At 50.2% G+C, this 124142-nt stretch overlaps 4 protein-coding genes across 6 annotated transcripts; 1 reads left to right on the forward strand and 3 right to left on the reverse strand.

The window, feature by feature from the left end:
* Window positions 1–18521: 18521 nt before the first annotated feature.
* Window positions 18522–24418, forward strand: TEX261 (testis expressed 261). Its single transcript, XM_058550995.1, has 6 exons — window positions 18522–18622; window positions 19512–19591; window positions 20741–20894; window positions 22709–22776; window positions 23510–23612; window positions 23787–24418. The coding sequence occupies exons 1-6, from the start codon at window positions 18553–18555 to the stop codon at window positions 23900–23902; spliced, it is 591 nt and encodes a 196-aa protein (XP_058406978.1). The 5' UTR covers window positions 18522–18552; the 3' UTR covers window positions 23903–24418.
* A 2655-nt stretch (window positions 24419–27073) lies between these two features.
* ANKRD53 (ankyrin repeat domain 53) lies at window positions 27074–33022 on the reverse strand. The gene is given in 6 exon segments (XM_058550996.1): window positions 27074–27984; window positions 29942–30062; window positions 30477–30641; window positions 31947–32146; window positions 32481–32746; window positions 32749–33022. Coding segments are annotated over 6 exon segments (1743 nt in total). The 3' UTR covers window positions 27074–27267.
* Window positions 33023–44598: 11576 nt separating this feature from the next.
* On the reverse strand, window positions 44599–73039 carry ATP6V1B1 (ATPase H+ transporting V1 subunit B1). Of its 3 annotated transcripts, XM_058550988.1 has the most exons (14): window positions 72841–73038; window positions 65426–65481; window positions 53706–53804; window positions 53412–53505; window positions 52722–52799; window positions 51646–51785; window positions 50587–50688; window positions 49871–49968; window positions 48705–48828; window positions 48318–48468; window positions 47990–48072; window positions 47051–47155; window positions 46719–46848; window positions 44616–46612 (listed from the first exon to the last, which is right to left on the reverse strand). In XM_058550988.1, the coding sequence occupies exons 1-14, from the start codon at window positions 72956–72958 to the stop codon at window positions 46449–46451; spliced, it is 1542 nt and encodes a 513-aa protein (XP_058406971.1). In that variant the 5' UTR covers window positions 72959–73038; the 3' UTR covers window positions 44616–46448. The 3 variants fall into 3 exon arrangements, with proteins under 3 accessions (XP_058406973.1, XP_058406972.1, XP_058406971.1); XM_058550989.1 differs by lacking the exon at window positions 52722–52799 and having other exon boundaries at window positions 44607–46612; XM_058550990.1 differs by lacking the exons at window positions 48705–48828; window positions 49871–49968 and having other exon boundaries at window positions 44599–46612; window positions 72841–73039.
* A 1984-nt stretch (window positions 73040–75023) lies between these two features.
* VAX2 (ventral anterior homeobox 2) lies at window positions 75024–101862 on the reverse strand. Its single transcript, XM_058550994.1, has 3 exons — window positions 101625–101862; window positions 83967–84154; window positions 75024–75824 (listed from the first exon to the last, which is right to left on the reverse strand). The coding sequence occupies exons 1-3, from the start codon at window positions 101860–101862 to the stop codon at window positions 75387–75389; spliced, it is 864 nt and encodes a 287-aa protein (XP_058406977.1). The 3' UTR covers window positions 75024–75386.
* Between the last annotated feature and the right edge of the window lie 22280 nt (window positions 101863–124142).

Genomic DNA, 124142 nt, shown 5'->3' on the forward strand with positions numbered 1-124142 from the left:
TGTGCATATCTTTCTACCTTCCATTCGGTGATGTCATGTTGGTGGCTCAAAATTGCCATGGTGTGAGTATTTACAACACAGAAATCAGCAACTGCTACAAATCAGGTGGTTGTTATTATTGTTTTCCAGAAAGCTGCTGTTAAACATTTACCAGTACACAGTGGATGGATGTTTTACATGTGTGAAAACTTGCATGGTCTGTGTATATCAGTGTAGAAGCACATATGTGAAAATGTGCACCTGTGTAGTGGGTCCACTTTTTATAGACCACAAACTCAGGGGTGCAAAAATGCAACTATTTTCCTATAACTAAACTTAATTTCTGTCTCACTTCTCCACTCTTAATCTAATCATGTACAGGTGAATTCAGTCATTTCAGGTTTTAACTAAAATTGAATACTCGTGGGCCGGCCCCGTGGCTTAGCGGTTAAGTGCGTGTGCTCCCCTGCTGGCGGCCCGGGTTCGGATTCCGGGCACGCACCGACGCACCGCTTCTCCGGCCATGCTGAGGCCGCGTCCCACATACAGCAACTGGAAGGATGTGCAGCTGTGACATACAACTATCCACTGGGGCTTTGGGGGGGAAAAATAGGTAAATAAAATCTTTAAAATTGAATACTCGTCCTCTTCTTGGCTCCTCACATTTGCATCTGAGGGCCAGGGTCAAACAGGGCTGCAGGGGCAGTGAGGAGGGGCAGCCACAGGCATTTGCTGAGACGTGCAGTTTTCCCATCAGGGCCTCTGCTCATTCGATTCCAGTCTCTTGACATCTCCTGAGATTCTAGGCCCCATGACACTTCCAGTTGCCCAGTCCACACAGCTATTTTTGGAAACTGTCCCCTGGGCAGATGTCAAGGAAGTTTGTGTTTCCTTCCTCCTGGGCTCTCCCTCCAGTCTGCTATCTCTGGGAATCAGAAAAAAGAGAAGGAGCTTCATGTCACCTAACTACACAACGCCCTTGAAAATAAACTGTACGCCCATTTTTATAGAGGCCAAAATTCTCAGAGGGGCCTCACAGAGGGCTAAACTAGGGTTTGAACCCAGTTCTCTCTGACTCTAAAGCCTTTTCCACTCTACCAGACTGCCCCAAAACTCCGTGGATTGGGGCACTGGGCACATGCTTTGGGTCATGATGGGTTAGGTCTCTGGTGCTCACATAATCTCAGAATTCCCGATTCTGTCATCTGACCCTGCACCGTTACCTCTCCTGACACTGTGGGACAGCAGGAAACCCAGAAATAAGTGTGTGCAGAGGGAGGGCTGTGAGGCTGGACCTCCTCTGGGAAGTCTGTGACATGCAAAGCCAGTGGGATACATTTCACTGAATTTCACACCCCATCCTGTCCCATTCCTTTATCAGGATTTGTTCTTTGGTACCTAGCTGAAGCCCTGGACACAGAACTTTCTGAGCTACCAACATTCTATATCCCAGGAGAAAGGGGCAAAGCACTCAGGGTGGGTGGGTATGCAGACCAAACCTGAGGTCAGATTCTCCCAGAACAGGCCTCCTCTGGAAGAGGTCCCTGGAAGTCCCACTGCAAGGGAGGGGCTGGCAGAGGGGTAGAGGGGGAGCTTCCTCTCTTCCAGCCTCCTGCCTTGCCCATTAGCAAATGTGGGGAACTCATAACCCCCTTCTATAAAATTAGATTTCTTTTTTAAAAAATAAATAATTGTAGTTTTTATTGAGACAACTGTTTTATTGAGACAATTAGATTCACATGCAGTTGTAAGAAATACTACTACAGAGAGATCCCAGGTTCTCCCAATAGTAACATCTTGTACATCTATAGTACAATGTCACAACCCAGAGAGGGACCAAGCTACAATCTTTCTGATTTCTGCAGTTTCACCTGTACCCATGTTCACAAGCATATTGGTGTGTCTGTGTCTGCACAGTTGTATCACATGTGTAGATTCGTGTATCTACCACTTCGGTCATGAGACAGAACCGTTCCATCTGCATGAGGATCTCTCAAGTTGATACCAGCTCAACACAAGGTTGACAGAAGGGAAGCCATGTTATAGAAAGGATGCCATATTGTAACTTTGAATGACCTCTAATTAACTAACCCAGCTGGATAAGCACCCTCCAGGAGATATATATGCTCTGTAGTATTTTATGGCCTCTGCTTGCATATGTACCTCCCAGCTGTGATAAGATGATAACTTTGTTCTTTTGAGTTCCTTAGGAATGTATTGATCCCCAGACAGAGATTCTATTCTGGTATCCATCATCAGTGACAGCTGAAAGGTCTGGTGTGACGACTCCCAGTCTGCAATGCCAGGGGTCAACATTCCTGACCCCCTCCTCTGTAGCCCACTAGCTCTATATAACTGCTTCGATTCTGTACCCCTTTAAGATGGTTCTTTAGGACGCTAGTCCACCATCTTCTGATCAGCTAGCTCTTCACTTAATAAAAGTCGTTTCTCTGTCACCGTCTTGCCTCTTGACAGATTGGCTTTTGTCCTGCAGCGAGCAGGTCATACCCTTTGCGCAGTAACAAAGTTGACTTTCGTACCCACACTTCCTCCACCCGCCCTGCCCCTGACCTCTGGCAACTACTAATTTGTTCTCCATTTCCAAAATTTTTTCATTTCAAGAACGTGACACAGGGGCCAGCCTGGTGGCACAAGCGGTTAAGTGCACGCGCTCCGCTGCGGCGGCCCAGGGTTCGCTGGGTCAGATCCCAGGCGCGCACCGACGCACCGCTTGTCAGGCCATGCTCTGGCGGCGTCCCATATAAAGTAGAGGAAGATGGGCACAGATGTTAGCCCAGGGCCAGTCTTTCTCAGCAAAAAGAGGAGGATTGGCATGGATGTTAGCCCAGGGCCGATCTTCCTCACAAAAAAAAAAAACCAAAAAGAATGTGATATAGATGGAACCATACAGTGCGCAAACTTTTTTCACACAGCGTAATTCCCTGGAGGTTCACCCAAGTTGTTGCATGTCTCAACAGTTCCTTGTCACTGCTAAGTAGTAGTCCATGTTATAGACGTAGTGTATTTCTTTTTAGTGAAATATTTCACACATACGAAAATCTATAAAATGTACATAAAGGTTATAAAGTCATGACTCCTTATCTGCAAATCCTTGAGCCTCACAGAAGAACCTGGGAAATAAAGAGAAACTCTATGTTTTGACACCAACCCTTGAGCCCTTGCAGATGAGTATCCTCCCTGGGCCTGGAGGCGCTGTCTGCTGGGAAAGGGGGCTAAGGAGAGCCCAGCCTCCTGGGTCTGTGGGGGTGGACCTCAGGATGGAGAGAGGAGGTAAACAGGGACTGAGGCCAGACTAATGCCTGTCTAGACTAGGCCTCCCTTTATGCTCAGACCTGTGGGGAGGAGAGACTGGAGCAGATTGCCAGTAGGGGCTGAGACCCCTCTCAGAGCAAGTCACCACCTGTTCCAGCACCATCTGTTATCCAGGGACAGGACAAGTGCAGGTGCAGTCCCAGGATCAGGCAGGCCTCTGCCAGGAGGACTCCTTGGAGAAGGTGGGAATTCAGGACAGACACCTCCAGGGCTTTGTGCCCAGCTCCTGGAGCTGAGCCTGGCTAGGACCTCTTTAGCAAGCACTAAGTATTTACCTTTGGCGTATGGTAGGCAGCCCAAGCCTTGGACTGGTCAGGGCCTCTGGGAGAGCCCATGCTGAGAGAAGGGACAGTCCCTGAAGCCTGAGGAGATAGAGCGTGTGAGGAAAGCAAAGGCTGGGACACTTGCTCAGGATAGGCAGCTGTCCTGACTGGCTCTGTCACTCCCTACCACATGCCAAGACTCGCCTTCCAGCCTGAGGTCCCTCCTCCCAGAATCCTGAGGGTTTGCAACGCTCTCCCCAACTCATCCATTCCAGCGGCCACAGTTGCATCTTTGTGTGAGAGAGAGAGCCTGCTCTCATCTAACCTGACTCTCTCAGGACCCTCCTAAGGGTAGGCCCCTCACTGAACCTCTGAAGTGGGGAGGTGAGGGAGAGGGCCTGGGAGCAGCAACCACGTGCCTTGCCTAGGGTTTGGACAGGCTGGGGGTGGGCAGACACGGGTCTCACAGACTGGCTGGGGAGGCAACGTGTCAACTCCTGGAGAGTTCAATAAGCCCAGAAGTCATGAGGAGACAGTGAATGAGCCCAGTGAGGACCGTGGACTCTGGATGCAAACAGGAGGCCGGAGAAGACAGGGTTAGAATGGGCTGGAGCACTCAGGAAGGCTTCCTGGAGCGGGGATGTTAAGTGACTCTTGAGAGACTGGTAGGAACCGGATAGGCAGAGAGAAGGGGCGGGAAGAGCACCATGAGTGAAGCAAGGGTGGAGGAGGAGGGTCTGTGCAGGGCAGGGGCCAGGATGAGCAGGGTTCTTTAGGGCTCCAGAGCCATGACTCAGAGTGTCTTGCGTGGGAGTAGGGGGTAGGGCCAGGCAGGTTTCCTTCCCTTCTCCACCTGCCCAGGAGACCTGGCCAATGTGACCTGCAGTGTGGGAGACTGGACAGAAGGAAGAGGAAGGGCTGGAAGTAGCTTAGTCAGCTAAAACAGTCCCGTTGCAGGGTGCCCAGTAGGTCTCAGAGGGCTCCTTGGAGCCGATCCTCGCTGTTTCAATACAGGCTAAGAAAGAGCAAGACCAATGGTCTGGTTTGCTCAGGACTGACGGAGTTCCTGCTACATGGGACTTTCAGTTTTAAAAATGGAATGAGTTGGTGACCCTATGAAAAAAGCCTTTCTGGAGCAGTGGTCGGTCTTCAGTTCTATAATATTGTCTTCCAGTAATTTAGGAGAGCAGGATTTGCATGTGACAGCAAATAACAGAATGAGGTATTACTCCACAGAGCAATTTAGAAGTGTTTCCCAAATGTGTCCTTTAGGAGATGTTAGTTGGTACTTCCAGAACAAAGGGTTCCTGTGATCCTTGAGACACTGAGGCCTCTATGATCCACCCGCCCAGCCTTACCTTGGAGAGTCTCGCTGCCTATCAGGACATTAACGCTCAGAAAAGCCCCAAAGTAGAGACATGTATTTCATTCTGTTTAATGGCTCAATGAACAAAGTTATTTGCACCAAGGGCGTCTTGTCTCTCAAGAGGTATTAAGTCCCTAATATACACACCTGCCCCCCACACACATACAAAACAAATTTTCTCTTAATCTAGTTTCGAAAACTCTGCAAGAGAACATAGATTGACAGGGTCACCCGCTTTATGGTCTTGGAGGCCCTTGTAGGGCCAACTCAATAATCCTGTGGGCAGACTTTAAGGATAACCCAACTGGAAGCGTAATTTCTATTCTTGTTCAATTTTTCTTTCTTTTTTTTTTTCTTTAATAATCCACTTGCTTTTAAATGCTGGACTTTTCAACTCTCCAAGGTGCCTCACCCTCAGGCATCAGGCCTGGGCTTTGTTTCCCTCTGGGTTGGAATCATCAGCAGCCTTGGATCATTCTCTGGACCCAGATCATCTCTGCGGAAGGCCCAAGGCCTGGGGAAGATGGACAGAGCTGTGCCCTAGCAGGGTAGGAGGACAGGGCTGGCACTCTTCCACTCCTCCTTCCTCTCACCTCCTTCCCTGGGGCAGCCCAGAGTCCGCCCCCGGATTCTGGGTCAGTAAGAGAGTGGCCTGCCTCAGCCTCTTCTGGCCCCTAAGGAGGAAGGGCGAGGTGGCTTTCAGCTCTCCAGACCCAGAGAAGGGGCCAGACCTGGCCTAGGAGGTGTTGTCCAGAGCTTCTCATGGGCCTTACCCAGCATCCTGCCTCTCTCTTAAGTGGTGGGATATATCAAAGGATGCCACTGGAGCTGTTGACCAGCTGGCTTTTTTGCAGTCATGAATCCCCCAGCTGGGGCATTGAGGGCAGAAAGGCAGGAGAGGCACACTACAGCCCAAACCTGCCCTGAGCTCTGCATCCCCTGAGTAGGGCAGATGAGACTGGCCAGAGCAGCAGTAGGGGAGCCTTCCTGGAGGAGGCAGGATTTGAGGATGGCTTGGAGAGTGAGAACTATTCTAGTCCCAAACTGGGAGGAGGCTTGGGCTCTGCAAAGCTGTGAAGGGGTACAAGTTGGGCTCTGGAGGCATGAAAAGTGGGAGTGAGGTGGGCATCCCCATATTGGAGGCCAGGTCTCAAGCTTTCTCATGGCCTGGGCACTGCCTCGCTCTCCCCGCTCAAGCCCCACTGGAAGGAAGGTCAGATAGACCAGCACCCACTGAAGATCCTAGCCTTGGCTGAGGAAAAGCCACTTCACCTTCCCCAGAATCCCAATACCTCAGAGATGGGGTGCGATGGCGACAAGCTGGGGCAGCTGCCTCTACTCTGAAAGCAATGCACTGAAAATCCCTGAAGCGGGGTGTCCAGGGCATAACAGAATCGAGCTCAGAGCCCTGACAGAGGGATATGAGCAAGGATCAATGGATTGTAATTCCAGTTAGTGGTGTTCCCTCTTACCCCTCTTCAGGATGCCCCCTACCCACCCCCCACAATTAGGGGATGTGCATTTTAAGAGAAACCCTTAACAAAGATTGACCTAGAGGACTCTCCTTCTAATGGTGGCATTTCAGGCACTGTAACAGGTTGTGCATAGATATTTTGGCTTGGGGCTTCTTCATACCCTTGTCATCATACCACACCCTTTGGACAAACATCCACCCCAAGGCCGGTCCTGTTTGCTGAGCTATCTCTGCTCCTGCTCTCTCCCAAGAGTGAGTGGGGCAGGGGTACCATCAGAGGGACTCACTGGCCTAGCAGGTCCCACGTGGCCAGGCATGTGCGGTTCAGTGGCCTGCTGAGCCCTAAGCAGAGGGGACAGCAGCGCCTTTCCTGAGACAAGTGGGAAGAAGGTATCAGCCATGGCTGACCGAGCGGTGACCCAAGGCCCAACACAGAGCCAATTAGCAGCCGCCACAATGGTGGTCGGCTTGCTACCGCTTCCACAGGAGGCCCCATGTGCAATCATTGTGTCAGGCCGAGTTAGCACCGGGAGGGCTGAGTGGAGTCCTGCTGGAGGCTGCCTGGATGGGGGAACGTGGGTGATAATGCTTCCCCCGGGGCTCTGGGGAGCTGGGGCCAAGTGAGACCCAGGAGCGCACACGCCTCTGCCTGCAAGCTCGTGTGGGTGTGCTCGTGTGTGTGGTGTGTGTGCTCATGCTCAAGTTCATCGTTTAGGGCTCGTGTGTCATATGCATGTGCACACTTGCTTATGTTCATTCAACATGTTTAATGCGCGCTTTGTGTCTACTTCGTGCCTACCCTGTACGAGCTGGGGATTCTAGGACTGAACAGGCCAAAGTCCCTGCCCTCGTGAGGCTTACATTCTAGTGGGAGAGACAGAAAAGAAACAAATAAACAAAAAAACAAACGAAACAAATAAGCTGCTATATTGACGTGCAGTGGCCAGTGCTATGAGGAAAGGTAAAACAGGAAATGGGATGAGGGGTACTATTCTAGAGTGTGATCGGGGAGGGCCCCTCTAAGGAGGTAACCTTGACCTAAGTGATGAGGAGGCAGCCTGTTGAATATCGGGAGGAGGAGGGCTATAGACAGAGGGCAGGAGGTGGGGCGAGAGTCAGAGGAGCTGGAATTGTGTGCTGCCAGTGTGTGTGGTGCGGACAGGAGGAAGAGGGAGATACCAAAGCTGGGGTAACATGTGACAGCCCAGACAAGGAGATGCCCTTCAGTAAGAACCTACTTGCCCAGCTCAGCTCTGAGGGGCAGCTCTGCCCCATCCCCAAATCCAGTCCCATTGTCCAGCGCATAAGGCCTTCCCTGCTTGTGCAGGGCCTGGGACGGTCCCTAGGTGGGCCCCTCAGCTCTGCCAGTCCAACTGTGGCCATATGGCGGCCAGCAACAAGAGAGGCTACTGCCCGGGGAGAGAGAACAGGGCTCTCACAGCCAGGCTTGACCATGAGACCAGAGCCCCAAACTGGCCTAGAAGCTGTATCCTAGTGGCGAGAGGCAAGGCTGCCTGTGAATGCTCTGATGCATGGGACCTGCTGGCAGATGGTGCGATGGGACTGCTGAGAGGCTGGAGGGGGACACTGGAGACCTCAGACCAAGGTCTCTCAGCCCAGACTTTCCCGTGGGAGGCCTGGCCTGCTGCAGCAACCAGGGCTGGACCTTGGGAAAGCTGGAAGCCTCGCCTGCCCTCACTGCCCTGCCCACCTCCTCTCCGTGGGAGGGGCAGGGTCCAGACCCCAGCAAAGGTGTCAAAATCTGGCTTCAGACTTTGCCTTCCATTTCCCAAACCACACAGACCTGGGATAGGGAGCCTCAAAGGCTGGCTCTGCCTCAGATGGCCTCTAGGAGAGGTTGGTGGATGAAAGGAAAGGGAGGCAGAAGGGTGGGAAAAGCTGTTGTCACCATGCCAAACCAGCCAAAGTCTTCCATCAACTGGGAATGATTGATTTGGGTGTCCCAGGATGATGTCAGGTGTGAAGCCTGTGTCTGTGTGTCTCACTGGGAACCTGTGTCTGTGGGTCTGCTTGTACATGTGTGTATTTGGTGAGTGAGTCCCCATGTGCCTCTGTGCCTGTATGTCTGCCCGTGGTCCCCTCTGTGGCCCCTGCACATGCCGGCCATGTGGGGGCCTCTCTGTCAACGTGCCTTTCTGGGTGTGAGAGCACGGGGTGTCTTAAAGTTCGTCTCCCGTCAGCCTCTGAAGGCTGTAACACCCTGTTCCCTAGCCTGACCCTGAGGCTCTCGGGGGAGATGCTGCCTACTCCATTCTCATCAAGGCTGCCCACGGGGCTGGCAAAGAGACTTGAGCAGCTCTTGGGAGATGCAGTTCTGCTGCTGTTGGTTGGTACAGATTTGTACTCAACTTTGCCGTGGCCGTCACTATCCACCTCCCCACCCCCCACTGCTGTACAGCCAGACAGACTAGTGGCCCTAAAACCAGTCACTGCTGATTCTAGCCTCTTCTTGAACTCTGGCTCTGGTTTCAGATTTTCGTCACTGCCGCTGCCCACCCTGCGGGGGCGTGGAGGGTGGTGGTGAGGAAAGGCAGGCAGCAGGGCTGGGACAGGCAGTGGGACTGGCATGGGCAGCTTGTCTGGTATGTTGGGCTCAGAGATGTCAGATTTGGGAGGAAATTAAGAGGTAATCTAAACCTCCTCCTCAACTAATCCATTCCAGCGGCCACAGTTGCATCTTTGCCTGAGAGAGCCTGCTCCCATCTAACCTGACTCTCTCAGGACCCTCCTAAGGATAGGCCCCTCCAGAGTGAAACTCTGGAGCAGGGAGGTGAGGAAGAAGGCCTGGGAGCACAATCCGGGCATGGGCTTCTGGGTATCTCCACGTGCCTTGCCTAGGGTTTGGACAGGCTGGGGGTGGGCAGACACGGGTCTCACAGACTGGCTGGGGAGGCAACGTGTCAACTCCTGGAGAGTTCAATAAGCCCAGAAGTCACGAGGAGACAGTGAATGAGCCCAGTGAGGACCGTGGACTCTGGATGCAAACAGGAGGCCAGAGAAGACAGGGTTAGAATGGGCTGGAGCACTCAGGAAGGCTTCCTGGAGCAGGGATGTTAAGTGGGTCTTGAGAGACTGGTAGGAACCGGATAGGCAGAGAGAAGGGGCGGGAAGAGCACCATGAGTGAAGCAAGGGTGGAGGAGGAGGGTCTGTGCAGGGCAGGGGCCAGGATGAGCAGGGTTCTTTAGGGCTCCAGAGTGTCTTGCACAGGGATGGGGGATAGGGCTGGGAAAGTTCCAAGGGGGTGCCCTTTGCTGGGTAGGGGCAGGCTGGGCAGGGCTGGCCACACACACCAGCCCCTCCACCACCAATGTCTCCGCAACTCTACCTGAGAGGAGGAGGTGGGTATGGTACTCAGGGCTCTAGTGACCCCATGCCCTCCTGTGCTCTGCTTTCCCCTAGGGCAGTGGTTCCCATCCTGGCTGCCCTGTGGAAGCCCTGTGCAAATGGGGGGGGGGGTGTCCTGTGCAAACTGGGGACTTGAAAAACCACTACTGCCTGGGTCCCAGCCCAGAGAGTCTGATTCCATTGGTCTGAGGTCATTACACTGTGCAGCCAGGACTGAGAACCACCTGACTCAGGGTTGGACAATGATGGAGGAGTCGATCCAGCCAGCAGTGGGACAGGTGGGGCCTAAACATGGGATCAGTATCTGTTGAGCCCTGGGAACCTCCTCCCTGGGGCAGTTAGGACTCTTGAGTTGCAAGAAACCAAAACTCAGTGGTGCCTCATAGAACCCAAGGGTGGGAAGGCAGCTGGGGTGGGAAGGGCCTAGAACTGGGATCCAGAAGGCCCAGGCCATACCCTACTGAGCATATTCTGCTCACACATCAGCCCAGACCCTCTCATCTGGCTTCTTTGTTGTCATCCACATGGCAGGCTTCAAGTCGACATCTTAATGGCTAAGTGGCACACACTACCCACAGGCTGATCTAGCTTTCTTTCAGGCCCCCTTTCCAGTTCTGGGAAAGAGAATCTGTTTGGCTAGCTCGGGTCAAGAATCTACCTCTCCAAGGGGTGTAGTGTGACCTGGCAGAAATCTGGCTGCAGGGGCCAGCCTTGTAGGCAGGATTGTTTTTTCCCACCATAAGCACCTCTTCGTGCCAGGGCCTGGGTTGGGCACTGGGAGTGCAGAAATGAGCATACTCTCACAGCCTTCTCAGGAAATATATGAGCTGGGTCTTGAAGAATGAGTAGGAGTTTGCCAGGTGGAAAGATGAGGCAAGGTGTAATGGGCGAGGCAGGGGAGTCTGTCTGAGGCAAGAACACCACACAAAGAGAAGGAACCTCCCATCTCTCTTGCCTCTGTGTGAACAGAGGAGAACACCAAGGCAAGGAGGGATCCACAGATGCGGCTTGGGTTAGATATGCACCGTACTTTCTCCTCCTACTGCTACGGCCTCCTCCTCCAGTGGTTGGGCTGAGGCTGATAATAGAGAGTTTTGTTTTGTTTTGTTTTTGAAAAGCAGGGCCCAATGCTGCTCTAAACAAAATAAAGTTTCTGTTAGGAAGGAAAAAGGAGAAGAGGCGATCCGGCAGCAATCCCTCAGCCTACACCTGCTCATTTTCCTGACTGTGAGCGCCTGACTCTGACACCTGGAGCACAGGAGAGCTGATGGGTGTGCCCACCATGAAAAGTTTGCAAAAGCGTAGGAGGCTGGCAAAGGGATGTGAGAGTGTTCCCTGTGAGGAATGGCTGGAAGGAGAGGACTTGGAGGGAGTGTGTATGTGCATGTGTGTGTGTGTGTGTGTGTGTGTGTGTGTGTGTGTATGAGAAATATCTGAAGAGTGGATATTCTGAGTCAGTGTATCTGTTGGGAAAGGCATTCTCATGTGCGTGGTCTTTCGACCCTCACTGGGCCTAGAACACCTCCTTATGGGAGATTAAGAGCCCACACAGCCTGTGCCGGGTTTATCACCTCATGTGGGAATGTCTGTCCCTGTTTCAAGTTCAATGTGTGCTCCTTTGTTCTGCTGAAGCCTGTACATGAATGGCCCTCAGGCATGCCCCCAGCTTTCAGTATTTCAAATCCCTTGGAGGAGGGGTCGGGGTCCTCCTGCTGTGGCACAAGAGGGGTGCACACAGGCCAATAGCCCTGCATTGGCTGCATCCTCTGGCCGTGGGGGACCAACGCCCACTGCTGAAGCTGGTCTTGCTCTGTCTCTTTGTGTGAGTGAAGTGTCGTTCCCTCCAGTGCTGGACTGTGTTGTGTTTTCCTTGGCGACTCCAACGCCAAGACACAGTGGGCACAGTGTTTGGACTCCTAGTCCTGGTGGCTGGCACTGTGATGACCTTTGCTCTCCTCTATGGAGTTGGCGTCCTCCCCTGGCATTGGTTACTGTGGCATGGTGTTTGGCTCGACAGTATCTCAGTGGTTAAGCATGGGGGTGCCAGTGCCAGGAAGACCAGGGACTGGGGTGACCAACTCGTCCTCATTTGCCCGTGACTTTCTTGATCTTAGCACTGAAAGTCCTCTGTCCTGGGCATACGAGCACAGTTGGTCACCCAGACTGGGGTCTACTAGCTGTGTGAACTTGATCAAGTTACCTAACCTCTCTGTGCCTCAGGTTCCTCCTTAGTAAATGGACATAAAAATAATACCTACTTTATAGAATATAGAGCATTATATGAAAGAGTTTGTATAAAGGACCTAGCTCAGTGCACAAGGACATGTTCAACAAATATTACCCATTAATAACAATATTATATTAGATATATAGACTTTTTCTGGGTAGTCCCAAGGAGGAAAACTGGACCAATCGCTCAGTATAAGGAAACATTTCCTTACAGATCATGGGGTAGAAAGTTGCCAACGTGTTCAAATATAGGAGGATGCTAGGCTTGCTTTGGGAAGTGGAAGATAGAACTAGCTTCCTCCTGGCTCTGAAATTTCTTAGTCCTCTGACATATTCATCTCACCCTCCTCTTTTTTCCCTAAGGAGGAGAGCTAGCTTGTCAGAGAGAGCTGTCTCTTTTCTTCTAATCAGGAATTCCTGTCATGGGAGACCACCCGGAGCTGTTTGAATAAAGACAGGAGACACTCCAGCCATGACTCCAGTGATCTGTGTTATGCTAAAGACAGGAGTGAACATGACGGCTCTCTGCTGGCCTGGCTAATGGGGCTGCCTCCTCTCCTTGGAGAGAAGCTCCAAGCCCTGGCTGGACTTCCATCAGCCGGCTGCTTTCCTACTACCCTGCTCAGGGGCTGTGCTCTGTGTGTGTGTGTGTGTGTGTGTGTGTGTGTGTGTGTGTGAGAGAGAGAGAGAGAGAGAGAGAGAGAGAGAGGGAAAGAGAGAGAGACAGAGATCTGCAAGGGTCTCATGCGATGTATGCAAAGTCCCAGGCTGCTTCCCTTCCCCCTCCCTGTTCTTTCCTGTCATTCCCCAGCCCCCAGCCTCACCGACCCCCACCCCCCGCCCCAGTCTTCTCAGGCCTAGTAGCTTAGCTGAAGACAATGCTGAGGCAATTAATAGAGCCCTTTGAGGACTTGTCACTAGAAAGCTCTTTAACTCAGCCACCTGAGTTGGGGCCCCAGGCATGTGACAGGGATGGGGGAGGGGTGCCAGGAACACCAGGCGGCTGCTTGGGTGGGGGGCAGAGGCAGAGCAGAGAGACAGGATCAGGAGGCCTAGATTACCAGAACGTATAGGTTATGTAGACATAGCAGTGGTCCTTGTTTTTCAATGTTCGTGGCTTGTCTCTTAGTAGAAATTTGCTCTGGCTGACCTGCTGCAGGACCAAGACCTGAGACGCCAAACAATAACCCTGCTGACTGCATGGACCATCAAAGGAAAAATTTCCCCCTCGGATGTGGGCACCTACAGAGGGGACATTATGTGGTGACATTGTATGTATTAGGGGTGGAGTGGGGTGGGGGTAACGTGTCCTTAAATCTTGCTGCCCCAACACTGCGCTTCTGTTGGGGCTGGGGAGCCAGCAGGGGGAAGAGGATGAGGAGGGAAGAGGACCCTGGGTCTCCAAGCCTGTGTCTTCCTGTCTCTGTCTTCATCGTGTCTCTCACACAGCAACCATCGTTTGAAGCCAGGCCAGACAGGGGCAGCAGAGGCCCAGACACTGATGTGGACCCTGTCTCCAACGGCGTGTAATGTGTGTGTGCTCTTGGGGCCTGCCCTCCCGGTCCTCACTCTAAGATTGGCAGTGGGGCCCCTCAGTGTCTCTCAAAACTCCTTTAGTAGGCCTTGAACTGCCCCTGGCTTTGGTCCCCTCCAGTTCCTCTGGCCGCCATGAGAGGGTGGCAGCCAAGGCAGCTAGGCCTCAGGAACTTCGGCTGCAGGCTCCCACACCCCCAGCCCTTTTCTTCCACACTTCCCAGCCCTTCTCAGCCCCTAGGGATGCACAGGTCCCAGCACGTGGGCCACTGGGACCACAGAACCAACTAAATGCCTGGCCCTAGCCTTGGGCACAGTGAAGGTATAAGTCTGAGGGTGTGAGAAGGTGAATTAGTGAAGACGCTGGAAGGGACTAGAGATGACCAGAGTTACCCAAAGCCAGAACACTGAGCTCTACTCATTAGCTCCTGTAAGGATAAAGGTAGAGGGAGAAGAGGAAGAGCCAGGGGACCAGGCAGGCTGCAGGGAGATAAAGCAGGACCCAGCCCACTGGCCATATGGCACTAATGACTAGGCTGGCAGAATCACCCCGACAGCAAAGGCAGGTGACTTTAAGGGACCAGAGAAAACCATGTGGCTCTGGAGCCAAACTGCCCAGATTCAAACCCTAGCTCCTCCATGTACTAGCTGTGTGACTTTAGACAAGGTATCAAACCTCTCTGTGCCTCGGTTTCTTGTTTGTGAAATGGAGACAATAATAGCACTATCCTCTATGAGATGTGAGCCTTACATGGGTTAATATATACAAATCACCTAGAACAGAGTGTGGCACCGAGTCAGAGCACTATAAATGCTAGCAGTTATGTTTTCTGAGGAAGAGATCCATATGATGTTGAAAGAGCTCGTTTCCCCGAGAACATGCTCATGAGATATATGAATTGGTCCCCACACACACAGGCATCAAATGGTAACATGAATATGTGAATTAGTAAAAGTTAAAAGAATAGGTGTAACATTGGAATAAATGTATGTAGTTACTGAGGTCAGTCAATGTGTAAATCAACAAACTCTTTAATCTATAAACCCTTTCATTCTTAAGTCCCTTGAATTGAGTGTGGGGTCCCTCCCGCTCCCTCCCATCCCTCCTTCAAGGGAGGCTGGGTTTGCTCTCCCTTGTGACCTCCTGCCTAAGCACAGGTCCCAAAGAGCAGCACTGAGCCCTGCCCTGCCCTGCCCTGTCAGTCGGTGGAGCAGATGGGAGCCAGCGCCTCCAGCTTGCTTCTCATGGCTCTCAGGAAATCATGGCTTCCCCTTTCTGCTGTTGGAGGAAATTCGAGTCCTCAGCCTTGGTTCCTGGGGCCAGTTTGGGCTCTAAGACTGTGGGGAAGTGAAAGTGCCCAGCCCTGGAATCACAATAGCAATGCTGGCTTAGCCATAAGTGAATGCGCTTAACCTGTCCGGGCCTCAAGGTTCCCGTATCTACAATTCTGGGGAGAGATGCTGGGTGCTTTTACATTTCCTCCCTCCCTGGCAGGATAATGTTTAGGAAAAAGTAAGAGAGGCACAAATGAGACTTTATTGTGCCTCTACTCACTGACGCTTCTGTGTCTCGAATACAAACTCCCCAATAGAAAAGACCTGAGCATGAAGCTCCCCTCCTGGGCCAGTGGGTGGCAGTGACCAGGTCACGTGATCCAAGGTCAGCCAACTTACTGGAAGGTACCACACAGTGGCTTTCCTCACAAAGGGACGGGGTAACCACAGGAAATTTGAGGCATCCCAGCAGGTCCAGCATACTACAAACATTTTAATTTTAAACTTAATTTATAAATAGGTAATACATTTACATATATTTACATAGTTCAATGTTTTAAGGATATAAAAAGACATACAGTGGACATGCTGTTTCTGACTCTTGAACCCCACCCTTTCTCTTCCTAGGATGTAAGCAATGTTACCATTTCTAATGAGTCCTTCCAGAGATATTCTACATAAAGAAATACCTATGTAGGTTCTTTCTTCCATCCTTTCGCTTTTTTCAAAAGTGGATCCTCCTATACGAGTACATAAAAAACATCCTCAATTGTTTTTATGACTCTGCTTTATGATGTACCAAAATGTACTGGTCCAGTTTCCTATCAGTGAACATTTAGGCTGTTTTCAGTCTCTCCCAGCACTGCAATGAAGAGCCTTGTAAACAAGCACACAGTCATTTAAGGTCCCACTGCACCTCATACATATCTCTCAGGAATTCTTAACCAGGGGTTTGAGGACCCCTTAGAAGTCAGCAGATATAGAATTCAGGGAGACAAACTCAAGGGCCCTGGAAAGTTGGAAGGGAAGAAATTTCCATCGGTATTTGCACTAACCTCTATCTGAAATGTATCATTTCCTCCCACTATGAATGCAGGCGATGAGCTCACGGTGGTTAGCAGTGCCTGTGACTTTCTCATCTTATGTGATTGGAGATATTCTGAAATATTTACACTCATCCCTACTTTTTCATTGTGGTTGTAAAGGAAAACTGTTTCTTTACTCATAACACTTCTGACACCAAATGTATGGGTTTTTTCTCCCACATCAACCAATTTTCCAACTCTCCAGACACCAACTGGGTGTCCTATAATTTTATTCAATTCTGACACTAACTACCGAGAGTTAGCGTCACACTCCACAAATTTGAGGGCTCAGTCCCATAAACCACTTTCACTTCAGATGCCAGTCACAGTCATGGGTCCCTGAGGTACCCACACTTCTGTCCACCTTGGCTACAAAGTTGAGGGTTCCCACACTCCCCCCCTCAGGTTCAATAATTTGCTAAAATGGCTCACAAAAGTCAGCAACATTTACTTACGTTTACTAGTTTATTATAGAGGATATTATAAAGGACATATACGAACAGCCAGATGAAGAGACAAATTAGGGCAAGATCTGGAAGGGTCCTGAGCCTGGGAGCTTCTGTCTCCTTGGAGTTGGGGTGCGCCACCCTCTCAGCTTGTGGGTGCATTGATCAACCTGGAAGCTCTCCAAACCCCACAGTTTAGGGATTTTTATGGAGGCTTCCTCACATAGGCATGGTTGATTATTAACTCACTCTCCAGCCCCTCTCCCCTCTCTGGAGGATGTGGGGTGGGAATGAAAGTTCCAACCTTCTAATTACGGCTTGGTCCTTCTGGTGACCAGCCCCCAACCTGAACCTATCCAGGAGCCCCGCAAGAGTCGCTTCATTAGAACAAAAGATGCTCCAGGAAATTCCAAGGGATTTAGGAGCGCTGCAGAAGGCACACCTATCACCTCCATCACTCAGGAAATTACAAGGGTTTTAGGAGCTCTGTGTCAGGAACTGGGGGCAGAAACAGAATATATATATATATATATATATTTTTATTATGTCATTAGATCTGGTTACCTTAAGCATTAATGAACAAGCACATATATTATTATATTACACATTTAGTTTTCTAAAAAATATTTTGATATCTGTATTTCAATATAATTGCTTTGTATGTATTTTTTGTATGTATTTTTTAATCATGGCAAACTATACATAACATAAAATTTACCGTTTTAACCATTTTAAGTGTACAGTTCAGTGGTGCTAAGTACATTCACAATGTTTTGCAACCATCACCACCGTCCATCTCCAGAACATTTTCATCTTCCCAAACTGAAACTCTGTACCCATTGAACAGTAACTCCCCATTACCCTCTGTCCCCCTGCCACAACCACCATTCTACTTTCTGTTTCTATGAATTTGACTGTTCTAGATACCTCAGATGAGCGGAATCATGCAATATTTGTCCTTTTGTGTCTGGCTTATTTTACTTAGCATAATGCCTTCAAGGTTCATCCATGTAGCATGTATCAGAATTTCACGTCTTTTTAAGGCTGAATAGTGTTTCATTATGTATATACCATATTTTGTTTATCCATTCATCTGTTGATGGACGTTTGCGTTTCCACCTTTTGACTATTGTGAATGATGCTGCTGTGATATAGAAATATCTGTTCGAGTCCCCGCTTTCAATACTTTTGGCTATATACCCAGGAGTGGAATTGCTGGATCAGATGGTAATTCTATGTTTAGTTTTTGAGGAATATGTATTTTATGCATGAAACATGTTATTCTGAAGTGAGCAGCGCACGACTCCCGGTACACATGCTTTATTTTTGCATGCCTGTCTCGGCCGCTAGATGGAGGACTTCTTGACAGGAGCGGCCCTGCTTCCTGTGCCCCGTCAGTTAACTCTGCCAGAGGTGTAGTAAATGCATTCAGCGCCTGGTGGACGCCTTGCGTGCCCTACACTGGGCGAGTCGCAGGCGACACAAGGTGCAGAATATACCCCCAGAGGAACTTAGCCCAGAGGGAGAGTTAGGCTTGAGGATGACTGATCAAAGGCGCCCCAACTCCTGCCAGTGCCGCTTCCGAGATGTATAACCTGAGTCAAAGTAACCTTTCTTGGCCTCAGCTTCCCCATCCATAAAATGATCTACACCATCCGATCGATTTCCATCATGAACAGACCGCCTAGCCTTTAGCACAGTGCCCGGCACACGTTAGACACTCAACAATTTTGTCTCTGTTACCGGAGGTGGCAAGAGAAAGCCCCGCGGAGGCTTCTCGCCAGAGGCTGCTGGGGAGAGGACAAACGGCCCTCCCCTGCCCTGGATCCCCGTCCAAGCTGGGCGGGGGTGCACAAGGAGGGGCCGGAGGCTGCCGTCCGAGCCCCAGTACAGGCGCCGCGTCCCCGCCCCTGGGGACCGTCCTGCCTCCCCCAGGATGCATCACCGACCATCCCCTCCGTGCGGCCCCGGGAGCCTGGCGGTCCGCGAGCGCGCCGCACGGGGCAGCAGCGGTTGGCCCTCCGCGCCGGCAGGAGGCGCTGGTCCGGACCTGGCCCGCGGCGGCGCTCGGGCCAGGCTCCTCTCGGCGGCGGCGCACGGCGGGCCGCGGGGCGGGGACGCGGCGGCGGCGGTGGCGGCGGCTCCGTGTCGCCGGAGCCCAAGCGCGCAGGCCCGTCCCGGCGGTCGGGGGGCGGGGGCGCCATGTGGTTCATGTACCTGCTGAGCTGGCTGTCGCTCTTCATCCAGGTGTCCTTCATCACGCTGGCCGTCGGTGAGTGTGCGCGACTTCGGCCCACGCGGCTCCCGCCCCGGCATCTGTTCTCGCCGGGGTCTCATCATGAGGCTGCCGGAGCGACCCGGGAGACCCCCTGCCTGTTGCTCCCGGTCTTCGCATCCCCCACTCCTGTCCCGCCTGGCCCTGCCTCTCCTACTGACCCCAGCAGCCCAGCCTGACCGCGGCTCCTTCCAGGTATCACAAAGTCCGCCCCAGCACTGCCCGGTTGAGGCGGACTCAAGTGCCCCTTGCCCGCGCCAAACTTGTACCCGACGGCTCCGGCCGCTCTTTCGCCTCCGGCCCTTCGTACTTCCTACTCTCTCTGACTTTGACGTGCTTCCCCCTTGTGTCTAGCTCCTACTCTTGATCTCAACTGAGATCTCACCGCCTCCGGGAAGCCCTCCTTATGAGGTTTGATAGTTCAGCAGTGCCCTGTACTTTCCCTAAAGTAGACTTGTCACACTGGAATCGCCTGACTCCCCTCCCTACTCTCTCCCTACGCCCCAAGCTGGGTCGGTGAACGGACCTTGCCTGTCTCGTGGTACTCCATTCTCAGCCGTCACCCCAGCACCTGGCCGGTACTAAGTGCCCAACAGATATTGATTGAATGAGTGAATGAAATTGCCCTTCATGGGCCAGAGGTTAACATTGTGTGCAGGTCTCAAATACAAGTTCCCATTCACTTTTATGAAATCTGCTCAGCTACCCTGACGAAGTTTTACTTCTTCAGACTTGGGAGAGTAACACATGGGTTGTTTGGTTTGATCCTTACCTTCTGGAGTCCATGAAGGGTTGATGGGGACCTAGCTGCAGAGAGAGGGATGACCAGGATGGTGGGAGTGACCCTGGCTGATGTTCTCCCTGCTTGACCCTCTTGTCTCTGCAGCGGCTGGACTCTATTATCTGGCAGAACTGATAGAAGAATACACAGTGGCCACCAGCAGGATCATAAAATACATGATCTGGGTAAGTGGCACCTTTCCCCAGGATTGCCCTCACTCTTGCCCTGCCTCAAAGGAGGAGGTGGGGAAAGACCCCTCTCCCTGTTGTTTCTTGAACGTACCGCTCCTACCTCTCTGCCCTGTATCTTTCCTCTGGGTCTGCTTTCCTGGGTGCAGGTCTTTCCTGGCCTTCTTCCCCAAGTGGCATCGCTTCACTGCAGATCCGGTTCCTTAAGGTGACAGCTGAGTGCACATTCTCTGTTGATAGGACGATGGCTTGGCCTTTGCTTGGCTGTCTTCCATTGTCTCTTGCTCCTTGCTCTGCTCACAGCATTTAGAACTGAGAGGAACCTTAAGGATGGTTTTGAGTACTGGTTCATTGTCTTCTTTCTAATTGGATCAAGTGATTTGTCCTAAGAGGAAGACACCTTCCCTGGCCCAGGCCCTGCTCTCCCCAGGTCTCATGGAAGGCTTCTCTTCCTGAAGACACAATCCTTGCCATTGATGTCAAAGCCACAGGAATGACTGCGGGTGGATGGATTTCTGCCAGCTGCAGGGAAGGCTAGGGGTGGGGTGGGGGCATATTTGGACAGGAGGAGTCCAGTGCCTCTCAAGTCACCTGCCCCTTCCATGCTGGGCATGGCCTGGGGTAGGGAGTTAGTGGTGGAGACAAGACCATAGTTCTCAGCTCTGGGTTCAGAGGCCTGGCTCGTGAGTGTTGGTACAGGAATTAGACCTTCATTCAACCAACTGCTGTTTGTTAAGCACTGACAACTATAAGTCTTTCAGAACAGTGTTTTTCAAACTGCAGGTATAATTCATTATTGGGTTGTGTAATCAATTCAGTAGGTCATGATTAGCATTTAAAAAAATGGAATAGAAAAGACTAGAATTAAAATTTGAACTTTGATCATATACATGTATGTGTTTGTTGGGGTCACAGTGTAAACTGTTTTTCTTACTATGGGTTGCTGTCAAAGCTTTGAGAAATGGCATTAAAAAATGCTGCCCTTTGGGAGCTGAGAGACTAGTTGGGGAGGTCAGACCTGTGACTGTGAACCGAAGAGAGATTGAAGCATGAACCTGGTGTTGCCCTGAGTGTGCTGGGGGTTAGTGAGTCCAGGAAGGCTGCCTGGAAGAGGCTCCCTGCACTGTGTGCCTCTGGTTGTTTCAGTTCTCCACAGCTGTGCTGATTGGCCTCTACGTGTTTGAGCGCTTCCCCACCTGCATGATTGGCGTGGGCCTCTTCACCAACCTCGTCTACTTTGGCCTCCTCCAGACCTTCCCCTTCATCATGCTGACCTCGCCCAACTTCATCCTGTCATGCGGTGAGAGGGGCAGGGTTGGGGAGGCAGCTGAGGTGGCTAGAAGTGCCCAGCTCCGTCTGGGGCACTGAAGGGGACATAGAGACAAGAGGCAAACCACTGAGGCCAGGCTGACTGGGAAGATGGGGTTCTCACATGTCAGGAGCCTAGAGCTCACCTTGGCTCTAGTGACTAGAATTTGGTGGTGGTGGGAGTGGAGGGCATACTCAGGACTTTCCCAGGGAGGTAAGTTTGAAGAAGGGTTTGAGAAGAGAGGAGGTGGGTTGTCTGAGTAGTTATAGCCCCTAAGAAACCACTTGGCCAGGAAAAGTCCCTCCCTGGCAGGCAGGCAGCTCCCCATCCAGTCTCTGGCCTCATGGGGCTGTGGGCCCTGCTGCAGACAGCTGCCCTGGGGTTGACGGCCTGTCTGGAGGCCCCTGGCCCTCCTGCCTGGTCCTGCCATCACACTCTGACCCTGGGGAGGTATTGCCCCTCTCTAGGCCTTAGCTTCTCCATCTGTTCAGAAATGATGTTTGAGAGGCTCAGCCGGCCCATAGTAGGTGCTTACAGATATTTATAGATACTCGTGGAAAGGGTTTTGGAAAATGTTTGGTTACCAGGATAGTCTTTTCTCCCATTAATAATGATCATCCTGGCCTTTGGTCAGGGTATTAGATGGAATTGGGGGTTTTTAAGAGCTGCTTTTCTATTTCTGTGGGAGAACCTGGAAGAAGAGTATTTTCCACAGGGAAGGCGCAGTGTTAAAGCCGGGACTGGCCTCTGCCCTGAGGGCCTTGGTGTAATTTCACCAAAGGATTTCTTCTGCGAGGGTTGGTGTGGGGACCCCTTCCCTGGAGACCAGGCCCCTCTGCATCTTCCCAGGGGGGAGATCCCCCCCAACCTATTGCAGCAAGCTCCCCAGACCTGCCCTTTAGGTGCCTGAGAGGGTTTTTGTGAAAGATCTTGTGGGCACCAGGCACCATCCTATCTTCCATTGTCCCCTAGTGCTAGAGTGTGGCTAGGTATGGTAGAGCTGCGGTCCCTGCCTTAGAAGGGGAGAGGCATGAGAGGAGAAAAGAGACATGGCATTTGGCTGTGAGGCTGTGAGCGGTGTTGAGTTTGGGGGCACGCTTTGTTTTGGTGCCTGCCCTTCACCTCACCATGGGAACAGGCAGGGGTGTCTGTCTCTGAGCAGCCTGTTCCATAAATTCATCTGCACGCTAAGGAGGTGTGTGTGGGTCCAGAACATACCAGTTCAGCCCACTGTGCCTTACCCTGGGGCAGATGAGGAAGGACCCCTCCCCCAGAATTTTGAGGAACCCTAAGACTGCACCCCAAAGTGTCTAGCAAACCGTGCCCTTTTATTCCTGAGGAGTGAAAGCCTCTTTATTTGAGGTGGCCTTCTCCCTGCTGCCCAGTTTGGAGTAGAGTCTCCTGGGAGTGTGTGATCTGCACACCCCTGACGTCCCCCACCCACCGCCCATGAGAGAGCTCTCTTCCGGACGCACATCCACTAAAAACCAGGTTAATTGTCACGGTGCTTCAGATTATGTAACACTGAAGTCTCTTTTTCATAACATTCAAAGAGCTTTCTTACCTACCTTCTAATTTGACTCATAAATGCCCTCTGCAGCAGGCAGGTGGGGGCTAATTCTCCCATTTTAACAGACGGGAAACTGAGTTCTGGAGAGTGGTATGTTGGCCAGAGCCATACTCTGAGTCAGGTGTAGAGTCAAGACTAAGACTCAGGGCTCCCAACTCCCAGGGGCCTTTTGAGGGTTACAGTCAAGCTTTATGTTATTCCCTTCAAACTGACCTACTCTTCGTTCCCTCAACAGGGCTAGTGGTAGTGAATCATTACCTAGCATTTCAGTTTTTTGCGGAGGAATATTACCCTTTCTCAGAGGTAAGAAGCGTTCAGTACATCAAACAGGGCGGGGAGTAAAGGGGACTTGCATGATTTGCTCTGTGAACTCAGCTGTGATTTGAAACTGAGTCTATTCAGGGATAACACATTTCAGAAACACACAGCATAGGTGATTTTGGAGAGCAGTGTGGACACGGAGCAGGGATCCTTTTGGCTGAGGTGGGGAGGACACTACCCCGCCGTGAGTCCTTTGGGTCTCCCAGGATCCCAGCCTAACACCCTGAGGTCAGGAAGGGGCCCTGGGGCAGTGTTGTCTGACGCAGACCTCACAGGGCTGGGGTGGGCTGCAGCCCTGAACCCCGGCTCCTCCCAGGGGCCGGCCAAGGTTCTCTCCTCTCAGGATTTCTCCACACCTTGCTGCTCCAGTTTGAAGCCCTGGGGAAGAACAAGGTCACTTCTTTGGGGAGTGTGGGTCAGTCATGGTTTTGCCCTCCATCTGTCTTCTTCAGTTCAGAGGAGTTGCTTGTCCTAGTGACCTAGATTTGGGGATTGTGGCCACACTCAGTCATCTTCAGCCTCTGCCTTTCCCCGCTGAGTTATCCTCATGTCTGAGGATGTCCTGTCTTTGCTTTCCGGGCCTGGGCCCCCTTCAGAGATCAGGTGTGGGGTCTTCTGTGCACTCTTGACCACCTCTCTAAGATACACGGTGACCACGCCCAGCCCATCCTGGCACCTCCAGGGGCACCCTCTTCTCAGTGTCTCTTGTTGCCAGGTCCTGGCCTATTTCACTTTCTGTCTGTGGATAATCCCATTTGCGTTCTTTGTGTCACTGTCGGCTGGGGAGAACGTCCTGCCCTCCACTGTGCAGCCAGGAGGTGAGAGGGGTTTGTAAGGGGTCGTGGGGGGAGGACGCCAGCAAGGCCTGAATTGGCTGGGGGAGCCAGAGCCCAGCCCTGTGGTGGAGGCACTTGGGCTCCGGGTGGGGAGAGCTGTGTTCACATTCACACGTGCACACACACACACTCATCTCCCTGCCTGTGTCTCCACAGATGACGTGGTCTCCAATTACTTCACCAAAGGCAAGCGGGGCAAACGCTTAGGGATCCTGGTTGTCTTCTCCTTCATCAAAGAGGCCATTCTACCCAGTCGTCAGAAGATATACTGAGCCCCTTGGGGAGGGGGTTTGGGGGCAAGATCAGGAGAGTCAGGCCCTGGGCCTCTGCACTAGGTTGGGGCTGTGAGCCTGGGAGACACCTTCCCCCAGCCCTGGCCCTACTTCCCTTGATTCTCCCTGAAGCCCCCATCCCCACCCTCAGGAGGCTCAGCTTGGCTCATTTCTGATGCTGCTAGAGGCTGTGACCTCAGAGGGCACCAGGGAGGGTGGCAGAGCCTGCTTAGCAGGAGGTCATAGTCCACCTGGTTGTGCAGAAGCTGAGCTCCCTCTGGCCCTCCCCGTCCCCTTCTGTGATGGGTCAGGAGGATCTGGCTCAGCCAGGGCGGCCAGGGCAGGAGCCGTGAAGCTGGAGAGCAGACAGTGATAAGTCCTCTGGGCAGATGGCCCTGGGGAGGGGCCATGGCTTGGCACTTCCAAGAGAAATAGATTTTGCTGTTGAACTGTGATTTCTGTCCAAGTGCTGATTCTCATTTGAATAAAGATTCTAGGTGGCACTGTTTGCCTTAATGCCCTGAAAGTTCATCTTCCTTTCTTCCTGCCCATCTCCTGCCCTGGACTGGACTGGCTTTTCCGCTCCAGGGGCTCCTTTTCTGGGTTTGAGTCTTGCCCTTCTGAAGGGACTGTTCTTGTGGCCCTTAGAGGAAGGGGGCAGAGAGGAGGAGCTGAGTCTGGTCAGGGGGTGGGGGTTCGGGGTGGAGGCAGCCTGTCTTATGCCTCTCCTTTTTCTTCTCTCTCTTCTTTTCCCAAGGCTCTGTGACTGTCAAGCTGGGGGCAGAGAGGGGACAGTTTGGGACTGGGTTAGATTTTCAGAAGAGCATCTACAATATCCTATTTATGTCTTCCTTTGGGGAAAAAGCAGTGGTTTCTGGCTGAATCTATCTCAGGCTCAAGGAGAAACAAAATAAAAATTGACTTCCAGGCAGCCTGGGCTACAGCCTCTTTTGTAAGAAATGGGACTGGCAGGAGGAGCTGCTTGTCACTCAAAGAGCTCACAAGGCCTGGCCCTGTCTCCTGTGTGCTCTTGGCTCCTGGGGAGATGACTCAGTCTTCCAAGAAGGCCAGCCAGGTCCCCGCACAGACCAGCATTGTTGACCTTGCACCCCAACTCCAGTGCCTTGCAAGTACTCAACTGTACAGACTGGAGTACAGTCCCCATGAGAGCCGTTACTGGCCGTGTCCTACACCTCAAAGCGAGGCTGGCAGGTGCAGAGATGGATTGCACTCATGTGGTACCTTTAAGCCACTGGGAAGACCCCTGTGCTTGAAAATCTTTCCTCTGGTCCTGCCTCAGGTCCCAACATAGCCCTTCATTTCCTTGGCTTTAGCATTTCCTGTTCTCTTAAAAATAGCAGCCTTCCCCTTCCCTGGGAGGAGCAGCACATTTTCGTCTTCTTGGTGGGAATGAGATTGCCAGGCCCTTTTATCCTGTGCAGACAAGGGGGGACAGGGTAGAGGACACTGGGGGCGTCATCCTCACTGCTGGGCCAGCAGCTGGCCCTGTTCTCCCTTGCTGTCCATTTCTTTGATCCTCGCCCCAATGATGTGGCTTCACCCCCTCTGTTCACTGCACTGCCGTGCTCTCCCAGGGGTTGCCAGTGGCCTTGTGCCAAATCCAGCGGACCCTTCTGATATCCTTCTGGATCTCTGCAGCACCCGACAGGGCTGATCACCCCCAGCCTCTTGAGTCGCACTTCCCTGGCACTTCTGTGGCTGGTTCTCCTCCTACCTCTCTGGCTGCTCCTCTCAGTGTCCTGTGCCAGCTTCTCCACTCGCCCCATGCACAATGGGGTTTCTCAGGGTTCTGTCGTGGGCTCCCTGGAGGAGCTCCTCCACGCTGATGGCTTCAAGGACTCTGCCAAGGAATTGAGAGTTGACCTCCAGCCCCCAGCATCCCTCCTGGTCGTATGAACCACAGTTCTGCTGCCTTTGGGTGCACAGACAACTCTCCTGGCCCGGATGGCACTTGTGGCTGTCCTCTGCAAACCTGCCTTTTTTTGGTACCTGCCGTGGCCCTAAGATCACTCAGGAGCCAGACCAGAAACCTGCTTTCTATCCCTGCTTTCTCTTTCTGCTCCTCACATCCAACCTCTAAAAACTGTCAAGTTTACCTTCTTAACATCTCTTAATGTGAACCACTCCCACTGTCATCAGCTTTCACCTGGATTATTGTGATAGCCTCCTGCTTCTCTAACCCACAGCCAGAGTTGTCTTTCTAAATTGCATAGTTGATCAAGTCACTCCCTGGCCTACAACCTTCCATGGCTCCCCACTGCCCTCAGAGTAAAGTCCAGACCCCTTAGCATGGCTCGTGAGACTCTAGTGTCCTGGTTCCTGCTCGCCTCTCTGGTGTCAGCACTTGCCACCTTGCACTCTGCGTCCCAGCCTCCTTTATCCAGAGATGCCACTTTGATTCCCCTTTCTTCTGCTCTGAAGGCACCTGGGTACCTTCCCTGTCAACTCTCAACTTAGATTTCACTTCCTCCCAGGAGCTTTGAGTGTCCCCTCTCCCGCCAGCATGCCACACAGATCACCCTGGGCTTACTTGCCGGCTTAGCAGTCTGCCTCCCCACTAGACTGTAAGCTCCTTGAGGGCAGGAACTGTCCTTCAATTTTTGTATCAACAGTGCCTGGCTTGGTGCCTGGCACATAGAAAGCACTAAATAAATGTTTGTTTAATGAATGATTTGTAGTGATGTGTGCGGGGGATAGCAGGGGATCCAGGGTAGCTTCCTGGAGGAAGTACGAATGCTTTCATAGTCTCAAACTGAAGCTGTAGGTCCGTCCTCCCTCCCTCCCCCACATATGCTGCCTGTGCCTCCCTGAACTGCAGAAACCCCAGTGGCAGCTAGGAATGAAGGATGGCAGCCCATAGTGGCAGGGAAGCCCTTGGCAGGGTGACACATTAGCTGTTTTCCACTCCATTCTGGATCTGGAGACGAAGAGTGAAGCTTAGAGCCTGCAGCAGGAAGGACTTAATCTGAACAAGAGGCAGAATTTCCCAGTGGTCCCTCATCCTAGAAGCTTTGTCCCTGGTGGGCTGTTGGGTTGGGGTAGGGGGCAAAGGGGACACCAAAGTGTTACTTGTAGAATGCTAGGGCCCAGGATAGAGACTGACTCCCACTCTGAGCCTTGGGCCGCTGCCCTAACTTGGATCTCCTGGAGGGTCCAACAGATTCTTTGTGGAGAGAAGGGAGACCTGGGGTCTGGGCTTTTGTTGAGGGGAGGGGGCTCCGATCCTTGAGCTTGGGAGTGGGAAGCCTGTGGACAGTCCTCCCCCTTCCTCACCATCCACATACGAGTTGCCACACCTCAGCCTTCATTGGGCTGCCTCAGGTCCAGAGGCTACCAAAATAAGTTTATGGGGGGATTTGGGGGAAGGACAGAGTGAGGAGCCCTTGATGGGCTTGCACAGCTGCCAGGAAGGCTTCATCAAATGTCTCACGCAGGTTCATGGCTAGAGTATCAGTCCAGAAGGTGTCTTCGCCGAAGTGCCGCTTCCGGGGCACGTCCCTCATGCTGACAGAGTAAAAGCCCTGGGGCACCTTCATCCTGTACGGCTGCAGTGAAGGGTACAGCTGGCGGACTATCACCTCGAAAGGCAGCCGGGGAACAGGCGCCACCGAGTGGCCGGCCACCGTGCGCAGGCGCGCGCCGCCGTGCCCATTGGACCTCACCTGGAGGAAGCTGTGGAAGTCGTGCTCTGGCCTGGGGTCTGGATGCACGCCCAGGCGGATGCCCTGTGGGTAGCTGATCTGGATGCTGGGGGATCTGGCAGGGTTGTTGCTAAGATTCCACAGCTTGGGTCGGCTGACCATGGGCCGCGTGTAGATGGGCCTGGGCATCACCAAGGGTGGCAGCTTGAGCTGCAGTGTCTGTCGCAGGCGTGCCTCTGGGGAGGGGTGGAAGCTTTTGGGAGGCCACAGTCCCCGGTGCTTGGTCTTGGAGAGGGTGATGGCCCGGGGTGGAGCATGGGGCTCTTGCTCAGTGTTGCCCATTAGAGATTGGCCTCCGGGCAGCAGCTTGCGATGGAGCCACTTTTTGAAGTCAGCTTCTCTCAGGCTTTGGTGCTCTTTCTGCAACGTCAGAGGGCACAAGATAGTTGTGGAACGCTACTCCCGCTGTGCTTCTGTGGAAGGAGGCCCTGTGGCTATAGCCCTTGGAAACCTCAGGTCTGATTGGCCAGATACAGTCCTGCCCCAGCGGAGCCCTGAGTCTGATGGGAGAAACTCTGGCCTTATGGGAGCCTTCATTCTGATGGGGAGACGATTGCCCAAAGGGAGCCCCTGGGCTGATGGGGCAGATAGAGCCTCTCTCATAGAGGGGGGTCTCCAATCTGATGGAGAGACAGCCTCCATCCTAGGTGAGGCCTCCAACTTGAGGGGAGAGACACAGTTCCTGCCCTACAGAAAACCTCCAGTCTTATGGGGGAGACAAGCCTGCACCCCACTAAAGGAGTCCTCAGTCTGATAGTGGAGGCATGTCCTGCCTCCTAAGAGAGTCTCTGGTTTGATGGAGGGGAAAAGGCAAATGAGATGTGCAAACTGCATACTTGACCCTGGAAGGAGAAAGCAGAAAGGCTTGGAAAGCCTGGAACTGGGTGCAGCAACTCTAGGCAGGCTTCTTGGAAATGGTCAACGTTGAGCACTCATGTAGGGGGGATACAGTTGGCTGGCTCTCCAGGCTGGGTGGTAATGACTCGGTCTGTCTCTCTGTTCTTGCCTCCACTAGAGTTGAATCTTCAACCCTCAGCTTCAAGTTGAGCCTCCACTAGACTTGAACTGCCCCATTCCAACCCACTTGTCTCAGTGTCGCACTTCCCAGACTGTTGCTGAGCAATCTCAGGTGGTTTAGAGATTGACCCAGCTCCAGAGGTAGGCTCTGATTAGGCTAAGCTAATCATAATAATTCCATCAGCCTTGCCCTAGACCTGGGTCAGGCAGCACATGGCTTTCCTTTAGCTCTAGGGATTGGAACAAGAATGGACATATGATCCAATTGAGGCCAATGAGCGATGAGGGGAGATCTGCAAAGGGCTTCTGGGAAAGTTGAGAGCCACAGGAACAGATGGGCTTTGCCTCCTCTGGACACGTGTGACTTTGAGGACTAGGTGACACCGACAACAGAGGAGGGTAGGGCTGAGAAAACTGGCAAGAAGTGCAGCTGGAACAGAGCTGGAGTACTGGATTTTGCCAGCCCCGAAGCCCTCCCCACTTCTGGATCCACTTAGGATTCCCAGCATCTACTTTCTGGGCTTTCCAGTTCTTGCATCCTATGTAATTATACCTGCTTAAAATCCTTTAGTTACTTCCCTCCTTCTTCCCCAGCCAAGGTCTGTCATTGATCTGGGCCCCTGCCAAATGTCTAGCTTGTCAATCTCCAACTCACATCTGACCCCCTGGCTGTACTGAATTTGCACTTCTCAGCATACACTATGCTTCCATGTGCCTCATGCCTCTCTATACCTGGTCAGCCCTTCCCTACTTCTTCATATGGCCCACTGCTGCCCATCTTTAAAGACTCATCTTAAGCATTACCCCTCTGGCACCCCCCTGAACCCGCTCCTCCTCTATGGGAATATAACCCACTTCCCCTACTAGACTCTAAGTTCCTTGAATGAAGGGACCACATCTCATTTGTCTTTGGAGCTTCAGGGTCTAGCAGGTGCCCAGCAGAGTGAGTGCTCAGGGTCTGTTGGAAGGATGGATCTTTTTAACCAGGGTGTGTCCCAATATAGGCAGGGCCTGAGTCTCGTTAGAGATTCTCCTCATCCAGAAGGAGGCAGTGCACTGGGAGGGGCTCTGTAAATACTTGCTAATTTAAGCTATATTTGCTTTCTAACACAAGACTTTTGACCTAAAAGAGTGGCTTATAAGGGTGGAATTTCAGTCAGAGGAGGAGGAGAGGCAGGCTCTTTCTGGATGGGACTGCTTCTAGCCACTCTTCTGACTAACTGCACGGGTGTCCCTGCCTCCTCTATTTATGTGCCTGGACAGCAGCTGATGCCTGGCGCCCCTGCCTGCCCTCTCTTACTTGATATTCAGTCAGGTAGTCCTGCTCCATGAGGGTCAGCTGGTCCTTCAGCCTCTTTAGTTTCCCCATCTCACGAGCAAAGTTCTTCTTGTCCCATTTCCACATAGCATCCTTTAAGAACCTGGGGCCAAGGTGGGGGTGTGTCATCCCCCACTGACTGAGCTTCAACCTGGGCTGGGAAGACTGGCTGCTGCTGAGGGCCTGGATGCGGATGGGAGGAGCTGCAAGAGACACGGTTCCCACTGCCCAAGGCCCCTCTGGCTAACTGCTTCTTTAGAGGTGAGAGGAAATCACCACCCTCCTGCTGAGTAGCCAGGGTCTCAGGGCAAGGAAGATGGGCAATGCTGAGTCCACAGGGGCCAGCCCTTGTGGAAAGCCCTGGGAATAATATCCTGGAAGGGGCCTCCTCAGCAGACTTGTCCCCTAGCCATCTGGCTTCCCAGACCCTCCTTTTAAAGGCTCAGCCTTGGGCGAGGCCCTAGGGGAAGGGCTGGCAGGGAAGGGGTGGCAGGCTGTGGGTGGTTCTCACCCTCACCGGGCACAGATGCGGTGATTCCATATTTTGCAGTAGTCGATGGGCTTGCAGCCCATGGCATCCTGGGCGTGGACATTGGCGCCATTTTCCACCAGGACCTTCACACAGCTCAGCAGGCCCTCACGGGCTGCCAGGTGCAGGGGCGTGGAGCCGTTGCACGTCCGACTGCGGAGGGCCCCGGCAAGGGGAAAGAGGGCAGAAAGGAAGGACAAAGGGCATCTGTCCATCAGACAGGTGGGCAAACCAGCTTCCAGGTCTGCTCTGCCACCAGCCTGCTGGGTGATCCTGGCATGTCCCTTCTCCTCTCTGTGCCTCAATTTCCTCAACTGTAGAAGGAGGGCTTGGACTACATGAACAGTAAAAGTCTGATTATGGTGACATATGACAGTTAAGAACTGCTAGAAGGAGAGCTGGGTTGGCTAGAGCTCAGAGACCACTAACCTCATCCACTCTTAAATCAGCCAGCCCTCCTGCCCCTTCCCCGTGCCTGGCTGTGGCCCACAAGGCCTGCATGACCTGGGCCCTGCCTCCTCCTCAACCTCATCCTCCAGACTTTGCCCCACTCTTTCCCAACATGTGGCTTTTGCACATGATGTTCCCTCTGCCTGGAACTTCTTCCTTGCTCTTTGCATGGCTAGCTCACTCTTTGCAGGTTCAATTTGAATGTCACCTCCATAGGGGTGACTGCCTCTTCCAAAACATATCCTCTCCCTGCCCCCTTTACTCACCACCCCCTACTCTGTTTCCTTCATAACCACTTACTACGTTCTGTCATTTTGTTCATTTATTAGTTTGCTAATTTACTGTCTGCTGCACTAGTATATCAGCCTCACGTGGGCAAGGACCATTTCTGTGTGTTCACGGCTATATTCCTCAACTCTGGCAGGATACTGAGCACAGTGCATGCTCCATGAATATTTTGAATGGATGCAGCCTCCCAAATGCCATCTATGCACTTTCCATGCATTTTTCGATTATCACAATAGTCTCATGTGATTGGCACTGTCATCCTCCCGAATTTCAGTTGAAGACATGGAGGAAATAGTTCCCAAACTTTGCTGCAAATTAGGAACACCTGGGGATCTTTTAGGCCTTCCAAAGCCCAGGCCACACCCCAGACCAATGACATTACAGCCTTTGATTGGAGCACAGGCATTGGTATTTTTCGAAACTCCCCAGGTGATTCCAATGTACTGACAGGTTTGGGAACCTGAGGCTTAGAGTTGAGCGACTTGCCTGAAATCTCACTGTTCACTAGCAGGTGGCAAAGCTGGGACATCAACTAGGTCTGTCCTCTCCCAAGGCCCAATCTCTTTACTACACCACGTGGGCTCCCTGACTGCTTTATGTGGGACCCAATCCTTGTCACCCCACAGCCCCTCCCCCTGTGCTGCATGGATCTGCCTGCCTGGAAAGGGGGTTCCTATCAGCCCAGCCTCCAAGCCACTCTTCAAGTCAGGCTGGACTCACGTGTTAAGGGCCGCCCCTTGCTTAAGCAGATAGTGAATGCAGGGGAGGGCTGTGGTCTTGTTGTTCCTGTGGATGACGAGGTGCAGGGGTGTCTGGCCATTGTTGGTGGGCAGGTTTACTGGAAACTTGTACTCCTCTACCAGGACCTGCAGGCATGCCAGCTTGCCGCTCTGGGCTGCAAAGTGGATGGCAGTGAAACCCTGCGGGGGCCAGAGGAGAACAGGAAGAGGCTGAGCAAGATTGGGGCCCCAGGATCCACAACCTAACCTACACAGCAATTTCTTGGGGGTGCCCTTCCCCTCTTCCCTGTGCCTCAAGAGTTGCGCACACTCCTTTCCCACTGCAGTATGTGCTCACCCTTTCTCGCTGCCCCCAAAATGGCCCTCCCACAGAAGGTGAATGAGGACGATCTACCCAGAAAAGGACATCTCCGGATGCTCCATAGTCAGATCTGCGCCAGGGCACCACTATGTGAGGAGCTCTCTGTGAGGTGGAGAGGACTTCAGTTTTGGCCCCTGCACCCCAAGGCCTTACCTTGTCGTCGGCCGGGATTTCCCCACGGTCCCGATTCAGACAGAACCGCAGCCATTCCAGGTTGCCCAGCGCGGCCGCGAACAGCTGGTAGTAGCTCCCGATCGCCCTCTGGTCCCGCTCATCGACGGGGCTAGAGGCAGTGCGGGGTAGGGGCGAAGTGAGCAAGGAAGCGGGAAAGTGAACAAGGAAGCGGCCATCCCGGCTGGGCTGCCTGCGGGGGGCGCCGCGTGGGCGAGGGCGGCACTCGCGCCCCTAGGCGTTTGTGCAGCCCGGGCAAGGCGGGCTTGGTCGGCGGGCAATGAGGAGGCGACCTTCGTCGAGGGCCCCGGGCTCCTCTCGGGAGGTAAGCCGGGCCCCAGCCTGCCTCCCCGGCCTCCTCGGGCCGCACAACCGCCCCGGCCCGCTCCAAGTCCTGCCCTCCCGGGAGGTGCTGAGCGGGCTTCCCGCACCCCGCAGCAGGGCCACCGAATCCCGGCCCACCTGGGCTGCTTGGACGCCGAGTCACTCCGGGTGACCTTCGAGACTTTCTCCGCCAGCTGCATGGAGACCCCGTGTTGTTAGCGGCGCTGCCCTCCCCGCCCGCCGAGAGGCACCGCCGCGCCCGCAGGGTCCCGCAGCTGTCCGCCCGCCGAGGCTCGATCGCGCTCCGAGCGCAGACCGCGAGGGTCCGGGCGCCTCCCTCGCTCAGGGGCAGAGCCGGGCGCCTCCAACGGCCCCTGCCGCTGCCCACACCGCCACCCCAACCGCCCAGGCCCTCTCGTCCTGGAAACTCCGCTTCAAACACACGCAACAAGACGAAAGACACCTAGCTTTTGTTTCTGATTATAAAATTTATAAGTGCTGATTGTAAAAAAAAAAAAGAAAAGGACAACGAGGAAATTAAAAATCACAATCCCATCATCCAGAGAAATCAAGGTCTATTACGATACACATATCGTATGTACATTTTGGACCTCTTTTCGTTTAGCGTTGCATTATGAGCCAGCTTCCACTGGCATCCGCAAGAACTGAAGGTACATTATGACGCAACCGAAGCCCAGCGTCTAATGGATGCGCTGTCACTTCACATGCGGCGCAGAAAACAGAATGGCTGGTTGTTTTCTTGGGATGGATTCTGGAAGTAGAATTACTAGGTGAAAGAGAATGAACTTTTTTTGTGTGTGGGGAAGATTGGTCCTGAGCTAACATCTGTTGCCAATCCTCCCCTTTTTGCTGAGGAAGATTAGCCCTGGGCTAACATCCCTGCCCACTTTCTCTGTTTTTGTATATGGGACGCGGGCACAGCATGGCCGGATAAGCAGTGCGTATGTCGGCGCCTTGGGATCCGCACCCTCGAACTCTGGGCCACCAAAGCAGAGCGCACAAACTCAACCACTACGCCACCGGGCCGCCCCCGGAGTGAACATTTTTAAGCTTTAGATATGTATTTCCAAACGGCCCTGCAGCAAGGTTTTATACCACTTACACTTTCTCCTGCAGCGATGCAGGTACTGCGCGTCAGCCGTGTGACTTGGGGCACGTTACTTGACCTGTGTCTTAGTTTCTGCATCTGCAAAATGGGGATTATGGTACTTCTGTCAACCTAAATAAAGAAGTAAACTGAGGCAAGCTCCAGAAAAAGGAATGAATTTATTCAGGAATAGCAGAGGAATTGAAAATCGGGGCAAGCAAACTACGGTGAACCATAGGCAAGTCTGAACAAAGGGAAGGTCAGCTTTTCTTAGGTTTCAGATGGAAACTGGGGCGGGAAGTTTTGAATAAAAGTTCACTGGAGAAGAACAAGAGTTCGAGGTTGTGGTGGTTTCTTACTGGCAGCAAACGGCGGTTCGTGAGTGTTGCTAGGACAGAAAGGGCTCTTCCTTTTCTTAAAAGCAGGAGATGAAATTCCCATGTGAAAAAGGTCCTCCCTTGAAGAAAAGTGACATTCCCATCATCACGGATAAGAAGTTGAGACACAGAGAATTTTATACTAACAATTCTATACAAACAGACCCTGTTGTCTTCCTTCTTCCCGCTGGTTCTGCAGGCAGCAACGAGCGGTACATGCGTGAGAGCGCCCCTTCAGGGCTTCCTGACTCCGTTTTAAATGAGGTTTTCCTTTATTTTCACGTTTCCCAAGGAGGGAAGGGCTGCGAGCGGTGGGACCGAGGCTAGCGGAATAAATGCTATCTACGAATTTGCTATTATTAAAAAAGGAACTATTCAAACCCTCACCAGCACTGGATATTATGATTTTAAGTAAATATTTGCTAATTCGGTAGTGGAAATGGTATTCTAGTTTGACTCTTTGATTACTAGCAAGAGTTAATTATCAGTGTTTTTCTCTTCTGGGAATTATCTGTTTATTCATTGTTCTTTGAGGGTCTTAATGTGTTTCTTATTCATTTGTAAAACTTATTAGCATAGTAACCCTTTATATATATTTGTTGTCAATATTTTCCTCAGTTTGCCTTTTAACTTTTTGCAGTATACAGTAGCCAAGCAGTGAATGTTGCTTGAATCAGTGTTGAGTGTTGCTGAACCATCCACATTCTCACTCCTTCTCAGGGGGAACAACCCCAAACTTCTCAGAGGGCTTCTGAGGCCCCAGGGTCAACTGTAGGCATACCTGACCACACCACATACTTCTAACCACTTTCTCCTCCCTGTGCCCCAACATTCCAGGTATTTCCCCTGGGAAAATCTAAGAAGGAGGGGGGAAGTCTCTTAAGACCACAGTGACCTGCAGGGAGGGACAAAAATTCAGATTCTCCACCCAGAAGCACCTCTTCCCCTTTCCACAAAAACCTCCTCTGGCAGCCCACTTACCTCCCACCCCCAGTGGAAGTCAGCACCCCTCCCAAGCAGCTTAAAAACCAGCCAATCCTACTGGATCTCTGCCCCAGGTGGGGCCTTAGCAACTGGCTTCAAATTAAGATAAAGTGACAATGCTTTGCAAGAACAAAGTTTGAGGATTTCCTGGCAGCTGCAGGATTCTGGGGGCTGTTGCTTCTGGGGTATTAGGATCCTAATGATAACAAGACCCTATGTGTGTTTGGGGTTGGAGAGTGTGTCTCAGGACCTCTTCAAGTTCACTCTCATTATCTTCACCTGGGGTGTCTTGGGGTCTCTATACCAGTAGTTACAACTCTGGCTGTACTATATTAGAATCACTTGTGGGGAAAATACCAATGCAGGGGACTTATGCCTATGGATTCAGATTAACTGATCGGGTTTGGAGCCTGGGCATTGGTATTTTGTAAAGTTCTCTGGGTGATTCTCATGTGCAGCCATTCCTGCCTCAGTCCTCTTCCTGGGGAGGCAAGAGGCTGCAGGTGATCCTGAGAAAGGAAAGTCACTAGAGTGAGGCAGGATATAGGATCAGAGCAGAGTCTTTGGGAAGAGAGGATGCCGTTCCCTAAAGACCCCTTGGCTGGAGCCAGAGCCGTGAAGTTGGGCAGACAGACAGTGCCTGGTGGAACAACAGAAGCCAGACCACGGGGAGGGCAGACCGCAGAAAATGCCCAGAGAAACAGTTAATTTCCTCTCTGGAAGTGGGTGGTAAGGATATGGCTCCTGAGCAACTGGTCTCTACTGCCCCCTAGCAAGGGAGATGGAAGGCTGAGGGAGGAGGCACACCCAGAGAGCAGTGGAGGGGGTGCCTCAGAGCCGGTCTCCACACTCCAGCTCCTCTTCCCTGTTCTCTGACCACCTCAAGATCCTTTGGAAGTTAAACTCTTTTGGATTGAGTTCCTGTCACTTTCAACTGAAGCCTGACTAGTAAAAAGCTCCTGAGGTTAAATCTTCTGTAGGAACAAATAATTGGGATTACTGGGGTGGTCCCTGAAAGGAACTGTGTGGTCCAGAGCACTGTGAAACCCCAGGGGACACTGGAACCTCTTCCTGAGCTGTCTTCCCAGGGGTGGATGTGCACCCCAGGGAAATGGCCAAGTAAGTGAAACTGAAGAATTATGCTTTGAGTGCTGGAACCAGTTTGTTTGAGCAGGGGCACATCCTCACCTGGACTAGAATCAGGGGAGGCTGACACTTTCTCTGTGATCTGGCAGGGCCTAGCATGTCTCCTGAGGATGGTAGCAGGACGGGGGATCTTGGCTGCAAGCAGTCGAAGTCCTTGAGTGGCAGGTCTGGGTTCTGGCTGTGGTAGTAATGGGGTTGAAAACAGGACTGACCGACTTTTAGGTCAGCACCCTGGGGTATCCATTTGTAGTTGTGGGGGGAGGAATAATGCTACCTTGATGGGGTAGACACTCCCATCTGGGGGAGAAAAGAAGCTTGAAAGACAGGTCCTAATAGGTGGGAGAGGGAATGCCTGCCTCTTGAGACCAGATTTGGAGAAAGACAGGTCTCCAGGTTCCACCACGTTGTGGGGGTGCAGATGGAGTCTCAGGACAGGAACCCCAGAGAACAAGTCATATCTCTTACACCAGATTTCCAAGTCGTGTGCCCATTTCCTTCTCTTCTTCCCAGGACTCCCAGTGAGTGTGCCAAATCTGAATGTGTCCTTTTCTTCAGCCTCAGAGCAATTCCAAGGGATCAGCAGAACCCTAGCTGGGCTGGCGTCTTCTCCCTTTCACCGAATGTCTCACAGATTGGTAATTATCGTGAGGCTCCTAGTTCCAACGAGATTATTTAATCAGACTAGCATCTGAATATCATGCTTAATTCAGATGATCCCAGAAGGGATCTAAAATGAAATTCCAATGTCTCTTGGATTGCTGAGACCTAGAATAAGTTTGTCTCAAATGCCTGTGCCCAACTTCCACTTCTGGAACAGTGGCATGAGGAGCTCTATGGACTTGATCACCAGGAAACAAACGTAACTAGTAAAAATTATTTTACAAACCAACAGTTAAAGTCTCTGGAAATTGTCCTGAGAGCATACAGCAAGTGAAGAAACATTTATTCAGGAACATCTTCAGAATCTCAGTAAGAAGAGCAAAAGCCTGTGGCACCTAAGCCACAACCTGCTCTCTCCTCCCCTCTCCCCATCTCAGAGCAATGACTGAAGTTCTGATCCAGGTGGGTGTGGCCAATAAAATAGGCTCCCTTTCCCCTTAGCTCCTGGTGAAGAGATCTAGTATCTCATTGGGAGGAGCAGGCTGCCAGCATTCTCTCATCATCGCTTCCCCGCTCAGCTCCAAGTTGTAGAGGCTGAATTCCTGGTGAGTGCAGCCAAGAGTTTGGGGGCTCCCTTCTTCCATCCAGCCCCCACTCACAGGGCAGAAGCATGACAGGCTGAAAACATTGGGGCTCTGATCATCCTTGTCCCAACTTACCTGCTCATGGCACAGAGGTTCCATGTTGGGGAAGGCAAACTGAGTGGACCAGAGGCTGCCGCCCCTGCCCCAGATTCTGCTCATAAAGCAGGATGTCACTCTCAGAGTTGTGAGCCACTGTCCCTGCCCTTAGCTCCACAACAGATACTCAGAGCTTACGCCCAGTCAATCCATAAGAACTGAGAGCTCCAAAGCTCTCACAAAAGGAACTGACTTTATTTGAGACAAAATGTGGGGACATTCAAACTTAAGAGTGCTCTGAAAACCATGGCAATTTTGGTGGTAAGCAATTAAAAACAACAAGCCAAACTGTAGGGCAGCCAGTTTACCAGAGAGAACCAAGGAAAAAGAGCTTAGAAGAGCCCTCTTAGGGTCAGAACAAACCTCAAAGACTGGCTTCAAAACTACCTCCACAAGGGATCCAAATTTAATTGAATCAGACCCTGGAGCAATTTATGCCCTAGGACATTGTTGAAAATAGAGCAATAAGCTGGCAATTAGTAGAGCCTAAAAATTGAGTATAATACCAGCAGAGGCAGACAGTTTAACAGAGAGATCAGGAAAAAAGACAGTCCAAGAGAGTCCTGCTAATAGTGCCATCCCAGATTGACCATACACATGGCCAGGGATGCATCCTCTAAGCAGTCATATCAGAGGCTTCACATTGAGGGGTAGAAAGACTTCACTAAAATAGTACATTGAAGTCACTAAACAAGTAAACAAGCAAACAGCAACAAACAAACCCTGTAGAAGCAGATGGGGAAATCAGTGTCTGCAGTTGCTATAATATATTACCTAAAAAACCCAGTTTTCAACAAAAAATTATGAGACATACAAAGAAACACAAAAGTGTGTTTTTGTTTTGAACAAAAAATTATGAGACATACAAAGAAACACAAAAGCAGGAAAAAAAGCAAGCAACAGAAACTGTCTGTGAAAGGGCATGGATACCAGATTTAACAAACCAGGACTTCAAAGCAGCCATTATAAGTATGTTCAAAGAACTAAAGGAAACCATTCCGAAAAGAAGTAAAAGAAGGTATGACAATGTCTCATCAAATAAAGAATACCAATAAAGAGAAATTATTTTTTAAAAAAGAACCAAGTGAGGGGCTGGCCCCGTGGCTTAGTGGTTAAGTGCGCGCACTCCGCTACTGGCAGCCCGGGTTCAGATCCTGGGAATGCACCAACACACCACTTGTCCGGCCATGCTGAGGCGGCGTCCCACATACAGCAACTAGAGAGATGTGCAACTATGACATACGACGATCTACTGGGGCTTTGGGGGAAAAAAGGGGAAAAAAAAGGAGGAGGATTGGCCATAGATGTTAGCTCAGGGCCGGTCTTCCTTGGAAAAAAAAAAAAAAGAAAAAAAAAGAACCAAGTGAAAATTCTGGAATTGAAAAATACAATAACTGCAATAAAAAATTCATTAGAAATTCTCAACAGTAGATTTAAACTTGCAGAAGAAAGAATCAACAAACTTGAAGATAGGCCAGAAGAGATTACACAATCCAAAGAGCAGGGATAAAAAAAGAATGAAGAAAAATGAACAGAGCCTCAAAAAAATATATGGGACATCAGTAGGCACACTAACATACACAAAATGGGAGTACCAGAAGGAGAGGTAAGAGAAAGGAGCACAAAAAATACTTGAAGAAGTAACAGCTGAAAAAGATTAATCTACATATCTAAGATGCTCAACAAACTCAAAGTAGGAAAACACAAACAGATCCACACCCAAGAAATCACACTAAAAACACTGAAGACAATGAGAAAATTTTGAAAGTAGCAAGAGAAAAATGACTCATCACGTACAAGGAAACTCCAGTAAGATTAACAGCTGACTTCTCATCAGAAATAATAAGGCCATAAGGCAGTGGGATGACATATCCAAATGCTGAAAGAAAAAAACAGTCAACCAAGAATCTTATATCCAGCAAAACTATCTTTCAAAAATGAAGATGAAATAAAGACATTGCCTGACAATCAAAAACTGAAAGAATTTGTTGCTTGCAGCCCTGCCTTACAAAAATTACTAATTGAGAGTCTTCAGGCTAAAAGCAAGTGACCCTATGCCATAATTGAATCCTTGCAAAGCAAAAACAAAAGTAAGAAAAAAACCCAAAGAGCACTGGTAAAGATAATTATGTATTATAAAAGATAATATAAATGTATATTCCTTCTCCTTTCCTCTCTTAACTGATTTAAAAAGAAATTGTATAAAACAATATGCATATAATTGTACTGTTGGTCCTATAACATATAAAAATATAATATAGTTGACAATAACAATGCAAAAGAAGTAGGTGGGAGCAAAGCTGTATTGGAGTAAGAAAGTAACACCAGATGGTAACTTGAGTCCACAGGAACAAATGAAGAGAACCAGAAACGATAAATCAGAAGATTAATATAACAAAATCTATAAATATGTACTTTTTCTCCTTCTCAACTTCTTTAAAGGATATAAAATTACATAAAGCAATAATTATAACAATGTATAATTGTATAGGTAACATATACAGATGTAATATGTATAGCATAGCACAAAAAAGTGGAAGAGAGCATAGAGATATATAGGAATAATGTTTCTGTATCTATTTCTAGAATTAAGTTTGCATAAATCTGAAGTAGATTCTGCTAACATAAGATGTATATGGTAAGCCCTAGAAGAACCACTAAGAAAATAATTCAAAACCTAGTGTGAAAAGCATCATTAAAGGAATTAAAATGTTACACTACAAAAGGTTCACTTAATGCAAAAGAAAGTGTTAAATGAGGAATAGAGGAACAAAAAAAGATATGACACGTATAGAAAATGAAAAGTAAAATGGCAGATGTACATCTTACCATATCAGTAATAACATTCAATGTGAATGGATTTAACAATCCAATCAAAAGGCAGAGATGGCCAAACTGGATTAAAATCAAGATCCAACTACATGCTATCTATAGGAAATATACTTTAGATTCAAAGGTACAAATGAGTTGAAAGTAAAAGAATGGGAAAAGCTATAGTTTGCAAATAGTAACCATAAGAAAGCTGGAGTGGTTATACTAATATCAGACAGACTTTAACACAAAAAACTATTACTAGAGATAAAGAGCGATGTTTTATAATGATAACAGGGTCAATCCATCAGAATGATATATCAATTATAAACAGACATGCACTTAACAACAGAGCCCCAAAATATAGGAAGCAAAAACTGAGGGAATTGAAAGAAGAAATAGACAACTTAACAATAATAGTTGGAGACTTCAATACCCCACATTCAGTAATGGATATAACAACTAGGCAGAAGTACAAGGAAATAGGAGATTTGAAAACACTGTAAATCAATTACACCTAACAGACATCTATAGTGCTCTCCACCTAACAACAGTAGAATATACATTCTTCTCAAGTGTGCATGGAACATTCTGCAGAATAGACAATATGCAAGGCCATAAAACAAGCCTCAATAAAGTTAAAATAATAGAAATCATACAAAGTATATTCTCTGACTACACTGGAATGAAATTAGAAATCAATAACAGAAAGAAACTTGGGAAATTCACACATATGTGGAAATTAAGCAACACACTCCTAAGTAACAAATGAGTCAAAGAAGAAATCACAAGGGAAAGTAGAAAATACTTTGAGATGAATGAGAACAAAACCACAACACACCAACACTTATTAGGTGTAGCTAAAGCAGTACTTAGAGGACTATTTATAGCTGTAAATGCCTATGTTAAAAAAGAAGAAAGATCTCAGATAAATAACCTAAAATTCTACCTTAACAATGGAAAAAGAGCAAACTAAACCAAAGCAAGTAGAAGGAATGAAATGATAAAGATTAGAGTGGAAATTAATGAAATAGAAAAACAATAGAGAAAATCAAAAAAACTAAAAATTCATTCTTTGAAGAGGTCAACAAAATTGGCAAATCTTTAGCTAGACTGACCAAGAAAAAAAGAGAGAAGATTCAAATTACTAAAACATGAAGGAAAGAGGGGACAATACTGCAGACCTTACAGAAATAAAGAAGGTTATAGGGGAATACTATGATCAATTCTTTTCCAACAATTTACATAATTTAGATAAAATGGACAAATTCTTAGAATGATACAAGTACTAAAATGGACTCAGAAATAAATAGAAAATATGAATAGATCTATAACAAGTAAAGAGATTCAATTAGTAATAATAACTGAAAAAAACTCCCAACCTACTCACAAAGAAAAGCCCAGGCCCAAATGTTTGATGAATTCTACCAAACATTTAAAGAAGAATTAGTATCAATTATACACAAACTCTTCTTTCCCCACCCCTCCCCTCCAAAAAAATAGAAGCGTGAACAATTCCAACTTATTTTATGAGGCTAGTATTACCCTGATACCAAAATCAGACAAAGACATCACAAGGAAAAAAAATCCTATGCACCAATATCTCTTGTGAATATAGAGGCAAAAATCCTCAACAGAACACTACCAAACCGAATCCAGTAAGATATTGTGGAATTGAAGAAAGATGGAGTCTCTCCATCTTTTTTAGGCACCAAAATGGAGCTGGACGGACATGAAGAGGAGAGGAACAAATTCCTCCTTCAGGATGAACTCTTGAACTCATTAAATGCCTGAAATGAGTCACAAATCTTCTCAAAAAAGATAAGATTATCCCGACAGAGACCCTGTTCCTGTCAGTCATCTCCCACATTCCTAAGTTTACTGGTTTGTTTCAACCGACTCTCACCCTGATGATTACCTTGTGCCTGAAATTTGTTAAACACATTCCTTCCCTCATTTTTTTTCTTTGCCTTTGTTAGCCACGACTATACAACCTTCCTTCTCCCTTCAATGGCTGGAACACAATTCAAGTGCTACTTGAATCTGTGCTTCCCAGGCTGCAGTCCTGACAAACCCCAAATAAACTTCTTTTTGTTTTAAGTTTTACCCGAGTCTATGTCATAATTGATAGACAATATAAAAAGGATTGTACACCATGACAAAGTGGAGTTTATCCCAGGAATGCAAGATCTGAAAATCAATTGATGAAATACACCATATCAACAGAATAAAGAAGAAAAACCCATAATCATCTCAATAGACACAGAAAGAGCATTTCACAAAATCCCACACCTCTTCGTGATAAGCAGTCAAATTTGGAAAAAAATAAACAAACAAAACTTGAAAGCAAACAAACTTGGAAGACAATGAACTTCCTCAACTTGATAAAGGGTATTTATGAAAAATCCACAGCTAACATCATACTTAATGGTGAAAGACTGAATTATTTCCCTTTAAAATCAGGAATAAGACAAGGAAGTTCACTCTTACCATTTCTTTCTTTCTTTCTTTCTTTTTTTTTTTTTGGTGAGGAAGATTAGCCCTGAGCTAACAACCGTTGCCAATCCTCCTCTTTTTGCTGAGGAAGATTGGCCCTGGGCTAACATGCGTGCCCATCTTCCTCTACTTTATATGAGACACCGCCATAGCATGGCTTGACAAGTGGTGCATAGGTCTGTGCCCGGGATCCGAACCTGCGAACCCCAGGCCACTGAAAGGGAGCAAGCAAACTTAACCACTACACCACTGGGCCGGCCACCAGACTCTTGCTACTTCTATTCAACATTTTACTGAAGGTTCTAGCCAGGGAAATGAGACAAGAAAATTAAATGAAAGGCATCCAGATTTGATAGAAAGAAGTAGAACTATCTCTGCAGATGACATGATCATGTATATTGAAAATCTTAAGGAATCCACTAAAAACCTATTAGAACTAATAAATGAGTTCAGCAAGGCTGCAGAATACAAGATCAATATGCAAAAGTCAATTGTATTTCTATAGATTAGCAATAAGTAATCTGAAAATGAAATTAAGGAGGCAATTCCATTTACAATGGCATCAAAAAGAGTAAAATACCTAGAAATAAACTTAACAAAAGAAGCGCAAAACTTATTCTCTGAAAAGTAAAAAACTTAGTTGAAAGAAATTAAAGACCTAAATAAATAGAAAGTTATTCCATGTTCATGGATCAAAAGACAATATTGTTAAAATAGTAATAGTTCCCAAATTTATCTGTAGATTTAATGCAATCCTCGTATAATTCAAACTGTCTTCTTTGTAGAAATTGGTAAGCTGATCCTAAAATTTATATGGAAATTCAAGAGATCCAGATTAGCCAAAACAATCTTGAAAATGTGGGAGGACTCCCACTTCCCAATTTCAAAACTTACTGCAAAGCTACAATCATTAAGAAAGTGTGGTACTGGCATAAGGATAGACATATAGATCCATGAGATAAATTTGGAATCCAGAAAATAACCCTCACATTAATGGTCAATGAATTTTTGACAACAGTGCAAAGATAATTCAGTGGGGAAAGAATAGTCTTTTCAACAAATGGTACTGAGACAACTGAATATCCACATGCAAAAGAATGAAGTTGGACCCCACTTCATACCATGACAAAAAGGAACTCAAAATGAAGAAAGACATAAAAGTAAGAGCTAAAACCATAAAACTCTTAGAAAAAACCATAAACATAAATCTTTGTGACTTTAGATTAGGCAATGGGTTCTTAGATGTGACATCAAAAGAAACAAAAGAAAAAAACCAGATAAATTGGATATAATCAACACTAAAAACTTCTGTGCTTCAAAAGGCACCATCAAAGTGCAAAGACAACCCACAGAATGACAGAAAATATTTGCATATATTGATTAAAGATTTGTGTCTAGAAAATATAGAGAACTCTTACAATTCAACAACAAAAAGACAACCCCCAAATGGGTGAAGAATCATTTCTGAATAGACATCTCTCCAAAGAAGATGTAAAAATGGCCAACAGGCACATGAAAAGATGCTCAACATCATTAGTAATCAGAGAAATGCAAATCAAAACCACAATGAGATATTATTTCACACCTATGAGGATAGCTATAATCAAAAAGTCAGCTAGTAAGTGTTGTTGAGGATATGGAGAAATTGGAACCCTCATCCACTGCAGATGGGAATAGAAAATGGTCTAGTCACTTTGGAAGTGGCTTTGTTGTCTGGCGGTTCCTCAAAAGAAACAGAGGAACCGCCTGACCCCCAGATGGTAAACAGAGTTACCATCTGACTCCCAGTATTTTTGCTCCTAGAGATACACCCAAGAGAAATGAAAATGTAGTCTATGCAAAAACATGAACGTTCATAGCAGCATTATTCGTAATAGCCCCAAAGTGGAAACAAGTACATGTCCACAAACTGATGAATGGATAAACAAAAGGTGGTATATTCATACTGTGAAATATTATTTGGCAATAAAAAGAATGAAGTACTGATACATGCTATGACATGGACGAACCTTGAAAACATTATGCTACGTGAAAGAAGCCAGACACAAAAGACCACACGTTATATGATTTCATTTATACGAAATGTCAGGAATAGGCAAAGCTATAGAGATAGAAAGTAGATTAGTGGTTACCTGGGCTAGGGAAGAGGCAGAAGAGGGGTTTGTGGGGTGATGGTTAGGAGCACAGCGTTTTTTTTTGAGACAATGAGAATGTTCTAAAATTGATTGTGGTGATGGTTGCACAACTGTGTGAATATACTAAAAATTGTTGAATTGTACAATTATAAACAGGTAAATTGTATGGTATGTCAATTATATTGCAATAAAGCTGTTATTAAATAAAAACAACCCTATGCCCTGTCGACACCAAAAAGCTTTCCCCCAAATGACTGCAAATTGGCTTGGGGATGGGAATTTTATTCTCAGGGCCTCATGTGGTGGCAGCTCTTGATCCAAGAATTCTGGCCTGGTTCCACAACACATTGACCCAGAAATGGAACTCAGCCCTTGACTGAAGTTCTATCCTCCCACCCTGCCCTGCCACTTAGGAAGCATTTATGACTTCATTGTAGATGGGGCAGAGGAGGCAGAGAGGATGACATTACAGAAGAGCAGGCAGCTTTCAAAGGAACATCAGGTATCCTGGGTTTTAGGATACTCTTCACCCATTTATCAGTTGGGTGGGGGGAGGCTTTCCTCAGCCTTCTGCATCCCCCACCCATGTCCCTCAGGCCATCTCCCCAGCAACTGCCCTCCCTTCCTGTCTGGAGCAAACCAAATTCCTCTCCAGCATCTCTCAGGCAGAGCTGTTTAGAATCAGACACATCTTTAGTGGCCTTGATTGTCCTTTTTACGGCCCCTGAACTCATGTTCCACCTAAGAAATTTATCAAGATATTTCTTAACAAAGATAAATATCTCCCTAAGAGGAATTCTATTGTCAGTTAAGACACTAATGTGGCTTCGTTTTTTTAAAGTGGAGAGAATAGTTTAATGAACCTCATGGACCCATCACTCCCAGCTTTAACAATCATCAATGTTTTGCTAATCTTGTTTTCACATAAGATAAATTCTTCATCTCAGTTACTTCTTATTTGGGGGGCTTTTACAGTAAAAATACAAATGCTCCTGTCAGAGCAAACAGAATACAGGCTGAGCAACCTTTTGTTCTTTCCCAGTGCCGGGAACCCAAGGAGGGGAATGGAGCGTGGGAGCCACCCCCTAGCCGGCGGGGGGGCTGCAGGTGGGGGCGGAAGAGGTTGGTTCAGGTGTGTGGGACCATGGCTGATGGGGAGGTGTGCGTAGACGTGGACGCGGAGGACAGGGGTCCCAGGACCGTGCTCCCAGGGCGAGGCTGCGGGCGGGCTAGAGGGCGGTGTCGGACGTGAGGTCCTGCGGCGCCCCCTCGCGGGAGTAGAACTCATCGATCACGCTCTGCGGGATGCGCTTCAGCATCTCTTTGGGGAAGATGCGCAACAGCTTCCATCCCAGGTCCAGCGACTCGAACACGGAGCGGTTCTCGTAGGGGCCTAGGGACACAGCGGGAGTGTAGGGCGCGCGCGTTTGTGTGTGTATGTGTGTGTGTGTGTGGCGGGGTAAGGGGGTTACTGCCTAAACGCCCCCAACGCGCCTCACCCTGGTTGATGAAGTTCTTCTCGAATTTCTGCAGAAATTCCAGGTAGAGCAAGTCCTCTGAAGTGAGCGCCTCCTCCCCCACCACTGCCTTCATGGCCTGCACGTCCTTCCCAATGGCGTAGCAGGCATACTGGGTGAAGAGAGGCGGGGGGGTGGGAGGGGTGTCACCACAGGCTTATCACAGGAGTCTGATGGCCCCCAAATTGGCTGTGCGTGACCCACTTTTTGGGGAGAGATTTTGCCAGGAGAAAAGCTCGTGATTCAGACGGGGCTCAAACCTCCAGCTTCCGAAGCTAGCTTACCCACCAGCCCCTGGACTCTCTCCTTCTTACCAGTTGGTTGGAGACATCTCCGTGGTCCTTTCTCGTCATACCCTCCCCGATGGCGGACTTCATTAGCCGCGACAGGGAAGGGAGCACGTTGATGGGGGGGTAGATCTAGGAGGGGGGAGCAGAAGAAGGGAGTGGCAGAGGCAGGGTGCGAACTTGCCTTCCCTTCCTACCACACTTCTCTCCCCTCCCCCTGTGGTTCACAGGAGACTGGTCCTCATTTGTCCCACAGCGAGGTCGCTGGTCACTCCCCGCCCTCCTTCATCTCCCACAAATTCTAGGTCTTGGGTATGCAGGTGTCTACAGGTGTGCTCCTAGACAGGAGAGTGGCCGGGGAGATGACATGACCTTAGTTAGTGAAAGGCTCGCTATTTCAAAACTGTTGATTATTTGGACAAAAACCAGGTTGAAGCTTAATAGCTAACAGCTGTAACGAAAGAAGCTGCCACGCAAAGAGGAAAAAGTCATAGGGGTGCCTTTAACCTCAGATGGGACAGACACATTATTCACCATCTACTTGTGTCAGTTACCCATTGTTTCCTGTTCATCAAAACAAATTACTGGAAAGGGAAGAGAAGTGTTTTTTGTTTAGTATATACTATCTGCTAGATGCTTTGTATATGCCAACTTATTTTATCCTCCACAATGCAACTGTGTGATAAGTATTATTATTCCCATTTTATAGAAGAAGAAACCTAGGATCAGAGAGATGAAATTATTTTCTCCAGGTCCCACAGCCAGGTAGGCCGGATTCTACCCAGACCTGTCTTCTGTCTGTGAACCACACAGTCTTCCTGGTGGGTTATCTCCTGTTTGGGGTTAGCCTTGCCTGGCCCCTCCTAATTCACAGAGAGACGAAGCACAGGGGATGGTGGGACATCTGTTAGTCGGTGTCTTTGGGGTGGTAGACAGAGCAGGAAGTGGGTAGGGAGGGGACAGTACCTGTCTGTTATGAAGCTGTCTGTCCACGTAGATCTGTCCCTCTGTGATGAAGCCCGTCAGGTCTGGGATCGGGTGGGTGATATCTACAAGGAAATGCACTGGCCTCAGTGTAGATGGGGCCCATGTCTCTACCCACTCGGGGCCGTCTGGGTTCTATTCGCCTCATGGGAGTGATGGGGGGGGGGAAAGAAAGGGAGAGCATCCACACTGGTGGAGGAACAGAGCTACTGCACATCTATGCAAAGAAGCATGGGCCATTTGAGAGTCCAGGTGGACAGGAGGGGGGAGGTAGGGGGCTGTGGAGGTAGTGGGTAGTGAGGAAGCTCACCGTCATTGGGCATGGTGAGGATGGGGATCTGAGTGATGGATCCGCCCCGGCCTTCCACGCGGCCTGCCCGCTCGTAGATGGTGGCCAGGTCTGTGTACATGTATCCAGGGAAGCCTCGGCGCCCAGGCACCTCCTCTCTAGCAGCCGACACCTGCAATATCCGTGCGCATTGGGGTAAGACAAGGGTTGAAAGGCTGATACAGAGAAGGGTGAGGGGAGATTCAGCGACTGTGTGAGAAGTGGGTGGGGGGCAGAAGAGGAATGGCTAGGCTGCTGCTGCTCCCTGGAGCTCACGGGAGTGGGGGCAGGCCTGGATGGGCGAGCTCTGGGGTGCAGGGGCTGGGGAGAGGCAGGGCTGAACCCCACACCCCTTGCCAACCGCCTCACCTCCCGCAAGGCCTCTGCGTAGGAGCTCATGTCAGTCAGTATGACCAGCACGTGCTTCTCACACTGGTAAGCGAGGAATTCTGCGGTGGTCAGCGCCAGGCGCGGAGTGATGATCCGCTCGATCCTGGAGGTAGGGCCAGTGTTTAGAGAGCCTGGAGGCCCAGGCTGTGCTAAGTCGAAAGTGCACTGGGAAGCTGGTACTGTGCATAGCAGCAGAGGAGTGGATAGGCCCCCAGGTCAGGGCGATGGTTCCTGGGAGTGGGCACTCAGCCATGTCTGACACTCCCTCCTCCTAATGTTCAAGGTAGGAAAGGGGCAGAGGCTGGAGCAGGCAGAGAGTTGGGTGAGAATGAGAGAGACAGGGCTAGCAGTGTCTGATGAGGGTGACGGTGGCCCGTCCTGTGGCTTGAGGTGAAGGACTCTGGCGTATCAGAGCCAGGTGGGGTCTGCTCTAGCTCCCTCTTCCCCAGGGCACCCTGCACTTGGGTCCCTGGAGACTCTCACTCTGCATCCTCAGGATTCTTTCCTCACTGTTTCTCTCACTGCTCCTGAGCACATAAGTCTGCACCATCCATGCACTTGTCGGCCCGGCACCCCTTGTCCACTTGACGCATTCCCAAGGCCATTCCTCTGGCTCTGGGCACTCGGTCCTGGGCCTCTGTGCCTGTGGGTCTTTCCTTTGGTGATTCATCGGGGCCCCCAGAGCTCTGTTACTTAGTTTGTGAGTACCCTCAGTACCCAGGATAGTTTATTAGAATTTTTTTCATCCACCTGACCCCCAGATTTAAACTCACTTTTTCTAAACTTTTAAAATAGCAGTTTTTCTAAACAAATGGTTTAGGGAAATATCTTGAGTGGTGACTTTGTGGAAGGGGCTCAAGGATGAGGAGCCCTGACTTGGGACAGTGGCTGGATGCAGGTTGTAGGAAGAGCAGAGGAGCTGCAGGCGACAGGTAGGGTGGTGGTCCGGCTCCCTATGTCTCTCCGTGGGCTATCCGTGCCCCTTACCCAGCCTCAGTTTCCCCATCTGCACAACAAAGGGTTGTTCTCCCAGCTCTGGCCCATAGCTGTAGTTCTGGGATGCCCATGAGCCATGGTACTCTGAATCTTGGAAGCAGACAGGGCCTGCTGCCTGCGGGCAGTATGGGCATCAGGGGAGGGCTCACGTGGGGTCATTGGCCAAGTTCAGGAAGAGGCAGACGTTCCCCATGGTCCCATTCTGCTCGAAGTCAGACTTGAAGAACCTGGCTGTCTCCATGTTCACCTGGACACACAGCAGGGAGGGCTGGAGGCGGGGCCCAGTGGCCTGAGGGCAGGGGCCTGGGTCCCTCCCATCTCTTCTCAGTAAAGCCTGTCCACTGACTGGCTCCCAGTCACTGGGAGCATGCTGGGGCTTGAGAAGACAGGGGCTAGGGTTGCTGCCCAGTCCTGGGGGGGCTCTCATCAGACCCTTCAAAGAAAGGTTCAGACTCCAGGTTGAACTCCGCTCAGTGCCATCCCTGGCTATCCCTTGGCCAGCTGCTTCCCTGCTAAACTCCCTGTTCCCCTCAGGCCCTCTGAGGGCCCCCTGATATCCCCCTCCCGAAGCTGTCTTGTCTCCCCAAATTCCCTGGCTTCCCCCTCCTCCAGGCCATGTTGGGCTCATCTGGTAGGTGCCATGGCCTTTGGGATGCTTGAGGGACAAGCGGCCCTGGTCACTGAGCCCGCCACACTCCCTCTAGTCATGCTCTCACCTCTCCCACCAGACAGGCTGGGACTGGGACGCTTCTCAAGGAGAAGAGTTGTGCCTCCCCCATCAGATCAGGCCGTACCAGGGGCCAAAGGAGACAAGGCTGCCCACCCACAACTTCCAGAATGTGCCAATCTGCCCAGCCCCTCTTACCCCCATGGCTGCAAAGACGATGGCAAAGTTGTCGTCGTGATAGTCCAGCACAGCCTTGGACTTCTTCACCAGCCCAGCCTGGCGGCAGATCTGGGCAGCAATCTGGGGTGGAGTGGGTTGGGAGAAGGACGTCAGCACCAGAGCCCAGAGCCCACTCCGCTGAGCACCACTGAGGAGGATGGACAGAGCACTTTCCAGTCCATCCTCCTGCCAGGGCCTTTGGTGGGAGGGATCCAAAGCCAGAGAGGTGAAAGGGCTGCCCCAGGTCCTACAGCCTTTCGAGGGGGGTGGGGCACCCTATTCTGTGGCTACTAAAGGGCTGAGGGTGCCTGTCAGGAGGAGCAGGGCAGAATAATAGTTCCAAAGAGCAACTGCCTCAGTATGGGTTTGGGGCAGTTTGGCCCTTCAGACCCCCTGCGCCTCCCCCACCTGCTAGGGGTTATCTGGGCGCAAAACTGCCCCAGGCGTGCAGTGTGAGGAGTTACCAGCCACACAGATCCAGGTGTGTGTGTGTAGGGGGAGGGCGGGGATGCTTATGCCCTCTAATCATTGTCTCGAGGGTGCCCTGGGGCACATCCAGGAGTGGTCATTGTGGGGCTGGTCAGGGGAGGAGCATCTAGAGTCCTTGTCACACCAGCTGCTATGAGAAGAACAGGCTGTTCACTCTTGGTGGCAGGAGTGGGGTAGGGAACCTGCACAGGGAGGCTTCAGATGGCCGTGGGGCTGGCATAAGAGGGTTCACTTGGTGCAGAGAGGAAAGATCATTACAAGGAGCAGTGGGTAGAGCTGTCAGCCCCGCGGAACGGGACTCTCAATACTGGGGCTACCGACGGGCTCTCTTGTGAGCCAGGGAATGCCCCGCTCACTTGGAAGGAAGACCTGCCTGGGGACAGTGAGGAGGTCTTATATAGCCCTCAGTCCCTGAGCTGCCAGAGGACAACTGCCAGTCTGGATACTGGTCGCCCCAGCTGGGCTGGCCGCTCCTCGCTGGTGCACCAGCCCTGGCCTCAGCTCTGTTCCTTCCCCCTGCCCGTGCCTGCAGGCCCCTGCAGGCCTCACCTCATTGTGGGGGAGCCCAGCCGCTGAGAAGATGGGGATCTTCTGACCACGGGCAATGCTGTTCATGACGTCAATGGGAGAGATGCCTGTCTGAATCATCTCCTCGGGATAGATGCGGTCGTGGGGGTTGATGGGCTGGCCTGGGAGAGGGCGATCATGGACCTGTGCTCAAGGGTTCAGGTCCTTCCTCGCTCCCCCAATCCTGCGCCAGACTCCAGAACAGGAGTATGTAACAGAACTTTCTGTGATGATGGAAATGTGCTCTAACTCCGCTGCCCAATACAGCAGCCCTAGTCTCATGTGGCTATTGAGCCTATGATATGTGGTTTTAAAATGAAATTCTATTCCATTTGAATTAATTTGTATTTAAATGGCCACGCGTCCAGCTCTCTCTTGGACAGTGCTGCCCTGGTACATTGGAAGCGGCAGCAGGGTGGAGGTCAGGCTGCCCCCCATGGCCGAGTCAGGGCCTCTTCAAGATCTACAGGTGCTGTGTGTTGTTCAGAGGACCTGAGGGTGACCCAGAGACCTCCTGTCTGAGCAGATGTGTGTTCTGTGCTCTGCCTCTGATTGGCATGTGGCCTTGGGCCAGCCACGGACCTCCATGGGCCTCCATCGCGTCCTCAGTAAACTGACATGATAGGGTTGGAGGACCCAGCACGGCCTCCCAACTGGGAGAGGCTGTGTCTGCCTCTGTAAGCCACCCCAGCCAGCTCTCAGGGGGAGGCAGGGAACTGGAAGGCAGGAGAGAGATGATCTTGGGGCCTGCGTGGAACCCCGCATGACGATGATGGCATTTTACAGGAACTGGACATGCTGTGTTAATGGCAGTGTTTCGGTCTCTGTGGCAGATTTGGGGGCAGAGGGACCTTTGCTGCTCTCATATCACATCTGATCTGCCTGTTAGTTGACCAGCCCTGGGGGCGAGCCCTGGGCAGTCGCCCCTGGCCTATGTCTGGGGTAGAACTTCCAAGGGCAAGGTGACAGAGGTGATGACTGGGAGTGAGGAAGGTGCTTAGAGGCTGGGTCCCAAAAGCCATCCAGAGCCTGGGATCAAGTGACCAATGGTCACTCACCATTGATATCCAGGAAATCCTCCGCCATGACCACTGGCCCCTTGTCAATGGGCTTGCCGGAGCCGTTGAAAACCCGACCTAGGGGTGAGTGAGGGGTGTTGGAGGATGCTGGGGGCCAGCCCTGTGTCTCTCACTGCTGCTCACCCTCCATGCCACTACCAGCTCCCACCGCCCCCACATCTTGATTGCCCTGTGTCCCCCTCCCCCTCAGCCCTCGGTTACCCCCAGAGAGCTGGCTACAGTGACTGTCTCCTTGGGGGGTCTTCCCATCTCTCCTGAAAACCTTTAAAGGAAAGGCCTTGGCCCAGGACCATGACTTGAATGGGCGGGGTGGGGGGGGGCGGGGGGAGGGCAGTTAGGGCTGGAAAGAGGAGAGGGCCAGGAATGGCAGATCTTGGGAGAAAATTAGGGGACGTGCAGTCCATTTCAGCCTGACCCCAAATAGATGGCACCTGTGTGCCTCTAGTTTATTGAACCTGACTTCCTCATTTATTGAATGCCTGCTGTATGTCAGGCCCTGAGCTGGGGTTGGGGTCGAAGAGATAAGACACAAGCCCTCACCTCAAAGAGCTCACAGAGGAGGCAGACATGGAAAGAGGCAAGGACAGTGCAGTGTGCTAAGCACTTGGTCAAGAAAGCTGAGCTGACAGGACAGAGGAGCACCCCCACCTCGCCCCACCCCACCCTCACCCAGCATGTCCTCCGACACTGGAGTCCGTAGGATGTCCCCTGTGAATTCGCAGGTGGTCTTCTGGGCATCGATCCCAGAGGTCCCTTCAAACACCTATGGGACAAGAGGTTAGTTACTCTAATAAGGGGCTTGCTGGGGAGAAGGAGGCCTCCCATTTTCCCATTTGTGCCCAGCTCTGGGTAAGGTGCTCTCAGAAAAGTAGGACATTTTCCTGCCTTTGGAGCTTATAAGATAGTGTGGGAACTTTGTGGGTTCATTCATTTATTCAACTAGCCAACATCTCATTGACTTACCTGCACAATTGCCTTGGTCCCAGCCACCTCGAGCACTTGCCCGCTCCTCTGAGTCCCGTTGGGCAGGGTGAAATTGACAATCTCGGCATACTGGGCAAACTAGTGGGAGGGGAGAGTAGCCCAGAGCGCCAGTGAGACCAGAGGTGAAGTCCATGTCTCCTCCCCAGCCCTGCTTGACCCAATCACAAGCTTCCATCTCCTCTCTTGTGCTCAGACACTCTTGGAAATGAACTTGAGGGTATGGAAGTGGGAAGCTTGCATTCTGTTTGGGAGGCAGTATACCTGGATGGGTAGGAGCACTGACTTTAGAGCTGGAAGACCAGGGTTAGAATTGAAGCTCTGATGGTTAGAAGCTGGGTGACCTTGTGGAAGTTACTTAATGTTTCGGAGTCTTACTTTCCTCATCTTTAAAATGGGGATAATAATAATAATACCTACTTCACAGGGCTGCTGTGGTGAGGAAATGAGATAATATATGTAAAGTCATTAGCTGGTGCCTGGTACCTTGTAACAGCTCAATAAAATGTAGTAGCTATTATGGCTGTTTAGGTCTCCTGGATGGCACAGTTGTGTCTGCCCCTGGGGGCAAATGGTGAACACAAGGGGAAAGTGCTTTCCTTGGCTCACAGATGTCCCCATGTACCAGGGACAGTCTCTCCCTAGACATGGGACTGGGAGTGATTCACATGTCTTCCTCACAGGCTTCAAGAGTAAAAAGAGTCAGGCTAATATCTGGAATATGTAAAGAACTCTTACAACTCGACAATAAAAAGACAAATAACCCAAGTGAAAAACGGGCAAAGTATCTGAATAGATATTTCTCTAAAGAAGATACATAAATGTGCCAATAAGCATATATAATGCTCAACATCATTAGTCCTTAGGGAAATGCAAATCAAAACCACAGTGAGATACCACTTCACGCTCACTAATATGGCTGTAATAAAAAACATAATAAGTGTTGTTGAGGATGTGGAGACATTGGAACCCTCATACACTGCTGATGGGAATGTAAAATAATGCAGCCACTTTGGAAAACAGTCTGGCAGTTCCTCAAAAGGTTAACCAGAGAGTTGCCATATGACCCAGCAGTTCCACTCCTAGGTGTATATCCAAGAGGATATATATCCTAGGTGTATATCCAAAACATATGTCCACGTAAAAACTTGTACATGAATGTTCTAGCAGCATTATTCATAATAGCCAAAAAGTGGAAACAAACCAAATGCCCATCAACTGATGACTGGGTAAAGAAAATGTGATATCTCCATCCAGTGGTGTATTATTTGAAAATAAAAAGCAAAGAACTGATGCATGCTATAACATAGGTGAACCTTGACAACATTATGCTAAATGAAAGAAGTTAATCACAAAAGACCACGTATTGTATGATTCCATTGACATGAAATGTCCAGAATAGGCAAAGCTATTGGGACACAAAGTAGATTAATAGTTGCTGGGGGTTGGAGCGGGGGAAGACTGGGTTGACAACTAACAGGTACAGGGTTTTCTTTCTGAGGTGATGAAACGTTCTGGAATTACATAGTGGTGATGGGGGCCGGCCCTGTGGCGTAGTGGTTAAGTGCACGCGCTCAGCTGCTGGCGGCCTGGGTTCGGATCCCGGGCGCGCACCAATGCACCTCTTGTCAGGCCATGCTGTGGCGGCGTCCCGTATAAAGTGGAGGAAGATGGGCACGGATGTTAGCTCAGGGCCAGTCTTCCTCAGCAAAAAAAAAAAAAAGAAAAAAAAAAAAAAGGAGGATTGGCATGGATGTTAGCTCAGGGCTCAGGGCTGATCTTCCCCACAAAAAAAATAAATAGTGGTGATGGTTGCACAATTCTATGTATACATTAAAAACTACGGAACTGTACACTTTAAAAGAGTGAAGTTTATGGTATGTGAATTAGAACTCAATTTAAAAAAATGATCATCAGGCTTTCCCTCCAGGACCACTGGCAGCAGTGGGCAGTGGAGGCTGGCCCCAAGGGACTCCCCAAGCTCTGCCTCTGTGCATGCTCCAGGAACCAGGTTCCCAGTCTCTACCCTCGTCTAGAGGAGGCCACAAGCTGGGCCAGGGAAGCAGACCCTCCCCACTGACACTGGTCCTCAGCACCAAGAGAGCTAAGTCCTGTACCTGCACCTCTTCCCAGTTAAGGAACTGGAGAGAATGCATAGCTTCATCCAGGCTCCCTCATCTTGCTTCCCATGGAGTAAATCATAATCTTAATCCAATAAAAATAAATGATAAACACCCCTGCCCCCACCAAAGTTCCTAATATCCGGGGAAATTAAAGTACTTCTCTAAATTACTCCTTGGACCTTAGAGGAAATCAAAACTGGAACGACAGATTACAGAAAAGAATGAACAGCATCACTTCATGCCGTGATCTGTAGAACACATCAAGTGGTACCACGTTTTCTGGTCATAGTCAAAGTAAGTTAGAAGTCAATAACAAAAAAATAGGAAAACCTCATACATTTGGAAACTTAAAAGCATTCTAAATATAGAAGAATTCATAATCAGAATTAGAAAACATTTAACACTAAAGAAAAATGAAAAATTATATATCAACATGTATATGATGCCTTTAAAGCTTTACATGCTTATATTAGAAGAGAAAAAAGGTTGAGGAAGCTTTAAGTATGCAACTTAGAAGTTAGGAAAAGAACAGCATTATAACTCCTAGAAAGTTGAAGAAGTAATGTAAGAGCAGAAATCATTAACACAGAGAAAATATATATAATAGAAAAGATCAACAAAGCCAAATTGGATCTTTGAAGAGCCTAATAAAACGACAAATCTCGGACAACACTGATTAAGAAGAGAGAAAAGGCATGAATAAATAACTGTTGGAATGAAAAAGTCAAAACTGGCTATACTAATAATATTAAAAAGATAATAGAAAGGAATTATGAACAACTTTATGCAAGATATTTCAGAACTTAGAGGAAATGAATAAAATCCTAGTAGAATACCACCCAAATGAAAACCAATTAAAAACTAAATAGAAAACCACACTAGTCCTATAATCCTTAAAATATTGAATAAATATTTTAAAATCTTTCCACAAAAAAAAACACCAGTCCCTGATAGTTTTACCAATAAGTTCTAACAATCAAGGAACAAATAATTTTGAAATTTATTTAAGCTCTTCAAAAGACTGAAAGAAAAGAGATGGTCTTTAATTCATCTTTTGAGGCAAGCATAACCTTGATACCAAGACAAGATAATTATGGGAAAATTATAGGCAGTCTCACTCACGAACAGAGATGCAAAAATCCTAAACAAAACATTGGCAAACCAAATCTAGCAATGTATAAAAAAGACCAAGTTACAAACAAACCGAATAATAAAAGAAAAAAAATTAAAAAACAAAAAACGAAGATAAACACACACGCATACACACACAAAAATAAAAAATACCCAGTTGGGATTATTCCGGGAATTCAAGGTTAGTCTAATATTAGAAAATCTATTAATGTAATTTGTCTTATTAGTGGATTAAAGGATAAAAAAAAACCTGTGATCAAGTCAAAAAATTTTAGAAAATTAAAAAAAAACTGTCCATGATTAAAAACAAAAAACAAAGAACAAAACTACTCTTTGAAAACAGAGACTAAAAGGGAAATTCCTGGGCCGGCCCCGTGGCTTAGTGGTTAAGTGAGTGCGCTCCACTGCTGGTGACCCGGGTTCGGATCCCGGGCTCGCACCGACGCGCTGCTTCTCTGGCCATGCTGAGGCCACGTCCCACATACAGCAACTAGAAGGATGTGCAGCTATGACACACAACTATCTACTGGGGCTTTGGGGGGAAAAATAAATAAATAAAATCTTTAAAAAAAGGGAAATTCCTTAACTCAAAGTATCCTCAAAAAACCTACAGAAAATATCCTAGTCAATGGTATAATGCATGAAAGATACCCTTTAAAGTTAGGAGCAAAACAACAAGGCTTGCTGTCATCATTCTATCCAGCCTTGTGCTGGAGGAACAGCCGAAGTCATAAGATGGACAGAAGATAAAGATTAGAAGGAAACAAAACCATACGATGGAAAACTCCCCCCCAAATCCAAGACAGATAGTACCCCCCGAAAAACTATAGACCGATTTCTCTTACAAATATAAATGCAGAAATTATAAATAAACTATTAGCTAGTCAAATCAAGCAGTATATTAAATAAATGAACAAGTATGACCAAATAGGATTTATTCCAAGAATGGAAGCCTGCATCCATCAACATTTGAGAATTTGTTAACATTTGACAACGTATATCATAATAATAATGAGTTTGTCAACATAAACTAAAAGAAAAACCCCAGAGGGTTATGTAAATAGAAACCAAAAAGGTTTTTGATACGATTCGGCAAAGCTGTTTCTATTACAATTCTGTCAAACAGGAACAGAAAGCAACTCCTTGAACGCTAGACTACGTACCAAAACCAACATCCACCTCCTTTTACAAGGTGAAATGCTCAACTCATTTTCATTTCTAGTAAAATCAGTAACACAGAGAGATGCCTGTATCACCATTGTTACTTAATATTGTTTTGGAAATTTTAGTTTATACAAGACAAAAAAAATATATTAAAAAGTATACCAATAAACATAAGTGGAGAATGTCCTATATTTTTAAAAAAGTGGTGAGAGGAGGAGACTGTATTCTCCAAAAATGTCAAAGAAAGGCTGTGGGAAAGTTCCAGATTATAGGAGGCTGAACAGCCATGGTGATTAAATGCATTACCTGACCCTAGGCTGGATCCTATATTGGAGGGGGAAAAGATGCTACAAAGGAGTTTATTAGGCCAGCTGACAAATCGGAGTGTAGATGGTAGATTAGATAAAAGTATCAGTGTAAATTTCTAAAATTGATAACTACTGTGGGTATATAAGAGAATATCCTCATTCTTTGGAAATACACACTGGAGTATTTGGGGATAACTTACCCTCAAAAGATCTAGAAAAGAATTATGCACATATATATACCCTCAGAGCAAATGATAAAACAAATGGGATAAAATGTTAACAGTTGGGTATGTGGATGTTCCTTGTACTATTTCTATTTCTGCAACTTTTTATAAATTTGAAATTGTTTCAAATTAAAAAGTAAAATTAAAGTATGCTGATGGAAGAAGAGATATAATTCTCTTTATTTACAGATGATATGGTATATCTAGAGAAACCCAAGAAGCTCTAGCTAAAACAGCAAACAAAACAGGATTAATAAGAGGATTTGGCTGTATACAAGATAAAGACATAAAAATCAATCTCTTTTTTTCTATTCCAATGACAATCAGTTAGAAGAGGAAATGGAGAAAAATATTCCAACCCCAATAGGGCCAAAACACATAAAATATCTGGAAATAAAATTTAACAAGAAAGGTACAAGAACATGATAAAATCATATCAAAGGACATAAAACAAGCCTTGAGCCAATGGAGAACAATATTGTTTTCCAAGACAGAATGACTTACTATCATAAAAATATAAATCCTTTTCAAAAGTGTATAGATCAAATGCATTCTCAGTGGATTATTATTTTTTCTGGAATTAATAGAATGATCTTAAAATTCATATAAATGTCTGAGAATATCCAAGAACAATTATGGAAAAGATCAGAGATGGAGAACTTGCCTTATCAGAAATTAAAACGTGCTTCAAAGCTACTGAAGGCACGTGGTAGGTGCTGGTGTGAGACGGACAAATGGATGAGTGGGACAGACTAGAGTCCAGAAATATCCCAGATTTTATGGGACTATGATAGCACAAATGTGGTATATTAGTTCACAGGGAAAAACAGAATTTATTGAACAAATGGTGCTAACATAATTGGGTATCTACTTAGAACATACCCACATCATAAACACAAATACATTCCAGGCATATTAAAAAAATTAAATGTAAAGCTGAAACAAACAAACAAAATACTAGAAGAGATTTTCTTCTTTTCTTTCTTATGGAATAATCCAGTTAAAAACCAGATAAGAGAGATGTCTTTAAGCAAGAAAAGAAATCTGGAAGCCATAAACGAAAAAATAGATATATTTGGTTATATAAACATTTGAAATTTCTGAATGGCAAAGGCACCATAAATAAATGCCAACAGTAGACAAAGAGTTCCCACCACTCACTCTGTACAGCTTGATGTGTAGGAAGATTTCACAGAGGAGGAAGGGAAATCTAAAGAGATAAAAGATATTCAGCTCCCCGAGTCATCAGGTGCATGCAAATCAAAGCAGACAGTACTAATTTTCGTCTATCAGATAGGCCAGATCACAAGAGAGAGCATACTCGGGGCCAGCCGGGATGTCGGGAAGTGGCTGCCCTCATACATGATTGGTAGGAATGTGAATGACAGCCACATTTCTAGGCAAGCAATCTTGCCCCACATCGTCAATATCTATTTGAAAATAAATATGCATTTTGAACCAGTGATTCCATTTCCGGGCATCTATCCTATAGGAATAAAGGCATCCGTATAAAAGATATATATATTGCTGTACTATTTGTAGCAACAAAACCTGGAACCGCACTGCATGTCTATCAATAATGGAACTATGGAATAAATCACAGTGCATCCGTACTATAGCCTGCTAGGTTGCTATAAAAAAGAATGAGTAAAATGTGCATATACTGACATGGAGGGAATCCTTGAGATGTTTTACGAGACTAACCTCTAACATGGGTATATTTGCCCATATACAGCAGGATCTTGACGTTGGTTATCTCAATAGGTGAGAGGCAGATAGTTAACTTTATGTGTCTTTTCTTTTTTTAATATATGAACTCTACCTTTCAGGCATTCACTATCTTTTTTTTTTAAGGAAGATTGGCCCTGAGCTAACATCTGTTGCCAATCTTCCTTTTATGTCCCCAAAGCCCCAGTAGATAGTTGTATGTCATAGTTGTACATCCTTCTAGTTGCTCTATGTGGGATGCTGCTTCAGCATGGCTTGATGAGCAGTGTAGGTTCCTGCCCAGGACTGCTGAGGCGGAAGGCGCAACCTTAAGCACTAGGCCACCAGGCTGGCCCCCATGATGTGTCTTTTCTTTGGTTCACTAGTTATGAGGAGCATGTTTTGTGGGGTGGTTTTTTTTAGAAATTTGGGACATGTTCAAGTACAGTGCAAGTGGTTATCACCATCATTACTATCATTACATCCCCTGCTCCCCACAAACTAGTGGCCTTAATGGCCAGGGAGGAGGGATGGATGGCTCAATTTCCCAATGGGGTGTGACCAGTGTGGGGGCCACTCCCCTGGGGCACCCCTTCTGGGGTTGAACCTGAGACAGGAGGGTTTGCAGCTCTGACAGTCACTGAGGGAAGCTCTGGCTTGGGCCCCTCCTCCTCCTGTGAAGAGCATGCCAGGAAGGCGACCTAGTTCCCCCCCAGACTACCTCTTTGGCCCTGTGGAGTGAGGACCCTGGGGATGAGAGGCTTGCCCCAAGAGGAACGCTCTGAGGTTGTTGCAGTGCTAATGCCCAGCTGTCTTTGGCTTCTCAACCACAAGAGTGAGCCCAAGAGCAAGGACTGCGAGGTCCTGAGAAACAAGTTAAATACAAGTCCTGGCTTCTTTCCCTCTTCTGCTCTTTGTGGGCCTGTGTCTCTGTCTGAAATGGCCACTGGCCTCATTGTCTGTGGAGGTGATGGTGGGCTGCTAACCTCAGGAGGAAAATTTCTGGACAGAGCATAGGCCAGTGTGGGCCTAAAAGAACTCAGGCAATGGGCCCAATAAAAACCAGGCAGCAGGGTGATAAAAAGTAATCATTTTATGTGGGTGAGGGAGGGTGGGAGGAAAGGAGAGTGGAGAGGTGTGTGTCCCTGAAAGACGAAATCAGAGAAAATGAACTTTAAATAGCAGAGAGATTACAGTCAGACACAAGGAAGAACTGTCAGAACCATCACTCCCAGGCCTGGAGAGTGTAGTCTGGAATCCTTTAGGAAGAGAACACCAGGCTGTATGTGTGCGCGCGTTGGGTATTTGTTTGTGGGGAGGGGTGGTCATAGCCAGCTAGAGCAATGCGTGTGGAGGAGAATTCCCGTGTGCAACAAGGAGCTTTGGTCCAAAGGAGCCCTGTTTCCCAGCTGCATACTGAGCAAGCCTGATTCTACCCACTCACACTGTTGGTTACTCAGAGGACTGCAGGGAGTGGGGATGGCTCTGTGCAACCTGTCTCCTCTGCTGCAGATTCAGCTGAGTCCAGCAAGGGGTCAGGCCCCAGGGGAGCTGCTGCACACACTCGGAGGCCTGGGGAGTTCTTAGCAAGCCTGGCGGGACTTGTCCAAGGGCGTGCTGGACCCCAAGGCCTCTCCTTCCCACAATGCCCAGGGTAGTCTGGGAACTCCTCTTTGGAAACTGTCTTCAGAGCTGATGTACACTCTTTTTTTTTTTTTGGTGAGGAAGATTGTCTCTGAGCTAACATCTGTACCCGTCTTCCTCTATTTTGTATGTGGGACGCTGCCACAGCACGGCTTGATGAGCAGTGTGTAGGTCCCTGCCAGGGATCCAAACCCCGGGCCGCCAAAGCGGAGTGCATGGACTTAACCACTACACCACCACGCCGGCCCCCTACACTCTTTGGAAAACTTTTTCCTCTGAAAGTTTGGGAGCAGCCACAGACATTTGGAACTAAGTCTGGTGGACTGGGTAAGTGCTTACTCCAAGGCTCAAATAAGGACTGATCTGAATCACAGAATATAGGAGTTGGAAGATCCTCTAGAGCAGCAGTTTTGAAGGTGTGGTGCCCAGCCCAGCAGCAGCAGCGTCACCCAGAAACTTGTTAGAAATGCAAATTCTTGGGCATCTGATCTGTTGAATCAGAACTTTGAGTGGGGGCCCGAAGGATCCCTCCAGGGGATTCTGATACATGCTCAAGTTTGAGAACCACTGCTGTGGTGAAATCTCTCTAGAATATTCCAGGCAGGTGGATGTCAGATATCCAGACTCTTCTTTAATGCTTGTACAACCTTGTGTGACTGTATGTGAGTGTGTGGGTGTGTGTGTGATTGTGTGTGAGTGTGCTTTTGTGAGATCAGGTCTGGTGGTATGGATGTTTAACAATCCAGAGGAGTCAGTTTTATACTCTACAAATTAGGATGGTAGCCTTTTCTGGGTCACAGACCATAGAAAATCAGATAAAACTGTGGAATCTACCCCCAGAAAAATGCACAGACACAGGAATACATACCTTCAAAGGTTTGCATACAATTTCAAGGGCCTTATTCCCTTAGCTAAGAACCTCTGATCTACACAAAATTCTTTCCCCAGATGTTTTTCTGCTTGAGAAGGACGGAAGCAGGAAGCATAATTGCCTGTGTAATTCACTGGGGGCAGAAGGTGGCGCTGTGGAGACAAAATTGTGGCGTTTTGCCAGAGCAACTAGAACAAGGAAAGGGGTATGGGACAGTGCAAGGGGGTTCACAGAGGTGCCTTCTCCGTCTCCTGAACTTATGAGACTATAAACTACTGATTCCTCTCCTTCCTTCTGCAAGGATCTCTGGGTGTCTCCATCACCCAGTTATTCTGTTTTGCAAAGTCACAGATGTACCCAACATTTACAGAACTTAGGGCTGGGGATCTATCTCCAGCCTAAGTCCACCCCACTTTACAGTTGAGAAAATGGATGTCAGCATAGGTACTGACTCTCCACACTGCAGTGGGTCCTCCATAGACTGACAGGCATGGTAGGGAGTGTGGTGAAGATGGGCGAGGGGGCAGGAGATGACACCAACTGTTGCATCAGGCATATTAGCATTTCTACATTCCAGGCAGAGCTATTGCTAGCTGTTCTCAAGTGGAAATAGTAATAATACATGTATCTGATTTGATTCTCATAACAACCCTATTATCATTTAATAGATGGAGACTGGGATTTACAGTCCTAGATAGATGGCTCTCAAACTTCACGGAGCATCAGATCACCGGAGGGCTCGTAAAAACAGATTTCTGGGCCCCACGCCAGGAGATTCTGATTCTGTCAGTCTGGAGTAGAGCCCAAGAATCTGTATTTCTAACAAGCTCCGAGGTGGTGCTGGTCTGCTGATCTAGAATTGACAGGTAGCTAGTGGAAGGGGTGGGATAAGCTGGGATTAAAACTCAAGAAGAGTTTAGACAAGACAAGACTGTCTGGCCCCAGTGCACACACGCATAACTGCTCCACCACACTTCCTTCCAGGCAATCCCTGACACTAGTGGACCAAATAGTAATGTCCAGATGAACATGGAATTTGTTTTCCAGAAATGAGTGAGTTTGATTTCTTTGCTATAGTTGGCTCAAGTTTTGACAGGTCCATATTTAGTCATGCTAACACGTTCCTTCATTTGTCTCATTCATTTATTCAACCTTCCTTTAAACAAACTGAGCACCTACAATGGTCTGGGTTCAGTAAAAGTGCAGTGTGGGGCTCTGGGAGCTCAGGATTAATAAAACACCATCCATGAACCAATAGGAGGGCCCAGGGTGTAGGGGGAAGGGGACAGGGAGGAGACATGTGGCCAGGCAGTAACCAGGGGCCTCAGATACTGCCAACAGACGGTACACAAAGCCAAAAGTAGGGACAGGCTGACTGCCCAGGGGGCTGGGAGAGGCTTCCAGGAGAAGGTGACCTCTCAGCTAGTCCTGGGGATGAGTCACAGGGAGGGGATGGCGAAACTGGTTGAGGAGGCAGAGGGTCAAGTATGTGCAGAGGCCAGGAGCCGTCAAATGGCAGCTCCACGCAGAGACAGTGTGGGTTTCTAGGTGGGGAAGGAAGCATGATGAGAGATGAGAGTGGAAAGGCACACAGGAACCCTAATGGAACGTAAGCCCTGTAAGGTGAAGGCACTGGGGAGGCACCGAAGTGACTTTGAAGCAGGGGAGTGAAGGGGTCAGGGCTGCCTGGCTGCAGAGTGGAGGATGGGAGGCACCGGGCTGGTGGCCAGAGGCCATGGCCATAATAAAGAAGTGGTGGGGTGGGAGATTGCTGACAGTGCATGGCACTGGCAGACTGGGGTCCAGAAGGGAGAAGTCAAGGGTGGCACCCAGATTTCCAGTTTGGGGGTGTATACCCCCCAGGGTGGGGTGGAGTGGGAGACTGAGGGGTGGAACTGGGACGGGGGGACTGCGGGGTGATCTCGTACCTTTGCAGGGCTCTTTATGCCTCGAGAATCCCGAACCCCAGGACTCAAAATACTGCCAGTGTCTCCCATGTTCCCCCAGTTCCCTGGGGGCATGAAGTCGCCCTCACCCCATTTCTATCTGTGAGGGCCCCTGCACTGCCCACCCATGCTGGCTCCCAGGCCGAGATAGTCCAAAGGCCTTTGAAAACCACCGAGCTCTGGAGAAAGGTGGCTGGCAGTGACATGCCGCCTCCTCTGCTTCATTTTGAAAGAGGAGCCACGAGAGCGGCAGGTGGGAGAGTCTCGCCCGTGAGGAATCAGACGCAGGCGTCCTACTGCTGAAGAAGACACACAATAGCCCAAGTCCCCCAGTACACGGGTGGTAGAAGCAGGTTTCCCAAAGCCCAGAGTGGAGCTCCCACTGAAAAGGCAGGAAGGGGAAACCTCAGGGGGCTGGGGAGATAGCTTGTGGGGGAGAATGTAGGGGTGGATGACAGGGGATCAGAAAGAACAGGGCAGGCCCGGGGGCCATCCAGGAGCAGTACAATTTAGAAGAAATTCTACACAGGGGTTGGGGAGCCCTGGGATTTGGCCTTAGTGCCGGAAAGAGGCGGAAGTCTTACCTTGACTTGGTCTAGCACCACCAGGGGCCCGTTGACGCTGCACACAGTCCTGTAGGCTGGGGGAAGGGCAAGGGTGGGTGAGGGTCTCACACCCAGACACCCAGACACACACACACACACACACACACACACACACACACACACAGAGGCATCCTCTGCCTTTCCCCTCTATGCACCACCCCCACCTCCTCCCAACCTAGGCCATCAGGGTCATTAGCTGTGACAGGGCCAGCCACCATTGCTGTAAGGGTCATGCCCCTGCCCGCAGGGCCCCCCGCTGCCTCGGACACCTGCAGGAGGCTGGGGGAGGGCCAGGGCAAGGGCAGAGGCCCCTGAGAGTCCTCCCCTCCCCCAGCCACGCAGAGGCCCGTCTCATCCCTGAGGCAGCTTCCCCTCCTGCCTCAGCCCCACCTTACCCACTCCTTCCTCTCTGACCCACAACATTTTCCAAAAGTTTCTGGCCCCCGGCCATGGCTGAGAACTGCCCTCCCCTGCTCCTCCCCAGGACCATACTTCTCTCACGCCACACTGATTGAGCACTGTGTGTGCGGGGGGGCTGTGTGTGTGTATGAGGGGTGCAGGCATTGGTGAGGAAAACCAGACTTGGTGCCTGCTCCCACTGCGCGTGGCTCTGCAGGCCCTGCTGGGGAGGCTCCCGCACTCCCCGGGTTCACAGGGTACCCGTGGGGGAGGGGGGATCAACAAGGAAGGAGGAAGAAGCAGAATGTCCCACAGTCCTGGTGGCTGGAAAGACCCGCACATGGGGAAATGAGCTCCACTTACAGGAAGCGATTGAGTTAGACATCAAGAAATACTTCCTAACTCCAGTGTTGGGGACCCCAGTAGAAGACGCATGGGCTGGCAGACAGGAAGCCTATTTTGGTTCCACTAGGGGCTAGTTGAGGGACCGAGGGACTGTCCCTCGCCCACAACCCTGGGTCCTGGTGAACTGCTCATGTGACAACTGAGATGAAGGAACTTGGCAAGGCAAGGTGGGCAGGGGTGTCTGTAAAGTTGCTGGGTCATTCACAGGCTGGAAAGACCTCAGAGGGGAGAGTGGTCCAACCTTCCTTCAACAGGCAAGGAGAACAGGGCCCAGAAGGGTGAAAAGCCTGGCTGAGGGTCACACTGCACACTTGGGCAGGGCAGGGGCTGGGACCCTACCTTGTGCTTCCCTTCAGACCACATGGGCTCCCAGGCACTTATGCTCCTGCTTCTAGGCAAGCCTGGCCCCAAGCCACTCCACACCGAGGGAAACCAAATGCCCCAAGCTCGCACCCTCCCCAGTCGAGGGGGAATACTCCTTATTTTTGTGGGATTTAAGTTCCTTTCACCGGGACGTGGGTTAGGAAGACCTACTGGGTAAGGTAATCCCTGAGTGGATATTTGCAAGGTTCTTCCAAGCTTAAGTCCTGTAGGAAAACTCAGAAACAGGAGGAGGGCGTGAGAAGATAGCTTCTTCTTGGGCCAGAGCAGGGGAACTCCCTCACCTTCCTGCCTTCAAACTACAGACCCGCGTGCACCTGAGCCGCCCTCCTCTTCTTTCTGCTTCCTCATGGGTTCCCATGGAGGAGGTGTCCCACCTTCCAGCCCTGGAGATGACTGCTCCCTGGGGTGAAGGGCTGGTGCCTTCCCCTCTCTGTGGCCTGCCTCTCAAAGAAGGTCTAGTATCCCCATTCTTTAAAACTACTCCCTCAGCTCCCGTCCAAGCCCAATTTCTCTCCTCCCCTTCACAACCTAGCTTCTCGAAAGCACGGCTCCATTGCTGTCTTCCCTTCCCCACCTCCCACCCATTCCTCACCCTCTCCAATCTGGCTTCTCTCTAGGTCACCTCTGGCCTACAGATCGCTAGATCCAAAGGGACCAGAGCGGACACTCTCTCCCTCAGCCCCTGGGAGGCCCTGGCCCTTGTGCCCCCACCTCTCTGGCTGCTCCTCAGCCTATTTTGAGGCCCCTTGGACGTTGGAGGGCCTCAGCGCTGGGACCTGGCTCTTGACATCTCACTCTCCTTCCCCTGGATGATCTGCTTCCCTTCCCTCCCAGCTCTTCCTTTCTTTAAGCATATCTATCAGATGCCTTCTAGGTACTGGGCTAGGCAAATAAAGGTGGCAAATAAAACATGGAGCCTACAGTTCAAAAGAGGATAAAGAGAAAATAATTTAATTACAAACTGCAGTAGGTGCAATGAAGGGAAAGAACGGGGTGGGTGAAGGAGAACAGGCTGGAGGACCAGACTGGGTGCAGTGGAAGGAAGCAACTTGCAGGAAGGGCCATTTGAGCTGCCTCTTGGAGATCAAGTGGGTCATCCAGCCAGCCCCCAGAGAGCTGGGCAAAGAGCATATCTGGCAGAGGTGAGGAGGCCCAAAGGTCAGAAAGAACTTGATGCCTTCGGGGAACAGAAAGAAGGGCAGGGCAGCTGGTGTGCACGGGCTCGCTTCCGGGGCGCAGGAGGACATAGCAGCTCCAAGAGACATGAGGGCAGGGGTGTCTGTGGTGTTCGTTGCTGAATCCCACCTCTTAGAATGGTGCTGGGCACATGGTAGTGTGAAAGATGACATGAGTGGAGTCATGTTAAAATAGAGCCAGAGCAGCCATTCCAGAGGAATTTTCTCGCACAACTTGTTTTCTTTATCTTCCAAACTGGACCAAACTGCCGACATTCCAAGAAGTCAGTAAAGACAAATATATCCTTTTTGTATGGACTGATGAAACTGGACTTTGCTGATGACCGGATCACTAACCAATCAAGGAAGGACAAGGCTTGCCTGATGATGGAATCTCAAGCCAGTCTATGAAGTACAAACCTAGCCTCACCTCATCTAGCACCAATGGACTCTTCTTTAATACAACTCGCCTCTTCCTCCCCTTTTCCCATAAAAACGCTGAGCCCCTCTCCTGTAATTGGGACACGTTTTGGGTTTCTACTTGAATCTGTGCCTCCCGAATTGCAATTCTAATTGCCCAAATAAATATTTGCTGTTTAAATTGTAGTGACTTTTCCTTGGTCAACACTCAGGAAATATTTGTTGGATGAATTATGGAAGGCGTCACCTGGTCCCACCAGCTCGTTCCCCTCTGTCCTACATCAGGACCGATGGTGCCCCTGGCACTTTCCCAGCCCCAAACCAAGTGAGTTTCCTTTCTCCCAGCCTCAGGGCTTGCTCCCCTGGCTCCTGCCACTCCTGTGAAGACAGAGGGCGCAAGGACGAGAGAGAGGATGCTCAGGGCTAAGGGGGGTGGTGGGCATAAGAAGACCCCAAGGAGGGAGGGTAGGGCAGAGGCTGGGCATCACCCTCCCCACCAAGAAGAAAAATCGCCCAGCAGTCACACACTTCCCCTCCTGCAGACGTGGCATTCTGATCAAATTCTCTGGATTGCTAGAGCCCTGTGGGGCGGAGCAGAGCCTGTGAGCTCGGCAGAGGGGGGTGGGGAAGTGGGTAGGAGGAGATGGATCCTGAGAACACAGGAAAGAGTACGGGGCGGAGGGCGCCGCATTTTAGAAAGCCCCGAGAAGAGCTGGTATCTTGCTGGACCTGGAGAGAAAATACCAGACCAGCCAAAAGGGCTGAGATGGCGGAAGAAAGACGCAGGGTGGGTGAGCCTCATAGGGCGGCGGGTGTGAGAGGGGAGGGGCCCGAGGTCCAGAAAGCCCCAGGGAATGGTTTCCAATTCTGCCTCTGGAGACAAGTCTTTCAACTTCCTCCCTTCGGTCACAGTCGGCTCCCCCCATTTCACAGCTTCTGCCGCGTGAAAGCCCCATTAACCCTGACAGCCAACAACTCTACCGTGGGGTGGGGCGCCTGAGGACTCGGGGAGTGATGGTGGTGGCAGGCACAAAGAGGGGAGCAGATCTGCTGCCCATCCCCAGTCCCCAAGGAGGAGGGGCTGGTCTTGGGGGAGCTGAGGGGCCGGGGGCAAAGTGCTTGCCTGCAGCAGAGCCAGGTCCTCCGGGCTGCCAGCTTCTCAATTCGATGCCTGGCCCGAGCCCAGGCCACACTGGGGACCAGCGTGTGGTCTCCAAGTCCCCCACCTCATCGCACCAGGCTTGTCTGTAAGCCACCTTCCCAGGCTTCCAGCAAGCAGGGTGCCTGGCTCTAGGGGGGCTTCAAAAATAGATGCTGGATGAATACACGGCTCCATGGTCTGGACACTTCACTGCGGATAATCCGTGTATGTGGCCATTTAGGTTCCGCATCGGGCTATTCACACCTTCAAGGACTTGCCCCCGACTGACTCCTGCAGCCCACAGGGTCCTCTCCCTTCTGATGTCCCACAGCGCTACCGGCTGCCACTGGAGAGGGCATCCTGCCCTCCAGCTTCTCTCTGCCTTAACGAGGCAGATGGTGTCTCTCCCCTCAGACTAGGGCTCTGTGTCTCTCCTGTCAGACTAGAGCTTATCTTTTCCTAGATGCTCTCTGGTTTGGACACAGCCAAGGTGGTGGCTGAGCAAGAAAGGTGTCGTTGCCTGGAAGCCAGGCCTTCTGTGCCCACTCCCAACTCTGATTGTGCCCATTGCACGGAATGGCAAACTGAGGCCCAGAAAGTCGGCTGGTTTCTCCTAGGGTATCCACAAACCAGGACAGTATCCTGGGGCACTCAAGGTTGATGGCCACTACCCCAGCCCTAGGACACACCCCTCGACCCTGGAGAGGTGGAGGGTGGGGGGTGGTACTGGAGGCAGGAGACTGGACCGGAAGACCTCTGAGGGGCGCTCCCTCAGTAGGCCTTCCTGAGACTTTGCAGACACTCCCTCCAGCTGCTCTGCTCCCAGCCCCCCATTGTCCTTGCTGACACTTTGGGCTGCACTTTGGGCAGCAGGCGGGTGGAGCCCCTCCCTGCCCCCATCTCCCCACCGCCTTCCCTGTCAAAGGCTCAGCGGGGCTCCGAGCAGCCCACTAATTAGGGCCAGCCCAGCCACACCTGCAGCGTCCTGGAAGAGGGCTGAGCCAGGCGCGCCCATGCGTGCCTGAGGCCAGGGTGGGGGCAAGCCCAGGGCAGCAGGTCCCACACCTCCTCCCCAGTCCCGCTGGAGGGATTAGGGAGGGAGGGCAGGGCTGGAATCTTAGACTCAGCCCAAGACCTTGCTGGGTGGAACTCCCGCAGTGTAACCTTCCTTGTTTTTTGGTTGAGGAAACCGAGGCACTCAAGCCCCTGGGCAAGCTAACTGCTCTCCAACCCTCGAACCAGGCTACCAGCCTGTCCGTCCTAACCTTGGCTCATGCTTGGCAACCCCCACCCCTGACCCTGGCATCTTCTGCCCCACATGACCAGATAAATCTCCAGCCACCTCCTCTCCCTGGGGAACAACTCTAGCTCGGAGGGAGGCACAGGGGTCCCTTCTTTCCCAGGGTGGATATTGCGAGGGTTCACTCCCCATCCTGATTCCACCCCACCCCCTCCTTTCTGGCCCATTCCTTCCCTCAGCCACTGCAGTGAAATCATTTTTATTGCCTCAGGCCTGTTTAGTTCACCTCCTTCTCTAGGAAGCCTTCTTCTGGACTCACACCCACCCATGGCTGAGCGAGCCCCCTGGCCCTCTGGTCCCCCCAACTCTCCCCCAGGCTCTTTCTGTCTCTTTATGAAGTTCTCCAGCCAGAAGTGCCTGGAGTCCCCAGGTAGGAGGCCAGGCTGGGGGTGGGGGGAGGGCAGAGAGGGACCCAGGAGTCTTGCCTCAGCAGTAGCTCCCCCAGAGGGCAGTAGCTCTGGGGGTCTCCAAGCCCTCCCTGGTCCACACCCGCCTGTGCCCCGCAAGGAGAAGACGCCTCAGGCGCCTGAGCAGAGAGGCGGGAAAGTGGAGAAAGCTGCAGGCGCAGAAGCACACCGAGGACTCAGCCTGCCCCTGGGCTGGGAGAGTGTCCGGGCTGGGCTGGGACTGGCCCCTGGGTGTACCCTAAGAGGACGCTGGTCGGCAGCAAATCGAAGGCAGCTGTCTGTATCATTGCAATAACATCTTTAACCCAGGCATTGAGCAAAGCCCGGAGGGGCTCCCCCTGCACTGACCCTTGTCTCTGGGTCAGCTCTTGGTGTGAACACACTTGCCTGGGTGGGGGGCCACATGGAGCAACACACGTGCAAACACGGGGCACTGCCACCCCTGGGTTGCAGCCTGGGTTAAACCTCCAGGGCGTCCTTTGTGCCAGGGCTTGTTGACTGTAAGTACAGGGCTGACTGGGAGGGAACGGGAGGGAGGGAAGTGTCTGCCCCCAGAGCAGACCCAGCTCTCAGCTGCCCTCTCAGGTCACTCCCCTCCCCCACTGGACTGCAAGGAGCTACAGAGCGAGCGGGGCTAGCTGGTCTAGGCCAGCTTTTCCCCACACACACCCTGTTCCGAGCCTCTGGCTCTGCTTAGAGGTGCCGGCCAGGCCGGTTTACTCCAGTGAGTTGGGCTGTCTGAGAATTCGAGAAGTCACTAGGCCAGGGAGGGTGACCTTGGACAAGGAGAGATGGGGGAGGGGGGGCTCCCTTTGGTCCTGGGGCCTTACTGGGTTCTCTGTCTCAGACATCTGGACTTGGCCCACCCCTGCCGGACCGGCACTTGAGCCACACCCGGGGATGGCCCCTCTGAAGCCTGCAAGGGCACCCTGCAGCCCCTGTGGGCACACACACTCCTACACCTGGGTGCCAGGCTCTGGCTCTCCCTCCACACAGACATGTGACATCACCCAACCACACACTCACCCATGTTCTCCTCGGGAGCCTGCATGCTTAAGCACATACACACATATGCTTACCCTCATCCTGCGTGCACAAGCTTGCACACACACTGTCACACATTTCCTCACTCTGATCACACACACTCGCGCTGTCACATACATATTTGCACATATCCTCACCCAAGTGAAGGTGGAGCCCAGACACACCGAGGCACCTGCCTTCCCCTGGTTATACACACAGGACACACACACGTTGACATGACACACATCCTGAGAACGCACACGTACTCTGCATTGCCACACACGTTCCCCAACAACACTGGTCATGCATTTCCTGGTGCTGAGTGTTCTGGTGCACATGCACATACCCTAAACACACACATTCACAAGGGAGTGTGTGCACACACACATACACACACACACATACACACACACACGCACTCTCTCAGGGGGCAGTTGGGAGCCCTCTCTGGACTTGGGGTCTTAGTGCAGGGTCAGGGTGATGACAGGGAGGTTCCTGCAGTGACTCGCCTGCCCTCTCCTCTTGGGTAGCCTGGGCTGGGGACCCCCATCTCTCCACCTAGAGGTGGCCCCTTATCCAGGTAGCCCCTTGTCCAGGTAGCCCATTGCATCACTCCACTGGACTGAGAGCCCCCTAGGTCTCTCCAAGTCTTGGGTCTTCCTCTTCCCTGAGCCTAACGAGCAGGACCTGGGGACCCAAGCAGCCCACCCCAACCTCACTCGCTGGGGGGTCATACTCACTGACACGGGGGCGGGTGATGTAGTTTCGGGTGACCGCCTGCATGTGCTCGCGGGCCGCGCCCAGGTCACAGCTACTGCTGGGGAGCCCCTCGGGCCTACTGTCTACCTTCGTGGCCATGGTGATGTGTGTGTCCGGCTGGGAGCTGAGCGCCTGAGCCTGCTGACGGCAGGTCCAACACTTCAGGCTCAGCTGGAACTAGAAAGAGCTGACTAGCCAGCCCCTGCGGTCACCCCTCCTCTCCCCTCCCCTCCACCCTCCTCTCCTTCTGAGTTGACTGTAAACAGAGAAACCAGTGCTGTGGCTCTGGAGCTCTTCCAGATCTGGGAGGTGCCCTAGGCCACCTGGGAGCAGGGGGATGGGGGAGGGAGGGGTGAGGCTGGCTTCTCTGACCTCTGTTCTTGGCTCTTCCTCTGCCCCCAACCTGCAGCCAATGTGAACTCTGTTCTTACTCTTGGAACCTCAGGTGCTCTCCCAGCCCCATGCCCCTCAGCCCTCGTTCTGGTCTCCCCCGCACACCCAGTTTCTGGCAGGCTGCCCTCCCCTCAGGTCTTCTCCTCACTGTCCCCCAACCTGCCCTCACCCTGCACCCCTTACCCTGGCCATACCTGGGTACTTCTTTCCCTGCACAATTCCATCATCATCTTTTTTTGAACATCTGTAGAGGGTTATCTTGGGCCAGCTTCAGTGCCACCTACAGGAAGCTTTCCCTGAATCCTCCAGCACCCTGGATTCACCACATCTGGTCTCTTTCCTATGTCTGGTCTTCTTCTGGAGAGTTCTCTTTTGTTGCTGCCACTCGGCTGTGAGCCCCCACAAGCTGAGCCTGTGTCTCCTCCATCAGACTTTCTGTCTCATAATATGGAGAGCTCCCTAAGTACCAGGGCAGGTCTCTCTCCATCTGATCTTACAACCCTGTCTCACCTACTTGTATTTCACCTCAAGAGCCCATGCAGCAGGCCTGCCCTGACATTTTCAGCCCAGGGCAGAAAATACAAATGGAGGAACCCGAGGCTAAAGGCGTTGTCCTGTCCCCTGGGCCAACGGAGTGTGGCCCAGGTCTGCCGGGCAAGGCGGGGTGGACCCACCCAACCCAAGGTCTGCTCCAGTCCTGCCATGTCTCATTCCAGCCTCAGGATTTCCCTGCCAGCACCCCACTCTGAGTGACTCAGGACAGCCAGTTTGAAACCAAACGTGTTTCCCAGCGCAGCCTGGGGCAGACTGTGCTTGTCTTTTCTCCCCACAGAGTTAAAATCTCACCCTGGATCCTCCGGTCTCAGGACCCACATCAGGTATCTGGTCTCCGCTCTCACAAGTCCTATTTTTTTCAAAGAATTCTCTTGGAGAGAAGGAGGCAGGGGTGGGTGTGACTATGAAGGGGAGCAGATCTCTGTGGTGATCAGTTCTGTATCTTGACTGTGGTATTGGTTCCACAAATCTTACGTGGGTGATAAAATGACGTGGAACATCATACACACATTATACCAACGTCAATTTCCTGGTTTTGATATTATACTATAGTAGTTGCAGAAGGTGTAACGACTGGGGGAAACTGAGTGAAGGGTACACAGGATTTCTCTGCACTGTCTTTGCAACTTCCTATAAATCTACAGTTATTGCAAAATAGAAAGTTAAATGAAAGTGTCTTGGGGCCAGCCCCATGGCTTAGCGGTTAAAGGTCGGTGCGCTCCACTTCAGCGGTCTGTGTTTGTAGGTTTGGATCCTGGGCACAGATCTACATCACTTCGCAGCCACGCTGTGGTGGCAACCCACATACAAAATAGAGGAAGACTGGCACGGATGTTAGCTCAGGACTAATCTTCCTCAAGCCAAAAAAAAGTGTCTTACTTGAGCAAAAAATGTTTTAAGTGCTTCATGTTGTAGTGTTTGCAATGGGCTTGCCCTCTAAAGCACGCAGGTCTTGCCTGGGTTTACCTTGATGCCCTCTCTTAGGCTCTCTAGATCCCGGTCTCCCCTTTCATTGTCCACCCTCGAAGGACCTAACGTCTCCCTTGCTCAACTGTTATGTTTGAGAGAGGAGCTTGCAAAGGGCAAAGCTTAACCAACAAAAGCATCAGCGTTGCTACCATGGGCCTTGAGATGCCTGGGGTGGGGGGCTTTAATTGGGCGCCAGAGTCAGGTGCTTGTCACACACATGCATGGGTACCCCGACCCCCCCACAACTGTGAACATGGCCCCAGTTTTTGCCCCCTCCCATTAGAGGTGCCCCTGACCTGTGCCTATGTTCCTTCCCAGTGGGGAGAGGGAGAGGGAGAGGGGACTGAGGGCAGTGGTGGTGCTGTGGGGACTCTGTTTCCCTTGTCATTGTTTTCCTTTTATTTCAGTGAGAGGCACACGCACACTGCACTCACACACACGTTGCGCGACCAAGGATGTCTGGTCGAGAGTCTCTGAGCTGGGGGACGACTGGGGCAGGGTGTGTGGCTGCCACCCCTCCTCTGGGTGCCTGCTCAGGGCAGTCCGCTGGGGCACAGGAGGTAGGGGCGGTGCTGTGCTTGGGGACTCGGTGTCACACGGGGGTGGAGGTTTAAGTGTTAGCTTTCTTGCCGCCGCCGGGGCTGCCTACTCCTCGTTCTAGCCGGCTGTAGGGCTCAAAGGCGGAGGAGCCCAGTTCGTAGCTAGCAGGCAGGTCCAGGAGCGGGGCAGTGGAAAAGCAGAGGGCTGGCGGAGGGGGCGGCAGTGGTGGGGACACCGGGGCCGAGATCAGCAGGTTGAGGCGCTGGGAGGAGTTCCTGGGGCCGCCCAAGGAGGTGCCCCTGTGGCCGGCAGGCAGGCCAGGCGGGCCAGGGGTCAGCGCCAGGAGGCTGGGGGCCCTGGGCACGGACAGCAGCCGGCCCTGTTCCAGCAGCCGCAAGATGTTGGAGGTGGCGAAGGCCTCGGAGGCTGAGGAGGATGCTCGCTTCTCCAGGTCTCTGCTCTGGTCTTTCTTCTGCTTGGTACGGCGGTTCTGGAACCAGACCTTCACCTTGGGGCAGTGGGTGGGGAGGGTTGTCAGGAAGGGAGAGGGGAGAGGCAAAGCCAAGTGGGTTCAGGCAGGAGGAGAAAAGGAGAGGAAGGGCATGGGGACGCAGGGAAATTGGGAGCAAGGGTGGAATGACAGGGGAAAGAAGGGCAATCTGATTGTCTTTAAGGTCTTCCCACAAGCAGCCTGCTCTGGTGAACTGATGATAAGGAAGCCCAGCTCCCCAAATCATGGACACCCCTCCACTGCTAAGCTGTCTGTGGCCTAGGATGGAGGAATGGGTTGGCAGATGGAGGGTGGAGTTTGGAGGGGACAAATGCAGTTCCCCTCTTGGCCCACACACCTTCCACTCTTGGCCGGGTTCAAGGCTTCAGCCACCATTTATGAGCTGCTAAACCCCAACTCTGCCTCGGGCCCAGGCCTCAAAACTGAGATCCAGTCCAGGTGTCCAACTTCCTGTTAGACCTTCCTCCATGGATGTCACAAAATACCCCAAACTCCACAGGTTCAGGTCCAGCTCAGATCCACTCCCCCACACAGGGGCCTCTCCCCACCTTCCCTCTTCCGTGAGGGGCGTCTCCATCCATCCAAGCAGAAACCTGGATGAGCTCCCGAAGCCCCCCGCATTCCCCAGTGCTGCATCCCTCAGCTCTTCCTTTGCCCCCTCTGGCCTGGACTGTGGCCGCAGTCTCCCCAGCAAGGGCCCCTCAACTCTGACTGCCCATGAGAGCCACCTGGGGAGCCTAACTCACTCCTAACTTGGGTCCAATCAACTCAGCATGAGGGGGCTGGGGCCCTGACACTAGGAGCTTTTGAAGCTCACCGGGTGATTCCAAGGTGAGAGGACCACTGCTTTAAGGGGCTCTGTGCCTCCTATCCAACCCTTACCATTTGCAGGGCTGGGGGCAGGACGAAAACTGGAAGCCTGGCTTATGGCCCACCTGACTCTGACCTGCATGTGTGTGGGCACCCCAGCCTGTTTACACTCTGCAAACAGCCCCTGATGGCTGCTTCCTGGGCCTAGGATTCTGAATAATGGTTGCCTAGTCTGCCCTTGGGAGGACTGACTCGGGGAGAGGCCAGGCAGGTGCTGGGCCTCTGTACCTCTCTACCAAATGGCCTGAGCCCATTTGGTAGAGAATTCTGGAATCCTGGACACCTGGGATGTGGTCTAGAAGGTGGGCATAGGCTCCTGGTGGGCATGATCCCTTGGCCTTGCAAAGTCCTCACCCCATAGGAAGGGACATGGACAGAGAAGGCCCAAAGTGGGGCCCTCTAAAGCATGGGGCCAAGGGCAGAGGCCAATTACCCGGTCTGAGGACGGTCCCACTTCTCCTCGTCTTGGCCCCCACATTGCCTCTGAAGTGGGCTTTCTAACCCAATCTGGCCATTCCCCTGTTTGAACCTGTCACAGTCGTCTCCGACCCCCCACCTTTAAAGGTCTAGCTTCTCAATGTGGTACCAAGTGTAAGAGGATGTGGCAGGATGTTGAGGGGGATTTCCGATAGCCACACACTCAAAGCTGGGGACAAAGAGGTGCCAAGTACCCCACATCCTAAATAGAGCCACCTACAGAAGGGCAGGGAGAGACCTTTATCAAGGCTTATGAGAGGAGGCAGAGGGGGTAGCCCTCCACCACCACCCAGCCCCTGGCTCTTCAGCCCCCGTTCTGTCTGTAGAAGAAAAGGAGGCTGGGAGGGAAGCACAGTGGTCAGCCCTCATGGTGACAGAGGATTTCCTCCCCTCTCTGAGAAGGAGAGGGTGCTCCCCCCACAGAAAGCAAGCCGGGGGGGCCTGAAAGAATCACTTGTAGGGACGGAAAGTGCCTGAGAGGAGAGCCTGGGATTTGCTCTCCAGCTGGAAGACTTGTCAAATCACAGCATCTGCAGGCCCGTGTCACCTATGCCACCACTGCAGCACCCAGACTTGTGTCCCTGGGAGCACAGAGGCTGGCCTTGCTTCTGGCCTGGAGGTTTCGGGAGGCTGGCAGCCAGCTGGGCAGCGTGTGCCAGCAGGGACCATGGAGTGGAGGGCCTGGAAAGAGAAGGATGGGAAGGCTTCACTGGTTCCCTCCAGCTTTCGGAAGACCTAGGGGAGGCCAGCAACTCCTGTGGCTCCGAGTGAAGGAGCCGAGAGGTGAGGAGGAGGAGGCAGGCACGGGAGGGTTGCCTGGGTGAGGAGGAGGGCAGAGCTAAGACTGCCCGGGCGAGGCTGCCCATCACCTCCTGCAGGAGCAAAGGCCTCCTCAAACCAGAAGGTGCCCAGTTATTTCAAAAGCTCTCTGGTTCCCTGCCACCTCCCTGCCTCCCTGCCACTCCCCTCCCTGCCCCACTGCCACTCCCCTCCCTGCCCTCCAACTGTGAGGGAGGTAGCTGATGGGGGGAGAGGGAGCAGGTGGCTCAGACAGGTCACACTCCCTCCAGAGGCTAAAGGGGGAGGTGTTAAGGACGGCAGGGTCCTTCCCCTGCAGGCACCCCCAGCAGTGAGTCAGGCCTGTTCTGAGTGGGGAAGAGGGGAGAAGAGCAGATGTGAAATTAGATGCGAGTCTGATGTTTTAAATGGGATTGGATTGAGTTTCAATAACCAAAAGTGACTAGGGAGTTATGGGATCCACTTGAGATTGATTGCTTCATTCATCCTCTCATTCATTCATTCAACAGATATGTACTGAGTGCCTACTGTGTGCTGGGCGCTGTTCTAGACTCAGGAATCCACAGTGAACAAAGCAGAGCAAACCCTTTCCGTGTGGAGTGGACAACGTGGAGCGGGAGACGGATGACAAAGAACAAATGTGGACAAAGAGGCAGGGCGGTCAGGGGCTTCAAGCCGTGCCTCTCAAATTGTTTGTGGTGAGGGACCACTTTTTAAAGTTTCCAATCAGTTGTGGACCAATACTTTTGTAAAGCACGATTAAAATGAATTACTAGAGAAATTGCCATATACATTTCTAAACACTTACTCTCCATTTCTAAACTTGTCACGGACAGATAACAGTTTGTGGGCTGGTGCCAGCCTGAGGACCACTTTTGGGGGACACTGCTTTAGAGAAAGACAGCAGGATAAGGGGAGGGGTGGGGAGGTGACCATGGGGTACAAATACAGCTGCTCTGAAGAGGTGATATTTGAAGAAGATGTCAGGAAGGAATGGCCAAGGGAGTCGACCAAATTGGGCTGAAGGAAGCAACTGGAAGAAGAAAACCCTTCTATGTTTGTCACTCTCAGAACTCGATTGTTCCAGGAAGTGGTCCCACCAGATCCTTGGAGACCATAGATCTGCATATTGCTACATTCCTTTCCCTAACTGGGAAGCCTCCTGGCTTCGCTGCCCACTACCCTCTTAGGACCTCGGGCCAGGCACCACCTCCAAGAACCCTGAGACTCAGTTTCTCATCCGTAAAATGGGGACAGAAATACCTGGCTGTTGCAGGGGTTAAATAAGGAAATCCATGTAGAGGGCTTAGCGTGGGGACTGGCCCACTAGAAATGTGAGCTATTGTTCATTGCTCCCTTTCTCTGCTCCTAGCTCTGAGGGAGGGGGAGAGGACATGCCCGAAGTTGTGGTTTCTGCCCCTGGGGAGCTGAGGGGCTAGTGGGAGAGCTCCCACTCCCAGCAAAAGCAGGGCAATTAGGTACAAAGGGAGTGGCAGTAACAAGGGTGTCTGATGAGGAAGGTGTGCGCTCCCACACATCTGCTTCTGCAGCTCGGGGTGTAGCAGGGATGGGGGGCACCGGCTGGTGCAGGGTGGAGTCTCCTGGGAAGGTGGGCCTGGAAGGGGAAGAGAGGAGAAGGCAGAAGGCAGGTGGAGCTGGGGCTAGGTCGAGCATGCCCCTTTGTTGGGCTCTTATGGGCTAGGTTGGGGACTCTCAAGCGTGGCCCCACTTTGGAATTACCTGGGATCTTTTTGCTAAATCCTGATGCCCATACCCCAACCCAATCCATGAAATCAGAATCTCTAGGGGGTGGGGCCCAGGCACTGGCATTTTTTAAAAGCTCCGTGGGTGATTCTAATGTCGCAGACTGTGGACGTGGATGCTGGAGCTGCAAAGGTGGGAGTGAGGAGATGTGCCCGTCCACTTCCCACGACCAATCCCACCGTCTCTAAGGGGTAGATTCCTAAGGCTCAACAAACAAGGGGCAAACTGAGTGAGAGACAGGCTCAGTGCCTCTGAACTAGGCCTCCTCCTCCAGGAAGACTTCAGTTCCATCTCAGGGTCAGCCTCTTCTCAGGGTTAAGTCCAAAGTTACTGGTCTTTTCAGGCTCATTCAGTTGCACTCTCCCAGGGGGCACAAGTCCTATCCTGCAGTGCAGAGCACTGCCTGGGGCGTTGCCCTCCCCTTGTCTTCTCAGTGCCCTACCGTGGTCTCCCTGTGGGCTGCCATCTTGCCTCCTCTCTCTCTTGGTTCCTCTGGAACTAGGTGAATGCTTGGTAGCTTCACCTCTGATCCCTGCCGGACCATACTGTGACCCATGGCTGCACACCAGGGGAGGGGTGTGGTTTCCACTTAGCTGCCAGGACTGGGGAGGTGTTTTTTGGGAGATCATCCATCACCTTCTTCGGGCTCATGGCCAGTGTTAAATTCCAAGACTCATTGTTGATGTGGAAATGACATTAACCTTTAAGAGACTGCTTCCTGTGACCGTGGGCACACATTTAATCTGAGATGAATGGTACCTGGTTATCTGGGATGGCCCTGGGTTTTGTAACCTGGACCAGGAAGGTGTCACCTATTCCACTGTTCTGGAAGAAGCCATCTGGGGCAGAGGCAATGGGCATGGGGCTGAGGACAATTGCTGAAGGGCGGAGCTGCTCTTACCAAGCTAAGTGGTGATCTTTTCAGTATTGGGACTTGGCAGTTTGTCCTTGGCCTGGTGCCTGGTCCCTGGCCCTGAAAAAGTCCCCCAGGCCAGTGGAGAGAGGGGGACCCTGGAACTAGCCTCTCACCTTCCCTCATTCCACAGTCACATCTTTTTCTTGTTTCTTCAACTCAATGTCATCTCCTCAAAGAGGAGACCACTCTGAGCACTCCAATAAAGGATTTCCTCCTGGTCTCTGTCAGGTCGCTGTCTCATCTCCCTCACAGCACTCAGCACTCTCATCAATGCTGTGTGTCTTTCTCATGCAGAATGTCAGCTGCCCAAGGGCAGGTGCCTGGTCTGTTTTGTTCTCTGCTGGATCCCCAGTGCCCAGAACAGTACTGGGTACATTCTGTGATTCTGTGATTCAGTGATAGCTTTGAACAAAAGTATGGGTGAATATACTGAGAATTCCACAGAATTCTAGCTATATAACCTTGGGCAAGTTAATTAACCTTGCTGAGGCTCAGATTTCTGAAATGGGGAGGATATTACGCATGAAGCCGTCTTTTTATAAAGATGAGATGAGCTAACGAATGAGCCTGCTTTACATTTTGAGCATGTTATTTAATTTCTTTGTGCCACAGTTTCCTTCTCTTTAAAGTAGAGATAATAAAGACCCATTCTGGTATAATAAAAGGATATATTTAGTCCTTGTCCCTGGTTCTAGGCACAGAGCTCCTAAAACCCCTGGAATTTCCTGAGTGATAGGAGTGTCTTTTGTTATTCCTAAGGAGCCCCTTGAGCACACTTGAGTTTATGCTAGTGAGGTGTCTCAGGGTGGGCCCCTAAACAGCCTCAGGATGGGGCTGGACTTGGGAAAGATCAGATGTGTTATTAGAGGGTTGGAGGGTTCAGCCCCATCCCCAACCTCCAGGGAGGGGAAGGAGGCTGGAGATTGGGTTATAAAAAGTCTTGAACAACTCATGAGACTCGGAGAGCTTCTGGATTGGTGAATGCATGGAAGTGCTTGGAGGAGGGTGCACCCAGAGACGTGTGGAAGCTGTCCTCCCATAGCTGGCTCTATGCATCTCTTCCATCTGGCTATTTCTGGGTTGTGTCCTTTATAATAAAGGTGTAAATGTAAGTAAAGTATTTTCCTGAGATCTGTGATTCATTTCTAGTGAATTATCAAACTTGAGGAGGGGGATGTGGGAACCCCCAAATTTACAGCTGGTCAGTCAGAAGTATGGGTGGTTCCTGGGTCTTGTAACTGGCATCTGATGTGAAACTGTCCTGTGGGACTTAACCTGTAGGGTCTGTGCAGCCTCTCGGAGTTAGCATCAGACTTGAACTGAATCGAACTGTTGGACACCCAGTTGGTGTTGGAGAATTGGTTGCTGTTGGTGTGGAAAACACCACACATCCGGTGTCAGAAGAAAAACCTCACACGGATCCCGCCAGGTTGTGGTGAAGACTAAGTGTGTTAGAACACGCCCAGCACTTAGAGCAGTGCCTGGAGCCATGAAGCTCTCCATAAATGTTAGCTCTACCTTCTATTATCTGCAAAACCCCAGAACTGGGGAAAGAGAAAGGAAGCGGTGAGCAATAGTCAGTGAGCTAGGATTCGTTGAGGGCTCACTGTGTGCTGGGGTCCCCAAGGAGGCCTGAAAAGAAGACCTGGCCTTCAAACACATTCTTGTCCTTGGGAGGTGCATACTGATTGGTGCCCACCACACAACACACACACACACACACACACACACACACACACACACACGTCAAGCCATGTGGAAAAGTTCTCCTGGGGCAAAGTCAAGAAGCCTTAGGGAAGGCTTCCTGGAAGAGGAGGGGCTTGGCCTTGACCTTCAGGGCAGGTAAATGTAGGATGTATGGGAGACAGGGCAGGGGAAGCATGAGGACTGAGAGGGAGCTGCTGGCCTGGGCATCTGAGGTGCCCCTGAAGAGCAAAGTTTCAGAGAAGTGTTTAGGGGCAGAGGGTAGTTAGGAGAAAGAGGAGGGGCAGGTATTGAGGGGTGACTATGCCTAGGCCTCAGGGTTTGAGGGTGCCTCCTTGACTTCCTCCAGGAGCTCTGGCTCGGCCCAGCTACTGCAGCTCCCTCTCTCAGCGCAGCCTGGCTTTCCAGCCCCGAGCTGAGCTCCACTGGAGGAAGCGTCCAGCTGCCCTGGGCCATCTGCTGGGTTGTTTGGGGCTCTACAAGGCAGCTGGAGGAAAACAGGTCCAGGCGGAGAGGGCCCGTGCCTGCAGGACAGCAGCTGCTCCCCAGCAGGCCCAGATCCCGACTTAGCTGCAGCGGGGGTGCCAAGGGAGGCACAGCGGCAGGCGGGACACGGAGGAGCCTCACATTTCCTCCTTCCAGGTTGTCCGCTTCCTTCCTCCTCTCCTTCCTCTCCTCTTCGCTTTATAAGTCCCATTTCGGCCACAGTTTGAGATACATCTATTGACTGATCTCCCTCATATATGAGATTAAACTACCAGAGCTGTAGCTAAATGAAGGGTCTCTGAGTCACTCTTTGATGAGCCCAAGGATGGTTGCCCAGTTTACAGGCAGCATCAAGATGCCGGACTGCCTGTCCAAATCCTAGCCCTGGAACTTATTTCCAGGTTGTATGACCTTGGGCATCACCTCTCATCATCTGTAAAATGGGATGATGCTGGTAGCTACATCATAGGATGGTTGGGAGGGATTAGTGAATTAACATGTGCAAAGCACTTAGAATAGTGCCTTGGTGGCAAGGAACACTAAGTAAGTAAGTATTCTCATCACTATGTAGCTCTATTTCCAGCTGGAAATGCCTCCATTACACAGAGTAGGTGCTCAGTGTACAAAAATTTTCCCTTTGGCTTAAGCATAATATTGTTAAAATGCTAAGCCCTTCTCTCGACAAGAGGTTTTGAGGCACACTGGGATGGGGAGGGGATGGCGGGTAGAAAAAGCCCAGAATGGGGAAATGAGAGGTCCCCAACCCAATTTTGTAATATCTCATCTCTCCCCTAACCCACCTGCTCATCATACCTTCCTGCAGGCTCCTCTCACAGGCCAACAACCCTCTAAGCCACTCCCTGCAGCCTGAGTGTCCCTCCCTGCTTGTTTCTCTGGCGTTTTCCCATATCCCACTCAAAAAGCCTCATGCATCCGAAGGCCCCCATTGACATTTACCCACTCTTTTGGTGCACTACGTTTATTTGCTCTGGTTTACCTATAGCTTTAAGCCTTTCCCTAACACATGCCTGAACTTTTTCCTGTAGCAGCCCACGGGCCTCACACCCCAAGGAGTTCCCAGGCTGCCAGGGCAGGTGCAGAGTAGCCTGGCCCTGCCCTCTCACCTGGGTCTCGGAGAGGTTCAGCTGGCGGGCCAGCTCAGTGCGCTCACGGCCCACCATGTACTGGCAGCGCTGGAACTCCATCTCCAGGCGGTAGAGCTGCTCGGCTGTGAAGGATGTGCGGGTCCGCTTGGGCCGGTCCAGGTCCAGGCCCTTGGGCAGGACAATTTCCCGGATGGTCCCTTTGGCATCTGCAGGGGCCATGAAAGGAGGTAGGTTAGTGCTCTAGTTAAGGAGTTAGGCTGCCAACAAGCATCTTAGTGAGACGCAGTGTGGTCTAACACGGAGCTCCTCGGGCCTGGGCTGGCTGTGTGACCTCTGACAAGTTGCTTACCCTCTCTAGGCCTAGCTTCCTTAATCACCCAATGCACTATATTGTATCTAATGGGTATATGTATGTGAATGGACCTCAGCAAAAATGTCAGGTCTACCACCATGGCCTGGGCAGAAAGGACTCGCTCTGACTCACGTAGGATTCTGTTCCCTCAGCAGAATCAGGAACAAATGGAAAGGGATATACTGAGTCCTCAAGTGCAGAGGAAAAGATGGTTTAGAACTGGGTATGATCAATCAGGTAAGGCTTACTGGAAGAGATGTCCCGAGCCAGGTCCTAAGCCCTGAGTGTGCGTGTGTGTGTGTGTGTGTGTGTGTGCATGCATGGGTGAGCCCTCTGTCCACAGACCCTCCTGGGGTCCAAGAAGAAGCTAGCTGGTGTAGGGTAGAGGACGAATTGGGGAACTGATGTCCCCAGGAGGAGCCCAAGGACCATTGCCACTACATCAAGCTGCTGGGGTGCCTTCCAGAGGGGGCAATTCTGCCATCCCCATGTACCTAGTCCTGGACAGCAGGGCCATCCTCCCGGGCCCTGGACCAATGTCCTCCATGCACCTCCAATGCCTCCAATATTTTGGAGCCCACTTAAGAGAGGTTGAAAACATTGCAGCCCATGTCCATCTGATATTCCCACTTAAAGAACTCAGTAACAGCCACAAAGCATTCGGCAAAAGTAAAATACTTTGTGTGTGGGGGTGTTATAGATATACATCAGCTTTAACAATAGGGGCAAAGATGATCCATGTTTGAACCACACACACTGATGGCTTGAAATCTAGTTAGAAAATTTTATGTCAAAAATTAGAGCGTGGAAATCTGCAGCGTTGTATTTTGTAGGATTTAGCAAACCACTCCCAGCACACGATGTTGATAATACCAAAGCTAAACTTAACAGTGATTTACCATGCCATAGGAAGAGTGGTGCCAGTGGAAAACTTACCAACTCAAGGCAGCCTGATCAAGACTCCCTCCACAGGCGCAATAATTCCAACCCTCTCCAGGAGGTGTGCACAGTTGGAGTGTGCAATGTGGCCAGAAGTGTTAGGAGCTGGGGCTGCCCATGTTTTAGTGATAATAATAGCTGACACCTCTGCCATGCTTGCTCTGGACCAGGTACTGTTTTCAGCACTTCCACCCTCCCAGTGTCTCAATGAAGTTGGAACTATTATTATCCCCATTCTACAGATGGGAAAATGGAGGAACAAATTTTAAGTAACTTACCCAAAGTCACACAGACTGTGTTCAATAAGCTCTAGAAACACTCTCATTTTTCTTTATGAATACCCTCTTTTATTAATCCTTAATGATTCAGTTGATAGGTTATAATGAAGAAGACTTGGTTATGGGTAAAAAATGGAATCTTCTGGACGAGTTCATCATTGCCCTGGAAGATGTAGGAAAGGACCTGCATTTGTGAGGTGCTGTCTGCCAGAAGGCTCCTTGTGAGCTACTTTTAGAATCCTTGCTCTAGAACGTGAACCTAAGACCTCCCCCTTAAATCCACCCCCCATATGATTTATGAAACTGCTTCTTCCTGGGTCCCGCCAGGGCCAGTTAACATTCACTCCTCCTGGGTGAGCTCTGGTTCCACATGGGCTCCTGGCTCGCAGGCCCTTGCCCTGATCTCAGAGGTTCTCAAGCATCTTTGTGTTCAGTCAACCCTCAGGGAGAAGGTGAGTCAGGGTGGGGGGACCCAGTCACTGCTCAGAGGTGGCCCTCTCCCCCCACTGGGTGGGTCGTGTGAGGGCGCTGGGGAGAGGGCATCGAACAGATGTGGGCCCATCTCTTGGAGTGTTGGTGGGAACCACAGTCTTATTGGGACAACTCAGGCTTCCCCCCAATTCTTTCTACATTCCAAAAAGGTGGGGTAATATTTGTGACCCCATTGTGACTGGGTCCCCGGTTTCCAGATGCGAGAGCAGTCTCAGAACTTCCTCACAACACCCAAGTGATTCCATTTCCAAAGGCACCGATTTTATTAAAAGTGTCTTGGGGGGTGTGGACTGGAGGAGGGGTGGTGGGTGCCACATGTGGTGTCGGAAGCTTCCCATCCTCTCTCCTGTAAGCCTCCTGCCATCCACCAGAAGCTCTCAGCCTGTGCTCCTGACCACTGAAGTCAAACCATACATGCACCCCCCCCCAACTTTCCTCCTCATAAAAGAGCTAAGAGGAGTATTCCCGCCTCAGGCAGCAGCTCAGGTTAGTTCTCTCCCTCAGGGTCAGGGGAGGCAGGAACCACATAAGAAAGGCAACCTCAGACTTGCCAGCCGGATATCAAAACGTGCCGTACACGTCAGCATATGAAAAGATGTCCAACATCGCTAGCCAACATCATTAGGGAAAGGCAAGTGAAAACCACGAGAAACACCTACTAGAACAGCTAAAATAAAAATACTGAGAGAGCCGAAGGCTGGCGAGGATGTGGAGAAACTAGATCTCTCATACATTGCTGGTGGGAATGTAAAATGGTGCAGCCGCTCTGGAAACCGGCCTGGCAGTTTCTTAAAGAGTTCAACATATATTTACCATAGAACCCAGTGACCTCCCACTAGGGCATTTATCGTAGAGAAAGGAAATCTTGTCTTCTCATCAACACTTCCACACAGATGTCCATAGAAGCTTGGTTAGTAATAGCCCCCAAAAGGAGACAACCCAGATGTCTTTCAATAGCTGACTGGTTAAACCAACTGTTACACCATGGAATACTACTCGGCAATAAAAAGGAATGACTATTGATAGACACAATTTGGATAAATCTCCAGGGGACTATACTGAGTGAAAAAAATGAAGCCAGTCCCCAAGGCTATGTACTGTATGATTCCATTTATATAACATTATCAAAATGACAAAGTTATCCAGGTGGAGAACAGATCCATGGTTGCCAGGGGTTACGTAAGGGAGGGTGTGACTGTAAAGGGTGGCACGAGGAAGTTTCTTGGTGGTGACAGTTCTGTATCTTGATTGTGGTGGTGGTTATATGGATCTATAAGTGTGATAAAATGTCATAGAACTATATACAGAGACAAAAAAAAAAGAGCATGCAAAAATGGGTGAAATCTGAGGAAGGTCTGTAGTCTAGTTAATTATATTGTGCAATGCTAATTCCCTGATTTTGATAACGTAGTGTAGATATGTAAGATGTTACCACTGTGAGAAGCAAGGTGATGGATACGCGGGACCTCTCTGTACCATTTTTACAACTTCTTGTGAGTCTATAATTATTTCAAAATATGACGCCAACAAAAAACAACAAAACACGTCATGGGCCAGCCCCAGTGGCCTAGTGGCTAAGTTCGGGGTGCTCTGCTTCAGTGGCTGGGGTTCGGTTCCCGGACCTACACCACTCGTCTGTCAATGGTAATGCTGTGGTGGTGGCTCACATACAAAAAGAGGAAGATTGGCAGCAGATGTTAGCTCAGGGTGAATCTTCCTCAGCAAAAAAAAAAAAAAAAAAAAGCTGAGATTATTATGGTGAAGCTTTAAAAAAAAAAATGCCATGATGTTTTGTCACAGAAATTGACAAATCCATTAGTGGAAAGAATATAATAGTGTTTCCCCAAAGTGCCTCTGCATTCCACTTGTGGTTTGTAAGATGATTAAAAATGGTACATAAATACACATTTGTCATTTCAAAAGTTATGTGCTTATTTTAGTATTTACTAGAAAAAAATTTAAACCTATAATTTTATAGCCTTAGGATAAGGCTAAAGCAGGTATTTAATTTTCAAATGTATTATGATAAAATATTAAGTAAACAAATGGAAAATGAATATAATGGAAATGGTGAAGATGGTATTCAAATAACTGAATACTGGAAAACACTAGAATAAGGAGTACACAATTAGACCCATGTACATATTAGTGGTAGAGTTTATGACAAAGGGAGCATTCTAAATGAGGAAAGGTTGGTCTGGTCCATAAGTGGAGTTAAGTAGATTGATGACCATAAATTACCTGTTTGGAATAAAATTAAGTTACATTCACGTCTCACACCATAAATAACAGTGTTTCAAATGGATTAGAGAGCAAATCATAGACTATAAAATGATAAAGGCACTAAAAGAAAATAAAGGAGGATTTTTTATAATTCTAAGCTTGGGAAGAGCTTTCTAAGCCAGATACAAAACTGAAGCTGTAAAGGAAAAACAAAGGATGAAGTTGATTATATTAAAGCTAAAAACTTTTGTACGACAAAAGCACCAAAACCAAGGTAAAATACAGAAGACAGAACTGAAGAAAATGCTTTTTAAAAAGGAAAGAAATAATATCCAGAATATATAAAATGTAATTATAAATAAATGATTGTTTTAAAAAGGGAAATAGTCTGGTAGAAAAAATGGTCAAGTAATTTACCTGAGCTATTCACAGAAAAGTTATCCAAATGGCCAATAAACATGTGAAAAGATGAGCATGGCTTCACCTAATCAGGATAATGCAAGTTCAAGCAACAATGGATTATCATTTATCTCCCACAAGATTAGAAAGACATTAGTAGATGATTAATAAAACCATGAGGCACCATAGGGGAATCCACACTCCCATTCACCGTTGATAGGACTGTAAACTGTCACAGCCTTTTAAGGCTGCATTTATCAAGATTAAAGATGCACATAACTTTTGCCCCAGTAATTTTATTTTAGTAGATATTTATCAAGAAAAGCACAAGCTTATGTGCTCCAAATATATACAAGGATTTTGCTGCAGCATTGTTCAAAATACTGAAAATTTGAAAGCTTCTTCAATGTTCCCCATAAGGGAAATGGCAGAATAAATTATGGTACAGTCTTACCATTCATATTTTATAAAATACCATGTAGCAATTAAAAAGAATCAGGCAATATCTATATGAAGTGACATTAAGAGAAAAAAGTTACAGAATAATATGTATAGTACTATCCCATTTTTGTAAATAAAACAACTGTATATAGTCAACATTCAACATATATTTAAAACACACCTACCATGTGCCAAATACTATGGTCTGAGGATATAGAAATGACAAAATTGACAAGGTCCCTACTCCCACAGACCTTGTACCGGGGAGAGAGACAGATAACAAATTTAAAAACTAGTATGTAAGGTAATGATAAATGCTGAGAAGACAATAAAACAAGATAGGGGGATAATACCGACCCACAACAAATAAGGAAAACACAATAACCAGAGTGTGTGTGTTTATATTTGCTGTTTTAGCTAGGACAGTCAGAGGAGGTCACTCATCAAAGCCAGGTTACTGTAAAAATCATGAATGCTGTTCACCAGTGTTTCCAACTCCTTCCAGGCACATGGGAGGGTTACACTAATTTTCTGCCGTTTGAAATGAGATATGACCACATGACTTGCTTCAGACAAGAGGAAAGGATCCAGCCACTTTCAGGTGAACATTTTAAAAGCTGGTTCCTACTTTGCCACAGCCCTTTCCCCCTACTGTGATGGGCGTGGAGGCAGGAGCCGAGATGGAGCTTCATCAGCCTTGGGTCCTGAGTACCAGGATCAGCCCACCCGTGACAGACTTATCATGTGAGTGAGAGATACACTTGTGTTTTGTTGAACCTCTGAGATTTTGGGTTGTCTCTGCAGCAAAATCTAGCCCATTCTTTCTGACGCAGCCCACTTCCCTGAATTGTTCCTTTTCTGAGTGGTGTTGGGGGAAGCCCCAGGAAGGAGGGACAGCTTCAATTCCAGGGCCTCTTTGTGGGTAGGCGCTTGTTAGGGTGAAAATGCATGAGTCTGAATGGAACAAGTCCTGAGTGTTGCTATCCTTCCAGTCTCCTCAAAGAGGGGTGAGCCCTAGGGGTCCAGGGGAGGGTGAATTCTGCCCTAAGAGCCTTTGCCTTGGGAGAGGTGGTGACCCCTGCCTGATAGTAGGCAGCTAACGCTCCTGACCTCCAAGATAAAATATTACCCCCTCCTGGTACCCCTCCCCACAGACCCTCTCAAAGCCCTGCCTGACTTCATCTCCTAGCACCCGGTAATGTGCTGATTTTTAAGCGTGACAGTGTCCTTCCTGCCCTCATCTACAAATATAACGTGATTACTATAAAAATTCCTTATGGAAAATTCGTTCTCAAGTTTGTTGGAAAAATTGAAAATGAAAGAATAGTTCAGAAAAAATGTTAAAGAATGAGGAGAGAATACTTGCATTCCCACACAGCAAAATATATTACAAATCTACGGCCACTAAAATGGTCTGATGCTGGCTCAAGAGCTGTGAAGCAAATCCAGGCAGATAGGGGGATTTGGGATGTTATAAAGATGATATTCAAATTAGTTGGAAAAAAGAGGATTATTAAAGAGCTGGCTTTTGGACAATTAGCTCATTATTTGGAATAAAGTAATCTATCTTACACTGTGTGCAAAAATAAACACAAGATGGATTAAAAATTTAAATGTAAAAAAATAAAGCTCTAAAAATTGAAAAAAAAAAAGGAGAATTTTCAAAAATAAATGACAGATTTGAATACTCAGAAATAAAAGCTTCTGTGGGAAGTAGTCCAGCGGGATACTGAACAAATTATATGAAAGGTTTATTCAGAGAAGAAGAAATACAAGCGACTAATAAATATGAAAACATACTCAAGCTCAGAGGGAATCAGAGAAAGGGAAAGTTAGAACAGCGATTGAGATACAATTTTTTTTGAGATGCCATATTTTATCAATCAGCCTGGGGAAATTGTGCTGGCAAAGGTGAGAGAAAATAGGTTCCCTCAAGCTCTGTTAGTAAGAATACAAATTAATACAACCCAATGTTTTTTTTGGTAGGCAATTTCATAATGCCTAGCTAAACTAAAAAATGCGTAGTTCCTTTGTCCCAAAAATTTTATAGAGGTTTCTACCCCAGAGAAGTATTGGTATACTTTGATAAAGACAGATCCACTGTTTGTAGCAAAGTTTGTAAGAGAAAAAAAAAAAGAGGAAAAAGCTGAATGTTTATCAATAGGAATATTGTTGATGAAATCAGAGTATAGTCATGCCTTCAGCTATTACGTAGACATTAACAAGAATGAGGTACATCTCCATTCACTGACCTGGACGGATGTCCGTGATATATGTACTGCTACGTGAAAACAGCAAGTATGTATAAACTCATTTTTATAAAGAATAAAAACTCAAACTATAGTCTGTGTGTGTGTGTGTGTGTGTGTGTGTGTGTGTGTGTGTGTGTGATTGTACCTACACAGGATCAAGTCTGGCAGGATGAATATCTCTCTTCTGTTCCCTCTGGGGAGCGGAGCTGGTCAGGGAAGGAAGACTTCTCCCCTCTGACCTTATGTACTTATTTATTATTTGGTTTGTTGCAAATGCAACAATTTTTTTGGTAACAAAAATTTTGTAAAGAGTATTTTATTATAATTATGTATATTACATATACACATATAATATATATCATAATATTTTTATCTTTGGTTGGAGAAGAGCTTCCTAATTGAGAATTAAAATCTAAAAGCCAAAAAGGAAATGACCATTAGATGTGATTATAGCTTAAATTTTAGTTCAGAAAAAAAACAAAACTCAGCAAAGATTAAAAAAAGGAAAAGATCTGAGGATGTTTGCAACACGTCATAGAAAAAGAGATCATTTCTTTAGTATATAATGGCTAAAATACATGAAATGGATAAGTACACGAAAAAATTCACAGAAGAGAAAATAAAAATGAAGAAGTATATAACAATATGCTTAACCACACTAGTAACTAAAAATGCTAATAAAAATATGATTTTTTTTTCCTTTTGCAAAGATCTCACTCTAAAAGATTGAGTATATCCTGGGTTGGAAAGATGTGGAGAGATGGCACATTTATATGCAATTTCTGGGAGTATAAATTAGTACTTTTTGGCATAAAATTTGGAAATACGTATCAAAATGTTAAGTGTATATATTTGGATTTCAAAATTTCACTTCTAGGAATTTATCCTGTAATTATACTCATACCATATACATGTGAAATGATGTTTATTATTTTAAATATTTTGTTATGAGAAATTTCAAACACACAAAATGAGAGAGGATAGTATAATGAGCACGGATCACCTGTCTTGCAACACCAACAATTATAACCTCAGGAACACTGCTATTTCTTCTAGGTCCCTATAATTTTAAGTAAGTCCCAGATATCATATAATTTCATCCATAGATATTTCTACATGTATCTCTAATAAAATAAAGATTCCTTTAAAAAACAACCACGAACTATTATCATAACAAAAAAATTAACACTAATTCCTTAATATAATAAAATATCCCCCCTGTTTTCACACATTCAGATTGTCTCCTATATGAGACTTTTAAAAACCATCTTTTCAAATTAGAGTACAAAGATGTTCACTGAAACATTGCTGATAATAGTGAAAAAGTAGACTAAATGTCCACCAATAGGAGACCGGTTAAATTAATTATATTTTATCTACATACTGGAATACTAAGCAGCTCTTAAAAAGAATGAAGCAGTTCTAAATAGAAAGATTTCTCCAAATATTTGTTAAATAAAAAAAGCAGTTTGCAAAAAAATTTCCCACTTTTGTAATATATAACTTACATATTTATGTTTTTCAATTACTAGGGAAAATTTAGGAGATCATATCTTGGGAGTAGAAGTATATTTTGTAGGGGAAATGAAGAACTTTCAACTTTTACACGATATAGCAAAACAGCATGGATTGGTTCTGTAATTAGAAAGATATTTTACACTCTAGAAAACAAAAGACATCAGAAACAAAATTAAAAGACAAATTATAAATGAAAAGAAAATTGCAACGCATATTGAAAGCAATGGGTTACTATCCATAATACAGAGTTTCTACAAATCAATAAGAAAAGGGATATTTGAAAATTAAAATGGTCAAAGGAAATGAATTGATAGATAGCAGAAGAAATACAACAGGCCAATAAACATGAAAAGATGCTCAACTTCACTAATAATAATAAAAAAATTAAAATGCCAGTGACGTACTTCTTATCAACTATAAGTCCGGCAAAAATGTAAAAGATATGTAATGTCCACTATGGAGAGAGGGCAAAAGTGGGGGTATAAATTGCCAAACATGTTCCCCTGAAGAATTTTCCCTTGAAGAATAGTTTGACAACATCTATCAAGATATAAAATATAAACTGTGATGGCAAGATGTGGAGACACAAACACTTTCAGACATTGTGGTGGGGGGGGTGGTCTGGGGGTACCATCTTATGGAGAGCAACTTGGCATTATCTTCCAAATTATAAACACGGATACTCTTTGACCCAGTAACCCACTTTTAGGAACTTCTCTGACAGATACACCTACACATGTGAAATGACCAAGGAACAAGTTTATTTATTGTAGCATTGTTTGTAACAGCAGTAGATAAGAAAAAGCTAAATGTCTATCAATAGGGCAGCGGGTTATATAATATACATTATGGTCCACCCGGGCCATATAAATGGAACACCAAGCATCTGTAAAAAATGAGCAAGAAGTTCTTTACATCCCAAGATAGATTGGTAAGTGAAATTAGCAAGATGCATAAAAATATAGAGAGATGTCACCACATAAATAAAAAGATAAAAACAAGAAAAATAATATAGCTGCACTGACTTGCATAAGCCTAAAAATTATTTGGAAGGACATATTAGAAAGCAGTAAAAAAAAAAAAAAAAAAAAAATGGCTGCCTTTGAGCTGGGTGGGAACTGGAGGGTGAGGGACAGGGATGGGAGAGAGATGTTTCACTGTGTAATTAAAACAACAAGTTTTTGATGTTCGAATCATATGAATTAATTACTATTTTAAAATTAAAGGAAACAGGTTTTAAAATTTTTTAGTGTGTGTAAACCTTTTGAAACAGCAATTTCACTGCTAGGAATTTATCCCTTGGAAATACTGTAAGAAGTGTGCAAAGACCCATGTCTTGGGAGTCCATTTCACAGTGTTTATTTTAGGGAAAAACAAGAGGAACATGTTTCCAGAAGTTAAGAGAATTCGGCTTTCCCCAACCAAAAGAATACTTTACAGTCACGCAGCACGAAATGGTTGAGCCAAAAAGATGACCCCTGCGGATTAAATTTTTTAAAAAGGTAAGTTGTGCCTTTTGTAACGATAGGAATGGGCCTTGAGAGTATTATGCTAAGTGAAATAAGTCAGACAGAGAAAGATATGATTTCACTCATATGTGGAAGATAAAGAAACAAACACAGAGGTAAGGAGAACAGATTGGTGGCTACCAGAGGGGAAGCGAGTGGGGGGAGGGTGAAAGGGGTAAAGGGGCACGTACATATGGTGACGGATAAAAACTAGACTATTGGTGGTGAGCACGATGCAGTCTATACAGAAACTGATAAATAATAATGTACACCTGAAATTTACAAATGTTATAAACCAATATGACCTCAATAAAAAAAAAGGTAAGTTGCAAAACAACTTATGTAATACGATTGCGCTTTTGCTACTGTTTGTATAGGAGAGTGGGAAGATCTCCTGGAAGGGTACACTTGAACCTGGGAACGGTGGCTGTTTCTGGGAGCCTTTTACCGCTTCGGGTTTTGTTTTTTACGTTGAGCACGTATTAGGTTTTGAATTTAAATCCCCTATCCCGTCGACCTGTCTACCCTGTAAGTGCGGCCCTCCCGGAGGCTGAGTCCTCTCGGGGTGTCCTCCACCGGCCCTGCCCTGGATCCCCGCAGCTCCACGGGTGGACGCGTGGACGCGAAAGAAGCAAAACACAGAACAAACCTTAGTTTTAATTACCCGGTTATTTCAAACTCCAGCGGAGGACGGGAGGCGTGTGAATTGCAAGGGGGTGAGGGACGCGGATTTATCTAGTTATTTCTCTCATCTCCTGGCTGGCTTTGCGGGTGGAACCTCATACTAAGCAGCCGCAGAGAGCCGGGAGACTCACTACCGACCTTGCGGCCCTGCGCTTCCCACGACCTCCTGCTCCAGCCCCGCCGGCCTCTGGGCGGCCTCTCCTGCCTGGGGATCCAGCTACCGTATTTGAGGCTTTTCAGCTTTTATATTTCAGTGGCTCGCAAAGTTGAGGATTGCACAAAATTCCAAGAATATGGCGTCGTCCACTTTATAACAGTTATTCTGTGTTCTGGCATCATCGCCATTTCATATAAGAAACGACATTGTAAGGTCAAAAAATAAGGAGGTCATCTCAAAATAGACGTTCTTCCCGGGGAAGGGCGTTACCACCTCCTGCCTAGTGAAATGGGCGAAGTTGAGGGGTGTCTCCTTCCATTCATTCGACAAATATTTACCGAGCGCCTACTGTGTGCTAAGAACACATCTGGGGGACTCGCGTGGATTTGGCGGGCGCGGTGACAACCTCCTACGTGGTCCCGGCGCGGCATCAGGGAACCCGGCTCCGGCACCTGCCTCCCTTGGCCAGCGCCGAGCTCGCTCGTCTACACCCCGGCCCGCCGCCCGCCGCCGGGGGGTCAGGAGCCCCGCACGTCCCCGCGCGCGAGACAGTCTCTCGGATGGGAAGCTGAGAGCCAGCAGCTGCCCCCATCGGTCTGGCACATAGTAGGTACGCATTAATGTTTGCGGAATGAATCAACGAGCAAGCGAAGGGCAAGGCCGTAGAAGAGATGATTAGAAGGATTAGAAGGGCCTTTGCCGACCCCAGCTAGACCTTACAGCCCACACCCCTGCCGCGCTCGCAGCCCTGGCCTTTCCGAGCCGCCCACTCCTCGGCTTTGCAGGCCGGGTCTCCCCCCTGGCGCTGCCACCTCTTTCTGCAGCGTCCGATGTCACCCTGGCACACCCAGCTGAGACTCTCCAACTTCCCTCCCGGATGCGGGGTGGGGCGAACCAGGCGCCTGGACCACCTCGGTCCTGGGGATTCCTGGGCAGGCCCGCTGCGCCTCGGTGTCTTCTACCAGTTTTTCAAACTGGCGTACGGATCTCGGCGGGGCGCACTGCCGGTAACCGGCTACCGCTGTCCGAGGAGAGTCAGGCCAACCTTTATTTTATATTAAGCAAACAGGAAATAGAAGGTAAAATTCATATGCTTTGTATGCCCTCTCCCTCTCCTACGCCGGCTGGTGGCCTGCCTGCTTAAAATACCAATCAAAGAAACCTCTTACAGAGAGGGAGCTTGGGGCCTTTACAGCCCCTAACTGAAGTCGGGGGTAATGGCATAGAGCCAACAGGACCCATAGATGCCCTCTCTCATTGTGGTGCACAGTGGGCCAAGACTCACACAGCCCAGGGACACAGGCCCCGCGGTCCCAGCCCTCCCCTCCAGTCCCGAGTACCCTCACTGTCCCAGCCTCCGAAGGACTGGGCCTTCCTGCCTGGCGGCTCCCCCAGGGGCCACCTGGAGGCTCTGACCCTGCAGGGGTGTGTGTGCAGGAGTGTGTGTGCGGGAAGCCGCAGCGGGTCCAAGGGCATCCGAGTCCAAGCGACCCCCCAAGATGGCAGAAATAGGTGAGAACAGGAGCAGCTGACTAATGCCTGCACAGTTCCCTGAAAATAAAAACGGTGCACACAAGACACACCGACAGACTACACTTTTGGTTGCTGGTGTGCTTCTGTTTGTGTGGGGTGGGGTTGGGGGGGTACAAACCAAAATGATAGGGCCTGGCAAAGACCCACCACCAGACTGTGGGTCCTTCTGCCCAAAACAAACAAAGCAAAAGGGAAAATAACAAACATAAAACAAAACAATCTCAGGAAAAAAAGAAAGAAACCAAACACCCCCACAAAGCCCGAAACTAAAAATTAAAATAAAAACAAAAATCCCAAAGTGCAGTCCCCTGCATGAAACATTTAAAGCTTGCAACTGCTGCCTGTGGGGCTGGTCCTGGGTAATCACTTCTACTAACAGACAGATACTGAGGCCATGGTCCAGTGGTCTGCCGAGGGCCCAAGTGCCAGGACTCAAAATCCCTGCTCCCTCCAATACATTACGTGGCCCTCCTTCTCTGTTGCCAAAGCACCCGCTGGGCAGGTGGGCAGGTGGGCCATTGTGGAGCTGCCCCGACCTGCGGGGTGAGGCCTTCAAGGTCCAGGCTGAGTCCCCCTAGGTCCAGTGGCTGCTGTAAATTCAAGTAGAAAGGGAGCAGATGCCGGCTCCGCTGGATCCAGACCTGGCTGCTGGAGAGGGCAGTCTGTTCCCGCAGGCCTCTCCCAGCTCGAGCCCCCGAAGTGGTGGCTGGCATCTTCAGACACGTCTGTGGCAGCCAGGGCCCTGCCTGGTGTACACCATTGTGCTGTTTGTAAGTGTTCCGAGGTGCATGTTTCTGGAGTGCGGGTCCAACATTGCCCCCAGATTCCCAGGGGAGGCCAAACCCCAGTAAATTCAACGCCCCTTCCCCACACCCACATCCACAGTGAGAATTGTCCAGCTGCAGCTAGAGGCCTTGGCCTTTGTGCGCCCTCCTAGTCCCCAACCACCCGGCCCATCCATCAAGCTCCCAGGAAGCTCCCAGGTGATAGTTTCGCCTAGTGGGTGGTGGTGTTGAGGGGGAGCAGCCAGTCACTCAGGCAAGGCATTCCGAAGTCCTCCTGCCCTCCTGCTCCCAGATGGAAGGGTGCGGAGCCGGGCAGGGAGGGCCACAGGTCTCACAGTACGGGAGAGTTGAGGGTAGAGGGTGCAGCCCTAATGTGGGTTTGAGACCGGCAGGCCCGAGGGATCGCTTCGGGTGAGGAGGGACTGGCGCCACACATTGTTCATAAAAGTTGCTGGTTGGAGTGACGCTGGCAGATTGCCATTCTTGGCTCAATCCAGACAGGTCGGTGAATTTGTGTCTGGATTAATTAGGGGAGCACGTAGACGGTTTGAGTGTCCAGGTGCAAGCGTCGATTGTGAGGTTGCAGGGAGTTTTCCGTGAGAGTTGTCCCATCTCTTCCGACTGCCAGGATCCCGGCTCCACCGAAAAGGCCCTTGCACCGAGGCTGCAGGATGCAGTTAGAGCCACGGCTGGGAGGCGGCCTGTTCCTTCCGGAAGCCTCCCACCTCTGGTTGCCGGGCCCTTTCCAAATATAAAAAAGGGTCCTCCGTCCCTACTCTCACCCGCCAATAAGCTGTGTACACAGAGGTGTGGGGTGGCCACCTCGGTTGTATGATCTCCGTGGAAGCCTAGCTGTGTCCGTGGTGGGGTGTGCGAGGTGCCTGTTGTGTGCACAGGCCTGTCATCCCAGTGGCCTTGTTTGTGCCTGTGTGTGGCATGATGCAGCCTCCATTTTGAGGCAGGGGATTCAGTAAAGTCGTCCTCCCTGGCTCCCTGACCCACATTTCACAGAGACAGCCGGAAACTGGAGTGATTGGTTGAGCGAGGGTTCTTTGAAGGGGATTGGGGAAGGCTGCACCGTGTGGTCTGCAAGGTGGCGCTGATCCTCCTTTCATCAGAGGTTCCTGACCCCTTGGCTGCTCACCTCCCCACACATGCGCAGCCTCTGAGCCCAGAGCCAGAAAGAGTCGTGTCCCCCACAGGGAGGTGAGTGAGAGAGGCCTCTGAGGAAGGAGGCCCACTCCCAGAAGTGATCTGTGGTCGCCTCAGAGCTCCTCCCCTTCATTCAATGGGATGTTTACGGAGATCCTGCTGGGTGTTTGAAGCTTTATAGACATCACCTCTGACCGTCAGCACAGCCCTTCAAGGTAAGAGCTACGGGTTTCTTTGTACAGATGAGGAAATTGAGGCACAGAGAGGCAAAGAAACTGGTTCAAATTCAAAGGGGTGTAAGGCATTCCGAACCACCTTCACTAAATCCCAGTGTCCACGCTTCCCTCCTACTTCCCTGTGCCTTGGGCCTCCCCCAACAGGGTCTGCTACCCTGGGGTGGGGCCCTCAGGGGAGCAAGCATGGATTGGAAAAGAGGCAGAAAGAAAGGCAAAGATCCAGAGAGAGTGCGGCTCTTTCCCAGAATCCTCACCCCACCAGCAACCTGAGGCTTCGATGGCAAATGCCTCCTTTCCACCTTTTTCTGGTTTCCTCCGAAGGAACTTTGGGAGGAGGGGTCCTTGGAGGGCAATGGCAAAATGGACTCCCGCTTAGAGCATACTGGAGGGACGTTCATCCTGGGGCCAAGGGGCTGCAGATGTCCCTTCACTGGCGCTGGACCTTTCATCCGTCAGAGCCTGGGCCCTGGGCCCTGTGGGGCCAGGAGTGACGCAGGTGACCCTGGCTAGGAGGGATTAGTGGTAAATGACATCCCGAGTATCTCAGGCCTGTAATGACCTCCTTGTCATTAAATGGGAAAGGGCAGAGGGACTTATGAGGGATCTGTTTATCTTTCATTTTTTAGGTGCGTAAATACACCCTCTATGCTCTATTTCCATTATATGGTACAAATGTAACGGCTTCGCTATATGTGCATACACCTATTTATAAAAGTACACCTCCTGACAATGCACACAAGCTGCCACATGTGGTGGGGGTCCATCTCTGCCTGGCTGTGGATGGCTCCTATTGTGTAGCCATCCCACATAGGGTGGAGGGTCACTTTTGACTCCTACCTTTCATGTATCTACACTTGGGAGTTATTTAACTGACATCTATACACAAAATTTATTTGTTCCACATGCAGAATTAGTAGAGCGGAAGGGATGGTAGGTGAGCACAGAACTCATAATTGTCCATCCATAGACGGGGTGCAAGGTGGTGAGTGTTATGGGCAGGGACTTGAGGGCCTTAATCTGGGAGTATAGGCTTTGGGGGCTGAGTTCTCCATTTCTGGAGGCCCACCCGGAAGATTCCCTTAATGGAACTCCAAGCTGGCTGCCAACACCTTGCACCCAGGACACCCCACAGTCTGTGGAATGGGATCTAATTTTATCCCAGGTGCCCAACAGGTCCACACACCTGCTGGAATCCCTGCTGGATGGGGACCAACCCCCCATGCTCTGTCCTGTAACTGCCTTGACCTAAGCCTGCCCCAGAACAGTGCTGGGCACCCCATCTCTCACTGACCACCCCTGCAGGAGTGTTTCCCAAGACCAGGGTCCCTGAGTCTGTGTCCAAGACTGTCATCAATCAACTTCACATTGGGCTGCCTCCATGCTCACCCTAGCTCTGTCCCCCATTTCCAGAGCTACCCAAACCCAGTGGCTGTGAGGAGGCTGTGTGCAACCAGGCCGATGTGTCCCAGTCTGTCTGTGGGCAGCCCAGCTCAGATCAGAGAAACTCGGGATCCTGGCGCTAGAGCTACCTCGAGCTGGGGTCAAGCTAGTGCCCCTTCCCTAGGCGGTGGCGGAGGAAATCAGCTCGAGCCAGTCGATTCGCGAGGCCCCGTGGCGGCTCGCAGGACGGGCACTCAGGAAAAAGGGGCAGGAAAAAGGCAGCGGGAGGAAGCCAGGCGAGGGAGTTGGGGAAGGAGGCCGGGGCAGACTTTACCCGCGAGTGGCCTCTTCTGGGCGCTGGGTCTCCCAGTCCCGGGGCTCCAGGATGGTGGGCAAAACAGACGTCAGGCTCTGGCTGCGGCCTAGGGACGGGCTGAGAGCAAGACCCCGGGATCCCCTTTCTCCTCCCATCTCGCTGGGCGAAGCCGGGATCTGGCGAAAGCCGAGCTTAGAGCTTCGCGTGAGGCTGGCTTTGGGGGCCAGGGGAGCCTCAGCCTCGCGGCAAGGAGGCCAGGCAGAGCTGGGCACTGCGGCGCAGTCCAGAGGCGCTTGCAGGAAGAGTGCTGAGAAGGCGGGCTCGGCGGAGAGAAGTAGCCAGGAAAGAAGAGAGGAAGACGAAGGGCCAGGGAGAAAGGGAGAGACGCGAAAAGCCAGGCGGGGAGAAGGCCGCACGGAGAGCCGGCTGGGCGCAAGCGCCGAGAGGGAGTGCAACCGAGAGAGCGAAGCACAGGCGGGCGATCGCGGCGCACACCACCCTCCGCGTTCCGGTGCCCTCTCCCGCGAGGAACCGGTGCGGTTTGCGTCGTTGGGAATGGGAAACAAGGCTGGCAGGAGGCGGGGAAGCGACCGACCGCTGAGCGGAACCCCGGCCTTTTCCCCCCGCGGTTCTGGATGCTGGTCCCTCCTCGTCCTGACCCCGCGGAGCGCTCGTGACGCTTTTCTCTGCGAGGGACGCGGGGCGGGAACCTGGCTCTCGGCATCCCACACTCCCCTCTGCCCCTGCCACAGTAACCGGCGGGATGGCCTAGGGAGAGGGGGCGGCCGAGAGGCTGAGAATTGTAAGGCAGTGAAATGGGGATCTCTTCGGTCCCATTTGCCGCTTTGTCCCCTGCACTCAGCTCAATGTCCAGCACACAATAGACGCTCAAAATAATATTTGCTGAATGAATGACTGAATGATGAGTGATTGAATATATAAATTAGGAGGGGGAGGCTGCAGGAAGGTCGGAGGTCCCAGTAGGGGTAGGGTGGGGGTCCAGTGGGCTAGCGCCGCGAGCTTCCTCTTACCTCGCACCAGGATGCGGCGGCAGTGGTCTGCCTCGCCGAGCCCGGGCTGCCCGTCGCTGTCGGCGCCGCTCTCCCTGGAGCCCGCGGGGCTGGAGGCGGAGGTCCCGGCAGTATCCCTCGGGCTGCGGCCGCCAGCATCAGCGGTCGAGTCCTCCGCTCCGCCGCGGTCCCCGCCCCGCCCGCCGCGCGACTCCCGGCGTGCGGGGCCGCGGTCGCGCTCGGCGCCCCCATCGCCCATGCCGGCCGCCACCGCCGCCTTCGCCACCGCCTGGCCAGCCTGGGCTGGCCAAGCTGGCGGCTCCCCGCCCCTCGCGCCCCCGCCCAACTCCTCCTCCTACCCCGCCCCCACCCGGATGCCCCACCCCTCTCTGCTGATTGGGCCCCAGCCGGGGTTCCCCGACTCCCAGCCGCGCGCTGGGGCTCTGTGCCCGGGGATGGGGGGGGCAGTGGACCGACTCCTCCACCCTAGTCTAGCCCTACTCCGAGCCCGGCAGAGGGAGGCCGGGGCGGCCCTAGGGTATTGAGGAATGCCCTACATCCTCACCTGAAGTTTATCAACTCCCTCCCCCAACCGCCAGCCTACTCCTCTTCCCACTCCCTTCGTCCCCAGGGAAGCGCAGCCTCCGCGCTCCAGCTCTTTCAGCGGGATCAATAGCCAAAGTGCTCCAGGAAGGCGACCCCGGCGAGACCGAACAGAAAACAGGAGGTTGGCCTTGCTTGGGCGCTTGGCGGGTGGGGGGCTGGAGGCGGGGCTCATGCTCCAGTTCTCAGGTTCATACCTCCACCTCCACTCCTGAACACCGACCGCAGGACCCTCTCGGCGCCCCTGGGAGAGCAAGGCCAAGAATGTGGTAAATAAGCCTGAGAGAGTGAGGCAAGGGGACTGACCCGCACTCGCCGGAGAAGAGAAAATAGACGTGCAGACAGACAGCCGGCCCAGGAGCCGAGAGGGTCGAGTGAGGCCGAGACTGTGGTAGGCAGCAAACGTCTGGATCCCTGCTGATCTGAGGCCTTCACCCAGGGGACCGCACCCCCAGACAGGGATAGAAGGTGGGCATTTCCTTTCGCGCCCCTCCCCCGAGCTCCCCCCCACGCCTCCCCGCCTTCGCTGCGCTGCGGAGTGGCGAAGGGTAGAGGTGAGCGCGGCTGGAAGCCAGGCCGGGCTGTGGAGCTCAGCAATGGGGGTCCCTGGGCGTAGCGCTCAGCCCTCCAAAATGTCCGGGTCCCCAGCACTTTCTGATGAGCCCGCGCTCGCCCAAGTCTAGCTTCTTTGACAGCACCAGGAGATGCCAGACCCGAATTTCCCTTCCTTGGATTCAGACAGGAGCTTGGAGGAAAGATTGAGAGACCCCAGAGAAGACGTGTGTGCAAACGTGTGTGTGCGCGTGGGAGGTCCAGTCACCCCTCCCCGAAAGCGATATCACCGCAAACTTTGCTTCCCTTTTCTGGCCCTCATGCTAGGGTGAGGAGGGTGCTTCGGTCTGTCCGAGGGTCTGAGAGTGTCTGTGGGGGCAGGGGCTGTGGATATGCCGGGTTTAGGTGGCTGTGGCATGGCTGACTATGTTGCTGGTGCAGCCACCATGACTTCGGTGAGCGTATAATCGGGGTATATGAGTGTGCGTGTGTGTCAGTGCCTTAGTGTGTGTCCAGTGTGCATGTGAGCGGTTGAGTGTGTGTATTTGTCCAATCTCAAATGTCCCCAGCCGAAGGCGAGGTGAGCGGGGGCGCACCAATTATTTAATTGGGTGACCAACGGCTCCTCCGCACAGGGTTTGGGACTGGGGGAAAAAGGGAGGGTAAAGGGGGCATGGGAGGAAGACCGCTAACTGCTAACTGAAAGGAGGGAAGGAAGGAAGGAAAAAAACTCGGCCACAGAGTAATTTGGGAGGGGAGTGGCAGGATTGAGCCCAGGGTGTGGCGCAGAGTGTGCAGAGGGAGAGCAGCGTGTGCCAGCTGCGAGTGGTGAGAGTTCTCGGCGCCCGGGGCGCTAGGAGAAAGGGGGTTTATAGTTACAGGAGGGCCCTGGGGAGTGTGACCCAGCGGGACCGAGCTCGGCTGAAAGAACCCATGTCGCATGTGCACCGTGAGCCCTGCACTTGGTCCCTCCGAGCCTGGCCTCTGGAGGGGCTGCCGAACTCCTCAGTGACCCCCATATGGACCAGGGCGCCCTCCACCCCAGCCCAGTAGGACACTGGTCGCCTGATCCAGCCCGTCATCTTTGCTCCGCACATCAGTCTTTCTCCTCTCTGGCTCTCTCAAGTTTAATTTTTATTATTCAAATAAGACGCGTCTAGCAGAGAAAAATTTAGCAGAAAGCAAACGCTCGGCACGAACCTTCCTGCCACATGCGAGGCCCGAGTTTCCGTTCAAAGAAAAATGGAAGAGCACCTGCTGAAACCAGCCAGGTTTTGTTTTCACCCCTTTAATTTTCATTTCACGAATGACTCCTTCTGTGCCAGTAGCTCAGGTCTCGGTCCGACGTCCTCTTCTGAAGTCGGTGGATGGGCTTCTGGGCGCGCGCACACTTCCGGGTGAGCCCGGCTGTTTTGCCAAGAGAGACCGGTGGCCTCGGGCAGCGGCCTGCGGAGTCAGGACCCGGGAAGTTGGGGCCGCCTCCCCTTCCCTGGCTGCAGGAGGAGCCGGGCAGGGAGCACACGAGGGGGCTGCAGGCCAGCCCCGGGTTAACTCTTCGGAGTTCCCCGTCTTCTTTCTCCCGCACCCTTTATTGCCTCGCATTCTCTTGGCGCTACGGGATTTGGCGTCCCGCACAAGTCCCGGCTCTCTCTTCTCCGCAGGCCTGGGAAGTGGGACTGAGTGAGGAACTCAGGGCTCCTGCGTGCTGAGGCGGAGAGTGCCTGCAGTGAGTGTGTGTGTTTGGGGTGGAGGGCGCTGGATCTCCTCTCCAAGCCTGGGCTCTGGCCCAGCTGAGTGAGACCCCCGCCAGGCCAATCCGGGAGTCTGGGCGGCATCTTGAATCCCAGCTCTTCAACCCAGGCGGCCTCCAGCCCCTCAGTTCCTCCCGGGGCACACTGCCAGGGCGGCCCAGTTGCCGGCCCAGGAGTCGGGTCGTGCAGAGCCACTGGGCTCCCATCCAAGTCCTTCCCTCGCGGGAGTCTGCGTCCTGCTAGAATACCTCCTGCGTGTGCTGGATTAGGAAGGCTGGGAGCGCCTGTACCCAGGTATCACCACTTGGCAGGGATGTGCGGGGTTGGCTTTGCTAAATGTGCGTGTGTGTATGCGCTCCCTCGCATAGTTGGGACGCTATTTGACTCTGGGGGGCCCTCCAGCTCACAGTCAGCTGGTCGCAGATCTCCAGGCGTCCTGAGTCCGCCTGGCACAAATTCACTAGGATCCAGGATTACTCACCGGCTTCGGTGGGGAGGACTGGTAGGGACCTGGAGAATGTCCTCTGCCTCTCGAACCCCTCCCTTTTTGTAAAGCAATTCAGGAACCTAGTATGAGGGATGTGTGTGTATGTGTGTGTGTGTGTGGGAGGGGGGGAATCCCAGCTGATAGGCTGCAGGGCAATGGCCTAAACTGCTTTCTCAGTGTCTCTGAACCCGCCAGGGCTCCAATGTAGACAAACCCCAGGTGCTGATCCAGCTTTTCATGGATTCCATGGGGCTGCTGCCCAAGGCCCAGCTCCAGTCTCCTTCCAGGCCTCCGCCCATCCCAGGGAATTAGTGGACTTCAGCTTTGCAAGATGAGCAAGTCTGGGTACAGCGAGCTGCTGTGTTCTGGGCTGGAGTTGGGCCATGCTCTGTCATAAGGAGTTCTCTGGCCCCACGGTGGTCCAAGTCCTCCACTCACAGCAGGAGGAGTGGGGAGAGGGCTGGTCGGGAATGGCACCACCAACCCTAGCTCCCCTCAGATGCTCCTTAGAACTAGGTCTCCAGAGGGATTCTCCAAGGATTGGCTTGAGTTGGGGAAAGAGGCTGTCCTCCCTCCGGACTCAGCTTGCTCAGCACCATCCACCACCCTCCAATTCCTGCTGCTTTTTTTGGGTGTTGGCCTGATCTAGCCTTTCTCCAGGGACCCACCAGTCCCTCCCCACCCATCTTCTCCATGCCTTTTGGCAACTCAGCGGGTGGGACTGACTTCCTGAGCCTCAGTGCTTCTGAGAGTTGGATCCTTACTGCCTGTGGGTAAATAGCCCCCTTCCCAATGCCTGGCAGCAGGCCCTCTAGGATTGGAAATGTGCCTCCTGTCCTGGGTTCTAGAGGAGCCAAGGTGTGTATTCAGCTGGGTGGGAGTTGGAGCCTGGGTTCCGCCAGGTGCTACTTGTACCTCATGGTCAAGCCCTCTAGTCTTCCACTGCCAGTGGTCCTGCTGCTTTGGTGGGAGCCTTTAGCATCCTCTTCCTGTGCTCAGAACCTGGAACTTGGGAGGGGAGGCTCGGTCCTGTGTCGGGCTGTTATTCCTTCTTCCGTATCCCTAGAGTGCTCTGGCAGGCACACCAGCCTAGCTCTCCAGGCCTGGACCCCAGGACCCAGCTCAGCCCCACTTCTTCTGGTGCCTCTTCCCTTTGCTGAGGCTAGGGCCAGGCCACTCTCCCAGGCTGCTGGTGGGTCTGGGTTGAGCTTCCAGCCACTTCAGGCGCCTTCCCTGACTGGCTTCTGCTTCTTCCTTCTCCTCTCCCCCTTGGCCTCTCTCTCTCTACCACCCTACTGTGCATCTCCTCAGGGCATTCCTGGGGGCCTGGAGGCTCAGGAGGTCTGGGTTCCTCAGCTCTGACTCACTCCCTTTCTGTCTGGGCTCCCGTCCACCTTTTCTTCTTGCTGGTTTCGGGACCCCACCAAAAGGTCTCTGGGAGATTCTGTATGGCACTCACCCAGCTCCCAGCCACCACTGCTGGAATAGGGGGTTCCCCGGCAGCTGAAGTGTGCCATGGGTTTGGAGTGAACAGGGAAGGACACTCCTTCCAGACTCAGCTGGGAAGCACAAGAACCAGCTGGCAAAAACAATCCATGCATCCCTTCCTTCCCTGACTCCCCCTGTGCCCCACTCCTACGTGCCTGGGACCCAGACCTCTGCACTGGCACATTACGGAGGGACCCACTATCCCACCCCTTGGTAGGGAGGGATTGACATTTTAAAAGGAGATAGGATGCTGTTGGAGTTTTGTTTTGTTTTGTTTTTTTACAATGAGCATTATTATTTTTGTAAAACACAATAAAATGTATTTATTTCTGAGAAGAGCAGCGGTGCTGGAACCCAAGGAGGGCAGCTCTACTGGTGAGATGGCAGGAGAGGTGCTGGGCAGAGGGAGGCTCCTCAAATGCCAGTGGTTAGCCCCTCCTAGATGCCTGCAGGCTGTCACTGCAGTCACTGCCTCATTTCAGGCAGCACAAGATGGCCTGTCTGTGATTGATGCCAGTGTTGAACTCTGAGGATTCTGCAGGGAACAGGACCCTTGGGGCCCTAGGTGTGCCCACTATAGGGGTGGAGGTCCCCTTTGGGGAGAGCAGGGAATCCCAGTCCATTGGCTGGGCTGGGTTGGCCTGGTGAAGGGTGAGATGGGGGAGGCACCGGCCACTGCACCACCTGTCCTGCTACTGGCATTTTCCCTCTCCGGCCATGGCCCACGAGCACCCGGTTACCTCCAGTTCACCTTGTGCACTCTGGGCTGCAGGACAAGGCTACCTGTCCTTGAATGGACGATGATGAATCTTTTCCCCCACCCCCACCTTGTCCAGTTTGGGGTCCTGGAGTGTGAGCCAGGACTCCCAAAGCTGCCTCCTAGGTGCAGCCTGGGTCCCCCAAGACAACATCCCCCTGCTTTGCTTTGTCCTTTCCTCCACTTGGGCTGTTGGAGCTCTAGGGTTGTCAAGATGTGCTGCCAGTGCCAGGTCTGGTGTAACTCACCGGTGCCTTTCCTGAGCCTGAGTCCCTGGCCCTATTAGAGAGGGCTGCCCAGGGGAGGCTGTCTGTCTAGGCCAGTCTGTAAAGAGGGCCACCCTGGAGTGACTGTCGCTGGCAGGTCTGATGAGATCCTCCAGGTACCTACCACCCAGTGAGTACCAGCTCCTGCCTTGACTCTGGCCTTGGACCAGGGCCAAGAAGGCTTAAGCGAGGAGGCAAAGGAGTTCTCAACACCTCCCTTGTAGTAAATCACCTGGAGAACTTAGAAAAAATTACTAGTGCTGGGCTGCAGACCAAACGGCTTCAAACTGGGTTCCCAGTGGGCTCCTTATATTTAAAAGGCTTCCAGGTGAAGCCCGGTCGGGAACCCCTGAATTGGGCCAAGAGTCGGGGAAGCAGGCATTGCCAGATGAAAGGCAGGAGCAAAGATCTGGAGGTGGTCAGTAACTGGTGATTCAGGGAACAGAGAAGTGGTTGTTTTGTCTAGGACTTGGGGTGGGGTGTGGTGGGGTGGAGGAGGGGGAGGGGGAAAGCCAGTAGTGGTGGGGTCTGGAAGGTGGGGGCAGTTTGGGGGTAGGGGGATCAGAGAGAGTGAACAGGCCTGGCCTGTACCCAACCAGACCCAACCCACAGGTGTCCAACTTGATCCAAGAAGCTTCCCCACCCATAGGACTCAGGATTCTCCTTGGGAGACACCACCCAAGGGCCAGGGAGGAGGCAGCTGGCCAAGCAGGAACGGGGCTGGAGTCAGCAGCCAGTGTGGGAATGGGTGTCCCCAGGTTCTAGGACGAGGGTTTGGGGACTCCTGATCTGGTGATCTTCTTTTCCCATCTGCTTTCCTGCAGACATTCGCCCCAAAGCGTTCTCAGCTTCCTGCTCCTCTTCCCAGGTAGTTCTCTGTGAATCTTCCTTCCTCCACCAACTCAGATGATTTTGCCACCTTGCCCTTCTCCATTTGCCTCCTTTCTCCTTCTGGTTCTCCGTCTTTCCTCCCTCCTCTGGGCCATCCCTTCCCTTCGCTGTCCTTCCCATCCAGCCCCTTGGACCTCAGCAGTTTCCCTCCACCCCTCTCCCCATCCTTCCTCCATCCTTCTCCCCTCGCTCACATCCTCATTTCCCCTCTTCTCACCAGCCCTCTCCCCGCTGGGGCAGGATTGCCCTCTTTACTAGTCTTTCTTCGGAAATTATCATCCCGTGCAGATGCGGAGTTTAAACCAACGAAGAGAAGCCTGAGACCTGAGAGAATCTTCTAAAAAATGTCCTGCTTTCTTAACAAACAAAATCCGTTCACTCCTACCACATTCTGATTTTATCTGGATCCTCCCCTAGATGGATCAACATTTGATTTGTTTTCTAGCAAGGGATACATGGCTAAGTGCCCAAAACTGTGCTAGACTCATACTATCATGAAATAGTCATGACAACCCATAGGGTGGGACTAGGTTGCCCCATTCTGCAGAGGAGGAAACTGAGACCAGGGTCACACAGCTGGTTTGTGTGGATTCAAAACCAGGCACCAGATCCTGCAGTCCTACCAAGGCAAAAATCTCTTCCCTCTCTTTCACTTCCCTCTGAGAACTGGGCTCCCTCCCAAACTCGGTGGGCTCCGCCATTGGTGGCTCTAGCACAGCAGCTGGGGTGGGGGCTTTCAGATTGAGGGACACGGTGCCCTTGCAGGGAGCTGTAGCCTCTGCGGAGACTAAAAGAAACCTGGAATTGGAGGACGCAGACTATCGAAGAGCAGAATCTGGGTTTTCTGTAGCTGGGCAGTGGCCTCACCTTCCAGAACTATATATGTATTGTTTTGCTTTTGTTGTTTAGGTAACGGTTTTATCAAGATATAATTTACATATAAGACAGTTCACACATTTACAGTGTACAGTTCAATGGTTTTTAATATTTTCACAGATATACTAAAATATATAGTACATGCATAGATATGCAGTGCAACCATCACCACAGTAAATTTTAGAGCATTTTCATCACCTCAAAAAGAAACCTGTACCCTTTAGCTCTCACCCCCAACTTCCTGTCCCCCTTCAGCTGGAATCAACCACCAATCTACTTTCTTTTTCTATAGATTTGCCTATTCTGAGTATTTCATGTAAATGGAATCATGTAATATGTGGCCTTTGTGTCTAGCTTCTTTTACTTAGCATAATGTTTCAAGATTCATTCATGTGGTAGCGTGTCTGTACTTCACTCCTTTTTATGGACTAATGACATTCCATTGTATGGTTATACCACATTTGTTTATCCATTCATTATTGATAAACATTTGCATTGTTTCTAGCTTAACTGTGTGGGTGTGGGTGCGCCCATGGCTCAGGGGTCCCTCCTGGCAGCTCAGCCAGAAGAGGGAGGAAGTTTTCTGGGAGCAGCTGGAGTAGCCCGCTGAGGCTCAAGGAAGGGCCATCCACTGGCTGTATGTCCCTGGCTAATCAGTCACCTTCCAGCTAATCAGTCACCTTCCAGAAGCCTCCTTTCCACTCCTGTCCAATGAGGAGGGGACGGCTGAATTGGGAGGCTTGTAGGAATTACAGGCTCTGGAGTAAAGATTCAGAGCCTTGACTCTCTGCTAGGTTGGGTTAGAATCCTGGCTCCACTGCTAAGTAGTTGCTAATAGGTTGCTTAACCTTGCTGTGCCTCAGTGTCAGCATCCATTAAGTGGAGATAATATTAGTACCTAATTCCTAGAGTTGTTATAAGGAGTAAGTTAGTCCGTGTTGAGCACTTTGTCTAGTACCCAGCACTTGGTGAGTGTTGGAGGAAAGAAAATTTAAGCTTTTATCGTTTAAGGCTTGGAACCAGAGCGCACAGGCAGCACTAGCTGGTGCCCTTCATCCTCCCACGTGGATGAAGGAACGACGAGGTTAGCTGCGCCCAAGGGGACAGGGGAAGGTTGTCTGGCCTGTGGATTGCGAGCCCGGATTCCGGGCCCTCAAGCCCAGCGGGCCTCGCCTCGGTGGAGTCGGGGTGGGCCTGCGGGAGAAACACAACTCGCTACTAAATCCGCAGGGCAGCAAATCTCCCGCTGGTCTCGCCCAACCTCGCCTTTCTCAAAAGACATTGAGCTCAGAGAAGACCTGAGCGATGAGGCCCCGACTTGAACCCTGCCTGCAGTCGTCCAACTCAGGGCCCTGGAGCGGACACCGCCGAACTTCTCGCGCTCATGTCTCGTGCCTTTTCCCAAGCCAGGTTCTTCCCTTCCCAGTCGGGGACCCCCAGCTGCCTGGTAGCCTTTCCCGAGGTCCAGGGAAGAACGACTCAGGGATGTGCAAGGAAGGAACAACCACGCGAGCCCAAGAAGGATCCGAGTCGGGCGACCTGGAGGCAGGAGGACTGCCGAGGGCAGTGTCCTGGGCCCCCACCCTTCCCTAGGCATTTCCCAGGAGGTGCGCCAGGAAAGAGCAGGATCGGCTCCCTGGACGACCTTTGGGGAGCAACTTGGATTCCAGCACCGGTGGCTTTCATATCCTTTGAAACCTTTTGAATTTGTGGGGTGTCACAATTCAAAGGAATCTAGTAAAACAACTTTTTTTTTTTTGGTGAGGAAAACTGGCCCTGAGCTAACTCCTGTTGCCAATCTTCCTCTTTTTGTTAAGGAAGATTGACCCTGAGCTAACATCTGTGCCCATCCTCCTCTATTTTGTATGTGGGATGCCGCCACAGCATGGCCCGACGAGCGCAGGCGTGCAGGTTGGCGCCCGCGAACCCCGGGGCCGCGTAAGTGGAGAGCGCCAACTCAACCACTATGCCACCGGGCTGGCCCCAAGTAAAACAACTTTTTAAACGTTGTTAGAATAGTTTTCAAAAGGCATTTTGTTTCTCTGCTTCCATGGAGGGCAGCTGCTCATCTTTCCTTGCGGGACTTTGTGCCGTGGAGGCCTCGCCCACCACAGCACTGCACATTCGATGTCACCAACCACCCTCCTCCCAAGTCCCCAGGGTGCTGGGAACCGAGAGTCTTGGGCCCTGTTGCCCCAAGAAGTGATCATTTGCGATCAGTGTCACCCGCAGGCGGGGTCCAGGCTGAGCTCGGCGAAGGGAAGCCAAGGAAGTGCACGTCTGGCACCCCTTCTACGGTCACCCTGGCTCTGGGGACTCTCCTACCTCGCCAGTGAGGCTTCCTTGCTCTCTGGGTCAGGTGGGTCCAGATAATAGTACCCAAAGCCTCTCCACTCCGTGGCCTGGTGCCACTGTGCAGAAGAGGGGGTTACCCAAGGATGAGGGTACAGTGAGCCTGGAGGAATTCTCCACCTCCTGATTCTGGCAAAGGAGTTCTGAAATGGAGGGGCGAGGAGCTGCCTGCAGCCTGTGTTGGGTGACTGTTGCGCCTCTGTCGGAATGGCAGGAATGCCCTGATCACTAGCCAAGGCCGGCTTGAGGTCACCACTTAGGGAGCCTGTCCCCTTACCCCGAGATGTCACTAGGAATTTATATCTACTGGGAACGGTTCTCTAGGGGCTGCTGCACCCTTTTTGGAATAGCCTTCCTTCAACAAATATTTATTGAGCTACTGCTATATGCTGGACAGGGTGCCAGGCAGTGGGGGACAGTTATGAACCAAACAGACCTAAATCCCGCGGTGATGGAGCCTACACGCTGGAGACAGTTAACCTTCCCTTGGGCAATCAGACCCGAGGTGGGGTCAAGGCACTCCAACTGCTGGTTCAGAGACCCTCACGCCAGCTGGCGACTAAACACAGACTGGTTCTCTTGGCTAGAAAACCACATCTGAAAACAGCTCCCCTTAAAAAGGTGCTTTTCCGCAGCCTCAGAGGTCTTGTAATAAAGGAAGGGCCAAGAAGGGGAACACGTTGCCTCCTCTTCAGTTGCCTGACAAAACAAAACAAACCTACAAACAAAAATCCCAAACAAACAAGCAGACCCATGCCTTAGGGGTATGGGTGGGGGAGCTTTTGTTTATAAGTGCATATGGTGTGCACTAATTTCATTAACTTTTAAACAGTTTTAAAAACCTGTTTTTACAAAAGGAAAATATTCGAGTGAGGAAAAGAAATTCTAAACAGCACAAAGGATCATAAAATGAAAAGTGGGTGTCTCTTCTCCAGACCCTCAGCCCCATCCCTAGACGCCCCAAGTTTTTGCCCCATCTCAGACGTATATCTACACCCTCCTCCCTTAAAAATAGGAATGAAGTCACGCGGTCCTCTGTTCTCCGTCGTGCGTTTTCCGTCTTCGCCCGTGCCTGGCGCTCCCTCTTGACAGCCAACTCTGGCTTACCCTTTCTGCGCCCTCACGGCTCTCCAACTTCGAGTGAAGGTGCCGGCTTCCCCACAGCGTCGCCGGCTTAGTACGTTACCCAAGATTTTGATCTTTGTGGGTCTGATAGTTTCTTAAAGAAACGAATTAAACTAAGGGGAAACAAGGCAAAGCAATAGAAGGAAAGAATGTTTGCAACACGAGACTGTTTGGGTCCGAGGGCGTGTGAGCGCGGGTTGGGGCGAGGCGAAGCGGTCCCAGCCTGCGCACCAGATCGCACCGCACTCGGAGGCCGGGAGCCCTCGCCGCCCTTCAAAGCGCGGCGAGCCGAGAGGGGCAGCGGGGCGGCGGGGTCAGCGGGAATTAGCGCGCCGGGGCCGGGCCGAGGGATCGCTGCGGGGCGAGAGTTCGGGACGGGATTAGCGGGTTCAAAAGCAGGTCAGGGAGAGCTAAACAAGGCGACGAGGTCCGCGCGAGGTCAAGGTCCTCGGTAGAGGGAGGCTACTGGCCGGGCGCGGGAACGGCAGCGGGGGAATTGCGACCACGGGGAGGCTGGACCGGGAAGCCCGAGTTCGGAGCCCGTGGAGGGGCTGGGCAGGCTCTCCAGGGAAGGCCGTGTCCTTTGGCGGCCGCGGGACTAGGACACCGCCGATTCTGGGCCTCGACCACGGGGAATGGGGGCGGGAGGGCGGCGAGGTGAGCCCAGAGACGAGTCCGAGACAATTTCAACGAATATAAAGAGCAAATGTATCCGAGCTCCCGAGGCGCGCGTGTGTATCTGCCGAACACGGTGTACCTACTTTTAAAAAACATTTTAATCCCATTTCCTTTTCGTCATTTTTAACAAACATTTTTGGTTTCTTTTTGCTTTCTGGCAAAGTAGAACGTCTCTTAGGCAAATAGTTCAACAATGCATCGAACTGTGCAAAGGAATTTCTTGCCGAGAGCTGGTCTCGCTCCCTTCCTGCGGCAGACATCTGCGGCCTCCGCTACGGAACAGTCGCGGAGGGTCACACCATTTGTGTAAAAATAATTACGGCCCACTCTCCGCACTTCTGTGGGACCTGTGGTGTATGGAGGGAGAGCTGGAAGGACAGCTGAGCAAGACGGCTCTTCCCCGAAGAAAGTGAGTTGGGGGAGTGTGTGTGATTATGTGAGCCCTGACCGGATGTTTTTTAGGAGAATAAGAATGTATTCACACATTACTTGAGTTCATTCTCTCTCTCCTGAATACTCCCGTGGAGAACAAACTTTTGGGGAGACTGCGGGATGCGAAATGAGCGCTTCACTCTGAAATGCTGGCCTTGGTAGACGATCTAAAAACCGCAATAAGCAGACGGGCGGATAGAGGGATAGCGTTCAGTGTCACTGGGCGGAGGTGGCCCCGCCCCGGTCGCCATCTCCAGTGTCCCCATGCTCGGTCATTCCTTCCCCAGGGACCTGCCTCGCCCTTCCCCAGACTCGGGCTTTCGCCTTCCCTTCCCCGGGGGCGAGGCGGGCGCCGCCTGGAGAGATGGAGCCGGGATGCTGAGGCATGTGTCGATCTCTGGATTGGGTCCTGCAGATTTTCCGCGGAAAACCCTCCAGAAGAGTCCGCTCCACAGGGGCAAAGTTTGCAAATCCCTGGGGTGATGGTGGTGGTGAAGGCGGTGCTGGAGGTCGTGGTGATGGGGGAGGAGTGTGTGTGTGAAGAAGGCACAAAGGGAACGAGGGAGGGAGAAGGAGGCGGACGAGAAGGGGAGAGAAGCCGGGAAGGCTGGGTGCCAGGAGCCGGGGAACGAGAGCAGGGGTGGGGGGGTGGGGGGGTGGAGGGCGGGAGAGTGGGAAGGGGCGGGGCCGGAAATGGGGAGGCCGCTACCCAAACAAAGCGCCGCCGGGTCTCCGCCCAGAGCCACCCGCCTTTTCCCCAATTTCTCTCGAATCCTTCGTTTTGGTCAGCGGGCCGGCTGGTCTAGGTGGGGACGTGCGGGTTGCTAACGGGGAAGCCAGTCTAAAGGGACCGATCGCTGGAGAAGTGCCACTCACTCAACCAGCGGGTGTTCAGCTCCGCCCAACCGGACTCGGGTCGCGGGTGCGGAGTCGCCGGGTAGCGGGCGAGGGGCGCTTCTCCTCCGGGTTGGTCCAGGTGCGCTGGGTGGCTCTGGCTTTGTTCAGAAAGACGCGGGGAATCCGGTTCCCGGGCCCCAGCCCCCACTGGCCGGTCAAGGTGCCGGCATCCTTCCCTTAGAAATGCATTCCTCTGGCTGAAAATACCTCTTTCTAAGTCGTAAAGACAATGTTGAGACTCTTCTTAACGCCGCTTCCAAGCTCTGCACACTGTTCATACGGTTAGAACAACAATAGTAGAATTGAAGGAAGGAAAAATATACCAGTGCCCAAACCTGAATTCATCACCCTCTCCTTAAAAAAACAAAAAGACTCAGTCTTCTTTTCACTGCACACTTAATTTGCGTCCTGTAGTCGCGGCGAATATGCAGTTTTGTATTCAGCCTTTTATACCTGAGGTCTGCCTAAATGTTTGCCACGTACCATAGTTCTCATAAATCCTTTCCAACGCCCGAGAAATAGTCTGTTACTGTGTAATTTACTTGACCATTCGATTGTTAGAGATTCCTGCGTGTCCAGTTTTTCGGCTTTAAAATAATGTTCAAACCAAAATCTTCAAATATAAAATTTTCTCCCTTGGGGAGGATTATTTTTTCAGGATCTTCACTGGGTCAACAGGATCGGGACATTTTCATTGCTCTTAACATATTGCCAGACTGCTTTCCAAAGCAATGTGCACTGGCGTGTATTTTCGAGTCGTTGTGGGCCGGGCGTGGTGCCACCCGTCAGGCCTTAAGGCACTTTTTCCGCGCCGTGAGCCTCGGCTGAGACAGGTCCCGGAGCAAGAATGACTGCGCTAAGTGGTGAGCCCTTTAGGGAGCTTGGCAAACGGGAGGGAGGTGTGAGCCTGATGGGGTGGAGTGGTGGAGTGATGGGGTGAGGGAGGAGGTGAGGGTAGGGGTGGGGGGAGAGGGGGACGGGGTTCCCTCCCTAGCCTGGAGAAAGTCAGGTGGGATTTCCCAGTGGAAGTGACGCCCCGACAGCCTCAGGCAGAGGTTTGTCGGGTAGAAACTGAGAGAGGGACAAAGAGACCTTCGCATGCACAGGGTGGGCAGCGGAAGAGCTTTGTGGGTTTGGAGAGGCACGGAGTGACATATACTTTGCGGGAGTGTCAAGAGTGGGTGGGAAAGTCTGGGAAGGTAAGACTCTTACCATCCCCTCCTACGAAACTGGAAACCGACGACATCACCATTGGGCATTTGCACGATTTTAAACTGTTGCTATATTAATAGAAGCATAATTACATAATCCTTATTGTTTTAAATTGTGTTTTGTTGAAAAGGAACTTACATTTCCGTATTTAAAAATGCCAATTGTCCTTTAAGAAACAATTCCTTCTCTTAGCCACAGTAATATGTATCTTAAAAGCAATACATATATTATTTGTTTTCATAATGAGAACATATTCATGCATTATATGGTTAATTAAAAATTATAAGTTAACACAAACATTGTATAACAATCAGACTGAAGTGTATACAAGTCTCTATCCTTAATCTTTTCTCCAAAAGTAGGATGACTGATAGTTACAATGTTGTATAGGCAAGCTATGTTTTTTGCAACAATGATTCATACTGTCTCTGCTACTCTACAAATTGCCATTAAAAAAAAAATTAACAATAGGCCATGGCATTCTTACCTGTCAGTGGATGTTGCTCTATCGCATTTTTAATAGCTGTCTAGATAATGCTATATAGATGTTCCACCATTTTTCCTCTATTTAAAAAATTACATAAATATTACGTGAATGTATTTTATATTATAAAACAATTCAAACAATGCCAAAATAGAAAGATAAAACACGAAACAGTGTGGGTTTGTCTCATGTTTCTCTTCTTCATGCTTGCCTCCACTCCTATCCCACCGCATTCCTCAGAAGTGTGAGGTGAGAAATTTGGCAGTTGTTCCTCTAGGCGCCTCTAGTCTTTAAAAAAGTTGTTTTATTTATTCTCTTTAGCCAGCACATGCCCGTTCTCCTCTCCCGGCCCAGTAAAGAGCAATTGGGTTGTGTTTACCGTGTATGTTTTTGTTTTTATATGTTCTCACAAAATATGCATTGTTTTGTGTGTGTTTTTCATTCATGTACGTTGGCTTTTATATTTCATTTTTTTTCCACTTTATTTTTAAAAATTTTATTTTTAAATAATTTAAAATTTATGGAAAAGTTGCAAGAATAGTCCAAAGAACTCCAGTATACCCATTTCTTAGCTGCATTTGTTTTCACATTCTCTTTCCCTATATATTTATAAAGTTATTGTTATTGAAGTATTTGAGAATAAGTGGCAGACACCATGTGCCCTTATTCCTAAATCCTTCAGCATGTATTTCCTAAGAAAGAAGACCTTCACATACATAACTACAGTGCAATAGTCAAACTTAGGAAATTTAATATTGATACAATGCTATTACATAATTCTCAGATCTTATTCAACATTTTACCATTGTCCCAATAATGTCCTTAATATTATCATTTTTTTTTCTGGTCCAGGATTTAATCCAATATCACTCACTGCATTTAGTTTTCAAGTTCTTGTTAGTCTCCTTTAGCTGGAAACAGTTCATCAACTTTTCTTTGCTTTTTGTAACAGATATTTTTGAAGAATACAGGCCAGTTATTTTATATACATTATGGTTTCTTGTATTATTTTAAACAATCTGAAACTTACAGAAAAGTTGTCAAGTATAAAGACCTTATCCTGCCCCACACCCATTTGAGCACAAATTGCTGACATACTTTATTTTGTATTTCCAAAAAACAAGGACATTTTCTCTCATAATCACAATATAATCATCAAAATCATAAAATGAACATTATCGCCATCAACTACTCAGACCTCATTAAGTTTTGCCAATTGTCCTGACAATATTCTTATAGCAAAAGTATCCAGCTGAGATTGTGTGTTGCATTTGGTTGCCATGGTCTCTTTAGTCTCCTTCAATCTTAACAGTTCCAGTCTTTTCTTTTCTTTTTTTTTAAATTTTTTTAAAAAAATTTTCTCCCCCAAAGCCGCAGTAGATAGTTGTATGTCATAGCTGCACTTCCTTCTAGTTGCTGTATGTGGGACGCGGCCTGAGCATGGCCAGAGAGGCAGTGCGTCAGTGCGCGCCCGGATCCGAACCCGGGGCGCCAGCAGCGGAGCGCTCGCACTTAACCACTAAGCCACGGGGCCAGCCCTCCAGTCTTTTCTTGACTTCCGTGGCCAGTTATTTTGGAGCCTGGCTGTCAGTGTGGGTTTGTCTGATGTTTCCTCATGATTCAATTCAGATTATGCATCTTCGGCAGGAACATCATTGAAGTGATGTTGAATTCTTCTCATTGTATCCTATCAGGTGGGGCATGATTTTGATTGATCCCATTACTGGTGATGTTACCTTCGATCATTTGAGTAAGGTGGTGTCTGCTAAGTTTCTCCCTGTACAGTTACTATTTTTCCCTTTGTAATTAGTAAGTATTTTTCAGGGAAGAACTTTGAGACTATGTATATATCCTACTCATCAAATTCTCTATGCATTGTTCATATCAATAATACAATGGACCCTTATTGTATTCGATGGGTTATAACTTGTTACTATCATTATTTACTTAATTTGCAAATTGTTCCAAATGTAGTCAGTGGGGGTCCCTTCAAGCTGGCCTCTCTGTCCTTTTTTTTTTTTTTGTAACAGCTTTGTTGAGATATTCACATACTGTACTTTCACTTATTTAAAGTATACAATTCAATCATTTTTAGTATATTCAGGGAGTTGTGTGACCATCCCTATAATCAATTTTAGAACATTTTCATCACTCCAAAAAGAAACCTTATACCTGTTAGCTATCTACTCCCAATCCTCCCATGTCCCCAGGCCCTAAGCAACTATTAATCTACTTTTTGTCTCTATAGCTCTGCCTATTCTGGACATTTCATATAAATGGAATTGTATGAAATGTACAGTCTTTTGTGACTGGCTTCTTTCATTTAGCATAGTGTTTTCAAGGTTTATCCATGTTGTAGCATGTAGCAGTACATCATTCCTTTCTAATGCTGAATAATATTCCATTGTACGGACATACCACATTTTGTTTATCCATTCATCAGTTGATGGACATTTGGGTTGTTTCCATTTTTTGGCTATTATGAATAATGCTGTTATGAATGTTCTCATAAAAGTTTTTGTGTGGGTATTGTGTTTTCATTTTTCTTGGGTATATATCTGGGAGTAGAATTGCTAGGTCAAACAGATAACTCTGTGTTTAACTTTCTCAGGAACTGCCACACAGCTTTCCAGAGTGGCTGCACTATTTTACATTCCCACCAGTAATGTATGAGGGTTCCAATTTCTCCATATCCTCATGAACACTTGTTATTATCTGTCTTTTTGATTATAGTCATCCTAGTAGTTGTGTAATGGTGTCTCATTGTGGTTTTGATTTGCATTTCCCTGATGACTAATGATGTGGACTATTTTTTCAAGTGCTCATTGGCCATTTATATATCTTTGGAGAAATGTCTATTCAGAGCCTTTGCTCATTTTTAAATTGGGTTATTTGTTTTTATATTATTGAGTTGTATGAGTTGTTCGTATATTCTAAATATAAGTCCCTTATCAGATATATGATTTGCAAATGTTTTCTCCCCTTCTTTGGGTTTTCTTTTAACTTTCCTGGTAGTGTCCTTTGAAGCACAAAAGTGTTTTCTTTTGATGAAGTCCATTTTACCTGTTTTTTTATTTTGTTGCTTATACTTTTGATATTATATCTAAAAACCATTGCTAAATCAAGGATCATTATGGTTTAAGCCTATGTTTTCTTCTATGAGGTTAATTTTAGCTCTTACCTTTAGATCTTTGATTCATTTTGAGTTAATTTTTGTATACGGTGTGAGAGACTGGTCCAACTTCATTATTTTGGATATCCAGTTACTTCACCACCATTTGTTGAAAAGACTATTCTTTCCCCATTGAATTGTCTTGGCACAATTTGCCAAATTTTCTGTTTCCTTTTGACACATCTCTATCATTCTTTGAACATTTCCTTGCTTTCTGGCACAAGATGCTTTAATTTCACCTTGTACTTTTCCATGCTCTAGCCCTTGAATTAGCCATTTTTCCCCAGGAGTTCTGGTTCTTTTAGTGGATAATGTTACTTAGAAGCCAAGACCTGGGTCCTAGCTATGGCCATTGCTATTGGGGGTCACAGCTACAAGACCCTGTCAGTGGACAGAGCCAGGGAATGTATGTATGTACTTATAACACATTTACATTTACGTGGATTGAGACCCATAAATTCACACCAATAGCTCCAATCCCAATCCAACACCACAGGGCTCTTTCTAGTTTTCTTCTTTTCTGTATTTGTAGCTCCCTTCTCTGACAGTGAGAAACACTGCTCCTATCCTCCTCTATCTGTCTGTGTGATCAACCCACCCATGTATAACCAGTTTCTTGTTGCTGCCTTGCCTCTCCTCGCCCGCAGCCCAAATGCAGGGGCCCTTCTCACCCCGTGGGGCTGTGACACCCCGTGCTGATCTCCCTACTTGGATCCCAACTCCCACGGGACCTGCCGTGGGGCACATACCCTCCCTGGTGTGGACGCTTGCCTTTCTGGGCCCCACCTAATGGCTTTTGGGTGAAATTTTCAGGAAGAAAGAGCAACATTATGTTTTTAAAGATCCTTCCCTGTTTCTCTGTTGCTCTGTGCACATCTAATCTCTTGCTTCTGCCCTATAACACTCCATGGTGTGCAGTTATCCCAGTTTACTTGTCTGCTCTCCCAGCGAAAGATACCCAGGTGGCTCCAACTCCTCTACCCCCTCAAACAATGCCACAACGAACATCCTTGTACAGGTTTCCACAAGCACCTTTGGGCTCTGTGCCCAGGGGTGGAATTTCTGGGTCACACAGCATGAAAAGGTCTAACTGGCCTGAACGTTGCCAGCTCACTGTCCAGAATGGCTGCTGCAGTCCACATTCGCCGGCAGTGCCCGCGGGTTTCTGCATCCACACGTCCCCTCTGCCCTAACTTGGTATTTCCCACTCTCTAGTTTTTGCCAGTCTGCTAGGAATCAAGGGATATTTTGTTATTTAATTTTCATGTCTCGATTGCCAATGATCTTGAACATCTCTCCAAGTGCCTGTTGGCCTGTTGGCTTTCCCAGGTCTGTTCCTATGCATTTAGCTCCATGTTAATCCTCTATTTTCTTAAAACCTAAATGAATATGACTGTTTATACTGTTCTCCAGCTTTCCGCCCTCATTTAAAATGTCTTGGAAATCTTTTTATCAGCTGCATGGAAGTCCACAGCTTGGGTGACCCATAAAGTGTTAAGCATTTTCCTATTAATGGGCATCTGGGCACTTTCAGGGTTTTCACTACCACAAACAAATACTCCCATAACGACCCTCGGACACACATCTTCGCACTGTGGCAGAATTTCTTTAGGTAAATTCCTAGAAGTGGTGTCTTTAAGTTAGAATGCACATTTGAAGACAGTGTATTTAGTCACGTGTACCTCTGAGTGTCCTCAAGTCTGTAGTGGAGACTGGGGACTCAGTCAGGGCCAAGAGTTTGGGAAGAAAGAAGGTGTCACTGAGAAGTGCTCCTGGTTTTAGAAATATGAAGAGGCGATGCAGGCGGAGTTAGGCGGAGTTAGGCGGAGAGTTAGGCGGAGTTAGGTGGGGAGGAATGTCTCCAGGAGACAGAGCTGAGCACAGAGGACTAGACAACCATCTTGGCCAGGATATGTCAGGCAGTGGGGGAGGAGGCCAGAAGATTCTTGAAACTGCCCTGTAGACTCCATCAGGTCCAGAGTCAGAAGCTCTGGAGGGAGCCACAGTGAGTTGTGGGTCCACTGATGGGAGTAAAAGTATTATGTTCTCATAGGAACAGTCGCTGCCCTTTCCCTTCACCCTTGTATGGCCTCAGAGTGTGGAGGTGAACAAGTGGACATCTGCCTAATCACAGACTTATTCCCTGTCTGAGTTTCTGCTCTCCATGGGGACTGGCAGGATGCAGTTTTTTTTCCATGTACAGTTGGGCAGTTTGTGCACTGTACAAGGTCACCTGGCCCAGATGGTAAATGGGGACTGAAAACCAACCTGAGCTGATTTTCACAGAGGCGCTCCATGGGTTAGAGGTGGACTTGCCTCTGAGCCATGAAGGAGAAGGCAGTGCTCAAGGCTCCCTGGGCTCAGGCCAGCCACATGAAACTGTCCAGGGGAGGGCCCCCAGGATCTCTCTCACCAGCCATCTTTCCCTGAAGAGGATATGTTTCCCTTCCCAGCAGTCCCTCAGGGAGAGCAGCCCAGGCTCTCTGGGGAGACCCCACCCCATGCCCCTGCGGGCTGGCCCGAGTGGGGCTTGCAGCGATCAGAAGAGTAGAACTTCTACAGGCTGCTGGTTGAGGCAACTGGGCTGAGATTTCAACTTGCTTTCTTTGGGAGAGAGTAGAGGAGGGCTAATTACATATACCAGCTTCTGGCATTTGAGGAAGGAGCTAGAAAGAGATGTGTCCTCTTCCTCTTTCGGAATCCACAGCCTTAGTGACAGATGCCAGCACAGACAGTGTTAGGTAGAGCCAGAGACAGGAGTGGGTGGAGCCCCAGGCCGGGGCAAAACACTCTCAGGTGGAATAAACATCCAAGGAGGGCTAGATGGACCACGGGGGCTGAGGGAGAGACAGTTCATCCTTTCACACAGCAGGGAGGCCAGGCTGCCTGGATAGAGCAAAGCTTTTGGGCCCTATGGGGCCAGATCTGAAGGTCTGAGTGTCTGATTTGGATGGAGGTCTGAGCAGGGACTCTGTAAGTTTCTGAGTGGAACCCCCATAACCTCATCCCAACTCAGCTCCCTGGCTTCTTGAGTAGTTAGTTTTATCAGGGCTGGTGTTGGGCACTAGTTATTTCAAGATGACTGACTGGAGTTATCCACCCAGGGGAGCTCACAGTGTCAGCCCCTGTGGTGGGTCCACATAGGGAGGTGGGAGAGGAGAGAGATGCACAGACAGGCAATTATGATGCAATAAGAAAAGAGCTGATAAGGATTAACATTTATTAAGCATTTACTTGTGTGCTTATGAGCTCCATAATAACTCAATGAGATGGGCCCTAATACCCTCATTTAATAGAGGAGAAGCCTAGGCTCAGACAGGTTAGATAACTTGCCCAAAGTTACACAGTAAACAGTGAGACTGAAATTCTTTCAGTCTCATGGCAAAGCATGTTCCCTCGACCACTGCACCACACGACCTCTTGCCATACGGTAATGACGGTGGGGCGAGCAGGTAACTACTCTATCCTGGGCGTCAGGGACCGCTTGACGGGCGCCAAGCATGCGCACTAACGCCACGTCCCTGAATTTCCGCTAACTTGACCCAGAGGCTGGGTCCCCTCTCTCTCCTCCTCCCGCCGCCCCCAGTCCGGTGCCGGTCCGCACTCCGGCAGCGACGCCGCTAGCTTGCCGGCCACCTCCGGGGAAGCGGCCTCGTGCTGCCCTCTGCTGGTCGCGAACTGACAGAGACCAGGGGGTCTCGCCCAGCGCCCACTTCCCTGCGCATGCGCCCTGGGAGAGGGACGCCGGCCCTTTTGGTTCCCCGCGCGTCCCTCCTCGCTTCCCCCCACGCCCAGGGTCCAGGGTCGGGGTGGAGGTCGGGGGGAATGTCTTGAACCGAGGCCAGGCCCGAGAAGCTCGTCTCGTGTCTCATTTCTCTTGTTCACCCGTCTGCGCCCCGTTCAGGGGTCCGCTCTCCCTAAGCCTGGTCCCCCCGGAGGGACGGGCAGGGGGCCGGACGGAGGGCTCTTAGGACCCGGAGCCCAGAGAGCTGTGTCTGTGGCCAGGGGGCGTCCAATACATTCCTTCCGGAAGTACGTCCTGAGTACTGAGGATAAAAGGATGATGAAGACACCCACCTGGATATAGTGAACAATGGCAGCCTCCACCCCAGGCTGCCCCGTGGCCTGACGTCACCGTCCTCCTCCTCTCAGTGATTGGAGGCCATTTGGAGAGTCTTGTAGGGAGACAGACATGGGAGCAGACGACACAGCATGATAGGTAGGAGAATAACTGCGGGTATAAAGTACAAGCCTGGTACTAGGAGCGTCGGGGGTCACCAAGAGATTGCACCTGAGCACGCATGGTAGTATCTATAGCAGCCCACCAGGTGGACCCTGCCTATGCAGAAGGGCCCCAGAAGAGAGATGTAGGGGGGCAGTTCTGATGTGTGCATCTGCGTCTGCGCTGTTCCAGGCCGAGCTTGTCTCTTTCCTGAGCTTCCTGCCTTACATGTTGGCAGGCTGCGGAAGACTGCATCCTTCCAGACCATGTGTGATAGTTCTTTACTGTGTTTGC

The sequence above is a fragment of the Diceros bicornis genome, chromosome 12, assembly GCF_020826845.1.
Source record: "Diceros bicornis minor isolate mBicDic1 chromosome 12, mDicBic1.mat.cur, whole genome shotgun sequence".
In the NCBI taxonomy this organism is placed as follows: Eukaryota; Metazoa; Chordata; class Mammalia; order Perissodactyla; family Rhinocerotidae; genus Diceros; species Diceros bicornis.

What these genes read in the sequence shown, in the direction of transcription:
- VAX2 (XM_058550994.1), bottom strand. Translation starts at nt 101,862, where the DNA reads ATGGGCGATGGGGGCGCCGAGCGCGACCGCGGCCCCGCACGCCGGGAG. An exon ending in CCGCCGCATCCTGGTGCGAG is followed by an intron (nt 84,155 to 101,624) that starts GTAAGAGGAAGC and finishes TGGCCCCTGCAG; the next exon opens with ATGCCAAAGGGACCATCCGG. An exon ending in TGAACCTCTCCGAGACCCAG is followed by an intron (nt 75,825 to 83,966) that starts GTGAGAGGGCAG and finishes CACTGCCCCAAG; the next exon opens with GTGAAGGTCTGGTTCCAGAA.
- ATP6V1B1 (XM_058550988.1), bottom strand. Translation starts at nt 72,958, where the DNA reads ATGGCCACGAAGGTAGACAGTAGGCCCGAGGGGCTCCCCAGCAGTAGC. An exon ending in CATCACCCGCCCCCGTGTCA is followed by an intron (nt 65,482 to 72,840) that starts GTGAGTATGACC and finishes CCCTTCCCCCAG; the next exon opens with CCTACAGGACTGTGTGCAGC. An exon ending in TCGTCTTTGCAGCCATGGGG is followed by an intron (nt 49,969 to 50,586) that starts GTAAGAGGGGCT and finishes CTGTGTGTCCAG; the next exon opens with GTGAACATGGAGACAGCCAG.
- TEX261 (XM_058550995.1), top strand. Translation starts at nt 18,553, where the DNA reads ATGTGGTTCATGTACCTGCTGAGCTGGCTGTCGCTCTTCATCCAGGTG. An exon ending in TCATAAAATACATGATCTGG is followed by an intron (nt 19,592 to 20,740) that starts GTAAGTGGCACC and finishes TGGTTGTTTCAG; the next exon opens with TTCTCCACAGCTGTGCTGAT. An exon ending in CAACTTCATCCTGTCATGCG is followed by an intron (nt 20,895 to 22,708) that starts GTGAGAGGGGCA and finishes TTCCCTCAACAG; the next exon opens with GGCTAGTGGTAGTGAATCAT.